We start from the raw sequence: 144,179 nt of genomic DNA on the forward strand, positions 1-144,179 counted from the left end.
GAATAGTTAATCTATCAATAGCATGTTCCGTTTCCTCCCAGCAAGAGATGTGTTCTCACTAGCCTGCAGATAGTACATACTTTTCATGTTTGATGCTTTTGGCTGGATCCAACTGAAGAAAGCAATTAAAACCTGATATGAGATAAATCCTGTATGAAACCTTATTTTTGAGTCATCATATGAGAAACGATTGATGCCAAAACGACTAATGTCCATTTTTTCTCTCAACAATTTGTTTTCTGCTTGAAGTTTCTCATTTTCCTCACTACATCTCTTCAACATGTCCTGTAGTTCACTGACTTTGTCACCCTCAAGTTGTTTTGTGTCTTCTGAAGTTTCAGCACAATCAGCATCAGATTCCACCTCCATTGGATCCTGTATAGCATTGTCTGCTGTCTCTGGTATGTGTGTCTCCAACTGTTGTCTGTTTATAGCAAGTCCTGATCGTCTCTTTACTTCCTTGGACCAATAAAACTTTGATGGAATGACTCCTGACTTCAACATTCGCTTCACAGGTGTCCGTTTTTATCCCACCGGCATGTAATGCGGTGGGATAAAGTCGTCGCCTCGTCCGTAATCATTTTGTTTCCGGAGCATAACTGAAAGACCGTTCGATATTTTTTAACCAAAATTGGTAGATATGTCAAACGTAACCTAAGGTGGTGCCTTTTGCTATTTACAGATTATTGTCATTTTTATTTTTCCCGGTTTCCATGGAAACGATTCGGACTTAGTCCAAAAAGTGCGGGGTGGGCTTCGTTTCCGGAGCATAACTCAAGAACCGTTCAATATTTTTCAACAAAACTTGGTAGATATATCAAACAGATCCTAAAGTGGTGCCTTTTGCTATTTACTGATTTTTAGCATTTTTACTTTTCCCGGTTTCCATGGAAAAGATTCGGACTTAGTTGCAAAAGTGAGGGGTGAGATTCGTTTCCGGAGCATAACTCAAGAACCGTTCAATATTTTTCAACAAAACTTGGTAGATGTATGAAACAGAACCTTAAGTGGTGCCTTTTGCTATTTGCAGATTTTTCCCGGTTTCCTTGGAAACGATTTGCACTTAGTCTAAAATCAAGCTGGTCTTTAAGTAACTGTCAGATGATTTGTTCTTTGAAAGATGTGGTGGCCGGGGGGATATGTCATCTTCTGATGACTCGTTAGTCTGTTGCTTCAAAATGCTTGCTGCAGACTACTGAGGACTTACTGACCTATATGAAAAAAATAAATGTAGATTAACAATCTGATATGGGAGTTCAAACATCTTTGAACAAACAAAAATGCATAAAAATGCCTGAGACATAATGAGACTTTCCTTTTTTAGATCAACTCATTAACATTGAGCATAATGATTTGAAAAATACTTTATCACGAGAAACTGTCTAATATATTTGCCTACGCCCAATCGTTACGACATCTCTATCGATCTATTTGGTAGTTGAAGTGTACAGGGTAATCAAGGTAATTGTTCTATTTTCGATCACTTTGGTGCATGGAGAATGCAGCAAGATCAGTTACAAATCTTGCAGCCTTGCAGAATTTACCAAAGTGATGGTATAGGTAGAACTTTGGAATTTTGAAAACACTCCAGAACCAGATAGGGGGTGTGGGGACAGAGGTGCGCATCCCCATCCACCCACTCCCGTTTTGTCCTGAAAGAATATTAAATGACCACTGAAACTCTCATGAAAATTATGTGTGCACCCCCATTTCTCAAAAAGCTGTATCCACCCCTGGAAATAGGACGGTGGATACTCGCAGACCCACTACTCTTCAATAGTATTCGTAATAGTTTCTAATATTCTGAGCAAATACAAACGAGTCATGCATCATTCACTAGTATAGATCTATGTTCAGTGATATTGGAATATTACCACAAAAATAAATTGCTAACAGAATATAATTCAGTAAATTCAATTTTCGTTACGCTGAGTGACATACCTTGAAAAAGGGACCCTCGTCCCGACGAATTTTCACAAGCCATGTTTTCCTCAAGTGTTTGTCTTTGGGAAAGTGGTGGAACCATACAGGGGGATCTTAGGATAGCGGCTGTCAGACTGACATTTGTATACGCTGCAGTGTTGGGAATTTTTTCCCCACCTGTGTCCCGAAACAACAAAACGTCATACACGTCTGTCGCCATGTTGACGTGCTTGCTCACTCCGCCTCGTTTTGGATTCATGAGCCAATGACCTGCATAAATTTTGAGGAGAGCCTATAACACGACCCTACACATTCAATGGGTTTTGGCGTACTTTGAGATTTGGGTGTTCCCATACTTATTGTCGGTAGTATAGATTCCTTTAAGCATTTGTTTCATTTTTTAAAATTAGTCAATCGTACAGTTGCATCTGGTGCTTAGCTATGTCAGTATTATGGTAAATAATGTAAAATATAAATGGATTGTTTGATCTGAGCGCATATGTTTGTATCGTAAATTAGTTCAAGTTTGTTGCATTAATGCATTCAGTTTTGTTTTAAAAAGCACTTAATGAATAAATATGACATTAATTTTCTACGTCTACTAGTCAAATGCCGATTCCGTAACACTCTAATCCTGTCGACTGCGAACTCCATTCAACAGCCAAGAACAGACGCAGGTACCTTACAGTGGCATTCCTGGGTCCGGAAAGTCGTGAGTCTATTAACATATTATCAGTGGGAATATTACAAGTTGCAGCTGTCACTTATTTGTCCACGCTTTTTATAGCACCGTTTTCAATGTACGTTTTTGACAATTCATCGTACTTGAGAAGTCTTTTACTGATTCCAAGATGCAATTTCTTCTAGAAGTACATAATCCTGCAGTGACGTTCACGTTACGCATTAGAAGTATGATTGAGCCAACCTTCTTCTCGGGCTTATCGAGAGCTGCTTTCGCTGCAGCAAACGCCCATGTCTAACAAAGACGATATCGTTCATATTGGCCAGTGGCAAGAATATTGTATAGTTCTGAAATATCAAAAATTAGTTGATGTTTCAGGGTGACATTTTTCCGTTTCTGTAGGCTGACTGACTGACTGAGTTTGGTTTTACGCCGCTTTTAGCAATATTCCAGCAACATCACGGCGGGGGACACCAGAAATGGGCTTCACACATTGTGCCCATGTGGGGATTCGAACCCGGGTCTTCGGCGTGACGAGCCAACGCTTTAACCATTAGGCTAACCGACCGCCCCAGTATCTTTAGGGATGAACGGGATTCATCATGAAGTGTTTACATGAATTTGAGTTCTGAATACATTCCAAGGGTTTATGAACTGCTTTGGCCTCAGAAATAAATATACCGCTATTGTCAGGTATTCTGGAAAACATCTATTTTGATCCAGTGATGGAGGCAGACATGGGGTAATTGTAATTTGTAATTGAATGTAATTAATTACAAAAATCTATGTAATTGCATGTAATTTGTAATTGTAATTTGATCAATTAATATCTCAATGTAATTTGAATTTTTCAATTACTTTTTCAATTACATCAAAGTACATCTCACTTTTTTATTTTGGTGGTCATCAGGCAACCCATGCAATTATATTCTGCACAATAAGGAGGACAAAGTAGTGTTTTTCAGTAAGATGCTTGATGTCAGTATAGACTCTAGCAGGTGTTAAGCTTTCAAAGAGATTTGAATGTTTAAGCCTTTGTAACTATCACCATCTGCACATTTGTGAAACAAAGGAAATCAGTAACGCATGCCTGAATGTAGGTTAGTATTTGAGGAAATGAGGGATTAACTGTACTATTAGTCAAGTTCCTTTCAAAATGGCCTCTTTGTTCATTTCTCATGGGATATGATATTCAAAACCTTACTGATCTGCAGTCCTATTTTTTATAATCATGAAATATAATATGGCATAAATCTAAGTTGACAAATCCTTTCGTATGTTAATGTGGATTATGTCGGATAGAGAGACCGGCTGATTTTAAATTGTAATGTAGGCCTGTAATGATGAGTCATGATACAGTATACCTAAGGTAACATTGGTGGACAAAGTGTGTTTTGCAACAAGTGATGATAGAGGTGTGTATTTGATAATAAGCCAAAAGAAATGTGCAAAAGAAAAACCTCATCAAATAGTGTACATTGTAGGTATTATCTAATTTTTCATTTTACTTTTGGATGGCAAAAATGCGAATTGGATTAAAGACCACTGTTTTTTTGTTGCGCTTTAAAAAAAAGTAATTTGTAATGTAATTAATTACATTGGTAACAGAAATGTTGTTAAACAAATCACCTTTCTTTACGGCAAGTACTGGTCACAAGACATCCACCTCTTCCACAACTCCGATTGCCTCTGGTGACAAATGCACATGGTACACGTCATCCCTGCCAGACTTGTCATCTGACGGTCGTTTTGACATTGTGATTCTTGCATGTGCAATACACACAAGGCAACGCACGAGACAGTGGGGCACACCGCGGGGTCCGGTTGTCTCCATACATCCTTAAAGTCATTAATTAATCTTCATTAATTCAAACTGAGACAACAGTGCCAGGAGCTGTGGAATTTCGGTGTTATCAAAAGAGGTTCCCTCTGACCGGTGCACGTCTTGTTTGTTTCCCATGAAATTGAGCAAATATGTACCCATTATTAGATTATTTTTTTTAAAGTGTAATTTACAAAAAAGAAGCGTAATTAAAGCGTAATTTACAAAAGCCAAGCGTAATAGCGTAATTTAGGGTCAAAATTCGTTGTGATTACGCCAAAATCGTAATGGTTGGCATCTCTAGATAATGTATGTTAGCAGCTCCTGTACCTGTATCATGACCCTGTTCAAGAGCAGAATGGTGCTCAGGAATACAACCAATTTCATTGTAATCTTCCCCATTATCTGAATGGAAATTAAGTTTTCTTTCATCGGACCTCAGCTACAGTACCTGACCATAAGTATTCATGATTTTGGATATGACGTTGTTTTTGCTAAAACGAATGCGCCGTTTAGATTCGCACCCCTGATTTTCTGTGCCTGTCACGTGACATGCCTACAAGTTATCGTCTGCTTGTTTACTTCCGTTCTGGCAATCGTCTGCGCCAATGGGTTGTAAATCACATGAATTGACAACTGACACGAAAGAATTGATTTTGAAATTATACAAAGAAGACAAAAAAATTACAGAAATTGCTCAGCTGTTGGATAGATCTTGGTCAACTATAAAAAGGGTGGTAACAAGATATCAAGCGACTTGCTCAGTGGAAAACAAGCAACAAAGCGGACGAAGAAGACTATCATTGATCGTGATCTAACGTCGTTGATCAGGCGTGTCAAAAAGAATCCTCGGACAACATTGAAAATATTACAAACACATTTAACGAAAATAAGACTCGTGAACTGTCAGAAGAAAATAAAATTTCGAAGGATATAAACGACGGATTGCCAAAACATCAGTGTCAATTCGGGAAGTTAACTTGAACAAAAGCAGATAGTTGTGTCGGGAACGCAGGAATTTCACAATTGATAATAACTGGAGTAAATACATTTTTTCTGACGGAAGTCAGGTTGTTATTGGAGGTAACAAGCGTGTGAATGTGAGGAGAAAGGGCGATAAAGTAAACCGGCCGCATTTAGTGTGTCGGCCCTCGCAACGTAAAGTGTCTTTGATGAGGTGGGGGTGGGGTGTCACCTTCAAGGGAATTGGAAGTCTTACCCCAGTAAATGGTTACATCAATGCTGCAAAGTAGATAGACATCCTTGAACACAACCTTTGGCCAGTTATAGCCCGTCATTGTACAAACGAGCCATATGTATTCATGGACGGTAATGCTCCCGTACGTCGGGCCAGAAATGTGTAAAAAATAAAAAGAAGAAAATGGTATTATTAACACAGAATGGCCCCCACAGTCTCCTTATCTCAATATAATTGAAAATATGTGGTTAAAATTTAGAGGCGGTTGCCTGTGTATGAAACTCTGTCACTGGATTATGTTAGAGACTTATATAGGACTTTATTGCATGATATTGCAGTAAGAGCCCACCTTCCTGAGAAGAGGCCTATATTGAAGGAAAAACAGAGGCACAACTGTGGAATTAATGGCCGAGGGTATGGAGGTTCTTGTGGGCTACCCTTATTCCGAAATGGAATGCTAATAATAAGCCTAAAAGATTTTAGCTATGTGGCAACTTGCGTCGCCAAAATAATTGTTACTAGCCAAAGAATGCTGAGGCTCCAATCACGGAAACGTCGCAACCCGACCAAAGCTGGGGATCAAAATTGGGAGCGAACGCCCCCAGGCCCAGCTGTATAATTGCTAATCTATAATTAATGCTAAGGCCCCCAAATCACGGAAACGTCGCAGGTGTGAATGGGAGCGAACGCCGCCAGGCCCCGATTCTTAACTTAACTGAACTAGATTCCCCGAGTGAAAACCCGGGAAAGACTGGGTTCCAACTGGTAAGAAAGTAACCCATGCACGCCACCTAGCACAACAGTGCTACCCCACACCATAAGGCTGAAGATACGCGTACCCGCCATGATTGCCTCATATAAGAAATTCACTTACATCTTTAATATGTACTTACTTGAAAATTTGTACCAAGGCATTGTTTATATCCCTGACGAATTGACGAACCCCTTTAGTACTAAGGTGTGTCCCATCCCACTGGAACCAGGATGGGTCTGCCGCCACTGTATGTGGAGGGGGGATTACCGCAAAGTTCGGAATTTGGGTAAAATGGTTGGCTTACGTGGGTCCCGCGCATTATGCCAATAACGGCGTGGCAAGATGTTTGAGTATAAGATCTTGGCGTTCGGCAGGTGGACCTGTAGCCGCTTTAAGGACGTCTCCATGTCGCACAGCAGCTGGCTCGACTTTGTGGAGCAAAAGGTCGTTAGATGCAAGGTGAATTACTACGGCCTTGGGGGGTCGCTGCATCGCCTGGATTTGGGCATCGATCAGCTAGTCGAGTTCCACCCAACGCAGTCCCCCCCCCCCCCCCCCCTCGCAAGCCATAGGATCGTTCTGTGGCGAGCCAACTCCATCTGATGCAGTGGGAGCTCTCGCCTGGCTCTTGCCACGTAGCTTGATCCTACGATCCATACTGGAAAGAAAACGCAGTAGTAGCATCGGAAGTCATTTACAGGGGTTGGAATCTCCGTGCCCTTTGGATACATATTCAGACAAATTTCGTTTCAATGTATGAAGATTAATAGAGAGTGCTTGATATGATTTGATTACATTTACAAAAGTAACTGATGTGCTAAATTATTTTGTTGGTAGTCGAATATAGGACTGATAGCATTGTGACTTCCACCTGCCGTACTGCTGGATGAGATGTGGGGGTACCCCATTCATGGCTGCTGTAGTTGCAGGTTCAATACGGAATGAATGTGAAGAATAGCTTTCGGTATTTATGGAACTTAGGGCCAAGGCTTTTTTTAGTACGGCTTGGAATCGGTACCTGGTTAGCGGAGTATGGTCAAAATGGATGAACGCTGGATAAGGGCCTAGTGGGCGGACCCGTAAATAGGCCTTAAGGGCTGCTATTGGGCATGTGGATTGACTGGGTGTTGCCTCAATAACTACAGAAACGCCGAACGCTCGTGGGTCACCTTTTAAATGTGGGAGGTGGATAGTAACTGTCTCTGGTTGACACGATATACTTACGTCCTGGATGGTGCTGCCTGGCTGTTATGTCTTGGTTTGAACTAGTTCACTTACCCTGAAGAAACCAAAGAAGGCCACGCAATATACTGCTTTGAAGAGGCATACTTCGTATGACAAGGTACAAACCTGCCTGAGGTTGTTGTTCACTATTATTAAGAGATCCAGCGTAATAGGTTTTCTCTTGTCCTGACGCCCACTGGACCTGTACATACCTGTTATCAGTTTATTACCAGGAAATGACCGGTGCAGTCCCGGAGGCCTCTGAATTTATGGTAGGAAGACACAGCTGCGATATAAGTTTTTACTGTGTTTGGAGAATGATTAGTGACTGACAAATGAGCAATAAAGTTTACAACCTGATCCAGAGGGACTGGCCATGTCTCTGGAAGTCGATGTACTGCTCGAAACTGCTGCAGGGCATCGATGCCTGTCTTGTAGGTCGACCAGTTATTTGTCGATAGGCACCGACATATGAGCATGTCTGCTTCTCGTTGTAGATCTGCCATATGGTGTCTGCCATATTGGCGTTGGTGCAGCTTTCGCTTCTGGTGCGGCTGCCCAAAAGCGGTCGAACTGAAACCTCGAGAATGCATCAGCTATAACATTGGAATTGGTGTCAATGTATTTAGATTTAAACAAGATGTTATGATTAAAGCAAAGAAGAATAAGACGGCGGAGGAGATTCATCACCCTGGGCGCTTTGGATGATTGCTTGTTGATGATTGCCACCACTGCCCGGTTGTCACAGTAGAAAAGGATTTTCTTGTTTGCAAGTCGAGGTCCCCATATTTTGATGGCCAAGACGATGGGAAACAGCTCCAGAAAAGTCATGTCGAGTGTGGTCCCATTTGCTGCAAAACCATTCCCCCCGAAGGTAGGCCCCAAAACCTGTACTGCCTGATGCATCTGTGTAGAGATGGAGGGTGAGAGTTGTCTACCCACAACTGGTCCTGAAAAACTGATACACCATTAAACTTTGTGAGAAATGTTAGCCACATATGCTTGTCCTGTTTTACCCAGTCAGTCATTCGAATATGGTGGAATGGTTGCTTACCTTGACAGAGAAAGTCGATGAACCGTCGACAAAAGGCTCTACCCATTGGAATTGCCCTACAGATAAAATTGAGCTTTCCGATGAGGGACTGTAGCTCCATTCTCGTTACCTTGGAATTGGGTTTGGAGAGGATATGCAGTATCTGGGCTGTGATTTCACGTATCTTACCTTCAGGTATTCTAACCTGCATGGCCAGCGTGTCGATTTCAAGACCCAATAATGTTAATTGAGACGCTGGGCCAACTGTTTTGTCACGAGCAATGGGAATACCTAGATGAGTCAGCATTGCCAGTGAAGTCTGTAAGTTAGTCTGGCACTGGGTTGTGCCCTGTGATCCCCCAGTCAGAAAGTCGGCGAGGTAGTGCATGATTTGTATGCCTGGGAGGCGTTGACTTATGCACCACTGTAGGAGAGAACTGAAAGTCTCAAAGACAGCACAGGATATTGAGCAGCCAAAAGGTAAGCATTTATCAAAGTAGAATTTACCTTCGAACTGTATCCCCATCAGTTCAAAATCAGCTGGGTGTACTGGTACAATTCTGAATGCGGATTGTCTTGCCCCCCCGACCCAAGTGTTGTATCATTCGGATGGCTTCGTCACTCAGACACTGAGCATGCTTGCGGATCTATGTGGTCATTTATTGACCTGCCTTTTGGATTAGACGAAAATCATCAGCCTGTTTTCCCTGCCATAATTGGGAGTCTGACTGTTTCTTCGGGACTATTCCTATGGGGATACTTGCAAATTAGCAAAGGGGGAGTGTTAAACGGCCCAGCCATTCTGTTCAGATCCAGTTCCTTTTTAAGCTTTTGCCGGACAATATGCACCCTATCGCTGTGTGTCTCTGACTTTAAATTTTTCGCGAGACGACTATGGCGCACACCTTGAAACTCGAGCTGGAAACCAAATGTAAAACCTTCAAGTAGATATTGTGCATCTGTTGCATTTGACTGACCATAAAGATGCAACCAGGGAGTTCATTTATCTAGTCTGACGGGTGTAGGAGCCAAAGACCTTACCTCTTTTTCCTGTTTGGCTGCCTTGGGCTGGTGAAGCGTGGCACCCCTGGTCCTCGAAAGCAGCTGGCCGCCCCATGCGAAGTGTCGTTGCACTTACTGCATCTGTGCCATGTGTTTCTAATTACCTCCTATTACGCTACCAATATGCTTGCTGCACACAGACGAGCCATTGCAAGCAACAAAATGCAATGTTTGACAATATTGTCAATTTTGTTCTGTCCATTTACTTACGTAATATAATATTTCAAGGGTGATTAATTATGTGCCATGTCAACATAATTTCACAGAAAAATATGGTCCTATTTACATTTACACTGTATGATATATGCTCATAGTTATTTATGTTTTTTTACTTTCTCTTTGTGCTGTTTAATAAATGCAAAAAAAATCGGTTAAAAATGCATTTGGAAGACAGTGTCCCTTCGTGTGAGACATACTCCATATGATGGGAGCTGACGTTGACGGAACGTAATGATAGTACGTCAATATATCATAACGTTCTTTTGTGGACTGTGTATGTTGTCACAACGTTGTGGACTGACATTATAATACCGCAGAAAACATTCAGCGTGTCTGAAGCGATACATTTTTCAAACTGAATTCACTTTGGGCTTTATCTATAAAATACCTCTGGATAGCTAGATGTTGGCTCAAGAAACATCTAAAATATTTCTGGATACAATTAGTATATACTGTGTGCATATTTCAAAACAATTCCATATTTATCACACATGATTCAAAATGATATTAAAAAGTAATTGAATTTCAAATTTATAACCATTAGCCACCAGGCCCTGCAAAAGCGTCCAACACAATGGTGTGAAACGTTTGAATATTTCATGGCCTTACCCCAGAAAGTTAACATTGGGGGCAAGAGTGAGAGCTACAAAGTAGTATGCATCTGAAGTCCCAAAACCTATTTTCTGGATCAGTTAAGCATTTGATTTTGACAGCAACATAATGAACAGTAGAGAACTCTGGTTAAGGTTAAGTTTATTTATTTCTTGAATAACAAGTTAGAACTTGGGCTCAGTGGCAATTAGTTTCAGTCCTCAAACGAAGACGCGGAAGATTTATTTATAGATCTTCATCTGTAACAAGGTTTGTCCTTGTGCTTTGGCCTCTGAAAAAAAGCAATTACAAGGCCCCTATTTTTAATATATACAAACATTGGTAACAATGAGATGTCTGGTGTCATTGGATCATAGGAGCGAACAAAACCCTACTGATCAGGACCCGGTTAAATCAATGTAATCAATTAAACACTAATCATTGATTAACTTCGTAATGTTTGATTAGTTAATGAAGTGTTTAAATACGGTTGTATAAACCCTTATTTAAACACCCATTAACTAAGTATGCCTCTAATAAAGGTCCCGTCATTAAACTATGATTAACTTAGGGGAATCCCCTAATTATTATCCATGATGCATTGCAGGTAAACACTCATCTATCGTCTGCATGATGGCTGCCGTTAGAAATCGCAGTACAAACTTTGAAAGTTGTGAAAGACATTCAACTTCTAACAGACCTAGATGAAGATCAAATTGTCTAACTCCATTACTAATGACAACAAGCATTGTCATTGCCGCAAATTATCAAATCAAACTTAAAACGTAATGAAAGTTTAAGATGCAGTTAAACAAAAACATGACCAGTGAACCTCTCTTGATATCTTGCTCTTTAGTTTGACCTTGACATGAATGTCATAGTGTATGAAATATGCAAAAGTGGTACTAAGGAAATTGCTTATTGAAAAACATTCAAGGGAAGTCTTGAAAGTCTATGAAGAAAATCCAGTGAATTCAGGTTAACATACTGAAATCTTCAAAGTGTCGCAGTGACCTTGAACATTATGTGATCGTCGTGACTGGGCCCTGCGCCTTCATTAGATGAAGCTTGGTGTCAAATATGAAGAACGTCCAGTCAATGCTTCTTGAGATATCTCATTGACCATCTTAACATGCAGGTTAACATACTGAAATCTTCAAAGTGTCGCTGTGATCTTGAAAATTAAGTGAAGATCACCAAAATCGACTGGGCCCCGCGCCTTCTCTGGATGAAGCTTGGTGTCAAATATGAAGAAAATCCAGGGAATGGTTCTTGAGGTACCTCGCTGACAAGCATAACATGCAGGCTAATATGCTGAAATCTTTAAAGTGTCGCCATGACCTTGAAAATTATGTGAAGGTCGCCAAAATCGACTGGGCCCTGCGCCTTCCCTAGGTCAAGCCTGGAGGTGAATAAGAAGAAAATCTAGAGAACGGTTCTTGAGATATCTTGCTGACAAGAGTAACACGTTAAAGTGACCTTGAAATAAAGGTCAAGGTCACCAAACCTGACTGGAACCTTTCTTATACTGTATTGAACCTAGGTACTGAGAAAAAAAGCTACAACACGGAAGGAAACTGATGTTATGAAATACAAAAAAACAGCGTAATACAGTTAATAATATGAAATGCTATGCTAAAGAACATTTTTATTCAAATCTTGACGAATTTGTATTCGAACTTTATAGTGAAAATAAATCATATTGGAAAATGTTACGCAGTTTGATCAAGACGTCAGGTTCTGCTTCCTTCATTCCCGCTTTGAAAAGAAATGTAGATGAAGGTTGTCCATCAGCTTTTTCAGATTTTGATAAAGCTAATATGTTAAATGAATATTTTGAGTCTATATCTTATTTAAATGGTGCAGATACCACTTGTTTACCACATTTTGACAAGCGTACCGATGCGGTATTGGAAAACATCACAATCGAAGTTAATGAGGTTGCAGATATCATTAAATGTCTACGTCTTAAGAAAGCTGCTGGGCCAGACCTGATTTGTCACCAATTACTCAGAAAAACTGTTAATTCCATCAGTCCAGTCCTGTGCATATTATTTAATATGTCACTACATTTGTGTGTGTTAGCTAGCCAATGGAAGTATGCAAATGTTATGCCTTTATTCAAGAAAGGTGACCATTCGGTTGTATCAAACTATCGCCCAATTTCACTTATAAGTTGCGTTGGGAAGTTGTTTGAAAGAGTTGTGTTTAAGCATGTTTATAATTTCTTTGTGTCAAACGATTTGTTATACAAATATCAGTGTGGCTTCCGGAGGTCATTCTACTGTACTATTGTATGGTCTTTTGCGATGTATCAAAGGCCTTTGATAGAGTTTGGCACAGAGGGTTTATGCTTAAATTAGAGATGTATGGAGTCAGTGGAAAACTCCTTGATTGGTTTAATAGTTATGTAACTGATCGCAATCAATCAGTCTTTGTTAATGGGTCGCTATCCAAGCCTATGGTGTTGAAAGCAGGAGTTCCCCAGGGATCAGTTTTAGGCCCATTTCTTTTTATTGTGTATGTAAATGAGATAGCTGATAAGCTACATTGCATAACTCGGCTTTTCGCTGACGATACTTCACTGGGAACTTTATCAAAGGACAAACAAGTGATGGAAAGAGCCATGAATGAAAATCTAGAAATATTAAACGATTGAGCAAAGGTCTGGTTAATTTCCTACAATCCGGAAAAAAAACTGAAGCTATATTATTTACTTTGAAAGATGGCAAAAAAGACATTAATTTGAAGTTTGATAACTGCAATATAAAAACAGTCGATTTTCATAAACATCTGGGTTTAATCTTCACGTCTAACGGGAGTTGGCATCATCATATTGAAAACATTATCAAAAAGACATCTAAAATGATTGGAGCATTTCGGAAATTAAATAGAACAACACTAGCGAAAATATATACTGTATTCATAAGGCCACACTTTGAGTACGCATGCGAGGTATGGGATGGATGTTTAATTGAACAAGCTAATAGATTAGAAAAACGTCAACTTGAAGCAGCGCGCATAGTTACTGGTCTTCCAAGATATGCATCTTCCAGTTCATTGTATTACGAAACGGGATGGGACTTACTTTCCGAGAGAAGAAGACGCAAATTAACATTATTTTATAAAATTAAAAAATGCCTGACACCAGTTTTTCTTCAAGATTTACTCCCACCTGTAGTTAGCAACCAGACAAGTTATGAGTTAAGAAACTCAAATAACTTTAGTCAACCATATACAAGACTGAGGTACTCAACGTCATCTTTTATTCCATCAACAGTTAAAGTGTGGAATAATATTCCCTTAGCTATTAGAAATTGCGACTCTGTTGCCACGTTTAAATCTTATATCCACGTGAAGGAAAAATGTGCACCTATATATTATTCATATGGAATAAGGAAGTTCAATGTTATGCACACTAGATTAAGATATATGACGAGTACACTTAATTATGATTTATATAGAATAAATGTAAAAAATGACGCATCATGTCAATGTGGCCATAGATGTGAGAATGTTTTTCATTACTTCCTTGAATGTTCTTTGTATACTATTCAAAGACATAAACTGTTAAAATCTTTAGAACATATTGTCAAAAATAGAACACTGATTGATATTAATCTTATCTTACAAGGCAATGCAGGTCTCTCAATCACTGACAACCAGAAAGTTTTCAAATATGTACATATCTATATCTCTCAAACAAAACGCTTTCTCAGTTAATGTTGTACATATCCTAGCCTATGTCTGTCACTTGTGTACTTTGTTGTAAGATGAATTGTGTAATTATCTGGAGAGGGCTTTTCTAAGTTGGATAACTTGTGCCCAATCCTTTTCTTGAATGAATAAAATAGGTTTAAAACAAAAAACCTAGGTACCAAATATGAAAAGAATCTATTCAACGGATCTTAAGACATTCCAATTCGTACGTACGGAAGGACCCTAATACTATATCCCCCGCTTCGCCCTAAAACGAAGCAGATATGGGACAAAATGACGGCCGAGATCAATAGCCTTGGGGTAAGCAATAGAACGTCCAAAGAAATGAAGACAAAATGGAACGGTATATTTCAAAATGCACAAAAAAAGAAAGAGTTTTCAGATAGAGAACTTCAAACGAGAGAAACAGGACGCGGTCCATGTCCCAAGCCTGTTTCCTCTTCTATCGAAAAAACATGGATATTTATTCGGATTCCGCATGTTTCACATTTTAAAGTGAAGGTGTTGTTTTTTGTCTATTCTTTTAAATGCTATCGATTAGTTGTAACTTATAACTGTCATAATCTAGTTATTCTACTGTCCGTCGATGACAGGTTTTTATTCCTTATGTTTTTAAACTTAAGATTAAAATTCTCGTCACGATATGACTGCAATGTTGCCGACATCACGCTTAATTTTAACTCACTCACTTACTCATTATTTTAACTCTTTTCACACAAAGTTTAAGTGAGAAATTGAAAACAAGTGAAAGTACTTCGTCACATGATTTTCAGTCATCCAAGATAGTGTTTTTAACATCACATCTGCAGGGAAATTGTTTGAATTACCTAGATTTCCTTGACAAGAACACCTTTTTCTGCAGTGACATGCACCACAATGCCATAATTCTTCACAGTTTCTCTCACATGTTGCTTTTGTTGCATCACTCTCGCGGTCCCCTATGAAGTTATCCATGACCAATTTTCGATAACAGTTCAAATAAATCCTGACAATCTCAACCATATCAGCATCCGTTCTCCTCAGAGAGAGCCAGGGACAATTTGTTGAAAAGAGAGAGAGCATGTCACCGTCCCTCCCGCATCGGCCAACTTCCTGCCAATAGAACGCTGATTTGGGGCTACAGAGAATCATCAGGTGTGTCTACCTTCTCATTCTCAAAGTACAAGTCAAACTTGATTCCACAAAACCTAGCATTTTTTCAACAACCTCGGAAAACTGATACCGACACCACGTGGTACACTCTCAAACCGTTTGTCCACAACTCTTTCGTCAATGATGAAAACTTTGTCAGTAAATTTGAGTGAGATTTACGCCAATCACTGCGTGCGTGCCACAACGGTAACTCTTTTGTCACATGCTGGTGTAGAATCTCGAGAGAGTTGACAGGACACAAGAACCAGCAAAGTCTAAATTCGTACAACACCGACTCTTCCCCCGATCAAAAACGAAAATATTCCTCAATTCTACAGGGTACTTCGGGTAATTCCACACACTTGGCCCCAACTGTCAGTTCGAATTCGAGGAATCAGGTGTAAAGTTAATGTGCGTCATCCACTTTTCAAATCACTGACTGTGCTGAGACAGTTATCAACAAACATTACGGCGGGATCATCCATTAAAACCTCATTAATATGTTTCACACTGTAATCTTAAACATAGTTAAACGTGTGAATAGGTTTTGAATTATTGAAGCTGTTGTTTGTTTTAATTTACGGGTTTGGTAAAAACAGCTATTTTAATTTCGTTATATACTTTGTTTAAAACCTCACGATACGCGTGCGGTTTTAATCGTATTTATAACTATTATCATTTCGTTATATAGCTCTGATTTTCCAACACAGAATGTTTATATCCTAAATACGTACGTACGCATTTATAAGGAAAAAATATTTATGTTATAAATTTAAATGTAAACAAGAAGACAAAGTCATCAATATCCCCCGCAACGGCAAAATACTCTTTATCAATATGTCTACTGGTTATGATCATGTCAAATGTTTTGGAGTGCATATAGCAAAGAGGAAGGAGAGTATTGAAAGGTTTTTCAGATCTGTTCCAGACAGGAGCACTACCATCACATTCAGTTGAAGCCTGACTTGTTGCCATGGAAACCACAAAAAACAAACTTCGTATCTGTGTCTAACCATCAAATGACACATCTAGGGATCATGTTTGACATGTGTACCAAGTTTGATTAAGCTAGCATTATAGTTTAGGAGATCTGCTCCGGACAAGATGACATCCTCATAGCCACAGCCGAAGTCACGTTTCCATGGAAATCGCAAAAAATAAAATTCATATCTGGGTCTATCCATCAAAAGGCACATCTAGGGATCATGTTTGACATGTGTACCAAGTTTGATTAAGCTAGCATTATAGTTTAGGAGATCTGCTCCGGACAAGATGACATCCTCGTAGCCATTAAGTCACGTTTCCAGGAAACCGCAAAAATAAAATTCATATCTGGGTCTAACCATCAAAAGGCACATCTAGGGATCATGTTTGACATGTGTACCAAGTTTGATTAAGCTAGCATTATAGTTTAGGAGATCTGCTCCGGACAAGATGACATCCTCATAGTCACAGCCTAAGTCATGTTAGTCACAGCCTAGTCATGTTGACATGGAAACAGCAAAAAATAAAATTCATATCTGGGGTTACCCAAAAGGCACATCTAGGGATCATGGTTGACACGTGTACCAAGCTTGGTGCAGCTATCACGAATAGTTTAGGCGATATGCTTCCTTTCGGGATTCGGGGAACGATTGTGTAAGATCGTTATGCGTTTAAAAATAAATTAAAATCATATTCAAATAGTAAGAAGTCCTTTCGTTACGAACGAAAGACTCGGTCATCACTTACATTTCAGGGATCTCATTTCAGAGACGCTGTTTCCACAAGCAGTGATTCAAGCTGAAAGTTTTCTAAATAGGTAGTTGCTGTTTTTGGATACTTCAGAGGTTACAATGTCCAATTCAAAGGACGAGAAATTAGCTTTTCTCGCCCTTCCCTTTGTCTCAAAGTCCTCCATTGTACCACGGGTTGTCGTCTGTTTACACAAAGGGACGCGTACCGTGCCGTGCCATAAGTTAGCGTTCACCAAGGACGTCACACGTTTTGATATTGACGTCGGTTGTCGTTTTGGGAATAACTTACCATCCGCGAAACGTTGTGTCATGATGACGTCATCAAGTATCGCGTGCAGTCTCAGTTGTCGAGTGACAAGAAAATCTCGACAAAGCTGTATGAAAATATGCATGTTTTTTCACATTTCTAATAGTCAATTCCCTTTCATGTCGAGCCATGTTCCAACAGCCCCAGCCTTTGGTACGTATTTACATTTCAACACTTTTGAGGTACAATCGAGCGTGCTCTTTTTATCATAATTTCAAGCAGTTGTTCGATGAAGGTTACAACATTCAAGGCCTCATTAAAGCTTTCACGAAGGTTTATGGTAAGCCTGTGGAGGAAATTTCATGCATCTGTGTCAAAAATTATGTCCGGTGCACTTCCCTATTTTGACTTATACCAAACGTGCCCAAATTATTTCAGGTGAACAAATGACTAGACTTAACATTGGTACCAGCACCTTTTCGCAAACATCTGGTATCATCACTATTTCATAGTGATTCATAAACACGTGCTCTGTCATCGTATCGCATGGCGACAATCACCGGATTGTCTGGTTCAAACTCGGTTTGTTTACAAACAACACCGTACAGCTGTAGTACCCCGTCATACGATTCCGTGGTATTTTTAATGACGTAATTTCTCGCGAGCACTCAGCAAAACGCGCCACCTACCGATTGTTTACATACATCAGTCGATCGTCACGGTTGAGAGTTTCGTCAATTTACGTAAGTACTGTAATCTAATATTAAAAAACTAATGTAACTTTATGTCTAGCACGTAATGCACTTTTTGTGCGATCTTTACAAACATTTTCTATAAACTTCTTCAGCTTCAAAGTTTTCCAAACATCGCTCGTCTGCTAGCTGACGTAATAAATAAAAATGATCACGTGACCTAGTAGCTAGGGGAATCCATGCTCTATTTTATGAAGTATGGAAGCCCGATAGTGTCATCTCTGAAGTCGGGTTTTTTTTCACCATTGTAGGGCATTCAAGCGCGACGAAAACGTCAGTATCGATCTTACAGCCCTACTCAACTTCAAACTGCCTACCTAGAAGTAATTGAAAAGGAGGTTTCTTTGTATAAGGCTGCTAAGATACACTCTGTACCTGAACAAACTCTTATGGACCGGGTGAAAGGCATCACTTCGCCAAAATGCTTGTCTTCAGGTCCAGGACCGCTATTAAGTCAAGAAGAAGAGGCTCGTCTTGTCAGTCATTTGAAACTTGTGGCGTCTGAAGAATATGGCTACACCAGGGCACAAGTTATCTCCCTTGGGACGGAGTATGCTATAACTTTGCTTAAAAGAACCAAGCAAGACAATAATCTGTCTTTGCAGTGGTTTTATAGCTTCATGGGCAGATGGCCATAACTGAAACTGAGACGTCCTCGTTCACTCACACAGCTTCGAGCTACAGCAACATCAGCGGAAAATGTAGAGAAGTATTTCTCGCAGCTGGAAGAAGGCCTTGACAAGTACTAGTTAAAGTCAAGCCCAGAGATATATCTACAACGTTGAGGAGAAGGGGATAAATTTAACACACTCAGCACCCCAAGTTGTTGGATCGTCTACTGAGGTTCCCATCGAGATCTGCCCTGAAAAATTGGCTACTGTAACAGTTCTTGGGTGCGGTAACGCCATCGGCCAGAAGATCCCACCCTTCTTCATTTTTCCTGGGACTCTAAGCGGGATGACTTGCTCGAAGGATCCGGCGTTGGTACATCTGGAACAGTCAGTGGGAGTGGTTGGTCCAATTCTGATATTTTCCAACGTTTGATGGTTGAACACTTCTCAAGATACGCCAATATCGGAAACGTTAAGAAAGTCCTGCTACTCTATGATGGACACCGTTCACATATAACCCCAGCACTCATTGATTTTGCTGTGTCAAAGGGGATTATCTTATTTGTGTTGCCACTGCACACAAGTCATGTACTTCAACCCATGGATGTTGGTTGTTTTGGACCATTTACCCAGATTTTCAGCACAGAATGCAGGAAATATCAACGTTTGAATTTCGTAACCGTCAATAGGTACAGCGTTTGTGGACTTGCATGCAAAGCATATGAACTCTCTCTCTCTTCATTGAACTTGCTGAGCTCATTTCGGAAATGTGGGATATTTCCTTTCAATCCAGCGTGTATTGACAGATCTTTCCTCAAGCCATCGACCTATGCTAAGGAACAAGCGGAAAAAACATCAGAGGAATCACACACAAACCTCGCCGATCCCGATTTCTTTGATGAACATCTTCCCGTAGTCACTCTTTAAGAAGTCTCAGAAACCACGTCGGTCCATACACAAGATCGTCGGCGGTGTTGTGTTCGTTGTTAACTTCAGCCCGAAGAATTGCGTCGTTGTCCACACGTGGAATTCACCAAGTGGGGTCAGTGCACGTTTCGTGACTCTGAGCATTGGATGCATCTTAAGTATTGTTGTACCACCTCATTCCTTCGCCGTCACGAAGAATTTTACTGTCCATGTCATAATGAAAAGTAATCACAGTGTTAATGGTGTCCCCATGCACAGATTTCCACAGGACCCCGCAGTTCGTGCTAAATGGGTTATGTTTGTGAGTGCGAAGCGAGCGTCAATAAAATACTTATTTTACTACCAGTAGAAAGTAGTTTTGATTTTGTAACTCGGTGAAAACAAACCTAAATACCATTTATCCTCAGACTGGCGGATGTTCGCGACAGGGCGCCGCCATTTTTAAAATTAAACAAATCTGTTAGAATTAATGATATTATAGTTTGTTTTCATCAAGTTAGAAAATCAAGACTACTTTCTACTCGTAGTTAAATATGTATTGGAATCATAACCAAACGGATTTTGCATGACACAACTTATAACATAACGATTTCTTCCACGGAAACGAGGTGGGGGTCGAAGTCACAATACCGCATGATAAATTTCTTGCTACATTCCCATGGTTAATGCCCGCATACCAGTATGTAGATACTAGTCAATGTGCGTCTTTATATTTGGTCTTATAATCCTAATTAGTTTATTATCATACTTGTATGCATTTTGAAACTAAATAAAAAGCAGACGATCTGCTGATACTTATATTGAATTTATAACAGAACTGTAATATCGAGACATTTTATAGTTTGCCAATGTGAATCATAATTCGCACACACACCCTAGTGCATGTTGTCTGTCTCATTACACTTCAGGGCGAAAACAATGATTCTGTTGAATGCTACGACAAATGAATAAAAACAAAATGCAAATATTAAAATTAATACAGATTAAAGTTATAGAAACAATATCAGGCCATTGCCTTGTTCGAGAAATGTATCCATCAATATCCACAAAAACAAGTGATCCAAGTGGACTAAACCACCTCAATTTATGTTTCGCTTTCGTTGGAACGGTCACGCTACAGGGAACACTGAATGTCGCGTTCCCAGGACTCTAAATACACAAGAAGAATAAAAAAGAAATGTGAGTCGTCGTCTGATACCGTAGTCATGGTAGAAATTTAATATATAAATAACAATAAATATAACGTAAATTATAGTAACGTAAATTAGTTCTGGCAATGAATGATATGGCAAGATGAATAAATACAGAATGCTTGGTTGGGGCACATGTATAACAACAGACCACTGGACCCCAAATGTACGGTGATGAAGACTTTTACCGGGATGCTAGATATTGAGTTATAACGGTAACGTATGATTACTTGCTTAAAAAATCTCTACTGATGTCGAGCATATTTTTCCATATTGTAACCAAAATCAATGTTAACGAAACTATATGTAAACTCTGTCAAAAAAGAAACGCAACCCCTGTCCTCAGATATGAAAAATTCGTTTGAATGAAGTTATTGCTTCCAAACTAAATTTTATTCGAATGTATTGAAATGATACACGTAATTAATGAAGATTACCATCCAAACAACTGCATTTGTACGCATAAGTGTATTTTATGGCTTATTCCGTCACAACGCATGAAATGACCCTCATGGTGACTTCGCACAAAAAAAACACATGCAAATCATGAAAATGGCAGTTAATGTAGGGGTGTATAAAAGCCCATGTGCTTCCGTATTATATTCATTCATTTGTCGCCGAAAAGCTGTGTTAAAAATGCCACGATTGAGTGCTGCCGACCGAAATATCGCCATTGGTCGTGTTCAAGCCGGAGAAAGTTTTGGAACTGTTGCACGGCACCTAAATGTTCACAAAACAACGATATCCCGACTTTGGAGCCGCTACAACAACTTCAATTTGACCAACGATCGCCCGAGAAGTGGAAGGCCAAGAATCACGACCCCCCTTCAAGATCGGTACATCCGGGTCCATCACCTGCGTAATCGGCATGCCCTACCAACCGTGACTGCCACAAAATACCAGGTTTGAGGAGAGGTCAGCTCAAACGATTAGGAACCGCCTGAAAGAAGCGGGTTTACGTGCCTGTAGACCAGTTGTTGACCTGTACTACGCCCCTACATCGACGCCGACGACTCAGGTGGTGCAACAACGTAAGGATACGGACTTTACAAAACTGGAGGCGAATCTGGTTTTCTGATGAATCACGTTTTCTTTTGCAACGTCACGACGGAAGACAGCGTCTGTATAGGAGACGTCATAAACGTTTTGCGCCCATCTGCGTCCGACAGGTGGACAGATTTGGCGGAGAAAGCGCCATGGTTTGGGGAACCATCTCATACAACCAGAAATCAGACTTGGTGATCGTTCCAGGGAACCTGACAGCCCAACGTTACATCAACCACGTGTTAGAGCTTCACCTTCTCCCGATTATTGACCAACAGACACAGATTTTTCAACGGACAACGCCCGCCCTCATACTGCACGTGCAACAATGAACTTTCTGCAGAATTCCAACGTCAATGTCTCGCCATGACCTCTAAATCACCAGACCTCAACCCTATTGAACACCTGTGGATACTCTGGATCGACGCGTACGTCAACGCCAGTCAGCCGCCACACAGACGCTGCAACAGCTCGCCGTTGCACTGCAGGAGGAGTGGAGAGCCATTCCCCAGGAAAGAATCCGGGCGCCTTATCCGTTCTTGTCCAAGGAGATGCCGTGCAGTGATTGCAGCGCGTGGTGCTCATACGAGATACTGAGAAAGACGCCCCCCTGGTGACAAACTGGTGTCTGTGAGATGACTTTTGAAATGACAATTTTAAACATGCCCATCTGCGTTATTATTCTGCCAAATTTCAGACTTCTGTCTTAAATAATAAAAATGCCGTGTCGTCCTAAAACTTCAGATCAAAATCTCTAAAATACAGGGGTTGCGTTTCTTTTTTGACAGAGTTTATTTAGATATTGAGAATAGATGAACAGGCCAATCAAGAAAAACTATATTGTGGGTCTGTGCGATGATTTACCACAAGAAAAGCTGTAAGCAAACACAACCTAACGTAAATTACTCTGACTCGACCGACATAATCTAACGTGGGTTTTGGTTGGTGAACCACCGACATGCTAACATGGGCGAATTAACCCATATGTATGTTGGTTCTTTCATGACACTAAATATAACAAAACTTCCGTTGGATAAAATTTTGAAGCAAACTTAAATGCAAAGAATACGCCCTACCGATATAGCAAAAATGCCGCCATAGAACCATATGTTTGCTTCTGACGCTGCAATATAACTTACTGCAGTCTTATTGAAGGTTGATACTTATTGTAAATTTAGTGTTATTTAGAATACCTGCACAGAAACACCTAATATCAAATTAGAAAGCATCGACAGCCAAAATGTCAGGGACAGCAATTGTCCCAGTTAACTGAGAATTTATGAGATCTGCTCGAACAACCGTCTTTGTACGGTGGATTAAATAAAATAGTCAAATAAGTCAAACAACTGTAATAGGCGACCTCTAGTAGGCAACCCAGTGACAGGAGTTCAATGTAGAATGTACCTCGGTGTTTCCCTGTTCACAGTTTTATTATAGACTTTGCGTTGTGTACTTTTATTAAATGATGTAAAAGCTTTAAAAACCAGCGGAACAGTGTACAGTCTTCTTCGGTTCAGTGGCAGTTGTCAACTCCTGCAGCAAAATATGACACAAGGCAGAAATGTAGATAATACTCATTTATTCTGTTAAATAAAAATAAGGAAAACAAGCAAAACAAATGATAACAAAAACTGAACAAAATATCTCTCTTTCACTCGCTAAAAGAAACCTATTCCCTACACTAATTCCTCAGCTCTACATGACCTACTTAATTCCCTAACACTAGTTTCTCCCCCAACCCACACTACCTACATGTTAAACCCGAGAAAATAAACTATGTCATAATCTATGTTTTCTTACCTCACCCGACTACAGTATGAAACTACTTCTACAATAACAGTCTTTAAAAAAACACCTAACGAGCCGTAGGGAATATCCCCCGTATAGGCAGTGGACTTACTTGCTCGGAGCAGCGATACGCAAGACAACGATATCGGTCGCATCAGGCTCTTATATACCCCGTGAGCTAACCTCCGAAAGGTCACGACGAAGTGTTATGATTGGCTACGCAACAGTAAACAACTTCACCGCGGCACTGCTCACCTTCCTCTTCCTCTTCCGCTTCCAACATGGCCGACAGCGAAGGGATACGACAGATACCCAGCTACCTTACATGACCGACGAAGGAAATTCCAACGGAATTTTACTGCCAAACGTGAGTTAAAAGTAGAATGAATGACTACAAGATAACGACGTCAATACAGTACTTACAAAATAGGCAGAAACGCCACCCAACTTATTTGTTTACATTAGCAAACCACGTATATAAAAACCACCCAATCTGCCAATAAATAAATATAAACAACTCATAACACTATAACACTATTCTATTCCACCCAACATCCCATTTCTAAAGTATAAATTATCCGAACTCCTACATTCCTCCCCCCTTAGATTAAAATTATTTTCCCAAAATTATTTTATCCCAAGGTTTCTGTACCTAAAAATAAATAAAATAACAACTTTTTCTTCCTGGTACTGCTGTTCATTCCCGTAGTGAAGACATCGCTTCCATCAGTTCTATTTCCTCATCTTGTCGTTCCTCCAGAGACCAGCGGCGTGATGGTAGGGAATGTCTTCATTCCTTCTCCAGTTCCCTGAGGCGGATCCTTCCTGGTGACAGCGGAGCTGGTGGAGGAGTAGAATCACGGTCGAAATGTGTGACCCCTGCAGTTGCGGAAGGACAGCCAGCAGGCGCAGTGGCACGAGGCAGCTACACACGGCCTGGATTTACAAACTGCTCATTCCGGACCTGCACCTCCTCCGGACTCAAATTCTCTTCCCTGATCCATATGCAACTGCAGTGGGCAACCAAAACGACAAAAGACTTCAGAAACCAATTTATCTGCAACAGTTGCTGCTGTATGGTTTGGAATTGCAAACGCCTCCTTCCACTTTGTGAAATAATCCCCAACCACCATGATATACTCATTTCCATGACGACTGATCGGTAGAGGACCGACAATATTGATTGCCAAACATTCCAAAGGTGAGCGCACTTTAAACTGCTTCAGGGATTTTCCTTTTGCAGGACCTGACTTACACCTAGCGCAATATGAACAAGACTTGCACCAACGTTTAATGTCCAAAATGACCTGCTGACTTATTAGTATGTAGCTGTTGAAATATGCTATCACGCACAGTGCAGGAGCAACTAGTTGTAGTCGGGTACCAAAAAAATCACACTCCTTTTTCCTGTACAAGAGCCCGTTTTGAACAATCAAATTATGCCCCTGTCCCCAAAGATTTTTAGCATTAGCTAAATAATCCATTATCTCTCCTCTGGATGGTGAAACAGAGCTGTTTTTCAATAACTTCAAAATAGGTCCTATCCCTAAATCAGCTTCTTGTCCTTCCAAAAGTTCATCCCTAGTCCAGACTGGTAACCAGTTTGGAACGCTACAAAATGTATCAGCATGAGATGGCAGCAGGATAGACCCCTCTGACTCATCTGAAAACGGGTCCCTATCACTAACAGAAAGTGGAGCAACTCTGCTGGAAACAACAACTCTGGAACCGTCAACCTCATGGGGAACCCTGTGTTTCGGCCAATAATCGAACATTCCTGAAACCCACATTTTCAGACTGGTCTACCAGACAATCCATCAGCATTGCCATGCTTAGTGCCCGCACGATATTGGATCCGGAAACTATACGTTTCAATGACGCTTAACCACCTCGCCAAAATTCCCTCTGGATCCTTAAAGTTCTTCAACCAGATAAGTGGAGCATGATCGGTTCGACCAAGAACTGCCTTACCATACAAGTAGTGTCAGAATGTTTTCAGAAACGTAACTACTGCTAACAATTCCTCTTTGTAGTGTAATAATTCCTCTGTGCTGGACCCAGAGTTTTACTGAATATGCCAAGACTTTTTTCTGTCCCGGCCGTGCTTTTTATGCGAGAACAGCTCCCATACCATATGCACTGGCATTTGTATCCAGGATAAATAAGCCTTCTTCCCTTGGAAATGTCAAAACTGGCACATCTATAAGACACTGCTTTAACCAGCTAAATGCTCTATCACACTCCTCTGTCCACAAGAAAGCAACACCTTCCGAAAGTGAGCCGGATTCAAAGAAAAACTTATTTCGAAAAACCTGATATGAAGTGTCTGTAGTACCCTACAAGTCCGAGAAAACTCACGCACTTCAGCACGATTTCCAGGAATTGGCCAAGTTTTAATGGAACTGATTTTATCAGGATTACATCTGATCCCTTCTTCTGACACGATGTGCCCCAGATAAGCTACCTCTGTTTGAAAGAGTGTACACTTTTTAGGTTTCAACTTCAGGTTTGCCTGTCGTAACTGTGTAAAAAACATCCTTAGATTTGCTAAGGCATCATTGAAATCTGACCCAAAGATGATGTCGTCATCGAGGTAACACAGGCATTTCTTCCACCTAAGTTTCCCAAGAACCTTGTCCATGAGCCTTTCAAATGTAGCTGGTGCATTAGTTAAACCAAACGGCATAGCTTGAACTGGTACAACCCTACATGCGTAGCAAATGCAGTTTTGTGTTTATCCCTAGGATCCATCTTTACTTGCCAATATCCACATGCCAAATCCAGAGTACTAAACCACTTGGAACCCCCTAAAGTATCTAGAGTTTCATCAATACGAGGTAAAGGATATGCATCCTTTGTACTGACAGAGTTCAACCTTCTAAAGTCCACACAGAACCTACAACTGCTGTCCTTCTTAGTCACTAAGCAAACTGGAGCCGACCACGGACTATCACTAGGCTCTATGACACCATGTTCCAACATTCTGTCAATTTCATCCTCTATCACCTGTTTCCTACTTAAAGGCACTCTTCTAGCAGAAAGCTTAATGGGAACTGTTCCAGGAGTGTCTATCCTATGAGTTTCCACACTGGTTTGCCCCAACTTCCCGTCCTCACCAACAAAAATATCCTCAAACTCAGAAACTAAATGGGTCAAAGCCTGTCTCTGTTCAACTAAGAGAGTATCTGAACTTTTATCAATCAAGGAATGCAAGTGAGGAGGAAACTCCTGCTTGACTGTTTCAGGTTCTTGATCTTGACACTCAACCACCTGTCTAATAGCAGTGATGTTACCAACTAATGATGAGCTGTTTAATGATACTCCCTTGTTACTGAGGTTTAAAACTGAAACCACAACCTTATCATCCTTAGGTCTGACTAAACTCCTAGCCACAAAAAGACCTCTACTACGCAACTGGTTATTCAGCTCAATCAAACCATGTTCATATGAAAGGGGACCTACCATTTTACATTCAATAAACCTTTCTGCACCTTCAGGAACAACAACTTTGTCCTGCACAAGAATACGAGAACAGCTGTATGTTTTCTGCCTGAAAAGCTTGAGCTTACCCTGTGAAGTACTAAGCACCTTCTTTCTGATCTTGATTTCACAATCATACGTCTCAAAGACATCAAAACCAATGATACTACTCAAATGCCCTAGGTCTACAACCATAAACTCTTGCACAAACTGTGCTCTACCAACAGTAAAATCAAATGTTGCACAACCATACACATTAACAGGAGTACCATTCGCTGTGAAAATGTCTCTATCAACAACACTAAAAATGGAATCATTGGGAACCAACTTCTGGAAATCCTGATATGACAGTACTGAAACAGGAGAACCTGTATCGACAAGTACTGTACATATGCCTGACCCAAGCTCAACGTCCAGAAAAAGACATGATTTATCACTAGTACTAACACGCAATACCACTGGCTCTCGCTTAGTATAATGTCTCCAACATGTGATAACATCTTCCATGCAGAGTACCTTTCAGTCGGCCTAACATTTTGCTTGACATTGGCTGAAATCTCGGCCTCGATCCCAGTCTGACTTAGTTTCCCCCATTTGGTTTTGCTGGATTAGGTCCAGGTAAGTCTAACTTAGCTAGATGTGGACATTTATCTCTCATATGTCCAGGATCCTGACAAACATAACACCTAAGTTTCCTGGGCCTCTGCAATGATTTTGCAAATGCTTCTAAACGCTGATCTATCAACTTGACAACAGTATCCACAGTCAAACCCTCATCCGACACTGGTTCAGAAACCCCGGCAATCCGTTCACACGTTTCAGGTTTCCTGCTTTTATGTCCCTCAACTGCCTCCATGAGCAATAGCTTCCTCTAATGTTTGGGGATGTACAAATGCAATGTGTTTTTTCATACTGAAATTCGAAAACCCCGTCAAAAACTGGTCTATGACATGTGGCTCAAGTGAAACAAAGGTGGCATCTGGATACGCCAAAAGTGCCCATCTCCACAGCTGGTAACCATAATCAGACACCGACTCATCCTTGCCTTGTCTAAGGCTCCTAAACTCAGACCGAAAAGCTACGCCTCTTTCTCTAGGATTGAACCTCTGAGTTAGTACACCTTTAATTGCACTGTAATCACTCAACTGTAATAACGTAAGGCTGCTGAGAAGTTTTTGAGAAGTTCCTCGTAAACACATGGTTAACTGTTGTGCTTTTTCTCCGCTAGACCACCCATTCCATGCAGCAACTTGTTCAAAATAAACAAGAAAATCCGGCCTTTCACAACTTTTACCATCAAAAGTATCTGGAATCACTTCACGACGGGTAGGTTTCGCCACGAATGGTTGCACAAATGAGCTATCACAATCACTATGATAAACCCTATCACCTGTCCAGTTAGAATCTATCAAAGAGGTATTCGGCGTTAGACCAGGAACCAACCCTGCTGCTGAAGGTGCCCTCTGATTGTATCTACAGAATTCATTCTGCCTGTCAAAGTGTCTATCTGTAAATGGAACACCAAAATGTACAGAACGTCTATCCTGTCTATCACTTCTACCATAAGCAGACCCTTGCTGAAAATTCAGCATTGCTTCATTAACAGATGATGAAATACCCATTATCTCACTATTACCGGCTTGTGAACTAACACTTGGGAGTGCATGAGATGAACCAATGTTTTCAACTGAACGACAAACATTAGGTGTAGAGGTTGCAAATCCCACTTGACCTAAATCTGACAAGTCAATAAGAGCATGATCCAGATTATCTGGAGGGGACGCAACCTGATCATGTGCCATGGAATATAAATCACGTGTCTCCTCTGATGCCATTATGTCTGACAAGAGATGCTGCAAAACAAAAACAAAAATTCAATTATACCTTCTAGATATACTCCATAAATATACTCTATACCCACTCAGTTTCAACAGGATGCACCTGTATGATGAAACTAACCTTAATTCACATAGTAAAGCTACAAAATATAATACTGTTTATTTGGGAATTTTTGTTTGTTTTATTGTTGTAGTTGTTTTGATTTTGAGACAAATGAGATTAAATATTCTGCCAAGAATCAATTAGGTTTCACTTAGAAAATGACAAAACAATCCTGGTCACGGCACCAAATCTATAATAGGCGCCCTCTAGTAGGCAACCCAGTGACAGGAGTTCAATGTAGAATGTACCTCGGTGTTTCCCTGTTCATAGTTTTATTATAGACTTTGCGTTGTGTACTTTTATTAAATGATGTAAAGCTTTAAAAACCAGCGGAACAGGTACAGTCTTCTTCGGTTCAGTGGCAGTTGTCAACTCCTGCAGCAAAATATGACACAAGGCAGAAATGTAGATAATACTCATTTATTCTGTTAAATAAAAATAAGGAAAACAAGCAAAACAAATGATAACAAAAACTGAACAAAAAATATCTCTCACTCACTTAAAAGAAACCTATTCCCTACACTAATTCCTAAGCTCTACATGACCTACTTAATTCCTAACACTAGTTTCTCCCCCAACCAACACTACCTACATGTTAAACCCGAGAAAATAAACTATGTCATAATCTATGTTTTCTTACCTCACCTGACTACAGTAAGAAACTACTTCTACAATAACAGTCTTAAAAAAAAAAAACTAAACCAAACCTATCGAGCCGGAGGGAATATCCCCCGTATAGGCAGTGGACTTACTTGCTCGAACAGCGATATATGCAAGACAACGATATCAGTCGATCAGGCTCTTATATACCCTCGTGAGCTAACTCCTCCGAAGGTCACGACGGCCAGTGTTATGATTGGCTACGCAACAATAAACAACTTCACCGCGCAACGCGCACCTTCTGCTTCCGCTCCCAACATGGCCGACAGCGAAGGAATACGACAGATACCCAGCTACCTTGCATGACCGACGAAGGAAATTCCAACGGAATTTTACTGCCAAACGTGAGTAATAAGTAGATTAATGACTACATGATAACGACGTCAATACAGTATTTGCAAAATAGGCAGAAACGTAATTATAAGCCACCCAACCTATTTGTTTACATTAGTAAACCACGTATGTACAAACCACCCAACATCCCATTTCTAAAGTATAAATTATCCGAACTCCTACATAACAATCAAATTTTACTACACAGCTCCAATACTTCTTTTCTTGGAGGGTCTCCCTACACCTATGCTTAAGCTTGTCATAGATGAAGTGCTGAAACTTGAAACAACTTAAAATTCATCTCCGTTAAGAGGCTAACAGATTGAGTATTGGCATCCTGCGCTAATCTGAAGTATGGTAATCTGATGTTTTCATAGCAATTCGCTTTCGCGGCACTTCTAGCACAACTTTGGTTTTCGCTTTACCGGGAATAGGGAATATTGAAATTTCTCTTTCCTGGGCTCCCATTACCCCTACGGCTTATAACAACAAGTTCACGGTCCAATGCACTGCTAATCCCCTTCCTGTTACCTGGACAATGGACTAGCCCAAACACATGAACACAAGATTTAATGTTTTAATTTATTGATTTAATTACACAAATAAATGAATATAATACACAGATATCTTCCTGGTCGTGACATGAATATGAGCAGCAGGTCATGTTAACTTTATAATGTTAATGTTTGTCTTTTAAACGAGTTTCTATCCCAATTTGAGGAGATGGCCCACAGCGTCAAGGAACTGCATTGGTGTTTTCAGCCCAAGATTGAGCTGCTCCTTGAGGCGACACAAACGATGCTCCATCTCTCTGTACTCTCTCTTTCTGCTTCTCTGTGCTGCTCCAAAGTCTATCTGGGAAATTTTCGCTCTCTCAGCGTGTTCAACTTTCCTGATCACCTCCACAAATCAGTAGATGTTCGGGTGTCGATGTGGGAGTGATGGTTCCACAGTGACAGACAGAATCCTGCGTCGTCGTCGACCCAGGTAGTCACCATGTAACGGTTGAAGGTGGACGCTCTTGGTACATCAGGAGCGTCGTCCATGGCGTCAACCCACGTGTCCTGGATACTGTTCTGGGGTAAAAGGGGTAGTCCAGCCGCTCTTCTTACCCATCTGGATATTTCCAGATCCTCTCTGTAAGCAGCAAGTCCCAGATCCTGGACCTTCCTTCAAATGGCCTGACAGTAGTGGAAGAAGCAACCCTCACTTCAGCAGTCGGAAACTCTCTCTCTATAGCATGAATTGCCGCCAGCTCAAAGTCTGTCTGGACACAGGATGGGGCAAGCAGCCGGTTAAGTCTCTGCTGAACTTCATTCTTGATGAGTCTGAAGAGTCTGGAGTAGGTCTCAGTCTGACGGTCGGGGAGTAAGGTGAAGATGAGGGGATAGGTTGTGGTTTCACCTCTTGCATGTAGGATGTACACTTGATTCCACAGACCAGGGCAGGCAGTAAAGGTTCCATCCATATATATGATTTCAGAAGACTGCAAGGCCTGAAGACTATTCATGGTGCCAAATGCAAGGATCTTATCGTCATCACCATCTGAAAACAGGAGGAAGGGTCGACCATCTGATGTCTGCGTCCAGGAATCTTTAAGGTTCACTTCCGAACTCGTCTGCGGCAAAACAGGAATTGTTTTCTGTCGATGGCGGTACATAGCACTGCTCATAGTCGGGAAGGATGGCATCAATGGTATCTTATCATCGTCCAAGTTCGTAATCTCGTTGTTGTAGAGGGTGTGCATCGATGTTGCCTGCTCCCTCGCTCTTTTCCTCAGGTTGCTGACAAGCCGGACCTTCTGGCTATCCTGTATGGCGGATGATTACGCCCGTCGTGATTCCTCAAAAACAATTCTGACTGTTGTGACTGGACACACTTCCAGTGTACACAAGACATTCTTAGTGTGTAGATAACCCTCAAATAGGACTTGGGTGCTACCTCTCCGCGACATAACAAACTCAACATTGCAAAGACCAGCCATGTTGATGTCATGTTAGTTTGTTTCCAACATTTATGTACTATGCTAAGTCATCTCAAATTACTTGTCTCATCTCAGTGTCAATTTCAACATTTACTTCATTTTATCTTAACAAACTTTCTCTAACCAAGAACACCTTAATCCTTTCTAATTTGTATACAAAACACTTTACTATACTAAGTCATCTCAAATTACTTGTCTCATCTCAGTGTCAGATTTCAACATTTACTTCATTTCATCTTAACAAACTTTCTCTAACCAAGAACACCTTAATCCTTTCTAAGTTGTATACAGAACACTTGAATCGCTCCCATGGGTAAGTTCATTATGCCAAACGGTAAATACCGTGTGTTGCTTTAACTAATTGTAGGGGTACTGGCGCGGTGGATGTAGGGGTAATGGGATACAACCGTCCCGAGCTTTAGCATTGATTTCACTCGTACCTCATGGGTTATTTTAGTTAATACCCATTCTGTAATTAAACCGAGATACCAATATTTATCAACTCAAAGCTGCAATCTTCTAATGCAAGTGTTTGCAACTAAATTAGCTGAGCTGTATTAATGCGCAGATGAAACCAAACTGCGCAATCCTAATGAAATCACATACGACCAAGATGTAGTACTGCTGAGAAGGGTAAGAAAAACAGCACAATTCAACAGTTTCCAAATTGGTTTGGTGGCGATTTTATTAACTACTCCCACGAGTACGATCACATATGCAATAGTAAGTCGTTACCACAAATGTGTCGATCAAGCCTACTCATGTCAGAAGGCGGGTGACTGTTGTTGGATACAGAACAACAAAAAACTGTCAATATTTTGTAACGTTAACTTATATGTTTGTTTTTTGTTTTTGTCGTTATATTTTTTTTTTTGGGGGAGTGTTTTGTTGGGGGTTGTTTTTATTGTTGTTTTTTTTTTGGGGGCTTTTAAAATCTCGAATCAGTTCATCAATGAATCCATGAAATATTAAGAATGTAAAGTAGATCCAGCATCCAATGAAAATGTATGAATATACGTGAGTTCAATCAATCAACGTCGAGAATCACTGAACTGCACTCTGTGCAAATATACAAAATATATTGCACAGGGTTTCACTCGTATGGGTAATGGTATAGAATATGACACAAATGATTACACATGACACTATGCATACATCTATATGTTCTATTTAACACTTTGTAAATTAATATCAGATGTAATAACCCCTTTAACGAACATAATGGGAACTTTACTTCATTCAATCCCATTCACAAGAAGTAGAAGGTGCCAGTCTGCTTAGCTCATGTGTGAATATATTTTGTAGGTCAACATCTGTGCATTTGCATACTGAAACAAGCGCCACCTCTGAATCTCTAGCTCAGGAAATACTCTTCCCTTTGAAATCTGAGAATGTCAACATTTTTTAGTGCGGGAGAGGCTTCCAAAAGCTAACAGTCTTAAGTCTCTCAACAATGTATATCTGTGTAATCACTTATCCCTTTTCAATACAAATGCCCAGAGAACACTCATGCTTGTAAAAACGGCTAACGGGAGTTTGTTGACTTGAGTGACATATCGTAACCCAATTGCGTAGATCGACTCTCTTGCTGTTGCTTGGATGTGTTTGGTCCATACTCGATTATTTACAGACCGCCGACATATACCAGAAATAATATAAAACAAACTGCCTGTTCCATATATGCTTTTTCTTTTGGTGCTGTGAGTGATCTCTCTTGATCTGCTGATGCAGTGTGTCTATTTGCCTTTGTACGGCAGGGCTGTAATCTTTTTCCATTACGATTTGAAATAGCGCCGGAAAGAGTCGGGAGTCGCGTGCACTGCAATCTGAGAACAGTCCCTGGCAATAATTATTTCTGATTTTGGTTATTACCTCATAGTTTTTGTGGGCAGGGGTTTAACTAAAACTCGTGTATCTCCATAACTAAAGTAAGTCTTACCTTAATATTTGGTACTTCACGTAGGCAACTTGGAATATTGTCGTTCGACGATTTCATATAGTCCACAGACAAGTTGCTCTAGATAGTACGGATTGCGTCCATGAGCTGATCTGATGTTGGCGGCGACATGCTGCAGTTCTCTGCAACGAAGCCAGGTATTTTCGATCACATTCAAATCAAGAGATTGTGGGGCAAGATGTACCAGTTATGTTGTTTTCCTTCTTGTAGTCCACTACAACATAAACCCGATGGACGGGAGCATTGTCGTCCATGAATATGTAGTCTTCATTTGGATTACGGCGCACGGTAACTCCCCAAAATGGTTCCCTAATATTTCTATGTACTTAGCAGCATTGATAGTGCCTCTACAGGGGTAATAGTGCCAACACCATTATAAGTAATGCATCCCCAGATCATCAAACTGACCTTTCGGTGCAAGGGGCGTCACAAGCATTCGGGCTTGTAAGCTTAAATTCATCGTCCTTTTTCCAGACATACACGCTCATCAGTTCCAACAACCACTTGGCTTTCGTCAGAAATTATGAAGTGTTTCCAGTTTTTTAGCGACAGTCCAAAGTCTCCTTTCTCGACACCACAGATGCCGTTTCTTTAAGTTAATTTCACGAATCCCGACTTAACCTTCAAAAGTTAATGTTCTTCTAATCGTTCGTTTACTGAAATGATAATCTCTATTTTCATTAAATTTGGTTGTAATATCATTGAGGGTGGGACAGCGGTTATTTTTCACACACCTGTTCAATGACGTCTGATCTCGAACTGTAAAAGATTTCTTTCCACATATCCAGTAGCTTCTTATTTCTTGCAAACACACTAGACCATAAAATATCTAATATTTCAGCAATTTTCGAAATCCGTAGGTCTTCATTCAATAATTTTATAATCACATTTTTCTTCTCGGTACTCAACTCGTTTGATTTCCGACCCATTTTGCCGATAGCCAATACACCTGGAAGTAGAGCAGCAGACGACAACATAGACACTTGTCACGTGATGAGCTATTTATAAATTGTAAATGTTTAATGGCTGACGGAAGTGCATTGCGTACAGCGCAGTGATTAAAAAGGAGAAATTACGCGAATGACGCCGCCATAACTAAAATCACGAATACTTATGGCCAGGAATTGTACATAGACAATTCCATATATGATAATTCGAATTCTGCGTTGTTGAAGACTCGTACCCTCCCCTTCGTCTAAGTACGACAGGGAGCGCAAGCGCTCTAGGGTGAGGCAAACCTGTTCACGGTACGATTGTTGCATCACAGGAAACTCGAAGACTACCGAAAGAATGCATTGTGGGATAATCTATACTTACATGGAAATTTACGTAGAAATACATTGTTGTTTATCCATACCAAACCCGAAGACGGAGGAAATGTTTGACCGAGTGGTAATTACTTCCAGTGACAGCAACGCAGCGTAAACATTGTTACATTGACTACCGACAAATTACGTTATTTGTTTCTATGAGGGCCCAGGTTTAAACTTCTTTTGCGCCATCTTGGATTCGTATGCGCCGTAAGGGCCCAGGGTGTTGTATTTAATGCGTCATTATAATGCAATGCATGTATGGTACAAGGGGCACAGTCCAAAATGATCCCTGAATAAATGTTGTTATCGGTATATATACATAGCTCTAGAGAGGACTTGCGCATATAATGGACATGTGTATGCGCATAAAAGCCAGTTATTTACATAATAGGCAGAAACGTAATTATAAGCCGCAACCTACCATTTGTTTGCATTAGTAAACCACGTAATGTACAAAACACGCAACATCCCATTTCTAAAGTATAAATTATCCGAACTCCTACATAACAATCGGGAAATTTTACTACACGGCTCCAATACTTCTTTTCTTGGAGGGTCTCCTACACCTATGCTGCTGCTTCTGTCATAGATGAAGTGCTGAAACTTGGAAACAACTTTAAAATTCATCTCCGTCGAAGAGGGCTAACAGATTAATTATTGGCATCCTGCGCTAAATCTGAGTATGGTAATCTGATGTTTTCATAGCAATTCGCCATAGCGGCACTTCTAGCACAACTTTGGTTTCAACTTCGGGAATAGGAATATTGAAATTTCTCTTTCCTGGGCTCCCATTACCCCTACGGCTTATAACAACAAGTTCACGGTCAATGCACTGCTAATCCCCTTCCTGTTACCTGGACAATGGACTAGCCCAAACACATGAACACAAGATTTAATGTTTTAATTCTATTGATTTAATTACACAAATAAATGAATATAATACACAGATATCTTCCTGGTCGTGACATGAATATGAGCAACAGGTCATGTTAACTTTATAATGTTAATGTTTGTCTTTTAAACGAGTTTCTATCCCAATTTGAGGAGATGGCCCACAGCGTCAAGGAACTGCATTGGTTTTTCAGCCCAAGATTGAGCTGCTCTTGAGGCTTAATACAACGATGCCCATCTCTCTGTACTCTCTTTTCTGCTTCTCTGTGCTGCTCAAAGTCTATCTGGGGAAATTTCGCTCTCTCAGCGTGTTCAACTTTTCCTGATCACCTCCACAACTCAGTAGATGTTCGGGTGTCGATGTGGGAGTGATGGTTCCACAGTGACAGACAGAATCCTGCGTCGTCGTCGACCCAGGTAGTCACCATGTAACGGTTGAAGGTGGACGCTCTTGGTACATCAGGAGCGTCGTCCATGGCGTCAACCCACGTGTCCTGGATACTGTTCTGGGGTAAAAGGGGTAGTCCAGCCGCTCTTCTTACCCATCTGGATATTTCCAGATCCTCTCTGTAAGCAGCAAGTCCCAGATCCTGGACCTTCCTTCAAATGGCCTGACAGTAGTGGAAGAAGCAACCCTCACTTCAGCAGTCGGAAACTCTCTCTCTATAGCATGAATTGCCGCCAGCTCAAAGTCTGTCTGGACACAGGATGGGGCAAGCAGCCGGTTAAGTCTCTGCTGAACTTCATTCTTGATGAGTCTGAAGAGTCTGGAGTAGGTCTCAGTCTGACGGTCGGGGAGTAAGGTGAAGATGAGGGGATAGGTTGTGGTTTCACCTCTTGCATGTAGGATGTACACTTGATTCCACAGACCAGGGCAGGCAGTAAAGGTTCCATCCATATATATGATTTCAGAAGACTGCAAGGCCTGAAGACTATTCATGGTGCCAAATGCAAGGATCTTATCGTCATCACCATCTGAAAACAGGAGGAAGGGTCGACCATCTGATGTCTGCGTCCAGGAATCTTTAAGGTTCACTTCCGAACTCGTCTGCGGCAAAACAGGAATTGTTTTCTGTCGATGGCGGTACATAGCACTGCTCATAGTCGGGAAGGATGGCATCAATGGTATCTTATCATCGTCCAAGTTCGTAATCTCGTTGTTGTAGAGGGTGTGCATCGATGTTGCCTGCTCCCTCGCTCTTTTCCTCAGGTTGCTGACAAGCCGGACCTTCTGGCTATCCTATGGCGGATGATTACGCTCCGTCGCATTCCTCAAAACAATTCTGACTGTTGTGACTGGACACACTTCCAGTGTACACAAGACATTCTTAGTGTGTAGATAACCCTCAAATAGGACTTGGGTGCTACCTCTCCGCGACATAACAAACTCAACATTGCAAAGACCAGCCATGTTGATGTCATGTTAGTTTGTTTCCAACATTTATGTACTATGCTAAGTCATCTCAAATTACTTGTCTCATCTCAGTGTCAATTTCAACATTTACTTCATTTTATCTTAAACAAACTTTCTAACCAAGAACACCTTAATCCTTTCTAATTTGTATACAAAACACTTTACTATACTAAGTCATCTCAAATTACATTTGTCTCATCTCAGTGTCAGATTTCAACATTTACTTCATTTCATCTTAACAAACTTTCTCTAACCAAGAACACCTTAATCCTTTCTAAGTTGTATACAGAACACTTGAATCGCTCCCATGGGTAAGTTCATTATGCCAAACGGTAAATACCGTGTGTTGCTTTAACTAATTGTAGGGGTACTGGCGCGGTGGATGTAGGGGTAATGGGATACAACCGTCCCGAGCTTTAGCATTGATTTCACTCGTACCTCATGGGTTATTTTAGTTAATACCCATTCTGTAATTAAACCGAGATACCAATATTTATCAACTCAAAGCTGCAATCTTCTAATGCAAGTGTTTGCAACTAAATTAGCTGAGCTGTATTAATGCGCAGATGAAACCAAACTGCGCAATCCTAATGAAATCACATACGACCAAGATGTAGTACTGCTGAGAAGGGTAAGAAAAACAGCACAATTCAACAGTTTCCAAATTGGTTTGGTGGCGATTTTATTAACTACTCCCACGAGTACGATCACATATGCAATAGTAAGTCGTTACCACAAATGTGTCGATCAAGCCTACTCATGTCAGAAGGCGGGTGACTGTTGTTGGATACAGAACAACAAAAAACTGTCAATATTTTGTAACGTTAACTTATATGTTTGTTTTGTTTTTTGTCGTTATTGTATTTTTTTTGGGGAGTGTTTTTGTTGGGGGTTGTTTATTATTGTTGTTTTTTTTTGGGGGCTTTTAAAATCTCGAATCCAGTTCATCAATGAATCCATGAAATATTAAGAATGTAAAGTAGATCCATCCAATGAAAATGTATGAATATACGTGAGTTCAATCAATCAACGTCGAGAATCACTGAATTGCACTCTGTGCAAATATACAAAATATATTGCAACAGGGTTTCACCTGTATGGGTAATGGTATAGAATATGACACAAATGATTACACATGACACTATGCATACATCTATATGTTCTATTTAACACTTTGTAAATTAATATCAGATGTAATAACCCTTTAACGAACATAAGCAATGGGAACTTTACTCATTAAGGTGCCTTTGTACGGCAGGGCTGTAATCTTTTTGCATTACGATTTCAAATAGTGCCGGAAAGAGTCGGCGAGTCGCGTGCAGTGCAATCGGAGAACAGTCCCTGGCCATAAGTAGTTCTGATTTTTGGTTATGACGTCATAGTTACTGTGGGCAGGGTTTAACTAAAACTCGTGTATCTCCGTAACTAAAGTAAGTCTTACCTTAACATTTGGTACTTCACGTAGGCAACTTCCTGGAATAGTGTCGTTCAACGATTTCATATAGTCCCATAACACAAGTTGCTCCAGATAGTACGGATTGCGTCCATGAGCTGATCTTTGTTGTTATGTTGGCGGCGACATGCCGCAGTTCTCTTTTAAGACGAAGCCAGATATTTTCGATCACATTCAAATCAAGAGATTGTGGGGCATGATGTACCAGTTATGTTGTTTTCCTTCTTGTAGTCCACTACAACATAAACCCGATGGACGGGAGCATTGTCGTCCATGAATATGTAGTCTTCATTTGGATTACGGCGCACAGTAACTGGACAAAATGGTTCTCTAATATTTCTATGTACTTAACAGCATTGATAGTGCCTCTACAGGGGTAATAGTGCCAACACCATTATAAGTAATGCATCCCCAGATCATCAAACTGACCTTTCGGTGCGAGGGGCGTCACAAGCATTCGGGCTTGTAAGCTTAAATTCATCGTCCTTTCTCCAGACATACACGCTCATCAGTTCCAACAACCACTTGGCAGTTTCGTCAGAAACTATGAAGTTTTTCCAGTTTTTTAGCGACAGTCCAAAGTCTCCTTTCTCGACACCACAGGTGCCGTTTCTTTAAGTTGATTTCACGACTTCGCGCAAAAGTTAATGTTCTTCAAATCGTTCGTTTACTGAAATGATTATCTCTATTTTCATTAAATTTGGTTGTAATATCATTGAGGGTGGGAGAGCGGTTATTTTTCACACACCTGTTCAAAGACGTCTGATCTCGAACTGTAAAAGATTTCTTTCCACATATCCAGTAGCTTCATATTTCTTGCAAACACACTAGACCATAAAATATCTAATATTTCAGCACTTTTCGAAATCCGTAGGTCTTCATTCAATAATTTTATAATCACATTTTTCTTCTCGGTACTCAACTCGTTTGATTTCCGACCCATTTTGCCGACAGCCAATACACCTGGAAGTAGAGTAGCAGACGACAACATAAACACTTGTCACGTGATGAGCTATTTATAAATTGTGAATGTTTAATGGCTGACGGAAGTGCATTGCGTACAGCGCAGTGATTAAAAAGGAGAAATTACGCGAATGACGCCGCCATAACTAAAATCACGAATACTTATGGCCAGGAATTGTACATAGACAATTCCATATATGATAATTCGAATTCTGCGTTGTTGAAGACTCGTACCCTCCCCTTCGTCTAAGTGCGACAGGGAGCGCAAGCGCTCTAGGTGAGGCAAACCTGTCTACGGTACGATTGTTGCATCACAGGAACTCGAAGACTACCGAAGAATGCATTGTGGGATAATCTATACTTACATGGAAATTTTACGTAGAAATACATTGTTGTTTATCCATACCAAACCCGAAGACGAAGGAAATGTTTGACCGAGTGGTGATTACTTCCCGTGTCAGCAACGCAGTGTAAACATTGTTACACTGACTACCGACAAATTACGTTATTTGTTTCTATGAGGGCCCAGGTTTAAACTTCTTTTGCGCCATCTTGGATTCATATGCGCCGTAAGGGCCCAGGGTGTTGTATTTAATGCGTCATTATAATTCAATGCATGTATGGCACAAGGGCGCAGTCCAAAATGATCCCTGAGTAAATGTTGTTATCGGTATATATACATAGCTCTAGAGAGTGACTTGCGTTTATAATGGACATGTGTATGCGCATAAAAGCTAGTTATTTACATAATGTGAATGAAATATCAAATAGACGAGTCATTTCTAAGTTATACGTGCATCTGGTGCCAATGTTATGTTAATTGAATGAAAATAAATGTGCAACGATACTTGCTGTATTTCTTGAATTAACGTCCGCGAGCATGTTTCAAACCAGTAGCCAGAAACAAAATGCGGACATTCGTGAGTACAAAAGATATTTTCATCAGGGATATGGAGATCCGGGTCAGAATTGGTCTTTAGCAACCAGTTTGGTCCAGTTTGTTATGATTAAGGCTCCGGGTTATTTATCAATAAGCAGTAGTTCAGTTCAAGACTGTGAATGGTGTCTGGGAAAGTAGAACGATGCTCATGATGTTGACCACTGGATTGTCTGGTACAGACTCGATTATTTATAGACAGCTGCCATACAGCTGGAATATTACTGAGTGCGGCGTTAAATAACAAACCAACCAACCAACTGGGAAAGTATTTCTTCAAAATGTGTTATGTCATTGTTACAGGTTCCCCAATGTTCACAAACCAGACAAACAGTACTGATCCGGCAAACGCTGTGGGTGAGATGGATGTGGAAATACTCAGTGAGGCATCTGATAGACCTAAATGGAATTCCCGGCTTGAATACATATTATCCTTACTTGGGTATTGTGTTGGATTAGGGAACTTGTGGAGATTCCCCTACATTTGTAATAGAAATGGAGGAGGTAAAATATTCATGTCTTCTGTAAGAATTCTTTGTCGCTGAAAACTTTGGATACCAATACTCTTTTGTATATAAGAATTCGTTGTCGCTGAAATCTTTGGATACCAATGTCTCTTTTGTACATAAGAATTATTTATATCGCTGAAAAAAGTGGATACCAATATGTCTCTATTGTTTTTAAGAATTCTTTGTTGCTGAAGACTTTGGATACCAATATGCCTCTATTGTATCTTTAGATACCGACTCTAGATACCAATATGCCTCTATTGTATGTAAGAATTCTTTGTCACTGAAACCTTTGGATACCAATATGCCTCTATTGTATGTAAGAATTCTTTATCAATCAATCTTTATTTGAGTACTGAGGAGGCCACAGGCCTAGAAGGTTAATAGTCTCACGACGTATTTCACCGGTTACCCATTTTCTGCTGGGTGAGAGAGGCAATTTTGAACAAAATCACTTGCCCAAGGTGAGACATGTATCACATGTGCTTCGATGTGGGGCAGGACTGAAGTCCAAAACTCGCAGGAGTCAAGCTGCAAAACACGGTCACTCATCCAAGTACTCTCCGCGACCAACGTTGCTTAACGTTGATTTGTGACCTGAGCTTTCCATGTGTCTACAGGTGCCTTCCTCCTGCCCTACGCACTTTGTGTCATGATCATTGGGTTTCCTCTCTTCTTTCTGGAGGTTTCCCTTTCACAGTTTTCCGGAAGAGGAAATCCCCGTGTGTGGAGTTACTGCCCCATGTTCAAAGGTGTGTGCATATTAGCGTATATATAATACACATAACATCGTTTGTATGTTTCATATAGGACAAAGCCCATTCCCCACTCACATAAAGTCTCTGCCAAAACCAGAGTGTACGATCTCGACGATAACATGTGTTTATCGCTATTAAATAGTGATGATACCAGGTGTTAGCACAACGATGAGCGTATCCCCACTAACACATCGTATTTTTTTTAGGTTGGTGGGGTAGCCTAATGGTTAAAGCGTTGGCTCAAATCACGCCGAATAACGGGTTCGAATCCCAACATGGGTACAATGTGTGAAGCCCATTTCTGGTGTCCCCCGCCGTGATGTTGCTGGAATATTGCTAAAAGCGGCGTAAAACCAAACTCACTCAGTCAGTTAGTCAGTCGTATTTATGCAATGAAGTCAAAGGCTTTAAAAAAGAAAAAAAATCAAAAGTAATAAAGTCACGTTTCTGAAATGTAATAACTCCTGCAGTAAGTGTCCTCTATCAGGCAACCCGTGAAGTCCGGGCTAAAATTGGTCATCAGATACTGAATGGAGTGGACGTTAATATCTGCACGGTAACTCCTTGAAAAGTCTCAAACGTATTGGTCAGGGAACGGTCATTCAGTGTGTTCCGGGCTAGGCAGTCGACGACGGTCACGCAGACCAGCCAGCAAAGATGTAACAGTTCAGAAAGAACCATGCCCGTGAAGATCCGGGTTCGAATTGGTCTTCAGCAACCTATGCCAGTCGTGAGAGGCGGCTAACAGGATCGGGTGTTCAGGCTCGTTGACTTGGTTGACACATGTCATCGTATCCCAATTCCATAGATTGATGGTTATGATGCTGATCACTGAGTTGTCTGGTCCAGACTCGATTACTTACAGACCGCCGTCATATACAATGTAGATGGGTTATTGCTGAATGCGGTGTTAAACAACAAACCAAAGCCCTTAAGGCATTTAGAGATTTGTAATATGTAACTCACTGCATGAACGGTTCCTCACATATTCAGTTTAATGCAAAACCATCATGTTTCAAGTGGAGAATCATGCATTCACTCAGTAATGATTGTGAACATGTTTGCTTAAAGCTCTGTTGTTGCCATTCAGGCATCGGAGTCGGATCCATTCTGCTGTATCCAGTCTTCGTGCCCTATTACAGCATTCTTCTGGCCTTGTCCTTCTACTACATGGTGCAGTCCTGCTCCAGCGTCCTGCCATGGACGACTTGCAGCAACAGTTGGAACAGCGGAATGTGTATTGAAGATGTCACAGACATCGCTTCCAGTAACCTGACACTTGCAGTTGATGTAACTAACACAAGCTCCGTAGCGGAAACGTGGCAAAACGTGACACTCTCACACTCAGCTGCTGAGGAGTTCTTGCAGTAAGATTTGTTTGTTGTTTAACCCCGAATTCATCAATATTCCATCTTTATGACTGACAAAACCTGGACTAGACAATCCAATGATCAAAAGCATGCGCATCGATCTACGCATTTGGCATCCGATGACATGTGTCAACCATTTCAGGCACGCTGACCACCTGTTCCCTCTTATGACAAGCATGGGTTGCTGAAGACCCGTTCTAACGCGGATCTTCACGGGTTGTGTTTTAAAAGTACATGCTATAAAAGTCTTCCTTTTGACAAAACGTTATTCGTTGATTGTACTAAGGGTAATGTTTAATCTGGGATTTGGTTATACATTTTCCCAGCCACATATTCTTTAACAAACAAACCAACCAAACAACCAGCCATTATCATCCTCATCATCCTCAGTCTAGCATAGCATCAGGAAATATCTTCTCCTATGAAAGACATCACAAGGGATATCTTTTTCAAATCTCGAACTATGAAGGATCTTTTTAGTAATATAAGTTCTCATTTAATTATTGCATTTTTAAAAGAATTAGATTTGTAAACTGATTTGTAAATAGATAAATATTTTATGATTTGAAGTTTAAATTAATAACTTAGATTGTTAGTGGCTGTATCCTCAAGGGTGGTTGAAGTACTGTAAAATGAGTATGTTTTGTGTATATTGTATTTGTCTACGTTGCTATTTATATATAGTTCCAATATTTTAGATTGAATTGCTAGTTTTAAATGGATATCTGTGATACACTAGTAGTTTTACTGTTCTTCGTCAACAGGTTTTTTAATTTCTAACTTTATTGATCTTTACTATCATTATAAAATGTTCTCGTCACGATATGGCTGAAATATTGTCCGATGTGACGATAAATCTTAACTCACTCACTCACTCCTATGAAAGATACGATCGTTGATTATAATATGTCGGTTGCAGGTACAACGTGTTGAATATTTCCAGTGGTTTGGAGGAGGTGGGTTCCGTCCAGTGGCATTTAGTTGGTTGTCTTTTTGCCTCCTATGCCATGATGTTCCTGTGTATGATAGGTGGAATCAAGTCTGTGGGTAAGGTAACTATCAATCATGGTACATGCATTTGTCTATTGTAGGATTTAGGACGATCTTGTGGCTGGGGTGCTTACTCACCTCAGACAGTCTTCAGAAACGACTTACATCATACACACAACTCTTGCTCAGAATTCTAATTTGATCAAGGACATAACGTTCAAAGCCTCAGTAAAGCTTTCAAAAGGTTTTATGGTAGACTTTCGGAGAACATTTTCAAATTTTGCATATCAGTATGATGTCTGCTGAAACAATTTATTTGGACTTACAACATTCCGGTACTTAGTCAAGTAAACAATTAACTAGCTTTTCATATTGTCATGACGGATGCCACCAACTAGACACGATACAGCGCCTTGTAGTGCATGCAACGCGATAATCCAATCTCATCCTTACAGCTATAACATGAATGGTTAATCTTTGCCCCAAAGGCTGTATATGTGACAGCTCTGCTGCCTTACATCCTTCTGGCAACCATCTTCATAAGGATGTTGATGCTTCCCGGCGCTGGAGCTGGTTTAATGCATATCGTCACTCCCGACTTCAGTGAACTTCTACATGCACAGGTATTTTCGATGTATACTACTTAAATTTACATAACAATAGACCAATATTGTTTTCTAACTCAAAGCATGATCATGACAAATATTCTTTTTTTTCATAATGTTATGTGATTGAATTAAATGTTAAAACGTCTTTTCTACAAGGGATGATGTGATTAAATGCAATGTAAGTAAAGCGTTATTTTTTTTTCACAAATGGTTATGTGATTTAATTTAATGCAAATCAGTTTTCAACAAATGATTACGTGGTTAAATTAAATGTAAAGATTTTTCCACAAACAGTTATGTGATTAAATGAAATGCATGTGTTTATTCCACAAAGATCCATGTCATTAAGTAAATGTAAATACCTTACATTCTTTATCATGGTATTGGGTTCTCAATACGATTTCAATTATCAGTTATACTAAATAACAAATCCCATTGTATATACAGTTCTATACCAACAGGTGTGGATTGAAGCATTGCTCCAGGTGATGTACGAACTGGCGCTAGGTTGGGGGTCTATTGGTGCTGCTTCAAGCTACAACAGGTTTCACGAGCCATGCTTAGCGTAAGTCTTATTTTCGTAAACCATTTGTTTTCGTTGGTTCACCATTAGGTGCTGTACAAAAACAGGAACTTGATTTTTTATTTTTATTGGGCGTGCTGAAGTCATCACTGTATTCTGAAGTGTATGTGAAGTCTTTGAGCGTCATTTCGAAGACATCTTGCTGCTACATATCTATTGCAATTTAAGAGTGAATGAGTGAGTGAGTTTAGTTTTACGCCGCACTCAGCAATATTCCAGCTATATGGCGGCGTTCTGTAAACAATCGAGGCTGGACCAGACAATCCAGGGATCAACAGCATTAGCATCGAACTGTGTCAACCAAGTCAGCGTGCCTGACCACCTGATCCCGTTTGTCGCCTCTTACGACAATCATGGGTTACTGAAGATCAATATTCTGACCCGGACCCTCACGGGTTTGCAATTTAAGATGGCACCATGACCATGTTGATTTGATGGTACCAGTTATCTCTCTGAATAGTATGTCTCTATGATCAGGGGGCGGTGGGGTAGCCTAATGGTTAAAGCGTCCGCTCGACATGCTGAAGACCCGGGTTCGAGTCCCCACATGAGTGCAATGTGTGAAGCCCATTTCTGGTGTCCCCCGCCGTGATATTGCTGGAATATTGCTAAAAGCGGCGTAAAACCATACTCACTCAATCACTCTATGATCAGTGAAATGGATTGTGATGGCCTTTGTATCATTCCCTCACAAAAGTTAATGGTAGTGTGACAAATGACCATAACATCAAACCCTAGTGATTTGAATTGTGAGGTATTTTGGATGTTTACATATCCGTTTGACATGTTGCTACAGATGCTGCTGTGAAGCTAATAATACATGTTTACTAAATAAACATGCATGTATATTATGGGTTCTGATGAGATGCATTTGAATGTCGCCTTCAAAATAAGAAATATTGACGTATAACAACGTGCATTTACGTTGGCAGGGCTGCATTCAGCAATATTCCAGGTATATAGCAGCTGTCTGTAAATAATCGAGTCTGGACCAGACAATCCAGCATGAGCATGCATCTACGCCATTGGAATACGATGACATGGACTGCAAAAGACAAATTCTAATCCAGATCTCCAAGTGTAACTTTCACATGTATATTTCACAGAGACGCCATTATAGTATGTGCGATATCAGAAGGAACAAGCATCTTTGCTGGATTTGTGACTTTTGCCACCCTTGGCGTCATGTCAGAGAAAACAGGAGTTCCTATCTCAAGAGTAGTTTCCAGTGGTAAGTAAGTTTACATTATGTAAATCTGTATCCTGGTCGATGTTCGACAAAATATGTCTGCTGTTGGTGAGTGACTTCGGCTGCACTGATTTTTCATAAGACATTGGATAATAGAAAAAGGAAATAAGATAACAAAATATTTCTTCGGCTGGTAAGTGAGTTGATTTCCGATGCACTGACATTTAATATGAGACATTGGTTATAGAAAATATAAGTAAGATGATTTTCTACGCTTCATCTGGAGGAAACTCGAGTCTTGAAGCATCTGTAGGTTGAGCCATCCTGACACACATGAAACTGCTTCTTAGGATATATATGTCCACAAATAATGACTCGTTGATCTTTTGATAGTTTCAAACATATAGAAAGTCAACAGCAGAGAACTATCTGTATGTTATATACCACAGAAGATTCTATTGGTAACTGATGCAAAAGGTAACTAAAATCATGCACTTGTAAGAATGTAAAACACCATCAACCAGGAGAAATATAACGTTGCTGTGTACATGTATGTGTATCCCGCTCATAATTGCATCAATGCTAACCAAAAATACAAAAATAGTTGTATAAACGTTTATTTGGTATTAATGAATGACACCCAGTCTAAAATATATTGTGCAGATTTTCTCAAAGCATTACATATATCTGAGGAAAATGCGGCATGCATTCAGCGCTATAGATACACACATACAGATTCACTGTGAAAACGTGAAAGCACAAAAGATGTGCTTGTGTAAATTCAGATACAACAGGTAATATTATACTCTTGTGATTCATTGTTGTCTAATGTCAGCCATAATGTAATTTATGTTTTGTTGCCATTTTTCCAATCACCTTAGAATTAAAACCAATTGTCGGTGTTTCTGCATTATTCTTTTTGTTTTGCTACAGGAACAGGATTAGGCTTTGTGTTGTATCCAGAATCTCTTGTGCACCTTCCGTTTCCCCAAGTGTGGTCATTTATATTCTTCTTGATGCTGCTTACAATTGGCCTTGATTCTCAGGTGAGATGTATCTATTTGTGGACCCGCACTCTGTATCATCTATTAACAACTTGTTTGCCTTCACCTGATTGTATACAGACAACCGTGATATCTCTGGGATATTTCTTACTCAAACACAGAAAAGAATTGTAAATTAAATCAGAGATGAATGCGTGCCAATAGCAAACCTAAAATATTACTCTTAAAGGAGAATACGTACGAAAACAAAACTTTTGATATATTGTAAAGGATATTCTAAAAGTCACATTCCGTGATTAAAATTAAACAAAAAGTTTGAAAAATAGCAATAAAAAACACAAAAACGTAGTCGTATTTCTGCCTAATACGGAAACACCCGACAGTTAATGAGCAGAGGGGGGGTATCACGTGACATGACGTCATAAGTGCCTGTTACTGATGGCTTCCCCTTTGATTTTACCTCACAACTTGACAGTGTCCGTGGATTCTGAAGCAGTAAAAGATGTTCCTGATGTCATTTCTGAATGGACGTTAGACCGTATCAATACGATCCGATTTTACATCTTGCAAGACAATCTTCCAGTGAAGATGAAGAAGAAGAATCAAGCGAAACGGAGGCACCGCTTCAGGTCAAAATAAATTTTAAAATAGACCATATCATTTAACAAGATTACTATTTGTCAGCAAAATGTCATACAGTTCCAGCCAGCAAACTCACCCCTATAAATATATGACCAGTCACTAAGAATTATTTAACAAGAAATGTGATTACAGTTCATTTTGTGTCAGATGGGTGACTGTAGGGTGTCTGGGATTTAAAAACAAAATAATTATGCTTCAGACGAGGGAAAAACAAATTATCTGCTTCAAAAATTACACTGGAATTATTTTGTTGAAAAAAATTAGGATCCTTGTTCTTATTAATAACGTATCAAGTCTCGATAAAAGATCCCAGCCTGGTCGAGCAGAGATAATATTCGCGACGCAGATAAGTTATTTTCCGAAAACTGGTCAATTATAAAATACTAGTCAGGACAACGTATGTTTCCCCATTGTTTGGTTATGGAAAAAGTTATGGTACACGGTCATAGCCTTAGAATGGCATCCTGTCAGCCAATGAGAATACAGAAGTCAGCCAATGAGAATACAGAACAACTTTCACGGCACACACTACTGACAAATAGCGAGTCTGATGCCGACGTGCGTAATTGGACAAAATGGAAAACAATGAAAGCAACTAGTACTTCATGATTTGCCGTTGTATTCGGCAATGTTTCGAGATGATTGCATCATTTAGGGTTCCAAATCGAAAAGAACGTTATAGCGAAACATTTTCAAGCTCATGTGAAATCTCTTACTGATTTTGATAATATATATCTCATGGGTACCAGTCGAACTGCCCCAGCTACAAAATGCCCTAGCAAATTTGGTCATTCATTCTAATTTGTTCAAATTTATTTATAATGATTGAATATATGCCGTAAATGCATAGTTTTTGTCGACTTATTATGATGTTATGTTCTTCATATAAAGGTTATTAGGAAGTAATATTTCTGATAAATGTTTCATCAGTAAACTCATAACTATGTATATACTTATATATAAAGAACATAATATCAAAGTTGACAAAACTATGCATTTATGGCCTATATTTATTCATTTTAAATAAATTGGGGCATTTTGACTACCCAACTGGGGCAATTTGACCAAATTTGCTGGGTCTTTTTGCAGCGGGGGCAATGCGACTGGCAATCGGACTTGATTTAATTTATGTTAAAAATACCACTGACAGTAAGTTCACAGGGTCTTGTAACGCTAAAAACTGCCATCAAGGCATATACACTGTCACTGACGGGGTCTATGGTACTAAGACCCCGTCAGTGACATTATATGCCTTGATGGCAGTTTTTAGCGTTACAAGCCCCTGTGGAATGATCGGCGCATTTCTCCTGCTGAAATCTGTCATTTCACTTGGAAAACGGAAGGAATGGTGGTTCTTTCCCATGTTCGATGATGCCGTGCATCAATACACCATCGTACCATTTAAAAAAACGACAGAAACAACACGATTTGTACTACTGTAGCGCTTGGTCTTTGGCAATATGGCAGACTCCAGGCACATTTGACGTCACGAGCGGAAAGGTCACGTGGGTTCCAACGAAATATTCACCATGGCCGAAGCTGAGATTTACAGAAACTGTTTTCGCGATTAAAACTTAATTATACATAAGTTTTAATTGAAAATTTGGGAATATGTTTCTGATGACTTTATCTTTCACCCAGCAAACTATTCCAATTCACTCGTATTCTCCTTTAAAGAAACAGGTGTTATTTATTGAAGATGGTATAGAGAATGATTTCACGACCATATCCATATTGTGTACGTAGATGTTGCATGGGTTTTGAAGAGGTCGTTACAAAGCAACTCCTTTCTGTTTTCAGTTTTTGAATGTGGAGGCTATTGTAACCGCTCTAGTTGATCGGTTTCCTGGCACTTTGTCCAGGAGGCGACGGATTGTTACAGCTGCTGTGTGTGTCGTATCCTTTCTGATTGGAATCGTATATTGCACACAGGTATGATTTAAATATGCTAAGAAGATTTAAGTTATATGATAATCATAATGCCGATGAAATAACATGCACAATATTTATCCTGGAAGGTTGAGATTTGCCTTGTTCGTATTTATGTATTATTACTGTGTCTATTTCACAAAGCATTTTTATACAAAGTAACCTCTCTTGCTGTACAGTAAGTAAGTGATTTCGATAATCTGCATAATAAAAACATTTTCAGAAATAGATTCAGCCATTTTTTAACCGTGATGTACAAATTGAGCTTTAATGTTTGTCTGAAACAGAAAGAAATGTAAACGAGTACGGTAATCTGTAAATGTTGCTATGTATCAGTTTTCCGTTCATAATTCGGAATATGCCATGTTAGACGTGTCGTCACAAAATGTGATATTTTCATAAAAACCGAGGTCGGATGATAAGTCGTAATTGTTCACATGGAAACATAAGATAATGAAATTTCAAAATAGCAAAAGGAGCCAGTTGAAATGATGAACAACACATATTCCAAGTTTTAATGGAATGCGTTCACGAGTTTTCAAGTTAGGCTCAGAGACGAACCCTACCTTCATTTGAGACTAAATTGAAATTGCTTCCATGGAAACATAAAACAATAAGCAAATAAGACATGTTATGTGGCAAAGGGCAGATGAGCAAGCATATACTGAGTGACGTTTTACAAACTATGTTCAAGGTATGGCTCGACAAATGGATTAGAACGTTATCGCTGTGGCTACCTTCCCTTTTTGTGGGGAGACATAGTTAATTAATACGAATAAACCAATGTACGTCCATTCCAGGGTGGACAATACATACTGCAGCTGGTGGACTGGTACATAGGCGCGTTCTATTTCTATGTGTTCTGTACCGTGGAGTGTGTGTCCATTGTGTGGGTCTACGGTGAGGTCACTTGTTAGTTCTAACAACATTGGACGCCTCCGTGGTGTAGTGGTTAGAGCGTCCGCCCGGAGAGCGGAAGGTCACGGGTTCGATCCCCGACCGCGTCATACCAAAAGACGTTAAAATATGGTACTTGTTGGTTCCTGCCTGGCGCTCGGCATTAATGGGTACATCAAGAACTGGTCGTCTCGGAGTCAGTATAATGTGTCTGAGTGGGGTATTCATGCTTCACTGCGGCATGGTATCTCAGTGGGCTAGCACTATACAACCATCTGAAGGTCTGGGCTAGTACAAGCAGCCGCACGTACACATACACGTCATATGAGCGAAATATTCTCAAGCACGACGTTAAACACAATTTCACCTCACCTCATCTAACAATATTGGGTACTAAACAATAAACATCGTTAAATTAATCATAACTTCTCTTAGTAACAATGCTGATGATGACGATACTCTTCTTCACATTAAAAACAAGAAGATATTGTCGATGTAGGAAACTCTTTCAAACTTTCATAATCAGTAATGCCAGACTAAGACATTATTGATGAAGCATTATTATAGGGTTTGAGTTTAGTAATGCGATGATGGTTGCAGTGAATACTCTCTGTAACAGTAGGTCACAGGAACTCGTTATTGATCAGTAAATGAAACTATGTACCACCTATATGTATCTTTAGAAACAAGTGTTTCATGCTGTTTGTTCCGCTCGCCTATGGTGATATTTTATTAGATCGTATATGCATTAGTGAGTGATAGAGTTTAAGTTTCCGTCGCTTTTAGCAATATTCCTTCAATATTACGACGGCGGACAACAGACATGGGCTTAAAACATTGTACCCATTGAACACGGGTCTCCGGCAACACTTTAACCAATACCTAATCGCCAAATTCAACTATCAATGCACAGTACTATCAGGGGGCCAGATAAGATGCGTATCTGCGTAGATTACGCATGGATAATTCAGATATACGCATAAAAAGTCAAATCATAACTTTCTCAGAATACGAATCAGATTTTGTTTACATGCGTGAACCAAACCTGTCAAAGTACTGTTTCAGTCCTACTCAGCCGATCTTAAGATCTCGAATAGTGTTGGTTGTCTGTATTGAAGCGAAGATTTCGAGTTATTGCGAATGATCTCCCTTAATATTTCTAATCCACGTTCGGGGCACGATTTGTTGAAAAGCTAGCCCTTAAACAACGTTACATCGTTTCGGTCCATATCAGTAATAATACAGCTTTAGAACTACTGTATATTACGTGATAGCCAGAAACCAGTGTAGGAAAACATTTAATGCGCAATAGCTCAACGCGCACTGTCATATATCTCCTGTCGTCTGCAGTAAGAGAAAGACAAACCAAAAGAAACTCGTCGAGTTTGTTTGAAAGGAAAACTGTTTCAATCAGCAACCATGCAACCTGTGAAATACTCCTCCTTTTTTACATTTGGTATTTTAATCCTCAAGTTTTAATTTTGTCAAAATAATGATCTGGAGCCCTGACTGTATTTCCATGAGTAAGATGTGTAAAATCTGTCAATGCAAAACCCTTCATGTGTAGAAATGTGTTATCCATCTTCTTCATCAAGGGACCCTATCGCAAAGCGTTCGTAGCATTACGTCATTCGTAAGCCAATGATGAGTTACAATAGGTCTCAACCTTACGACCGCTTTGTGGATCGGGACCCTGAACTGTGTTTGACAATACATATATAGTTTTACAATATCGATCTGTATGTCAATATAAACGAAACCGTCAACATTAGGACTGATGTTACTTTTGTCTTCTTAGTTACGTGGCTACAGATACATATGTTTAATAACTGACCAGTAACGAGATCCAGAGCAATAAGGATAGTGGTGCTAACCGTTATCAGTAATATCTAAGATACTTCACTGTACAGAACGACTCATTATACAGTATCCGTAATTGCTTGAAAAATGCACATCATTTTTGTCAATCATTTTATGGGCATTTGAACCATTTTCACATGTTGATTCTAAACATTTCGTAATGGCCAGACTATACATTCTCTTGTCTTCCAGGAGTGAATCAAATCAGCAAAGATGTTGAGATGATGATTGGGAGACATCTACCTGTTTATATAAAGATCATGTGGGCTATTGTCATCCCAGTGCTACTTTCAGTAAGTGTTGTTATTCGAACTTGTATTCATTTTGACAATGTGTGAGCAATAAACGTAGTCTAGCACTTATCATATTTCTTTCAATTAAAAACTTATTTTTCCACAATGTTTGAAGATCATGGTTAGACCCGAGCTCGTCGTAAGAGGCAACTATCGGGATCGGGTGGTCAGGCTCGCTGACTTGGTTGACACATGTCATCGTATCCCAATTGTGTAGATCCATGTTCATGATGTTGATCACAGTATTGTCTGGTCCAGACCCGATCAAACAAACAGAACATACTTAAGATACTGTTACATACAGTAGAGCACATATACCCAACTCGCTCGTTCAATATAGCCTATTATTCAGTATAATGATATTTAGCTCACATTAGTGTTTTTTGTTGTCATGTAAATTTCTAAAAAACACATCCACACGGATTTCACACAGTGCTGGCACTTCCAATAAGCATGTACCATTACATTGTGCAGCGAGAATAACATACGTGATTTCTTCAGATTGTTTTCATACTGACCCTGCTATGGTACCAGCCCCCGACCTATGGCAAGTACTCTTTCCCAGGCTATGCTGGCACAATTGGATGGTTCATCGCGGCAGTTGCACTTATTCCAGTACCGTTCTACATGATAACAGCAGTGAGGAAGCACCTGTCTGCTCACACACTCACAGAGGTACTCATATAAATGTACATTGGTCTTCTGCATCTTGCAGATAGTTCGATTGCAAGTTTCCCAATAATAGCTTTGGGCGATACATTCCGATTTGTCCGTAAATCTGTCGCGTCGTTTGTGTTTGCCTGAAGACTAGTCTGTTAGGCAACTTCAAAACCATGTTACTGACGTCGTCACCACGATTATTGAAGGCAAGTATTGGAAAGGTTCTTGACGGGCATACTGGAAGGCTCTTTAGGCAGATAACCCTGAAAACTGATCCGAAAGTCAATTGTGAAATTCAGGAACATCAACGACAATGTGCATTTTGTGCCACTCTATCATAGGCTATGTTGGCATAGCTTCCTTGTGACGATTAAGGGGTGGTGGTATACTAATGCTTAGAAGGCTGTTTCTAGTCTTCATTTACGAGATTTTGCTTATCCAAAAATTCCTGCATGATGATGAGTGAGTGATTAGCTTATTGTGTTGGAAGTTTTAGTTTGTACAACACAGTTTAAAAACGATTATTGCTGATCCTTGAACTAAAGACTAAAATCCGGACATCATCTCCTATTAAGGATGTCTGATCATGTCTCTTATATTTGCTGACCGCTTCCGTGGTGTAGTGGTTTGAGCGTCCGCCCGGAGAGCGGAAGGTCGCGGGTTCGATCCCCGACCGCGTCATACCAAAAGACGTTAAAATATGGTACTTGTTGGTCCCTGCCTGGCGCTCGGCATTAATGGGTACAACAAGGACTGGTCGGCTCGGAGTCAGTATAATGTGTCTGAGTGGGGTATTCATGCTTCACTGTGGTATGGTATCTCAGTGGGCTAGCCCTATAAAACCAGCTGAAGTCTGGGCTAGTACAAGCAGCCGCACATACACATACACACGCATGCACGTCGTCATATCAGCGAAATATTCTCAAGCACGACGTTAAACCCAATTCCACCACCACCTCGTATATTCGCTCCTTGTGTCATAACATGGGTAAGAGTCTATGGTGCTCTCTCTTTCAAAGTTTCTAATATTGATTCTAAACATATCAGTGCCACTCCATGCTGAACAAACACATTGGTTTAATCCATCAATAAATGTGCATATCAGCTAACTTTCAGTCATATTGTAACTCTGTTTCCAACTAGTCTTTAGGTTGGCATTTAGTATACTAATGTGTCAAGGAAACTGTCATTTCTACGACATGCGATGTATTAATGATATCTTTGCGATGCATATTAAATATGATGCTTATTAATTTTACACTGATTTGTCAATGGGGTGGAATACGGATGGTCTGAAGTATCAGTAATAGGGCTGGGACGGGTCCACATTTCCTACCTGGGTACCCGTTATAACACTAATTGCGAGTTATTTCCCTTCAATAAAATCAGTTATGGCCGAGATTAAGAGTGGTGTCTGGAAATATTTTGAAAACTCGCATGAGGCACAAAGACCGAATGCACTTTCAGCACAGTGCAACTAAGTCAGAAAGGAGGGAGTACGTAATCGATGTGAACATCTGAACAACAAAGATCCCTCCGTAACAAACCAGGAGCTACAAACAAATGCCATTCCAATCTACAGGCAAAATATAATTGAAGGTATAAATAAAAAGTGTACACCTTTAAACTAACAAGTAAACAATGTAATGTAAACATAAAGTTTTCAAAGTAAATACCTCTCTCCCTCTCCCGTGGACATAGTCAGACAGACAGACAGATTGCTTATTTACGTCTCACCGTATGTACATGGTACATCTTCTATCTGTAAGTTCGATTCCTTCATAACGACCGGTTTCTATACGCGGAGGCGCTACACCCGTCCTGAACTAAGCGAGGGCACGTCTGTGAGACTTTGAGGTGTTAAAACATAGGCATCTGTTATATCGAATATTGATTTATGGATTCTGTAGCACAGACCCTCGTGTCTATGCGAGGATTAAAGATTTTTTTATAAACATCATGTAGTGTACTGTGAAGCATTTCGAGTCGGGGGTCATCTGAAAAACAATAATTTTAAAATCTTTAATCCTTGCAAAAACACACGAGTTTGTTCTTCCTCGATCCCCGTTTCGCGATCTCCAAGTGTGATGAATTTTCCCTTATTTTTATAAAAGCTTGTAACGATACTTTTCACAGTCTCTAACAGTGATGATGTTTTTTAAAAGAGCTTCTTGGTGATTCCCAATGTGTTCATTCGCCGGCAGAAAGCTAAGTGCCAAGGCTTGTGTCTGTTCCGTGCTTGATTATTTTCCAAATTAATAACATAGTGCTCTATACGTTCTTGGTCCATATTCACCATTCTCCTCCAGTAACGAATCAAGCATATATCTTGTCGTACACTTAGTTGCAGGGTTCCATCCCATGTCACCAATAACTTCTTCATAAGCCTCGACTTCAATAGCCTAGACCTAGGTAAAATATCATAGCACGGTTTTGCATTGCGTTGATAGATGAATAGTCCTCTGTTCTATAGATTAAAATGCCTTAAGTTATAACTGGCCAAAGTAGTGCTTTGTACAGTTTGGTAAATGTTTTGAAACCGAGTTTCGGTAACAATAGGTCTACCTTCGCGGTTTGTTCAGACTCTATTTGAGGCGAACGTCTGCGTTCTTGAGTCTTTCACATGTAAACAATTAACTACTTGAAGTACTTGCAACCTATGTTACACGTGACATGATAGTTGTCGACAGTTGATACCTTGTGCTAGTTTAGTCCGCAATTTCAAACATAAGACAACAATCTCGTTGTAGATATATGTAATAATTATAAACACATTCAATTAAGTCTTTATTTTGTTAGTCACGTGATCAAGGCGGATCCGGGCAACGTGACGGGTACCGGGTCCAACTCATTACCCACCCTACCCGGGTTACCCGTCCCAGCCCTAATCAGTAATAACATGTTTATTTTAGTCCTGTGTACTTTCAGAGTGTTAAACTGGCTCTGAGACCTGAAGATGCGTGGTGTCCATCCGATCCACTCTACAAGGAGGGTTACAGACGAAACTTGAAGGAACCAACGTGTTCACTAAGGGATAACATAAACTTTATATTTCGGAAATGAAGTTTAGGGAATCATATGAGATAAAACTGAGCTTCAGATAAATTATCTATATATGAACTTTCACGCTTAAAACATTACCACATGTGGAAATCGTACATTGTACCTTCAACAGACTTTAGTGAGCACATAGACTGATGTACAAAAGAAAGTATACACCTGATGCCTTGGGATTAACAAAACTCATAAATATAGGTGTGTTATTTCTTACCTGTGCTGCGTGATGTCCATCTTTTGAGAGCATAAGGAATAATAAACGAGATGTGGGGGTGTTTTTAGTTGTGAGAAGGGGATGTGCAGGAAGGACGGTGGTGATGAGATGTCTATATACAAGAGCTTGTTAACATAAATTAAGCTATTTATTTAACTAATCCCGGCCTTTGTTTCATAAATCAATTGGGATCATTTGCATTCGACATAAAACTATATATTTTGTTTGATTTTTGTTTTCATTAGGGTGTGTTCACACTCGGTAAAGTATAAGACCAAACCGGAAGTTGGCCAGTGGACATTTTTACATGCTCTGCGCATGCGCACAGCGAGTAGAAAAATTAATGTGAAACAAACAATTATCGTAGAATTCTACCATATCACATTTGCATATTTTGACAATGTATTGTGTCAGAACTATACTAGCAACATAAAGAAACTGTGCATTGTCAAAAATATTATCCCAGTTGATAAATACGATAACAATGTCAAAGGTACATATAAACTTTAATGGAGGGATCATGAGACCATAACAAGTCGAGAGAATTTCAATTGAAAAGTCAATCACAATGACGTCACGAGTCCACGGGGACAGGGTCAAACGACCATGTCACAAGCTCAATAACGGGTATGTCCACCATCGGCATTGAGAACAGCAGTGCATCGACGACGCATAGAGTCTATCAAATGTGCAAGGAAGGCTTGTGGGATGTCACGCCAGATTCTCTCAAGTTCTGTTGCAAGGTCAAGGACGTGATCTGGCGGATGAGGAAGACGGCGTAGACGTCGATCCATCTCGTCCCAAACATGCTCTATCGAGAAGAGATCCGGTGAATTTGCAGGCCAAGGCAGTAAGTCATTGTTGTGGCGTTGCAAGAAATCTATAGCAACCCTTGCCGTATGAGGGCGGGCATTGTCCTGTTGGAATGTTAACACAGGGCCATGACGTTGCAGAAAAAGGAAATGCAACGGGTCGAAGAATCTGATCCCTGCAGCCCACACCAGTTAAGTTGCCCTGAACAATCACCAAAGGAGTTCTTTGGCGTGTTGTTATTCCACCCCAAATCATCACGGAACCACCACCAAAGCGATTCCTCTCCAAGACACAGGCCTGTGCATAACGTTCTCCCTCGCGTCTATAGGCACGTTGACATCCATCACTATGGGAAATGTTAAACCTGGACTCATCTGTAAAACAACATTTCTCCACCAAAACAAGGGTCTGTGGACATGATTTCGGCACCACATTCGGCGAGCTTGTCGATGAGGTTGTGTCAGGATAGGCCGCATGGCGGGACGTCGTGGTCTGATCCCGTGATGACGTAAACGTTGTCGAACTGTGTTGGGGTGGATACGGCGAAGTCCTGGATGGTTCGGGCAGTCATCACTGCAGTCTCAAACCTGTGGCGAAGATGGGTCACCCTTATCCATCTGTCCTGTCTTGGCGTTGTTACACGTGGACCTCCAGAACGTGGCCGATCGATGACGTCATTTCTGTTCTTGTAGCGTCTCACCAGTGCAGAAATGGTGTTCCGGTGGCAGTGAAAATGTGCAGCCACTTTGTCGTTGAGACATTCCCCACGGACCATCCCTTGTGTCTACACAGGTTTGATAAAGTTAGATTTTAAATTTTTGTGTGCACAGTTTCTTTATGTGCCTAGTATAGGTTCAGAAGTTTTAAATGCCATTTGAGAGGATATATGTGGTTTGCAAAATGTCTAGCGATATCGTAGACAACTCGTGTGAATGTACCAACAATGCTGTCGAAATAACTTCCACAGATGCCATTAAACCAAATGTATTGGAACCACGTGGAGAGCCTGTGAGGTTAACCACGACTATATTAACGACACCGTCATAAGTAGTTTCTGGGCTTTATTGGAATGTGATGTAATGTTTGATTTTTTCTATTTGTCACAGCAATATGTATTTTAACTACTGAACTCTATTAAACTACTGACTTTGATCTCTTTCGCAAACGTTTGTGTTATCATTATGAGTGAGTGAATTTAGTTTTACGCCGCACTGGGCAATATTCCAGCTATATGGCAGTGGTCTGTAAATAATCGAGTCTGGACCAGACAATCCTTTGATCAACAGCATGAGCATCGATCTACGCAGTTGGGAACCGATGACATGTGTCAACCAAGTCAGCGAGCCTGACCACCCGATCCTGATTTGAATATAGTAACATGTTTTTAATTGACCTACAGAGCAGTGCTGAAACCTTTTAGGTTAAAGGATAAAGCCGTTTGTGCTATTTGCAATGTATGTATCTTGTATTTGCTTTAATAACATGGGGCGGTGGGGTAGCCTACTGGTTAAAGCGTTCGCTCGTCACGCCGAAGGCCGGGTTCGATTCCCCACATGGGTACAATGTGTTAAGCCCATTTCTGGTGTCCCCGCCGTGATATTGCTGGAATATTGCTAAAGCGGCGTAAAACCATACTCACTCACTTTAATAACATATCTGCAAAGGTTAACATCCGCGCTTTGGCTTTTCGTTAATATACAGTATATTGTACTACACGATTTAGTATTAATTTCCCCAAAATGTCTCACAATTATTTCGAATTTCTTGAGCTACCAGCAGTTTCATTTTAAAGCACGAACATAATGATTTATCGCATCCAACTTGTTCACGAAAGTGTTGCAGAAAGTGAACATGCCAGCTCATTTGGTATTGTCTACTGCTGGTGACTGCGAAGACTCACTCTGCTACGAACGTGGCTTTCCTATTATGGGTTGATCAGTCATGCTGTCATTCAAAACCACACTATCGAAACTACCCATTGGGATGACAATTTTAATATGTGCAGAAATATTGGTTCCCTTGCTAAATATCCGTGCAAAGAGATGCATTCCTGGGTCCAGTAAGCGTGCCGTCCAACCCCTGGCATTACCCTGGCATTAGTGATCAAGATACGATGAAACTGACGATAGAGACTTCACACATTGTACCCATGTGGGGATTCGAACCCGGGTTTTCGGCGTGACGAGCCAACGCTTTAACCACTAGGCTACCCCACCGCCCCAGACGAGAGAGAGACCGAGAGAGGGAGAGAGAGAGATGTACGGAACACATAAACACAGCAGATGCATGTACATATGTCAACCAGCTGCAGCATATATTAGCACTATGTAATACTATTTATTCAGATTGCATAATTTCAGTTGACGACAGACAATATTCAAACAATGTACAATGGACTCTGTATAATCCGACACTCACTGGGACCGGGGAAAAATGTCGGATTATACAGAGTGTAGGATAATTCAATGTCTCCTTGCTTCAATACTCTTTAAACAGTACCATACATTGTAACTGGATTATATCATGAAATTAATGCTTAATGGCTATTTTCTTGGCAAATAAAGGGGGGGGGGGGGATGTTACACCTAGCCATTTTGAACCAGTCGTGAAGACTTTTGTTTAATTTCTCAAATTTATGTCCTAGATGAGAACGTTTCTTATCACTGCCAATGTTGACTCGTACAACTTGACATATTCATCTTGTCTCTTGATGATATCACATACAGTTGTTCGGCTAAAGTCATATATCTCGGCAAGCTGCTTCTGGGGCGGTCGAGGACGGGCTTTAGAATCTTCAATGAGTAATGGTAATTGATCTCAGCAAATTAATTGATCCCTTTTCTCTGCCCATTCATCCAATGCTTGACAAACATACCAAGGTCCTCCCATTGGCCACTCAGCTTGTAAAAACCAAGGTACAGGCGTTCCCACACTCTCAATTAGCAATTAGTAAGTGCCTGGACCAAAGAGATTACCAGTAACAGGATGTTAGTTGTCATCTGGCCATTGACAGGTTGATTGGCTATTTTAATCCAGTATTTGGAGAGGATGTCGGATTGTACAGATTAATAGTGTCATTGGGACCAGAAAATGGTGTCTGAATTCGGAATGTACAGATGTCGGATAATTCAATGTTTAAATGATGATAATATAGAAGAACCCTGCCGGGACCCAAAAAATATGTCTGAATTCACAGATTGTCGGATAATTCAGATGTCGGATTATACAGAGTCCACTGTATTGATAATTTGCATATTCCACATTATGAATGAATAACATCTGTTAAGCTAATACATAATATATAACTTACTTCATACGTAACATATTGGAAACAATGAAGTAAAACTGCATACGACACATATAATCTGACGACAAATCCGTTGGACAAAACGCAAAGAAGCCGATCAACCTTCCAAGTTACAATGTCCTTCACATTAAAAATCTCAAACAGACAAACTTCCGTTGTAAATTACATGTGAGATGTAAAGAATACGGATATGTGTTTCATGAAATCAGAGTCTGCTTCAAATAAAGTTGCTTTTCTATGCAAGTAAATGATCCTTTTCAATTGGTATATTAAATTGGCAACAGCTTGAGTTTAGTTTTACGCCGCTTTTAGCAATATTCCAGCAATATCACGGCGGGGGACACCAGAAATGGGCTTAACACATTGTGCCCATGTGGGGAATCGAACCCGGTTTTTCGGCGTGACGAGCCAACGCTTTAACCACTAGACTACCCCACCGCCCCTAAATTGGCAACAGAGTGTTAGTGACTGTATCCTCAAAGGTTGTTAAAGTAATGTAAACTTATTGGCCTCGTGAGAGGACAAGACCCAACACATTAAAAGTAAGTCTACCACGTTTAAAATCGTAGTATATTAGTTATTTTAAGTGAAATCTTAAGTACAATCGACAACAGCTGAGGGGTTAATTTGTCATTCAGGTACTGTATGTCCCTGGTATGGAGATCTACCAGACAGTGTTTAAATTAGTTATACTGACTGACTGAGTTTGGTTTTACGCCGCTTTTAGCAATATTCCAGCAATATCACGGCGGGGGACACCAGAAATGGGCTTCACTCATTGTACCCATGTGGGGATTCGAACCCGGGTTTTCGGCGTGACGAGCCAACGATTTAACCACTAGACTACCCCACCGCCCTTAAATTAGTTATAAACCAATCATGTCTGGAACATACTCCCAGGATTTGAGTGAGTTTAGTTTTACGCCGCTCTTACCCACATTTCAGCAATATCACGGCGGGGGACACCAGAAATGGGCTTCACACATTGTGACCATGTGGGGAATCGAACCTGGATCTTCAGCGTGACGAGCGAACGCTTTAACCACTAGGCTACCATACCGCCCTCCCAATTTTGAAAACTGTTGATGGCGCAAAGATAAAACACATGAACCTGAACTATATTCTTTCAAATGTGACTGAGACCCGTAAAGATCCGGGATAGAATGGGTCTTCAGCAACCCATGCTTGCCACAAAAGGCGACTATGCTTGTCGTAAGAGGCGACTAACGGGATCGGGTGGTCAGGCTCGCTGACTTGGTTGACACATGTCATCGGTTCCCAGTTGTGCAGATCGATGTTCATGCTGTTGATCACTGGATTGTTTGGTCCAGACTCGATTATTTACAGACCGCCGCCATAGCTGGACTATTGCTGAGTGCGGCGTAAAAACTAAACTCACTCACTCACTCACTCACTCACTCAAATGTGACTGAAGAATATATCGTAAACACAATAAACCTCAACATTACAAAACTGGGAACAATTACACCTGGTAATTTTTAAATTGAGTCTCATGAAAGATAGAACAAAATATATACTGAGAGAAAAAAATAAAGGAACACAGGAAAATTCAAGCGTTCCTTTAGTATTTTCCAGTTTTCATCACCAGCTTTGAATAGCGCTGTGGGAGGAAATCTGAAAATAAATAAAGGAACACTGCCATGAAGTGGTGTTCCCCTTATTTGTTTCCCTCAGTATATGTTAGTATGTTGTTTGAAGGAGCTGTGAGCCGCGACAATTACGAAAATGTACCAGATATATGTATCGCATCATGTATGTTATAATCGCTAGAGGGCGGTGGGGTAGCCTAATGGTTAAAGCCTTGGCTCGTCACGCCGCAGACCCGGGTTCGAATCCCCACATGGGTACAATGTGTGAAGCCCATTTCTGGTGTCCCCCCGCCGTGATGTTGCTGGAACATTGCTAAAAGCGGCGTAAAACCAAACACAGTCAGTCAGTATAATCGCTAGAATACCCATTATTTTATTTTGACGATGCTCCTATAGATTGTTAACCTAACACTTTATCCTAACAATAACACGGTGGCCTAACCACATTCATTCGTTTCAGACTATAATCATGCAAATGCGATCCATAATAAACCTATACATATAGAGAGCTTCATTTGTTCAGCCCACATGATAAATTCAAATACATACAAATGTAGGAAGGACAAAACATTTCCATATTCATAAGAAATATCTGCCAAGACCAGAGTTGACAGTAGGATTGCGACTATGTCACAATCAGTTGGAGACGATACCAGATTTTCGAGAAAATAGGAGAGTATGTGGAGCCAAAGGTAACACTGGTCACAAACACATGCAAAATCAAGTCTATTGTTCAGTCAGCAGTGTCTGCCATTGAAAGGTATAGATGTCATTTTACGCTTTAAGCGTCATGCAACTGATTGGCTTTGATAATTTTTATCATTATCTTTATTCTTAATTATAATTGGCGGCTGATACAGGAAGGGGCAGGATATTCTCATCTCATCATCCAGTCGTCGTATTATATATTTTCAACCGTTTTGCCATTGCCCAATGGAATATGTTTCGGTTGATAATGGAAACCTGTTATTGTCTGGCGTTGACGATTATACTTCACGCCCATGTGCTAATAACAAATATACTAACCAGGTTATTTTTACAGATTCAACCATGTCTATAAACCAGACGGACAGAAGCAGTCATGGCCCAGGGACATGTGGGGATGAGATGACTTTGGAAATGCTTCCAGACTCAACTAATTATAACAGACCCAAATGGTCTTCACGTTTGGAATACATTTTATCCTTGCTTGGATTCTGTGTTGGATTGGGGAACCTGTGGCGGTTTCCCTACATTTGCAGTAGGAATGGTGGAGGTAAGGTGTATGTCTTAACCTTATTCCTGCTTTGTGTAAGACTATTTTCCTTCAAAAAGCATATCCAGAAATTTGTCTATCCGTACAACGTGTTCGTATATGCGAGATTCCACTGTACAGGGTTGACGACAACATACATGTATTTGGTACCGTTATTGTCAACTTTGATCAATGTTATATTTGGGCTAATAATAATAATAATGTAAACTTCTGTAGCGCTAAATCCAACCACTAAGTGGGTGCTCAAAGCCCTACAAAATAATAATAATGTTTGAATAGAGCTAATAGTGCAATGAAAAGAGATGCCTTTTAAGATGTGATTTGACCGCAGCAAAAGATGGGGACAGTTTTAAGGCGAGGGGCAGTTCATTCCACATTGATGGAGCAGAAACACTGAGAGAACGCTTTCCATAAGAGGCCAGTCTATAAGAAGGAATTTTCAAAATGAATCTGCTTTCAGATCGCACTTGTCTGGATGGTTTGTAGGGGGTTAGCAGTTCACTTGACATGCCTTTCTGGTGACATGCCTTTCAGACTCTTGAATGTGATACAGAGTACTTTAAACACTACCCTCGCCTCAACCGGAAGGCAGTGTAATGACTTTAGTATCGGCGTAATGGGAGAGTACTTGGGGGCACGTGTAACGATTCTTGCCGCTACATTTTGGACTTTTTGAAGTCTCCTCAGAGATTCTTTACTAATGCCTAAAAACAAACTGTTCGCATCGTCCAACCTCGAGAGTACCAAACACTGTACTTATGTCTTGGCTGCATCAAGTGATATCAGATGACGAATTTGACTGATACATCTGACATGATAAAAACAGGTATTGCACAAATTGTCAACTTGATAATCCATGGACAACTCGGAGTTAAAATAGACACCAAAGTTTTTTACCCGGGATGAGAAGTCTACAACAGAGTTGCCAATCAAGAGTTTTAAGTTCTTGTCAGTTGACATCTGAAGCTGTTGCTTAGAGCCTACCAACAAAGCCTCAGTTTTTCCATCATTATTAAAAAAATAGATTACACTTTCCCAGGAAAGTACAAATTCTAGTACTTTCGTTGGGTTGAGTCCCATCCGGTATTCGAACCCACACCCTCAGAGTGGAAGCCGCGGTTGTTGAATTGGCTATGCGGTTGACTTTGTGTGCTGACGATTAGGTGCCTGACTTTCTAAGTGTATTCATATTCTCTGATCAAATAATAATAAATCGGTCGAGGGTTTTCAGAGGAGCCTGGTGCAGAATAACTTTTTCTATATTTCCAGGTGCCTTTCTCGTGCCTTATGTCCTCTGCGTCATGATGATTGGATTTCCAGTGTTCTTCCTGGAGGTATTCCTTGGCCAATTCTCAGGAAGAGGAAATCCCCGTGTTTGGAGTTTCTGTCCGGTGCTTAGAGGTGTGTAAAGGTATATGTCTCAACAATATGTATGTCTTATGCAAGACTCGTTTCCTTCTAACCATTCCTACTACAAAGCTATGACAGGATAACGTCACGGTTGTGATAATATATTTGTTGCAATAAAGTCTGAACACATTAAGAGTAAATTTAGGCTTGCCACGTTTTTAATCGTAGAATATGTGTGCTTTTAATTTATGCTAGATTTCTCTTCTGTTGCCAATGGCTGAGGGGATTGTGTAAATCCAACTAGGGTCCATGCAGGTAGCAAAAGTAATGTAAGTCCCATGGTCCCTGGAATGGTGATCTACCTTCAGTTATTGGCGATGTATAGCCCATTTTTATACTGTATTGTTTTTCCCCTATAGTTATAACGTTTTAGATTTAATTACTAGTTTTACATACATATCTGTGATATTCTAGTTGTTTTACTGTCCTTCGTCGGCAGGTTTTTTTATGATATACCTATATTTCATTTCAATATCAAATGTTCTCGTCACGATATATTGCCGGTGTGACGTTAAATATTAACTCACTCACTTACTATTTGTTGCAATACATTGCTACTTATGTCTTCAAATGACCGTTACTATCTTATAGTCCATCCGCAAATTTTTGTCAAGTTTGCACGTATCAGACTAATAAGTTGATGAAATGTTAAATCTATAAATCAAACGCAGAAATCGAGTCGCAGGTATATGCTGTAGTGTTTACCATACATTCAAGACTTGGTAACTTTATCTTTGGTGTTATGAAATAAGATTTCATTTACTCATATGTAAGAGCCAGTATGGTTATCTCTGACAGGTAGTATATTTTGATGGATTTGTTTGCCTTAACACTCAGGAATTGGCGTTGGGTGCTTATTGATGTATGCTATATACGTACCCTATGCCACCGTTCTGCTTGCCTATCCCATCTACTACATGGTGAAATCCTTTCCAAAGTTCTACCGTGGACTACTTGTGGCAACAGCTGGAACACCGTCCTCTGCGTTGAAGATGTGACAAATGTCACCTACAGTAACGTGACGTCGCTGGCAGTTGATAACGCTACAACAGTTACAGTCGCTGAGACATGGCGAAACGTTACACTCGCTCACACTGCTGCTGAGGAGTTCTGGCAGTAAGAGATTCATATGTCTGTAATGATATAACCCGTGGAGATCCAGGTTAGAATTGGTCTTCAGCCCCCCATGTTTGTCGTAAGAGGTGACTAACGGGATCGGTGGTCAGGCTCGCTGACTTGGTTGACACATGTCATCGTATCCCAAATGCGTATATCGATGTTGATCACTGGATTGTCTGGTTTATTTACAGACCGCCGCGATATAGCTTAGATATTGCTGGGTGTCTCGTTATGCAACAACCAAACCAAACCAAACCAGTAAAAATATCTGCTGATAACGTCATACGATTCTTGCTTTTTATGGCAATAAAAGAGACACACCCCTTTCATATTCAAAGATAGCTTTGCTATAAGCAGAACGATTTCGATTGAAACTTTCATAGCTGTTCCAAAGGGACATTCGTCACCAGTTGTGAGACAATCATTAAATAGGGCCCGTAAGTAGATCACGGCATTTCGCAAGACTTTAGTTCTTCCGGCGACAAACAACGTTTCATACCTTTTCGAATGGTCTCATGGTTGTCAGTTGACAGTAAGGAACCAATAATCCTTGCAGGAATAACAAATTTCCGATCTAACCATCCCCAAATTAGCCACCTATTACGACTTGCAACAGCTGTGACAGCAAGCTTGGTTGAACACTTGGTCCAGTCTAATAAAGTCATATTTGGCGGTTGCGCAATTTGGAATCAGAACTGGTTCTTGAATATACGCTTGTCACCGGAAATCAGGTACCGAATGTAAGCTGAGCCCCGTCTCGCATATTAAAATTTGGCTCGCTCAAAGGGTGCCGGGAACCAGTTTAGTACCGGAAGTAGCGCCCGAGACCATCAGGCCCCGTTGACGCATGTAATATCATAGGTTACCTGATTAAGTCAAAACATTGATTACATAACGGTCTCTTTTCCTGCTGACTGGGTTCCGTTCTATTGCGCAACTTAGTACAATAACCAGTCCAGAATTTTGCGACCAACTCATTCAACTGGATATTTAAATACTAATCAGCAGTATTTGATACATCTAATCACTTGTATATTGCAACACTACGCTCCTTCAAATCCTTGCAAACACGTCGTGACGTGCTCTGTCGTACAGCGTGCTCTGATACACAGATATCTGGAAATCATGGAAATCTCAAAATGACGATCGGACTCTAGAAACGTTTGGCGATCTTGTACGGCCATGATATAATATAAATCACATTGTACGTTACAGAAATGCTCTTGATAAGCGCAGAAAACACATAACGTGTGTAACCAGTGAGCCAGATGAATTGTGAATCATTGTACGACCTCAGGGGCAGTCTGTGACGTCTTTGTTAAGGGCATGCTGCCTAAACCTCGCCATAAAATATAAAAATACGATGTTATTAAAGTTTAAAATTAAAATACATTTGTTAATACCATTTTCCTATGTAACAAGGAGTCTGGATTTTGTGTAACCATAGTTGTTTGTAGTGTGTGTTTTTACTTTCAAACAAGAAAATTCGGATCAGCTGAAAAGTAGGTCATTGTCTGAATTGGTTAATGAGTCTCATGTTTCGGTTTGCACATAATGAACATTAAAAAAAACATAAAAGATGGATAAATACTTTCTTTGTTTCTAACAGGATATAGACGAGCACCAGCACCAGTACGGTTAATAAAATGCCTTCTTTGTTAAGGTACAGCGTGCTGAATATCTCCAATGGTTTGGATGAGGTGGGTTCTGTCCAGTGGCACATAGCGGGCTGCTACTTTGCTGCATTTGGCCTTGTGTACCTGTGTTTGATTCGGGGCATCAAGTCAATAGGAAAGGTACATATGTCAACCCGTGAAGATCCGGGTCAGAATAAGTCTTCAGCGACCAATGGAGGTCCAATGCTGACAAAAGCAAGTGAAGAAATTTATTGTGAACTGTGAAAAGAATATTGTAACTGTCCTCACAGGCGTTTAAGGGATTTATTTTAATTGATGGGTCAGTTTCGAAATAATAATGTTAAAATCGGAAAGACCACAATAGCCATATGATGTTTGTTTAAATTACCCTGTTGTGTTCCACAGGCTGTGTATGTGACCGCTCTACTGCCCTACCTTATACTGGTAGCCATCTTCATAAGTACAGTGATGCTACCAGGAGCCGGAGCTGGTCTGCTGTATTACATCACGCCAGACTTCACTAGACTCCTAGATGTCCAGGTACTATTTTGTCAGCCTGCATGTATACTTCATGGTGTCCAAGGTACTAGTTTACGTGTTATCAGGTTGCATGTGTACATGGCCATATATTATAAGTGAACAGCAACATGGGGACACGGCTGGCCCTTTCCTTTAAGGCATTACAATTTGCTGCGAAGAGTTGCCTGCCTTGGACACACCAGAAACCTATGATCCAATGTTTTCCCAGCAGAGATCTCAGCGGTTTGACCCGAGGGGGGAACATCTAGAAATTGCATCATGTCCCGCTTTCCTTTCACTTAAGCTGCACACACGCACGCACACACACACACACTTTCTCAAGAGTGTGCATCCGCCCCTTTCTCGATAAGCTGTATCCGCATGAGTATTTGGCTGACACATGTCATCGTATCCCAGTTGCATAGATGGATGGTCATGCTGATGGTCACTGGATTGGACTTGATTATTTACACACCGTCGCCATATATTAGCTGCAATATTGCTGAGTGCGGCGTTAATAGACATTCAAATAAAGAAACAAAACTAAAAAATGACAACCCATCACTCTGTGTACACTCTTGATTATTCGAAACTTAAGAAGTATTTTTTTCTCTCTAAAAACCAAAAATTGCGAATGAAACAATTGTACAATTTCAGGTGTGGATTGAGGCGTGCCTGCAGGTGGCATACTCACTGGGCTTAGGCTGGGGGTCACTTTTTACAGCTTCGAGCTACAACAACTTTCATGAGCCGTGTCTTACGTAAGTTATCTATACATAGACCGTTTACAATAGATTCTGTTAAAAACATAATTATAGTTTTGTTAAACCACAATGGGAACAAGAAGACAAAGTCATCAATATCCCCCGCAACGGCAAAATATTCTGTATGAATATGTCTACTAGTTAGGATTATGTCAAATGTTTTGGAGTGTATACAGCAAAGTGGAAGGAGAGTATTGAAAGGTTTTCAAGATCTGCTTCAGAAATGAGCACAACCACCAAATTCAGTTGAAGCCTAACCTGTTGCCATGGAAATGCAACGAGATGACATCCTCGTAGTCACAGCCTAAGTCATGTTTCCATGGAAACCACAAAAAATATAATTCACATCTGGGTCTAAACTACAGTTATAGTGAGTGAGTGAGTTCAGTTTTACACCACTTTTAGCAATATTCCAGCAATATCACGGCGGGGGACGCCAGAAATTGGCTAAACACATTTTACCCATGTGGGGAATCGAACCCGGGTCTTCGGCGTGACGAGCGAACGCTTTATAACACTAGGCTACCCCACCGCCAAACTACGGTTATGACGAACTCAAAGGGACCACTGAGTTCGCTGAGTTCAGTTCGTTATAACCATAGTTAGTTATAAGCCACTTGAATGGAAGGCGTTTTGTCGCTCTAATTGACTGACTAATTGTTACTTTCAGCGATGCCATGATAGTCGCTGGGCTGTCAGAAGGCACAAGCATTTTGTCTGGATTTGTCACATTTGCAATCCTTGGAGTTATGGCCGAGAAATACGACGTCCCTATTTCGGAAGTGGTTTCGAGTGGCAAGTAGCTTTATATTTACATGAAACCGCTCAGTTAGTAGTATATATAATGATAGTCCGAGATCAAGTCCAACAAAAGCCTCTGCAAAGCCTTATTTCACAAATAAAGCTTTTGTCAGGCCCTTAGCTCTTGCCACCATTGTATCTACTACTTTTGAGCCCCCCGTTAATTTCCCACCCACACGTGGCACTACTGTGCCGCACGTGGCACTATTGTGCCACTATGACTGCGAACTTGCACGTGCCGCTATGTCACATTGGCCTCAATGAAACAGTTTAATGTGAATCGCCTATGATCTCTTTGGTGTTCGTAATAAAGGCTTGCTGGGCTTTTCGTACTCCCTGTTCTATGTACTTTTTTTTTCATCCTCGCTGATTGCAGACTTACGAGACTTGGATCGAATCTCTTGTTTCATTTTGTTATATTTTGTGAGTTCAGAGAGGATTGAAAGAAACTCCTCCTTTGAGATCTTACTGTCAGTGAGTGCCGTGGAAATACACTCATTTACCGTGTTCAGCTTTGCTTCGGCCAGAACCCTGATCTCGTCGTGTTTCAACGCCTTACGATGCAGTCTGCGTGATGCAAAGTTAAGAACCAACCCTAACACCCCTACCACCCCATCTGTTATTTCGATACCTAGCACTACGGGTGTAGCCATGATGGTAGTTAACAACCCAATACCTGCCACCCCTAGCCCCATGCTGGTTGTCATAAGGGCAGTATCAGCCCCATCCATGATATTGAAAGCTCTATGGTACTTCTTACATAGTGCTTTCCGCGTGTAACGGTCTTGTTCTAGTTGGCGTTTTACATCACATAACTGTCTCAAGCGGAACCCGTCTACGGTTTCCAGTGTCTTTGCTCCTTCCTCTACGACTGGGTACAGACCCATACTGGGCATATAATATATTCTAAAAAATATCTTTAAAATGTGCGTTATTAACTTTTTGCTCAGTGTATTTGAAGCTTACAAGTCTTAGACCCTTGTACAGGGAAATAGGGGAGAGGTAAATAGGTAACTGTGCGTCCACATGAACCCTATCGAGTGAGCCTTCTAAGGAGTGTATTGAGGGGACTATAGAACCAGTTGAGGGGTCCGGTTGTATGACGATACGGCAATGTTTGCCCACACTTAGGAGGTCATAGTGTATTGTCACCCCGGGTAAAAGTTGCTGTTCTACAGGATCACCCCCCATAAAGAAGACTTCTTTGGCGAGTGTGAACCCTTGTTTCACCTTCATAAGGTCCAATTGGGAATTGGGGACGTCAAACTTTAACTCATCCTCCAAGCCTGAAGTAACTAACACGTTCCCCGTGTGATCCCCCATTAGTTGAGCCCTTATAGCATACTTCGGAACGAAAACCCCAAACAAGAGGCCGTTGTTCCTAATTTCGGAGACCTCCCTATCTTTGTTTAACGAGATATAAGGTGCGGTGAGGGTCATGTTGATCAACCATTTGGGCTCTATAAAGTCGTCTGGCAGGCACTTCCGCACGTACACACCTTTTCTTAAGGACAGGACGTACGAGGTGCCGTCCTCACCAGGTTGCTCGAACCACCTTGTGTCTCCTAGGTCCCTGAGTGTGATTTTGGGTAGATGATCGGCCATTGCCGCCCGCCTATACACGTTGTCTTTCAAGTGTAGGACGTATGAGCCACCTTCCTCACCAGGCTGAATGAATCCCTCAGTGTCCCCTAGGTCGTTAAGCGTAGCGTTGGGACGATGACTGGTCATTGCTATAATACTATTACGACTGGGTATAGCCCCATCCTATAATATATATTACAAAAGATATTTTAATTGGGTTTCATTTAACCTTCGATTAATGTACTTAAAGCTGGTAATACTTAGATTAACTTGTGTGTAAAAAAGCGGGGTCTTAGCTCTACGTCCATTAAGGAGACGAACTCCATCAAGGCTTGCTAAAGGTCTGTTTCCCGATACCTTAATAATACGACAACGTTGGTTATTACACCTGTCTTCCCAACCTATCATCATATCGTCTATAATGCGAATATAATTACTAGTCAAACTTATATCCCCGAGACAGACGTCTATGATGAATGTGAAGTTTTCCGCGACATCTCTAAAAACCTCTTGGTAATCGAGTAATTTTATCTCTGTCTTTACCCTCCCATTGGAAGCTAGCATGTTGCCCGAGTGGTCCGGTATTGGTATGACTTGTACACTAGATTCCGGAACGAACGATCCTAGAATGATGCCGTTGTTCCTAATCTCGGAGATAGTATTATTCTGTTTCAAGGAGATATAAGGTGAGGTGAGGGTTAAGTTGACTAACCATTCAGGCTCTTTAAAATCTGATAACGACACCCGCCTATACACGTTGTCTTTGAAGTGCAGGACGTATAAGGTGTCTTCCTCACCAGGCTGATCGAATCCCTCCGTGTCCCCTAGGTCGTTAAGCATAGCGTTGGGGTGATGACTGGTCATTGCTATAATACTATTACGATATAGTTTCCAACTGGTTTTCTGATAATAGTTCAGGGGTACACTTCACCCCCATGAAGTGTATGTTGTCGGGTAGGAAGATCTTGGTTAGTGATATCGTGTCTTCCACGATCACGGTGACTCCCTGCAGACTGGTTTTGGAGTCGACACCCACCCACACGTAAACAGTGCAAACGTGATACTGGTGTCGTTTCCCCAACCGGTGTTTGACCCCCTTCACGATTTCCACTTCATCCCGCGATGGTTCCCCTAGGTAGACTTGGATGACCAGCGTTGAGTTCGCTGGTAGACTCTCCAGGATGTTGACCACGCCTTCGAATTCAGCCACCAACTGCAATGTCACGTTTTGCACCCCGGGCTTGCTTGATAGCATGTGGGCTGCCATACTGGCGACTGGGCTGATGACTACGCTACGTTTATGAGCCGGGACGTAAGCCACGAGCAGGGTTCCGTTGTTCACGACTTTGTTTAGGTAGTTGTCTTTGTTCTCCGTGAACACGTAGGGGGAGCCTAGCCTAATATTGAGAAACCAGTCGCCTTTATCGGGTAACAACACCCACTTGTCACCTTCGGTGAAGACGAGCGTATACGGCTTGTTTTGGGTGACGGTAGTGCTCTCAACATCTTCTAAGTCGAACAGTTTGCCTCCGAACGATGGGTATATTATCCATTTATCATCACCGGTGTCGACTAGGGTGTACCGAGTGTTGACGACCGCTCTTGAGGTATCTACTATATCACTTAGGTTGCTAGTACCACCGATGGAGGGGACTTCAACGCGTTTGTAATTGTTGTTTTTCAGTTGCAAGGCGTACAATTTACCATCTGTTCCAGGGGCGTCGAATCCACGTATGTCCCCGAGGTCGGATATCCCCGTATTGGCGCATTTTTCACCTTCATTCCGTGGCCTTGTGCGCTGGTCATTTTATGTGCAGCGTTATACTGAGGTATCCTATATTCATCGGATTATGATTTATATCTAACACCGATATTATCAGCTCAGGTATGTTGCCCTGGGTTAACCTCTTATACTGCCGCGGTGAAAACGACTCGGTTCTACCGTCGTTGTATTTCTCCGTGTTCACCGGTACGGCTCTCAGTATCGTTGAAGGGTGACTCCCTTGAATGTTGTCCGTTGTGCTCACCTGGCCCAGATGAATGCACAGCTCTCGGTACGGTACTAGGTTGGGTAACTTCGTGCCTGTGACGGTAGTTGTTGGTTTTATCTCATCAGGCGGTATCCCGAGTGTCCTCGCCAATGGTCGCCCGAGCCTCAAGCGGTTTGTTCCGTTGTTGGTTAACACCACTGTGCCGTTTGAGTCGTTCATCTTGAGTTCGGCTCCCAAGGGTTTGAAGACCTCGTCGCCTAGTGAGCACACGCTGTAGTAGCTGGCAATTATCTTGCGCCACTGACGAACAGCTTATTGTTGCTGGCATTGATGTTAGTCCATCGCGGTAGGTAGCTGATATCGGACAGTGCGACTTTGAGTTCACCCGACGTATTATCGATCGCGTGCGTCAGCTGAACGGCCTCGCCGCTCGTTATTCCTGGAAGTGTTATGTACATGTTAGAGTATATATGCTCATTATATAATAGTTTTAAAATGTACTCCCCTGGAGTGGTGTACTCCCCTGGAGTGTTTTACCCTAAACTGGACATAGATTTCTCACCCATGAAGATCGCGGTCGCTGATGGGATGTATTTCAACGCCCAGTTCATAGATGTGTTCGGCCTGTATAGGTTTTCGGTGACTAACGCTAAGGTTGTTCATGCTTGGTTCAACAATCCGTTGCAGTTCTGGCAGAATCAACTCAACTTCGCCGCGTGGTGCGCTACAACGGGGTGTGGTGTGACATTAACTGACACTCGGCGTGGACCGCTGAGTCAGTGTGTGTTCACGTTCCACGTGTACTACCAGGTCAGAGGTATACTCAATGAGATCAGCGCCCTGCTCCCAAAGGACAAAGCATGGAACGCAGTAAACAACCAGTACGATAGACGGGCCTACGAACGTATTTGCAACGAATTCGAACTAAACCCGAAGACAGATTGGCGTTTGCCGGGGCTGAACCACGGGTTGGGTATCCCCATCGTTCACAACATGCCCCTCGTGGATGCCAGCGAGAAGATGAAAGAATGGGGTTACAAGTCATATCATCACTCACAACGAACGAGTGGGATGACCGTTACATGGTTTTCGACAACAGCAAGGATTACCGAGTCTGGAGGTTCGAGCAGGGGGCAGTGGATGACTGGAAAAAGTTCATGTTGGACACGCCGTCGAGAGGGTTTACTCTGGCGGTGTAATCAGGTTGAATCGACTTCGATTCGAACGTCGCGTGGGCGCTGTTGGGTGCACAGACGCGAAACGCGTTCAACATCCTTGGTAAGGGGACTTGCTACGGCGCTCAGAAACAGTTCGTTAATAGCGTTGAGGATGCTATCAATTCTCCAGTTGATCTCCCGAGTGCCATCAAACGCTACCAAGACGTGTTGGAATATGCCAGGTCGAAAGTCGACATCACGGTTCGGCGTGGGGCTGTACATGGCTCGGCGATATATACAACTGGGAGTAAAAGTGGTGGGCTACAACAATGAAATAGTTATAGCCACGGCAGACCAAAAGTTAAAGCGTCAACCCTATGTTAACACCCCCACGCCCACCACCTACATTTGACCGTTGAAACGGGTATAGTGGCGCCACCCCCGGAGCCTAGGGTTCAACCCACACCCCCTGTGGCATCACCCCCACAATCCAATCAGCAGCACATCGATCGTAAAACAGCCCTGGTGGTTGGCGGGGTAGCGGTCGGTTTAGGGCTTATTTGGTTAAAAATTCCTTAGCCGCTATGTACACCAAACCCGCCACAGCAACAATGGCTGCCCACAGGTTTTGACTAAGCCAAGTGGCAGTTTTAGCCAGAGCGCTCAGCAACCACGAGACGATGCTACCCAGGATGCCGGGCAGGGCTTCGGCGGCCTTACCAGCCAGTTTAGCCAGGGCCTCCCCCAGGGATTTCAGGTGTTTTTTTATCCAGTCTTTGACGCCACCTGTGGGTGTTGGTGTGCCACTGCCGCCAGCAGGCGTGGGGCTACCCCCTGTCAATGACACCACCAGGGTTATATGATGAAGCCCAATGCAGTCAGAATGCTGGCGATGGTTATGCCTTGCTCTCGGTAGAGGATTCGGATCCTGTCAGCTAGCGTGGTGTCCTGGTAGAGGACTCGATCAATGGTTTCCCGCACACGGCTGATCTGGGATCTGAAAGGAGGATCTCGAAAGGAGGATGCCGTTTCCAGGCGGGTCTTCCTTTCCTCTTCCAAATTACGTATTCGTTCCTCGATGGTGGCTTTCAGAGATTCGTCCTCCGTTTCACCGAGTTTGGCCTTTTCATGGGCGATGTGGTCGTCTATCGCGTCCAGTTTGGCCGTGTTCTTCATGAGATGTCCGCGAATGGTTTGCATGGCCTTGTCCAGCCCCCGTAGTTCCCGAACGGTAAATTCGAACCCGGGTAAGTGTTTGTTATGGTAGGTGGCCAACAGCTTTTCAATGTTATCAGTCATGTCTTGATCCGATGTGGTGCCCCTGACGTCTTGCAGATCTTGAATGGCCCCCGGGGGAAGGGCTTTAGGCTGGGGGCCCCCGTAATCTATATAAGCCTAGTTCATCGCGGATAAAGTCACCCCCATGGCGACTGCCGAGTGTTGATAAGGCAAGCGGTTCTCTCGTGCGCTTATTCATGAGATCGATCTCCGGGTGAGCCATCAATCGCAGCGTACCCTTGTTATCGACAAAAAACTTGGAATAGTCTCGTCCCAACGGCTCAACGTAATTTTTATCTCCTTTTAAGCCATCGTAAAACCCGTTGACGGCCTGCTTCTCGAGTTCGTTGCCTTGCGTGAATAAGGTTTCATCCTCCCCGAATGCCTGGGCACTATCATCCCACATATCATCCAGAGGGATGTCCTCATGACCACCTTCAGCCATTATTTAGTATTAAAACTTATATATTTCATTTATATAACAATGTATGGTAGAAAACTAGATCCTTTTCGAAGATCAAGAGAGAGCCTCGGCGTCAGAGCGTCGCGTGTCGGTGACCATCACCAACAATCAGCAAGATAGACCAGAATCAAACGCTGCTGGTTAGATTCTGAAACCTTGGTGAGAATGACCTTATCGTTACCAGACTTACCCAGTTCGACTGGCGTTCAACCTCACGTTGACCTTCCGACATAGCGACAAGCGGGGATCGTCGTCTTGGAGCGTCGGTCAGAACCATCATCAGAAAACCACTATCAAGATCAGCGGTAGCGAGGTGCTGAGCATAGACGACAACGATGTGTTTTATGCTATGGGGACCTCTCTGGAAAGCGAGGAGAACTGGCGGCAATGACGTGTACCAAGGTATCAACAAATCGACCGGTTTGCTGCGTATAGGGTATGGCTTCCACGCCAAGACCAGCTAGACAGAATATCGGACGGTGAAAGGCCATGTCGGCTCAAAGCATACAGAAGGGAACAGGTTCTGCGTGCCGCTCGACTTCGAGTTGCCCACGGGACACGCGCCGTTTTACCAGGCCGCGCTGGGTGATAGGCTTGAATACGAGCTAACATTTAACGACTACAGCAAAGTCGTGCGGCGATGAGGCCAGTTACACCATAGACAACATCTCTCTGGAGTTCGACATGGGCACTAGCCCGGAGCTGGCCAGGCAGGTTCGAAGCCAGTACTCGGGAAGGTGGCCCATCATGCGATCGCGATACTGCGGTAGATCAGTCGTCGTGGCGATACAAGAGGCGACACTGTGTGGAATATCGCCTGAACATGCCGGCCGGCGATCGATGAAGGCATCCTGAGCGGTAGATCTCCGTGGAGGGATTACGAGCCGTTCGGAGGACAGCGAGAGTTTTTTACCAACCCGAGATTGAAAAGGTGGAAGTGACCATCGAGGGGCATGCCCAACCAACTGTTCAGTGCTGGTATGCAATACGTTCCTTTAAACAGGAAGACGAGATGCCTTATAAAAGCACAATACGTTCCTTTAAACAGGAAGACGAGATCTGCCTTTATAAAGCACTATACGTTCCTTTAAACAGGGAAGACGAGACGCCTGATAAAGCACAATACGTTCCTTTACACAGGGAAGACAAGATGCCTTATAAAGCACAATACGTTCCCTTACACAGGAAAGACGAGGCCTGAAGACAAGACGTTCCTTATGAAGCACAGACCAGACGCCTTATAAAAGCACTCGTTCCCTTACACAGGAAAGACGAAGACGCCTTATAAAGCACAATACGTTCCCTTACAGGGGAAGACGAGATGCCTTATAAAAGCACAATACGTTCCCTTACACAGGAAGACGAGATGCCTTATGAAGCACAATACGTTCCCTTACACAGGAAGACGAGATTACGCCTTATGAAGCACAATACGTTCCTTTACAACAGGAAGACACGAGATGCCTTATAAAGCACAATACGTTCCTTTAAACAGGGAAGACGAGACGCCTTATGAAGCACAATATACGTTCCCTTATTAGGGAAGACGAGATGCCTTATAAAGCACAATACGTTCCCTTTACACAGGAAGACGAGACGCCTTATAAAGCACAACACGTTCCTCTTAAACAGGGAAGACGAGATGCCTTATAAAGCACAACACGTTCCTTTAAACAGGTAAGACAAGACGCCTTATAAAGCACAATACGTTCCTTTACACAGGAAAGACGAGATGCCTTATAAAGCACAATACGTTCCATTAAACAGGGAAGACGAGATGCCTTATAAAAGCACAATACGTTCCCTTACACAGGGAAGACGACGCCTTATAAAGCATAATACGTTCCCTTAAACAGGGCCTTGTAAGACGAGATGCCTTATAAAGCACAATACGTTCCCTTTAAACAGGGAAGACGAGACGCCTTATAAAGCACAATACGTTCCCTTACATAGGAAGAAGACAGCCTCAGACGTTCCCTTAAAGCACAGGGAAGACGAGAGCCTTATAAACACAATACGTTCCTTTACACAGGGAAGACGAGATGCCTTATAAAGCACAATACGTTCCCACACAGGAAGACGAAATGCCTTATGAAGCACAATACGTTCCCTTAAACAGGAAGACGAGACGCCTTATAAAGCACAATACGTTCCCTTACACAGGGAAGACGAGATGCCTTGCTATAAAGCACAATACGTTCCCTCTTCAAACAGGGAAGACCAGACGCCTTATAAAGCACAATACGTTCCCTTACACAGGAAAGACGAGATGCCTTATAAAGCACAATACGTTCCCTTACACAGACGAAGAAGACGAGATGCCTTATAAAAGCACAATACGTTCCCTCATTAGGAAGACGAGACGCCTTATAAAGCACATACGTTCCCTTACACGTTTCTTTAATACATAGGTAAGACAAGACGCCTTATAAAGCACAATACGTTCCCTTACACAGGGAAGACGAGACGCCTTATATAAAGCACAATACGTTCCCTTTACACAGAATGAGACGAGATGCCTTATAAGCACAATACGTTCCATTAAACAGGGAAGACGAGATGCCTTATGAAGCACAATACGTTCCCTTTAAACAGGAAAGACGAGACGCCTTATAAAGCACAATACGTTCCTGTAAACAGGGAAGACGAGATGCCTTTATAAAGCCTTTAAACAGGGACGACGAATGCCTTATAAAGCAACAATACGTTCCAATAAACAGGGAAGACGAGATATCTTATGAAGCACAATACGTTCCCTTACACAGGAAAGACGAGATGCCTTATAAAGCATAATACGTTCCCTTATACAGGGAAGACGAGATGCCTTATAAAACACAATACGTTCCTTTAAACAGGCAAGACCAGACGCCTTATAAAGCACAATATGTTCCCTTACAGTGGGAAGACCAGACGCCTTATAAAGCACAATACGTTCCCTTACACAGGAAAGACGAGACGCCTTGTAAAGCACAACACGTTCCCTTACACAGGGAAGACGAGATGCCTTATAAAGCACAATACGTTCCCTTAAACAGGGAAGACGAGATGCCTTATAAAGCACTATACGTTCCCTTACACAGGGAAGACGAAATGCCTTATGAAGCACAATACGTTCCTTTAAACAGGGAAGACGAGATGCCTGATAAAGCACAATACGTTCCCTTACACAGGGAAGACGAGACGCCTGATAAAGCACAATACGTTCCCTTACACAGGGAAGACGAGACGCCTTATAAAGCACAATACGTTCCCTTACACAGGAAGACGAGATGCCTTATAAAGCACAATACGTTCCCTTACATAGGAAGACGAGATGCCTTATAAAGCACAATACGTTCCTTTACACAGGAAGACGAGATGCCTTATAAAACGCACAACACGTTCCCTTTAAACAGGGAAGACCAGACGCCTTATAAAGCACAATACGTTCCCTTACACAGGGAAGACGAGATGCCTTATAAAGCACAATACGTTCCCTTACACAGGGAAGACGAAATGCCTTATGAAGCACAATGCGTTCCTTTAAACAGGGAAGACGAGATGCCTTATAAAGCACAATACGTTCCCTTACACAGGGAAGACGAGACGCCTTATAAAGCACAATACGTTCCCTTACATAGGGAAGACGAGATGCCTGATAAAGCACAATACGTTCCCTTACACAGAAGAAGACGAGATGCCTTATAAAGCACAATACGTTCCTTACACAGGAAGACGAGATGCCTTATGAAGCACAATACGTTCCTTTAAACAGGGAAGACGAGATGCCTTATGAAGCACAATACGTTCCCTTACACAGGAAAGACGAGACGCCTTATAAAGCACAATACGTTCCTGTAAACAGGGAAGACGAGATGCCTTATAAAGCAACAAAACGTTCCTTTAAACAGGGAAGACGAGACGCCTTATAAAGCACAATACGTTCCCTTACACAGGAAGACGAGAGACGCCTTATAAAGCACAATACGTTCCCTTTAAATAGGAAGACGAGACGCCTTATAAAGCACAATACGTTCCTTTAAACAGGGAAGACGAGATGCCTTATAAAGCACAACACGTTCCTTTAAACAGGGAAGACGAGATGCCTTATAAAGCACAATACGTTCCTTTACACAGGGAAGACAAGATGCCTTATAAAGCACAAAACGTTCCTTTAAACAGGGAAGACGAGATGCCTTATAAAGCACAATACGTTCCTTTAAACAGGGAAGACGAGATGCCTTATAAAGCACAATACGTTCCATTAAACAGGGAAGACGAGATGCCTTATAAAGCACAATACGTTCCTTTAAACAGGGAAGACGAGATGCCTTATAAAGCACAATACGTTCCTTTAAACAGGGAAGACGAGATGCCTTATAAAGCACAATACGTTCCTTTAAACAGGGAAGACGACAGACGCCTTATAAAGCACAATACGTTCCCTTAGACAGGGAAGACGAGATGCCTTATAAAGCACAACACGTTCCATTAAACAGGGAAGACGAGATGCCTTATGAAGCACAATACGTTCCCTTACACAGGGAAGACGAGATGCCTTATAAAGCACAATACGTTCCCTTACACAGGAGAAGACGAGATGCCTTATAAAGCACAATACGTTCCCTTACACAGGGAAGACGAGACGCCTTATAAAGCACAATACGTTCCTTTACACAGGGAAGACGAGATGCCTTATAAAGCACAACACGTTCCTGTAAACAGGTAAGACAAGACGCCTTATAAAGCACAATACGTTCCTTTAAACAGGGAAGACGAGATGCCTTATAAAGCACAAAACGTTCCTTTAAACAGGGACGACGAGATGCCTTATAAAGCATAATACGTTCCCTTACACAGGGAAGACGAGATGCCTTATAAAGCACAATACGTTCCTTTAAACAGGGAAGACGAGACGCCTTATAAAGCACAATACGTTCCCTTACACAGGGAAGACCAGACGCCTGATAAAGCACAATACGTTCCCTTAAACAGGGTGCCTTATAAAGCACAACACGTTCCTGAAAACAGGGAAGACAAGACGCCTTATAAAGCACAATACGTTCCCTTTACACAGGGAAGACGAGATGCCTTATAAAGCACAATACGCACAATACGTTCCCTTAAACAGGGAAGACGAGATGCCTTATAAAGCACAATACGTTCCTTTAAACAGGGAAGACGAGACGCCTTATAAAGCACAATACGTTCCTTTAAACAGGAAAGACGAGATGCCTTATAAAGCACAATACGTTCCTTTAAACAGGGAAGACGAGATGCCTTATAAAGCACAATACGTTCCTTTAAACAGGGAAGACGAGACGCCTTATAAAGCATAATACGTTCCCTTACACAGGGAAGACGAGATGCCTTATAAAGCACAATACGTTCCCTTACACAGGGAAGACGAGATGCCTTATAAAGCACAATACGTTCCTTTAAACAGGGAAGACGAGATGCCTTATAAAGCACAATACGTTCCATTAAACAGGGAAGACCAGATGCCTTATAAAGCACAATACGTTCCCTTTACAGGGGAAGACGAGATGCCTTATAAAGCACAATACGTTCCTGTAAACAGGGAAGACAAGACGCCTTATATGAAGCACAATACGTTCCTTTAAACAGGGAAGACGAGATGCCTGATAAAGCACAATACGTTCCCTTACACAGGGAAGACGAGATGCCTTATAAAGCACAATACGTTCCCTTACACAGGGAAGACGAGACGCCTTATAACGCACAATACGTTCCTTTAAACAGGGAAGACGAGATGCCTTATAAAGCACAATACGTTCCCTTAAACAGGTAAGACAAGACGCCTTATAAAGCACAATACGTTCCTTTACACAGGGAAGACGAGATGCCTTATAAAGCACAAAACGTTCCTTTAAACAGGAAGACGAGATGCCTTATAAAGCACAATACGTTCCCTTACACAGGGAAGACGAGATGCCTTATAAAGCACAATACGTTCCCTTACACAGGAAGACGAGACGCCTTATAAAGCACAATACGTTCCCTTAAACAGGGAAGACAAGACGCCTGATAAAGCACAATACGTTCCCTTACACAGGGAAGACGAGATGCCTTATAAAGCACAATACGTTCCTTTACACAGGGAAGACATGAAAGAAATGCCCTTATAGGAAGCACAATACGTTCCTTTAAACAGGAAAGACGAGATGCCTTATGAAGCACAATACGTTCCCTTACACAGGAAGACGAGACGCCTTATAAAGCACAATACGTTCCCTTACACAGGGAAGACGAGATGCCTTATAAAGCACAATACGTTCCCTTAAACAGGGAAGACGAGATGCCTTATAAAGCACAATACGTTCCCTTACACAGGGAAGACCAGACGCCTTATAAAAGCACAATACGTTCCCTTAAACAGGAAGACGAGACGCCTTATAAGCACTATATAAAGCACAATACGTTCCTTTAAACAGGGAAGACGAGATGCCTTATAAAGCACAACACGTTCCTTTAAACAGGTAAGACAAGATGCCTTATAAAGCACAATACGTTCCCTTACACAGGGAAGACAAGATGCCTTATAAAGCACAATACGTTCCTTTAAACAGGGAAGACGAGAAGCCTTATAAAGCACAATACGTTCCTTTAAACAGGGAAGACGAGATGCCTTATAAAGCACAATACGTTCCATTAAACAGGGAAGACGAGATGCCTTATGAAGCACAATACGTTCCTGTAAACAGGGAAGACGAGATGCCTTATAAAGCACAATACGTTCCCTTACACAGGAAGACGAGATGCCTTATAAAGCACAATACGTTCCTTTAAACAGGGAAGACGAGATGCCTTATAAAGCACAATACGTTCCCTTAGACAGGGAAGACGAGATGCCTTATAAAGCACAATACGTTCCATTAAACAGGGAAGACGAGATGCCTTATGAAGCACAATACGTTCCCTTACACAGGGAAGACAAGACGCCTGATAAAGCACAATACGTTCCCTTACACAGGGAAGACGAGATGCCTTATAAAGCACAATACGTTCCCTTACACAGGGAAGACGAGATGCCTTATGAAGCACAATACGTTCCTTTAAACAGGGAAGACGAGATGCCTTATGAAGCACAATACGTTCCCTTACACAGGAAAGACGAGACGCCTTATAAAGCACAATACGTTCCTGTAAACAGGGAAGACGAGATGCCTTATAAAGCACAATACGTTCCTTTAAACAGGGAAGACGAGATGCCTTATAAAGCACAATACGTTCCCTTACACAGGGAAGACGAGATGCCTTATAAAGCACAATACGTTCCTTTACACAGGGAAGACGAGATGCCTTATAAAGCACAATACGTTCCTTTAAACAGGGAAGACGAGATGCCTTATAAAGCACAATACGTTCCCTTACAGGGAAGACGAGACGCAGGAAGACGAAGACGACCTTATAAAGCACAATACGTTCCTTAAACAGGGAAGACGAGATGCCTTATAAAGCACAATACGTTCCTTTAAACAGGGAAGACGAGACGCCTTATAAAGCACAATACGTTCCCTTACACAGGGAAGACCAGACGCCTTATAAAGCACAATACGTTCCCTTAAATAGGGAAGACGAGACGCCTGATAACGCACAACACGTTCCTTTAAACAGGGAAGTCGAGATGCCTTATAAAGCACAACACGTTCCTTTAAACAGGTAAGACAAGATGCCTTATAAAGCACAATACGTTCCTTTACACAGGGAAGACAAGATGCCTTATAAAGCACAAAACGTTCGTTTAAACAGGGACGACGAGAAGCCTTATAAAACGCAATACGTTCCTTTAAACAGGGACGACGAGATGCCTTATAAGCACAATACGTTCCATTAAACAGGAAGACGAGATGCCTTATAAAGCACAATACGTTCCTTTAAACAGGGAAGACGAGATGCCTTATAAAGCACAATACGTTCCCTTAAACAGGGAAGACGAGATGCCTTATAAAGCACAATACGTTCCTTTAAACAGGGAAGACGAGATGCCTTATAAAGCATAATACGTTCCCTTAGACAGGGAAGACGAGATGCCTTATAAAGCACAATACGTTCCTTTAAACAGGGAAGACGAGATGCCTTATAAAGCACAATACGTTCCCTTACACAGGGAAGACAAGACGCCTTATAAAGCACAATACGTTCCCTTACACAGGGAAGACGAGATGCCTTATAAAGCACAATACGTTCCCTTACACAGGGAAGACGAGATGCCTTATAAAGCACAATACGTTCCTTTAAACAGGGAAGACGAGATGCCTTATAAAGCACAATACGTTCCCTTACACAGGAAAGACGAGACGCCTTATAAAGCACAATACGTTCCTGTAAACAGGGAAGACGAGATGCCTTATAAAGCACAATACGTTCCTTTAAACAGGGAAGACGAGATGCCTTATAAAGCACAATACGTTCCCTTAAACAGGGAAGACGAGATGCCTTATAAAGCACAATACGTTCCATTACACAGGGAAGACCAGACGCCTTATAAAGCACAATACGTTCCCTACAATAGGAAGACGAGACGCCTTATAACGCACAATACGTTCCTTTAAACAGGGAAGTCGAGATGCCTTATAAAGCACAACACGTTCCTGTAAACAGGTAAGACAAGACGCCTTATAAAGCACAATACGTTCCTTTACACAGGGAAGACAAGATGCCTTATAAAGCACAAAACCTTCGTTAAAACAGGGACGACGAGAAGCCTTATAAAACGCAATACGTTCCTTTAAACAGGGACGACGAGATGCCTTATAAGCACAATACGTTCCATTAAACAGGGAAGTCGAGATGCCTTATGAAGCACAATACGTTCCTGTAAACAGGGAAGACGAGATGCCTTATAAAGCACAAAACGTTCCTTTAAACAGGGAAGACGAGATGCCTTATAAAGCATAATACGTTCCCTTAGACAGGGAAGACGAGATGCCTTATAAGCACAATACGTTCCATTAAACAGGAAAGACGAGATGCCTTATGAAGCACAATACGTTCCCTTACACAGGAAAGACGAGACGCCTTATAAAGCACAATACGTTCCCTTAAACAGGGAAGACGAGATGCCTTATGAAGCACAATACGTTCCCTTAAACAGGGAAGACGAGATGCCTGATAAAGCACAATACGTTCCCTTACAAAAGGAAGACGAGACGCCTGATAAAGCACAATACGTTCCCTTACATAGGGAAGACGAGACGTCTGATAACGCACAACACGTTCCTTTAAACAGGGAAGTCGAGATGCCTTATAAAGCACAAGACGTTCCTGTAAACAGGTAAGACAAGACGCCTAATAAAGCACAATACGTTCCTTTACACAGGGAAGACAAGATGCCTTATAAAGCACAAAACGTTCCTTTAAACAGGGACGACGAGAAGCTTTATAAAGCACAATACGTTCCCTTATACAGGGAAGACGAGATGCCTTATGAAGCACAATACGTTCCCTTACACAGGAAGACGAGACGCCTTATAAAGCACTATACGTTCCCTTACATAGGGAAGACAAGACGCCTGATAAAGCACAATACGTTCCCTTAAACAGGGAAGACGACATGCCTTATAAAGCACAATACGTTCCCTTACACAGGGAAGACGAAATGCCTTATAAAGCACAATACGTTCCATTAAACAGGGAAGACGAGATGCCTTATGAAGCACAATACGTTCCCTTACACAGGAAAGACGAGACGCCTTATAAAGCACAACACGTTCCTGTAAACAGGGAAGACGAGATGCCTTATAAAGAACAAAACGTTCCTTTAAACAGGGACGACGAGATGCCTTATAAAGCATAATACGTTCCCTTAGACAGGGAAGACCAGACGCCTTATAAAGCACTATACGTTCCCTAAAATAGGGAAGACGAGACGCCTGATAACGCACAACACGTTCCTTTAAACAGGGAAGTCGAGATGCCTTATAAAGCACAATACGTTCCTTTACACAGGGAAGACAAGATGCCTTATAAAGCACAATACGTTCCCTTAAAACAGGGAAGACGAGATGCCTTATAAAACACAATACGTTCCTTTAAACAGGGAAGACGAGATGCCTTATAAAGCACAATACGTTCCATTAAACAGGAAGACGAGATGCCTTATAAAGCACAATACGTTCCTGTAAACAGGGAAGACGAGATGCCTTATAAAGCACAATACGTTCCCTTAAACAGGGAAGACGAGATGCCTTATAAAGCACAATACGTTCCTTTAAACAGGGAAGACGAGACGCCTTATAAAGCACAATACGTTCCCTTAGACAGGGAAGACGAGATGCCTTATAAGCACAATACGTTCCCTTACACAGGAAAGACGAGATGCCTTATAAAGCACAATACGTTCCTGTAAACAGGGAAGACGAGATGCCTTATGAAGCACAATACGTTCCCTTACACAGGAAAGACGAGACGCCTTATAAAGCACAACACGTTCCTGTAAACAAGGAAGACGAGATGCCTTATGAAGCACAATATGTTCCCTTACACAGGGAAGACGAAATGCCTGATGAAGCACAATACGTTCCCTTAAACAGGGAAGACGAGATGCTTGATAAAGCACAATACGTTCCCTTACACACGGAAGACGAGACGCCTGATAAAGCACAATACGTTCCCTTACATAGGGAAGAGGAGACGCCTGATAACGCACAACACGTTCCTTTAAACAGGGAAGTCGAGATGCCTTATAAAGCACAACACGTTCCTGTAAACAGGTAAGACAAGACGCCTTATGAAGCACAATACGTTCCTTTATACAGGGAAGACGAGCTGCCTTATAAGCACAATACGTTCTTTTACACAGGGAAGACAAGATGTCATATAAAGCATAAAACGTTCGTTTAAACAGAGACGACGAGAAGCCATATAAAACGCAATACGCTCCTTTAAACAGGGACGACGAGATGCCTTATAAAGCATAATACGTTCCCTTACACAGGAAAGACGAGATGCCTTATACAGCACAATACGTTCCTTTACACAGGGAAGACAAGATGCCTTATAAAGCACAAAACGTTCCTTTAAACAGGGACGACGAGAAGCCTTATCAAACGCAATACGTTCCTTTAAACAGGGACGACGAGATGCCTTATAAGCACAATACGTTCCATTAAACAGGGAAGACGAGATGCCTTATGAAGCACAATACGTTCCCTTACACAGGAAAGACGAGACGCCTTATAAAGCACAATACGTTCCTGTAAACAGGGAAGACGAGATGCCTTATAAAACACAATACGTTCCCTTATACAGGGAAGACGAGATGCCTTATAAAGCACAATACGTTCCATTAAACAGGGAAGACGAGATACCTTATGAAGCACAATACGTTCCCTTACACAGGAAAGACGAGATGCCTTATAAAGCATAATACGTTCCCTTACACAGGGAAGACGATATGCCTTATAAAACACAATACGTTCCATTCAACAGGGAAGACCAGACGCCTTATAAAGCACTATACGTTCCCTTACATAGGGAAGACGAGACGCCTGATAAAGCACAACACGTTCCTGTAAACAGGGAAGACGAGATGCCTTATAAAGCACAATATGTTCCCTTACACAGGGAAGATGAAATGCCTTATGAAGCACAATACGTTCCTTTAAACAGGGAAGACGAGATGCCTGATAAAGCACAATACGTTCCCTTACAAAGGGAAGACCAGACGCCTTATAAACACTATACGTTCCCTTACATAGTGAAGCCGAGACGCCTGATAAAGCACTATACGTTCCCTTACACAGGGAAGACGAAATGCCTTATGAACCACAATACGTTCCTGTAAACAGGGAAGACGAGATGCCTTATGAAGCACAATACGTTCCCTTACACAGGAAAGACGAGACGCCTTATAAAAGGCAATACGTTCCTTTAAACAGAGACGACGAGATGCCTTATAAGCACAATTGGTTCCATTAAACAAGGAAGACGAGATGCCTTATGAAGCACAATACGTTCCCTTACACAGGAAAGACGAGATGCCTTATAAAGCACAATACGTTCCATTACACAGGGAAGACAAGATGCCCTATATAGCACAAAACGTTCGTTAAAACAGGGACGACGAGAAGCCTTATAAAAGGCAATACGTTCCCTTAAACAGGGACGACGAGATGCCTTATAAGCACAATACGTTCCATTAAACAAGGAAGACGAGATGCCTTATGAAGCACAATACGTTCCCTTACACAGGAAAGACGAGACGCCTTATAAAGCACAATACGTTCCTGTAAACAGGGAAGACGAGATGCCTTATAAAGCACAAAACGTTCCTTTAAACATGGACGACGGGATACCTTATAAAGCATAATACGTTCCCTTACACAGGGAAGACGAGATGCCTTATTAGCACAATACGTAACCATTAAACAGGGAAGACGAGATGCCTTATGAAGCACAATACGTTCCCTTACACAGGAAAGACGAGACGCCTTATGAAGCACAACACGTTTCTGTAAACAGGGAAGACGAGATGCCTTATGAAGCACAATACGTTCCCTTACACAGGAAAGACGAGACGCCTTATAAAGCACAACACGTTCCTGTAAACAGGGAAGACGAGATGCCTTATAAAGCACAATATGTTCCCTTACACAGGGAAGATGAAATGCCTTATGAAGCACAATACGTTCCTTTAAACAGGGAAGACGAGATGCCTGATCAAGCACAATACGTTCCCTTACACAGGGAAGACGAGACGCCTGATAAAGCACAATACGTTCACTTACACAGGGAAGACCTGACGTCTTATGAAGCACTATACGTTCCTTTACACAGGGAAGTCGAGAGGCCTTATAAAGCACAACACGTTCCTGTAAACAGGTAAGACAAGACGCCTTATAAAGCACAATACGTTCCTTTACACAGGGAAGAGAAGATGCCTTATAAGCACAAAACGTTCGTTTAAACAGGGACGGCGAGAAGCCTTATAAAACGCAATACGTTCCTTTAAACAGGGACGACGAGATGCCATATAAAGCATAATCATTAACTTACACAGGAAAGACGAGATGCCTTATAAAGCACAATACGTTCCCTTATACAGGGAAGACGAGATGCCTTATAAGCACAATACGTTCTTTTACACAGGGAAGACAAGATGTCTTATAAAGCATAAAACGTTCGTTTAAACAGGTACGACGAGAAGCCATATAAAACGCAATACGCTCCTTTAAACAGGGACGACGAGATGCCTTATAAAGCATAATACGTTCCCTTACACACTAAAGACGAGATGCCTTATACAGCACAATACGTTCCTTTACACAGGGAAGACAAGATGCCTTATGAAGCACAATACGTTCCCTTACACAGGAAAGACGAGATGCCTTATAAAGCACAATACGTTCCCTTATACAGGGAAGACGAGATGCCTTATAAGCACAATACGTTCTTTTACACAGGGAAGACAAGATGTCTTATAAAGCATAAAACGTTCGTTTAAACAGGAACGACGAGAAGCCTTATAAAACGCAATACGTTCCTTTAAACAGGGACGACGAGATGCCTTATAAAGCATAATACGTTCCCTTATACAGGGAAGTCGAGATGCCTTATAAGCACAATACGTTCCATTAAACAAGGAAGACGAGATGCCTTATGAAGCACAATACCTTCCCTTACACAGGAAAGACCAGACGCCTTATAAAGCACAATACGTTCCTGTAAACAGGGAAGACGAGATGCCTTATAAAGCACAATACGTTCCCTTATACAGGGAAGACGAGATGCCTTATAAAGCACAATACGTTCCATTAAACAGGGAAGACGAGATACCTTATGAAGCACAATACGTTCCCTTACACAGGAAAGACGAGATGCCTTATCAAGCATAATACGTTCCCTTATACAGGGAAGACGAGATGCCTTATAAAGCACAATACGTTCCCTTACACAGGGAAGACGAGACGCCTTATAACGCACAACACGTTCCCTTACACAGGGAAGTCGAGATGCCTTATAAAGCTCAACACGTTCCTGTAAACAGGTAAGACAAGACGCCTTATAAAGCACAATACGTTCCATTCAACAGGGAAGTACAGACGCCTTATACAGCACTATACGTTCCCTTACATAGGGAAGACGAGACGCCTTATAAAGCACAACACGTTCCCTTACACAGGGAAGACGAGATGCCTTATAAAGCACAATTTCTTCCCTTACACATGGAAGACGAGATGCCTTATAAAGCACAATACGTTCCTTTAAACAGGGCAGATGAGACGCCTGAAAAAGCACCACACGTTCCATTAAACAGGGAAGACGAGATGCCTTATAAAGCACAATACGTTCCCTTACACAGGGAAGACGAGATGCCTTATAATGCACAATAGGTTCCCTTACACAGGGAAGATGAAATGCCTTATGAAGCACAATACGTTCCTTTAAACAGGGAAGACGAGATGCCTGATAAAGCACAACACGTTCCCTTACACAGGGAAGACCAGACGCCTTATAAAGATCTATACGTTCCCTTACATAGGGAAGACGAGACGCCTGATAAAGCACAATACGTTCCCTTACACAGGGAAGACGAGATGCCTTATAAAGCACAATACGTTCCCTTACACAGGGAACACGAGATGCCTTATGAAGCACAATACGTTCCTTTAAACAGGGAAGACGAGACGCCTGATAAAGCACAATACGTTCCCTTACACAGGGAAGACGAGACGCCTTATGAAGCACTATACGTTCCCTTACATAGGGAAGACGAGACGCCTGATAACGCACAACACGTTCCTTTAAACAGGGAAGTCGAGATACCTTATAAAGCACAACACGTTCCTGTAAACAGGTAAGACAAGACGCCTTATAAAGCACAATACGTTCCCTTTACACAGGGAAGACAAGATGCCTTATAAAGCACAAAACGTTCGTTTAAACAGGGACGACGACATGCCTTATAAAAGGCAATACGTTCCTTTAAACAGAGACGACGAGATGCCTTATAAGCACAATTGGTTCCATTAAACAAGGAAGACGAGATGCCTTATGAAGCACAATACGTTCCCTTACACAGGAAAGATGAGACGCCTTATAAAGCACAATACGTTCCTGTAAACAGGGAAGACGAGATGCCTTATAAAGCACAAAACGTTCCTTTAAAAAGGGAAGACGAGATGCCTTATAAAGCATAATACGTTCCCTTAGACAGGGAAGACGAGATGCCTTATAAGCACAATACGTTCCATTAAACAGGGAAGACGAGATGCCTTATGAAGCACAATACGTTCCCTTACACAGGAAAGACGAGACGCCTTATAAAGCACAACACGTTCCTGTAAACAGGGAAGACGAGATGCCTTATGAAGGACAATACGTTCCCTTACACAGGAAAGACGAGACGCCTTATAAAGCACAACACGTTCCTGTAAACAGGGAAGACGAGATGCCTGATAAAGCACAATATGTTCCCTTACACAGGGAAGATGAAATGCCTTAAGAAGCACAATACGTTCCTTTAAACAGGGAAGACTAGATGCCTGATAAAGCACAATACGTTCCCTTACACAGGGAAGACGAGACGCCTGATAAAGCACAATACGTTCCCTTACACAGGGAAGACCTGACGTCTTATGAAGCACTATACGTTCCTTTAAACAGGGAAGTCGAGATGCCTTATAAAGCACACCACGTTCCTGTAAACAGGTAAGACAAGACGCCTTATAGAGCACAATACGTTCCTTTACACAGGGAAGACAAGATGCCTTATAAAGCACAAAACGTTCGTTTAAACAGGGACGACGAGAAGCCTTATAAAACGCAATACGTTCCTTTAAACAGGGACGACGAGATGCCTTATAAAGCATAATCATTCCATTACACAGGAAAGACGAGATGCCTTATACAGCACAATACGTTCCTTTAAACAGGGAAGACAAGATGCCTTATAAAGCACAAAACGTTCCTTTAAACAGGGACGACGAGAAGACTTATAAAGCACAATACGTTCCCTTATACAGGGAAGACGAGATGCCTTTTAAGCAAAAAACGTTCTTTTACAGAGGGAAGACAAGATGTCTTATAAAGCATAAAACGTTCGTTTAAACAGGGACGACGAGAAGCCATATAAAACGCAATACGCTCCTTTAAACAGGTACGACGAGATGACTTATAAAGCATAATACGTTCCCTTACACACTAAAGACGAGATGCCTTATACAGCACAATACGTTCCTTTACACAGGGAAGACAAGATGCCTTATAAAGCACAAAACGTTCCTTTAAACAGGGACGACGAGAAGCCTTATAAAACGCAATACGTTCCTTTAAACAGGGACGACGAGATGCCTTATAAAGCATAATACGTTCCCTTATACAGGGAAGACGAGATGCCTTATAAGCACAATACGTTCCATTAAACAAGGAAGACGAGATGCCTTATGAAGTAAAATACGTTCCCTTACACAGGAAAGACGAGACGCCTTATAAAGCACAATACGTTCCCTTACATAGGGAAGACGAGACGCCTGATAAAGCACAATACGTTCCCTTACACAGGGAAGACGAGATGCCTTATAAAGCACTATACGTTCCCTTACACAGGGAACACGAAATGCCTTATGAAGCACAATACGTTCCTTTAAACAGGGAAGACGAGACGCCTTATAAAGCACAATACGTTCCCTTACACAGGGAAGACCAGACGCCTTATGAAGCACTATACGTTCCCTTACATAGGGAAGACGAGACGCCTGATAACGCACAACACGTTCCTGTAAACAGGTAACACAAGACGCCTTATAAAGCACAATACATTCCTTTACACAGGGAAGACGAGATGCCTTATGAAGCACAATACGTTCCCTTACACAGGAAAGACGAGACGCCTTATAAAGCACAACACGTTCCTGTAAACAGGGAAGACGAGATACCTTATGAAGCACAATATGTTCCCTTACACAGGGAAGACGAAATGCCTTATGAAGCACAATACGTTCCTTTAAACAGGGAAGACGAGATGCCTTATAAAGGACAATACGTTCCTTTAAACAGGGAAGACCAGACGCCTTATAAAGCACAATACGTTCCTGTAAACAGGGAAGACGAGATGCCTTGTAAAGCACAATACGTTCCCTTATACAGGGAAGACGAGATGCCTTATAAATCACAATACGTTCCATTAGACAGGGAAGACGAGATACCTTATGAAGCACAATATGTTCCCTTACACAGGGAAGACGAGATGCCTTATAAAGGACAATACGTTCCTTGAAACAGGGAAGACCAGACGCCTTATAAAGCACAATATGTTCCCTTACACTGGGAAGTCCAGACGCCTTATAAAGCACTATATGTTCCCTTACATAGGGAAGACGAGACGCCTGATAAAGCACAATACGTTCCCTTACATAGGGAAGACGAGACGCCTTATAAAGCACAATACGTTCCTTTAAACAGGGACGACGAGACGCCTTATAAAGCACAACACGTTCCTTTACACAGGGAAGACAAGATGCCTTATAAAGCACAACACGTTCCTTTAAACAGGGAAGACGACATGCCTTATAAAACACAATACGTTCCTTTACACAGGGAAGACAAGATGCCTTATAAAGCACAAAACATTCCTTTAAACAGGGAAGACGAGATACCTTATAAATCACAATACGTTCCTTTAAACAGGGAAGACAAGATGCCTTATAAAGCACAATACGTTCCTTTAAACAGGGAAGACGAGGGGCCTTATAAGGCACAATATGTTCCTTTACAGAGGGAAGACAAGATGCCTTATAAAGCACAACACGTTCCTTTAAACAGGGACGACGAGAAGCCTTATAAAACGACATACGTTCCTTTAAACAGGAAAGACGAGATGCCTTATGAAGCACAATACGTTCCCTTAGACAGGAAAGAGGAGACGCCTTATAAAGCACAACACGTTCCTGTAAACAGGGAAGACGAGATGCCTTATAAAGCACAATATGTTCCCTTACACAGGGAAGATGAAATGCCTTATAAAGCACAATACGTTCCTTTAAACAGGGAAGACGAGATGCATGATAAAGCACAATACGTTCCCTTACACAGGGAAGACCAGACGCCTTATAAAGCACTATACGTTCCCTTACATAGGGAAGACGAGACGCCTGATAAAGCACAATACGTTCCCTTACACAGGGAAGACGAGATGCCTTATAAAGCACAATACGTTCCTTTGAACAGGGATGACGAGACGCCTGATAAAGCACAATACGTTCCCTTACACAGGGAAGACCAGACGCCTTATGAAGCACAAAACGTTCCTTTAAACAGGGACGACGAGATGCCTTATAAAGCACAACACGTTCCTGTAAACAGGTAAGACAAGATGCCTTATAAAGCACAATACGTTCCTTTACACAGGGAAGACAAGATGCCTTATAAAGCACAAAACGTTCGTTAAAACAGGGACGACGAGAAGCCTTATAAAACGCAATACGTGCCTTTAAACAGGGACGACGAGATGCCTTATAAGCACAATACGTTCCATTAAACAAGGAAGACGGGATGCCTTATGAAGCACAATACGTTCCCTTACACAGGAAAGACGAGACGCCTTATAAAGCACAATACGTTCCTGTAAACAGGGAAGACGAGATGCCTTTTAAAGCACAATACGTTCCCTTATACAGGGAAGACGAGATGCCTTATAAAGCACAATACGTTCCATTAGACAGGGAAGACGAGATACCTTATGAAGCACAATATGTTCCCTTACACAGGGAAGACGAAATGCCTTATGAAGCACAATACGTTCCTTTAAACAGGGAAGACGAGATGCCTTATAAAGGACAATACGTTCCCTTAAACAGGGAAGACCAGACGCCTTATAAAGCACAATACGTTCCTGTAAACAGGGAAGACGAGATGCCTTGTAAAGCACAATACGTTCCCTTATACAGGGAAGACGAGATGCCTTATAAATCACAATACGTTCCATTAGACAGGGAAGACGAGATACCTTATGAAGCACAATATGTTCCCTTACACAGGGAAGACGAGATGCCTTATAAAGCACAATACGTTCCTTTAAACAGGGAAGACCAGACGCCTTATAAAGCACAATATGTTCCCTTACACTGGGAAGTCCAGACGCCTTATAAAGCACTATATGTTCCCTTACATAGGGAAGACGAGACGCCTGATAAAGCACAATACGTTCCCTTACATAGGGAAGACGAGACGCCTTATAAAGCACAATACGTTCCTTTAAACAGGGACGACGAGACGCCTTATAAAGCACAACACGTTCCTTTACACAGGGAAGACAAGATGCCTTATAAAGCACAACACGTTCCTTTAAACAGGGAAGACGACATGCCTTATAAAACACAATACGTTCCTTTACACAGGGAAGACAAGATGCCTTATAAAGCACAAAACATTCCTTTAAACAGGGAAGACGAGATGCCTTATAAATCACAATACGTTCCTTTAAACAGGGAAGACAAGATGCCTTATAAAGCACAATACGTTCCTTTAAACAGGGAAGACGAGGGGCCTTATAAGGCACAATACGTTCCTTTACAGAGGGAAGACAAGATGCCTTATAAAGCACAACACGTTCCTTTAAACAGGGACGACGAGAAGCCTTATAAAACGACATACGTTCCTTTAAACAGGGATGACGAGATGCCTTATAAAGCATAATACGTTCCCTTACACAGGGAAGACGAGATGCCTTATAAAGCACAATACGTTCCTTTAAACAGGGAAGACGAAATGCCTTATAAAGCGGCAACATTCCATTACACAGAGGAAGATGAGATGTTTATAAAGCACCGAACGTTCAATGATGGGCATTATGAGTGAGTGCGTGCGTGAATCAACGCAAAGTTATTCCACCTTGCTTGGGATCACGGACATTCTTAATTCAGCGTCGCAATCTGAGAATTTAGGTTTATTTGAAGTTTAATTAGTTTCCAAAATATGAATGTTCAGTGATTTCACTCACCTAGAGGGTCAGTATGACTGCCCTTGCCGTTACTCTGGATATCTGATTCCTCTTCAGGAGAGTTGTCTGAAGGACGCTGCTGAGCGGGATGGTGGATTGACATGCCTAATTGTCCTGATAGTTCTGATACGGAAGAAGCTGCTTGCAGAACAGACTTCAGCATAAACACCAACAGGATAAGATGATGACAACTCGAATCTGGGAATAGAGGAAGTATTCATCCTGTGATTAAACGTACATGTATGTGTATTCAGTGTTTACTTTCTACTGCTATCGGAATTAATAAATGTGTAAATCTGCAATTTGAAAATTACAGATTAAGGATAGTTTCTGCAAAACGCAACCACAATAACTCTTGGTAAGTTTTGAATTCAAGAAACCGTTTTCCATCTTCAAAACCTATACCCCGTAAACGCCAGCACATAAATCAGAGACCTAACAACAACAACACACACACCCACATATGTGTGGGATATTTCTGATTAATTCTTTGAATTATCATTCCCAAAGCCAGCCTGTGCTTCATGTATCACATCATAAGTTTCTATCCAGTTGCTTATCCTCGGTTCTGAAACTGAACTTTAGCCAATAATATTTAAGAGGGAATTTTCTCTATAGTTGTCAATACTTGTATACGTAGGATATCTATTTCTGCACTTTTTCCTATTTCAAGCTATTTAATCATTCATCGTGCAAAACCCAAACAGTAGACTAATGCTTAGTCTCTGAATATATATATGTTTGATAGTAACAAACAAGCCCATTTAAATTGAAAAGGAGCCCCAGGGAAACCAGATACCCTGAGGAAATCTAGACTTGCTTTATTCTGGGCTTTAGCACTGCAGAGAGGGCTAGGCAGTAGGGAAAATAATGTTGTACAGGGACTGTGAGACAGACTACCCAAACAGATGTATAGATATTCTTTCATGAAACTTTGAACGGACAAAACCCAGGTTGTCAACCGCTGATTTTGCTGTTGGGGATTTTTTAAGCTGTGTGGGATATTCATGTTGCATTGTTCTGGAAACCCTCTAAATCAAAAACAGAATTATAAAGTGTATTTAGATAAAAAACAATGTTAATGGCACTTTCATAAAACTCAGAAGAGGGGACTCCGTCTGTACCGGACTATATAGAGCGTTTGGTAGTTGCCATGATCTGTAATGCCTTCAGATGGCAATATTTGCAACATATCAAGCATATTTTGTTATTCTGTAACTTTGACATTAAACTCATTGTGAAAGTACGTACAAAAAAATACATGTATATCAACACACTGATGTTGGCACTGCCAGAACGCGGTAACGATTTTAGCTTGCTCCAGAATATTTTACAGTCGCTTCATCGTGCGCCAATTATAGCCTCCTGATCTATGTGTATTCTAAAAGATTTAAACATGGGTATCTTTCTCTCTCTCTCTCACAGCTTCTGAAAATGAAGAAAATCTTACGGCTCCTTTTCATTATGTTTTATTGCTTTTACTATGAGCTTTTTTTCAGTAAACTATGTTCATTTCAGAGACTAGTTGTTAGTCTACCTGGAAATGTAAACTGCATTCTAAAACGTCTTACTGCATTCTAAAACGTCTTACGGCATTCCGAAGGCATTCCTACCATTCGTCTCAATTCTTGTGACAAGCCCGAATGTTTTGAAAATGTTAAAAACTTTCGAGGCACCTTCCTAGTGGAAAAATCGAAAGGCATTGGGAGTGCATACTAACTGCATTCTAAGTATTCTTATTGCGTTCTAAGCATTCTGAACGTGTTCGAAGGAGAATAGAAAAGGCAAGCCAAATCAAATTCTGTTAAAATGTCCCGAATGTGCCTCGAATGAGGTGGAATGTACCTCGATTGCTGCTCAGGTAGAATTCAGGTGGAATATTCTTCGAATGTATCGGAATATTTCGATTGCAGATGGAATACACCTCGAACTTCTGCCTTCTGGACGCCGTTTCAAAATCATGTATTACAAAACTAATAGAACAACAAAATCATTTGTCCCATACAGCATAAAACTTCTAAATCTTCCTCCAAAATTGTATTAGTAAAATCTATGATGAGGCACGAGTGATTATTATCATGAGCTTTGATTATGTTATAATTCAACATTATATTCTGATTCGCTTGGCATTGTGAATATAGACTTTAAATTATTTGCTGTTATATACTTGTATTGGCTCTTTGAATGTAAGACAAATTTCCCTAGCGGGACATTAAAATTTATCTTATCTTATCTTATCTTATGCTCTTCAAATAAGCACTGACGTCATCAGAACACCGCCGAATCGCATACAAACGTGTCCACCTGTCACTGAAACGTCAGATAGCATTTGGGAGTCGCCATTAAAAAAAAAAAGTGCAATGGCATCATGCCGCCAAAAAAGAAAGGAAATCAGCCACTAACCGTTGTACACTTGCACCTTCCCAGTCTACAGATTCGTAAGTCATACCATTTAGTTTTTTCTGACACATCAAAGTATATATTGATTGATTATCGCTTATTGCAGCGGAAATCCATACTCATCGGCTATAAATACATCTACACATACTGGCATAGATTGAAAACATTTACACTTTAGACAAACGGCACTGTGCTGAGTCACCTTGTATTCCCCCGGCATGTTATGCGGGGGGAGGGGGTTGGGTGCCTTTTGCTACTTGCGGATTTTTGCCATTTTTGTTTTTCTTAATTTCCGTAGAAACACTTTGGACCTAGTTTTTATAAGGAGGGATCACAACCTCAAAACTATGAAAGATGTTTCCCCTAAATGTGATGCATGTATTAACCAATGGATGAAGTGGTGCCTTTTGCTATTAAGGAATTTTTCAACACTTGATTTTCCCTGTTTCCATGGAAACAAGTTTGACTTAGCTGAACTGGAGGTAGGTGTCGTTTCCGTATCACAACTCGAAAACTGTATATATATGAAACAGATCCCAAAACGGTGCCTTCGCTATTTGAGGATTTATGGCATGTTTATTTTTCTCGATTGGCAAAGAAAAGATTTGACTAAAAAAAATGAGATACTTTACTTCCAAACCGTTTAGATATATGAACCAAGGGCTTAAGTGTTACCTTTTGCTATTTAGGAATTCCAAGAAAATGAATGTCTTTCTTCTCGCTATGGATGGTTTTCCTCTCTCTGCTTCAAGTTTAGAATATGTATACACCTTCAGAATCAACTGTTTAACATCGGCTGAGTATAGCATTATGGCAGTCAAATCTGACTGTGCTGAGTTGCACATGAGGTGCGTGCCGGTGTAAGATTGAAAACATACCCGCGTTGAAAAGGTACCTGGCGGGTACTTTTTCAACATTGAATTATTACCCGGACTCACTTTTCAACGCCCGGGGGTCTTTTTTCAACATTGAATTATCACCCGGCTGCCACTGAAAAATAACCCGGGTCACGTATTGAAAAGATACCCTCGTTGAATAATGACCCTAGCTGTTTCTAACGCTGTAAACGTACGTAGCCAATTGAAACACCGTTGATTAGCTTTTTACCCATGTACTTATTTATGTATATTTCTAGCAATATAACTTAATTATAGATTCGTGGTTGTGTTTTAATATGGTCTCTCGCAATTCCGTTCGGAATGGCTTGTGTACACATATTTATGGTTTTATCAAAATGTTTTGTTCAAAATGCTGTACATACGGTGAGACCGAAATAAATCATTTGTTGGACGACTGTGCCTGTGCCACTGATAAAGTCATTGCATTTCAACACTTTTAATCAACGTGGAAGAACAAGAAGTCAAGGATATCTAAGATTTCAAAAGCAGTAGGAACTACCCAAAGTGGGCGTCTAAAAATCAAACTTTCAAACTTTCGGCGAAAATGTGAAAACTTCAGTCTGGATAACGACAACCTGTTTTTCAAATCCAAATCCGGACCGCTAAGAGTCCCTCACAAGGCAGATGTGCCAGTGTCCCGATTTCTCGAAACAAACTTAAGTTTTAACTCAAATTTCAAACTGAGTTTGACAATTTGAAACAGCTGAATTTATAACTCAACTGCATTTTTTAAATGAAAAACCTCAAACAACTTAAGTAATCTATCCACCATACTCAAATTCTCTACTATGTTTGAGTTTTATATCGATTTCAGTTCATTTTGGGAAATACATTTTCTCAAATTTGAGTAAAAACTCTAACTTAAGTCAAAACTCAGACTTAAGTTTGTTTCGAGAAATCGGGCCTGCAGAGCGTCCATCAGGAAATGGGGGCACACCTTGGTGTAAATAAAACGTAAGTATACACGCTTTTTTAAATGCAAAATCTACTGATATTCTAATGTAGCTGCGGTTTTATTTTATTTGACCTTTTCACGCGTTGAAGTATATATATGAATCCGCTATTACCTGTCCACTAAGGCGTATATAGAACATCAAACTTGATAGCAACGTTAGTTTTCGTACAATATAAATTTCCTTTGAATTATACCGAGAACAAAAACTTAAACGACAGGTGTCCATGTACCTGCTAATCTGTCTGATGTTTCTTAGGTGGAAATTTGCAGATTTGCAGATGTTACTAACGTGATGTTCCGTGCTTAATGTTGAGTCAAAGATGACACCTAGATTTCGAGCATGGCTTTCTGGTTGAAGAAACGTGTCTCCAATTTGAACTCCAAGGACCTTGAACTTTTATTTTATCTGTTTGGAGCTGATGATGAGGATCTCCGTTTTGTCATCGTTCAGTTTCAGAAAATTACCCTTCATCCAACATTTAATCTCAGCTATGTAATGTGTTATTGTCTGCAGGGTATTCTGTACAGAAGATGCAGTTTGTGGCTTGAATCCGAGATATAGCTTAGTGTCATCAGCATAGAGATGATAACTGAGATTGTGGGCTCGGACTATATCACCAACGGGTATGGTATATACAGTGAACAGGATTGGGCCCAGGACTGAGCCTTGTGGCGCTTCATACCTTAATTCTCTGCTCTCAGACCTTACCCCATCGATGATAACTGATTGCTTGCGTCCTGTGAGAACACCCATCCCCACACCCACAGCAATACATCCCACCGCACATTCCCACTCCCGCAACCATACCCCGGCCCAAACAACCATACAAACTCCACCCTCTATTATCACAATATCCCCACCCCAGCAACCCTACATCCCAATACCCACAAGAAAACATCCCACCTTCTCACATTGCCATCCCAACAACAAAATATCACCACCCCCAAAACAACAAATCCACACACCCATATATCCCACTGCTGCACATTCCCATCCCCACAACCAAAGATCTCCACTCTAAGGACCACAAATCCCAAATCCCCCAACCACGTGTGGCTGAGAGATGCACGGTTGTGGGGGTAGGGATCAAGATTTGTGGGGGTGGGAATGTATGGTTGAGGTTTTGGGGATGTATTGTGTTGTGGGGATGGACATGCACAGTAGTAGGATGTCTGGTTGTTGGCTGGGGATATATGTTTGTGGAGAGGTGGGGATGTATGTTGTTGTTGTTGTTGGGGTGTAGTTATCCGAATGTCGTCACATTAAGTGTCTGAATCGGTTTGCAAAACAACATGACAAAGGTATACCAATATTATTCAGAAATGTTTATGACTGCAGTAAACATGGAGAATAAAACTCTCTGTACACAAAAATACACACAGATATACTGCTCGATACAATGAATTTTACTAAACTGAATATATAAAAATACACAGGATGATCAGTATGTTAATAGATTACCCTAAAAATGCTTACCTTGAGTAGATGAACTTTTTAGACAGATACATTCCACTATTTGTGATTTTTACTTCTGACACCTGTCCTGAGCACTGCAGTTTTTATGGCTTGAAGCCAGTATGAGAGTATACATTTGCTATATATTAATCATTTTGAGCATGATAACCCTGGTGATATTAGAATGGATCTGATACATGTCAATAATCACATAATTTGATATCAACAATTATTCAGCCAGATAGCAGGTAACACGTTTGATTAAATGCAGCAATGGACTCATTTTGCTTTCCTTTTTTATATTTTACAGCAGTGCATACATACCTATATTTCAACACACAATCAGTGATTTTGCTTTGAATTTTGGAGAAAGTTCTCTGAAATTGTTAACCAGTTCACTATTGTGATTTGTTTTAAAAATATAAATTGTATGGTGTGTCTCGAAATTGTGTCTTGTTATGATATTTGGATATTGTGTTACCACCTAAACTTATTTGGACTAAAGCACAAACTACTCATGGTACACAGAGTAAAGAGGCAAATATGACATTGTACAGGTATTAAAAGAAAGTTGGAAATACACAATGCCAAGTTATATTGATAGTTGATGCTATGATTGTCTCAATAGTGTGTTATGGTGCAGAAGTGTAGGGCACCCCATATTGTAAAATTATTGAAAATGTACAGCATAAAATGTGTAAAACAACAAACAATGCTATAGTTTGGGGAGACTGTGTCAGACCCTCTCAGACTTGAGTACACCAAGGGTAAAATATTAAGTATTGGTGCAGGCTACTGTATTTGGATGAACACTGACTGCCTCGCCAATGCTATCTAATGGACGACACTGGCTGTACCATACGGGCTACTCATATAAAACATATTCTGTTTAGACTTGGATTTGAATATGTCTGGTTAAAACAAGATGTGAGAAATGTGAAGATATTTTTTCACCTTTTCAAACCATGACTATTTCACAACCTACTGCAATCATGGTGTAGTTCTGTGAACAGTTTATCGGATTCATTCTATTAATATTTCATAATGTGTCCGTTTTCCGATGACATAAAGGGGGGTATATTTATATAATCATAGTGATGTGATTTTCCATATCCAGTAGATAACACGCCAGTGGTCCGATGTGTATAACGTAATCAACTTCTCGGTAGCATCACGCAGATGTTGCCATACCATGACTATTGTTATACTTTAAGATCAATGCCTATATTGTGTCACCATGATCAACCCCATGCAAAATGGAAGAAAAGATATGGATATTATATTGAAATGATGTATGAAAAATAATGAATATATTCTTCTTTATTTTTATTTTTTTCACACTTACACTTTTGCATAAATAAATTTTCGAATTAATCAGTTATGTGTTCCAAATGTGTTAGATCTATTTATCATTAATTATATAATGTGGTAACAACCATTTTCTAGTTACTAATACTAGGCGTTCAGTTTATTTCCAGCATACAACAGGGGGAAATGGGACCAAATCATCGAATTATACCTATTCAAACTACATTAATACTAACATACATAATACTAATATATTCAATCAATTTGGTCGTTAAGATCCATGTTTTGAATGTACTATTTCGAGACAACAGTGACGGTTGTTAATGGGTAATATAACTCTCTTCACGTGATAGATGTTGAACTAACAAGAAAAGTATAGATTAAATAGAAATAGAAATACACATAGTCGAGAGAATTATCCATTAACATTTTGACAGTTGCTAGATGGACAGTTTCCTCATATTAAGTTTAAACTTCATGATTTATTAGTTTATTTCACATTTCTCATTGCGTTAAAAGGGGATTTCACGTTTAGTTGATTATAAGGGGATTTCACGTTTAGTTGATTATAAGGGGATTTCACATTTAGTTGATTGAAAGGTAAGTCAAAATTTATGTAGTTTTAGTTTAATTTTCCACTGCGTAACAGTGTCCAAACAGTGATTTGAATCCATGTGATACAACATATGAATGGTACATCTCCAGGTATTGATAACGTCCTTATAGAAATGATTAAAACAAGTGAATCTAAAATAAGGCCCTTTTGAGTAGCAATGTTCAATAAAATATGTTAAATGGTTGTTTCCCACAAATGTAGAGTAGAGCAATTATAGTTCCTTTACTCAGCTCACACGGGAAAATATATACTTGTGTTTTAAATGAAAGACTGACAAAATGGGCAAATGTTATGGATAAAGCTTCTGAAACTCAAACTGGTTTTCGGAAGGGCTATTCAGTTGTTTACCATATCTTCACATTGTATGCTATCATCGAGAAAAATCTGTGTAGAAGGTTTTATAAAAGCTTTGGTTTTGTAAATACAGATAAACTCGTAAACCAAAGTTGCAAGCTCTTATGAGTATATATAAAACAGTGAAATCGTGTGTCAGAGTTCAATCCGAGTTAACGGTACATTTGGTTTACGGCAGGGTTGTATGTTGATTCCAATGTTATCCTCATTGTTTATAAATGAACTTCCTGTAGAAATCACAAATTATGGTAAACATGGAGACAGATTGTTTCCAGATGTACTTGAAATTCTTATGTTGTTATTTGCGGATGATGTAATTCTTGTGTCAGATACTATTGGTGGTCTTCAGTGCCAGTTAGACACTTTAAAATCGTATGCAGATAACTTGTGATTAACTGTACATTTAGATATAACTAAAAATCTTGTTTTTAGGAGAGGTGGGGAATTAGCGGTATTTTTAACAGTATTTTTAGCGGTACGTCTTTTTTATAGCGCTTCAAATTTGACTCCCTTGGCTGGTTGTTTATCGTGTTGACTTGGTCATGTCGTGGAGTTTTCCACATGTTTTCAATAAAGTTCTGAGAGAAAAATGATACAACCTAAGTTTGCCAGAATGCTCGAGAACTGTGTAAGAGCTATATAAAGCCTGGTGTTGCATTTTGGCTCGCATCTCGCATCATATATGTTCAATGGCAATAGTATTTGTAGCGTCACGCCTTTTTGATAGCGCTTCAGAGTTGCCTCCCAAGTCTGGCTTTATTTTGTTTTGACTTCCGGGACTTATCACATCACTAGAGCTATTCACATCTGTCTGCCATCGTCTAGCTTGCTCAACATCGTCAAGACTGACCGTGCTTGCCTATTCGTCTACTCTTATTGTAAACATCCTTCATTCAATATATCTGCTCTCACAGTAAATGTCAAGACTCTGGTGAGTTAATATTATATATTTGTGACCAAATATTTTAGATTTGTGACTGAATAGTACGGACTAGAAGTCTGTATTATCATGCATTGTAGTTTGCACATTGTTGATTCAATATATTATATAATATTTTAGACTTGTCTGTGTTTTATTTTGCTGGTTCAAAGGGGACTCTTAAACCTTTTGTCACGGCAAATTATTAACAGTAACAAAATCAAGCACCATAAGATGCATAATCTCACAATCGGGGCACTTATACTGTTGAATAATGAAACAGACATTTATCCGTTTTGTAAACATTGGAACCGAATAGATGAAAAAAAGAAATTAAACAAAATCTTCTGAACCTTATACAAGTTCATATATTTTTACCATGTTAGTGATAAATGCTCCTTGGGAAACGAAATGAAGTTTTCCCTATAGGCTGCTTGTGTATAATGGTGTACAAAGTTGAAAAACCTTTGATTTTGACAAAATGGGACTTTTTGACGGCATGAAAAGACCTGTCGTTGAAAGACAGTGCAAAAACTACATGATCACAGATTATACATAAACCTGCTTGAAAAAAAATTAAAAGAATAAATTTTGTTCAAACAACCCAAAATACAAACGGCCATTAGAATGGCAGCTACCTTACTTCAGCAACCATTGCAGTTTTAGGATTTACATCATCCCATCAGATGAAGACAGAAGTACACAATGTAGCCGACAATTAACAACGACGAATAAACTAAGAATATAATTATGGTACTACTAGAAATATGCATATTGATTACAATTTATAATGTTATATGACAGTGTTATTTATTGCGTACCCATGCATAAGATCATGGCAAACTCGTATTAGTCCAGGAGGAGAATCTCAAAAGGGGCCTAGAAATAGGATTTCATAGCCTCCCCAGTACTGATTTTGTTTGACAATATTTTCAGTTAGAAAAGGCCTGTAATACTCTCAGATTGTGGTATCAGGGTATTTTAAAGGCCATTATATGTGATGGGGGTCTACGAGCATTTTCGTCACATTTGGTTTGCTGCCCGACAACACCTCCAAGTTAAATCGTTGATAGTTTTACTGCTATCAAGCTGATCACTTTCATTTTCACTTCTATGTACTGCCAAAGGATGTAGAAATTATTTGACATAATTTTGTTTTGAAAATGAAATCAAAATGGCCGCCAATCTGAGAGTATTACAGGCCTTTTCATGAGCCCAAGACATCATACTAACTTAATATAGTGTCAAACAAAATCAGTACTGGGGAGGCTACGATTTGAAATTTTTCAGCTGCCTCCTCCTGGACTATATTATCTGCTAAGAGATGTCGCTGTGAAGGAGATGGTATGACGCCGACGTATTAGTGGTAACTGATGGGAAACGAACTTGGGTAATCCAGTTCATGACGAGCAAGGTCTGCCAAATGGGATGTGCTGTACCAATGCATAAGGCCATGGCAAAGGACGTCTGTCTCTATTTCAATGATGACACGCATCTGTCTGATGCCTTCAGGAGGTGTTGCAATAGCCAACTTTGAAACAATTCGGTGGACGTGGTCCCATAAGGGGTCAGTAGGCGGATCCTGGGGAAATATTGTTTGAAAAATGACTGATTAGTTACCCTCACAATCATTTGCTATGTGTTCATGGCTATGGGACTGGGTTCTTCCAGCAGCGGCTTGACGATTTTTTTTGCTGGAGTTGGCGCGACGGCTAGGTGAGTGGTTGTCTTCGTCAACAATTGCAGGTTTGAGAGTTGCTGATCAATGTTTCCCCTCGTGTGTTGTCTCCCCTGGGCTGCTGAGGAGTTTCATACCATTTGGCTGTTATATACAAAGCGTCATTAATAAAGGGTTAAATGATATACAGCACATGCTTAATTGGGTTGAGGTCTGGGAGCATGCTGATCTCTCCATCCGCCCTACACCCTGCTGCCTAAGGGATTTCGTGACAATACTGGCCCTATGAGGCCTAGCGTTGTCTTCATGCAGTAAAGAGGGTCGACCATAAGAGTCCAGCATTGCTTGCATCGATGGCACTGCTATAGGGGGCCATACCCGTGAAGGTCCGGATTAGAATATTGATCTTCAGTAACCCATGCTTGTCGTAAGAGGCGACTAACGGGATCAGAGGCGACTAACGGGATCGGGTGGTCAGGCTCGCTGACTTGGTTGACACCTGTCATCGGTTCCCAATTATGCAGATCGATGTTCATGCTGTTGATCACTGGCTTGTCTGGTCGAGACTCGATTATTTACTAAAACTAAACTCACTCACTCACTCGCAATAGGAACCAGAACCCCGTCCCGATAACGCTGTCCGGTAAGATTACCGTCGACCACTTGCCGACCGTGACCGACCTCCTCGCCAAATCGGTTATGCGTGGCCACATTTGCATCTGTGATTCGCTCTCCATTGCGACGATATATCCTCTGACGACCATCATGGAAGGACAAACTGAATCTGCTTTCATCAATGAAGGGCACACGAGACCACTGACCTTGATTCCGGCAGCCATAATGTCTACTCCATCTCAAATGCGCCTGCCTGTTACGTGGTGTTAGTGATGGACGAACTGCAGGTCGCCCACAGCGGAATCCGGCTGCCCTTAAACGTCGATGAACGGTGCTCTTGGATATCCTTATATTGTTAACATTGAAGTGTTCTGTCTGAAGATCTGCTGCGTTAGGGAATCTGTTACGTAACGCAGTGTTAATCATGTGCCTGTCATCTAGGACTGTTGTGACTCCTTGGAGACCTGGTCCACGTGCATATTCCACGGACCCATCGGCTTGAAATCTCTGCCTCAGTTTACCAATTGCACTCTGACTCACATTAAAACGGACAGCAATCAGGTCGCTGAGGTTGACCAGATTACAAAAGGCCTATAGAATGGCCCCTTCCAGCAAGTGTCAAACAACGTCTCATTTTAAGCGATTTCAAACAGGTACCTGAGCAGTGAACGACAGTGAAAAAGCATCAATGCGTGTGTATTGTCCTCCACTTTCCATGGATAGGGCGACTTGCCCGTGCAACTCATTGACATTAAGTGGCAGGTGGATTTCCATAATGACAATTTGAATAAAAATGTAACAGAATGTATCGGACGTTAAAGAACATAATAATGACATTTCAACGACCTGATGTGTTTTTCATACTGTTAAGAAAGTTTGTAAACCATTCAGTTGTATACATTTTAAGAAAAACGAAGATTTTACAACTTTTAAGAAGTAGTGTTACCAATAGCTTGACCCTTCATTAATGACGCCGATTTATATTTGTCTATGTAGCTTCTCCCAGGCTTCCGGTACCTATACTGAAAAGTCCACGCCCATATTTTCCCTCGAACAAGCGATTTGTTTTCATGTTATAAGTATTTGCTTCATGCAATGGATATTGCTCTAGGACAAGTGATAATTTGATAATATCCGACTTTTGTAAGAATAACTTTCACGGTTACCCAAACTGATATGATGGAAAACATCCATTTCAGTTCATCGCTTGGAACTATATGCTAAACATATTACCCTCGTGTTAAAACAAAACCATCTAAACCATATTACTTACTTTTCATCTTTCAGGCCGTGTCAAACGTCTGGCCATGGAGTGTTCAGTAAAGTCCGGCTCTCACGATCGACTAAGTGGATCTGTAGTCCTCAATTATAGGCATGTTGAATATTAACGTTGATGTCCTCATCAGTAGATTTAGCACTGATCCATTCAAACGATTCATCATTATGCTGAACAATTATTTAATTGTCCGCAAAGTAGATGCCATCAGAAGGATTTGTGACCACAATGAAACAATACTAGCGTAGGCTTGAACACATCTATCGTCATCAGATGTTTATTTAATAACAGTTTTAGGCCTTGGCTTGCGTAGGCGATAGTATTTGCTGATAGGTGTATTGATTTCTCATTGGTGTAGTATTAACACATATTCACCAGCTAACGTAGCTTTATCCAGGGAGTTGATTCAGGTACAGATTGGGTGTTACTGGTACCGAATGACAATTATTTTTTAACGAGTTTATATGTATAAGCCGAGTCAGTCAAATGAAGAGAAACACGTACGATGAATAATGCTTACATGAAATCCAATGGATTGTTTAAAAGGATTGTGATAGAGGCTTTCTAATCTGTCCAGCTACTTTGCTGGTTCAAAACAGCAGTTTGGAAGCCGATAGCATGTATTTGTGTCACGAACAATATTGTGTCTAAATGTGTCGCTGGAAAGCCTCTATCACGATCATTTTAGAAACAATACTTTGGAGCTGATGTGTGCAGTATTCATTGAAGAGCTTCTCCTCTTTTGATTGAAAAGGACTTATGTACTCATTATCATTTAGACACAATAGGTCTAGTTTTCTAAAATTATAACCATTTTGAGTGACTTGTTTTCGACAAAGTACTGTTGAAAGCTATACCTGTCTGTGGATTGTGTCAGAGATAATTTGAAAGAATAAACATACCACACTCTTAAGCATCCCCAAGGCGATACACACAACGAGCACGATGACATAACTCAGTAACCCTAACTTGTAAAACCAGACATGTGTTAGTCCGAACACTCTGAAACCGTGAAGGTCCGCTTTAGAATTGGTCTTCAGCAACCCATGCTTGTCGTAAGAGGCGACAAACGGGATCGGGTGGTCAGGCTCGCTGACTTGGTCGACACATGTCATTGTATCCGAATTGCATGGATCGATGTTCATGTTGTTGATCACTGGAATGTCTGGTCCGGACTTGATTATTGCTGAGTATGGCGTTAAACAGCAACCAAACCAAACCAAACCAACCTAAGTAGTGAATCCGGGCATGCGTTCGTCCGAACAATCTGAATGGAACAGTACCTCCCAGTTTAGGGTGTTAAGAAAAGAACATAAAGAAATATGTTAATAAACTTATGCGTGTTTCCAGATCCGGCCCCATTACTGTTGTTATGCTACTGATGGATGTTCACTTTTACGGCAGAGGCTGGGGCTGTCCTATCTGCTTTGCAAATTAAACACGGTCTGTTGAGAGCAGATCTATCATATATTCAGATTGTTTTCCGCTTACGGACAATCAACAAAAATAAAACTGCCAAGGTGTAAATATTCGATTCTGAACCAGACAGGCCACTGATCAACTACATGAGTGAGTGAGTTGGTGAGTGAGTGTAGTTTTACGCCGCACTAGCAATATTCCAGCTTTGTGGCAACGGTCTGTTAATAAACGAATCTTGACCAGACAATCCAGGGATCACCAGCATGAACATCGATCTACTTGAGATACGATGACATATGTCAACCCACACAGCGAGCCTGACCATCCGATCCCGTTAGACCTACGACAAGCATGGGTTACTGAAGATCAATTCTAACCCGGACCTTCACGTGTCCAACAACATGAGCATCGATCTACGCAATTGGGATATGAGCACAGGTGTACACCAAGTCAGCGAGCCTGACCACCCGATCCCGTTAATAGCCCCTTACGACAGGCATGGGTTGCTGAAGACCATTTCTAACCCGGATCTTCACACGTGGAACTTTGTCTGTAAGAACGTTGAAGAAGTGGTGCAGGAGTCAGACGCTCACCATTTAGATGAAACCCTCGAAAACTCGGCAATGGTGCTGACGACCGAAAAAACGTAATCGGGTCGAAACGGTATTTCAGCTCACAATCGCAAGTTCCTGTCTTGCTCAAGTGTGTACTGTTAACTCCGCTAAAGTTTTGTAATTTTAGTCATTTTTGTCATCTCTTGCATTCTTTTTTTTCCCCTGAACACATTACTTGCTAGATTTTTTTCTGATGCTGATTAAAGTAACATTTACTCAGTCTCTGAACGGCTAATTGTAGCACCAGAGGCGACTTGGCCAGCAGAACGTACATCAATACAGCCAACATAATTATGATAGTTATTGATTTCACAGCTTTGTCGACAAACATCGTTATATGTTTCAGCTCAATAGATTCAACAATTTACCGTTAAACCGATCTCGTGTACAACTGATATTTACTTTAGCTCGTCCTGAACTATCAACTCGTGCATACCATGCAATAATGTCAGTTTTTTTCAATCTAATGTACCCCCGAGGCATATTGTATGTCGCGCACGCTGGTATCACGTGTGACACACCATTCTGTCAGTGTTGACAGGGGCGGTGGGGGTAGCCTAGTGGTTAAAGCATTGGCTCCTCAAGCCGAAGACCCGGGTTCGAATCCCCACATGGGTACAATGTGTGAAGCCCATTTCTGGTGTCCTCCGCCGTGATGTTGCTGGAATATTGCTAAAAGCGGCGTAAAACAAAACTCAGTCAGTCAGTTAGTGTTGACAGACATTCAGTCATTATCTGTCACCCCGAGAACGCGATTCCTGTCAGAAAATTACATGATAACAATGAAAGAAACATCTTCAATTTGGTATGGCGTTATAAAACTGATTTCTACAAATACCATTCAGAGGCGAATCAAATCCCTGCAAACTGGGCGCCAAAAGAATGGTTGAAGGACTATAGATATTGTATCCGATATTTACAAGTGAACGGCAAAAAGCACAAGGTGTCTCTCCTTATCGATCATTCTTTATATCCACCTCAAAAGCGATAGTGGTGTGGGGCGGTGGGGTAGCCTTGTGGTCACAGCGTTCGTTCGTCACGCCGATGACCCGGATTTGATTCCAACTTAGGGTACAATATATGAAGCCCATTTATGGTGTCCCCTGCCGTGATATTGCTGGAATTGCTAAAAGCGGCGTAAAACTAAACTCACTCACTCACTCACTAGTGATGGTGTGGCTGTATATATCGTGACACTACCTGCATGCTAGACCGCCCTTGACGGCATATATCGGTAAGGCATTGACAATAACATTATACTCTTCAAAAGGAGTAGGGGAACTTCATTTATATTTTACGATTGAAATATTGGGATATATATCGATAGTCAATCAATAGTGATACGATGCACTTCCTTGTGACCATAGTTGTTTGTACAGTAATTGCTCTTGAAAGATGATTGGTGTATGACGGGAAATTTGCATGTGTACGATTTTCATTTTCAAACATAAAAGACGGCTAGAAACAAACACTAACAAATGTGTGATGCAACATGATTGTCAAAATTAATGGTCTACAGTGATTTATAGATTTTCTTGATAACCGTCAAAACCAAGAATGACACCTCAGGCACGTGTATGGGGTTACTGCGTTGTGTACGTGCATCCCATGCTTTGTGTTTAGGGTTGGCGATAAAGAGAAATGGTGGTGCGTTCATAAGATGTCTGTCTTTGAAAGGCTTGTTAACGCTTATATATACAGTACAACCAGAAATTATTGAGAATTTATAGATTGGAATGTTTTCTACTTTTTTCAGTCATTACTCACGAATTAATGTAAATATAAGCAGAACATAACTCCTGATTCAAAGACAGGTGAACAGTTATTATTTTGTCAAGACACCATGGGCAGCAATGCAGGCTTCAATGCGGCGGGGCATACTACTGATCAAAGAAGTTAGAAAGTCGTGGTCCATGCTGTCCCAATATCGGACCACCTCTTCTTTCATTTCAGCAATATGTGTCAGATGTTTTTAATTGACACTTTCCTTCATAAGTCCCCAAACATTTTCTATTGGATTTAGGCCAGGGCTATAGCTTGGCCAATCTAATAATGTCATATTTTGGGTCCCAAACCAGGCCTGTGAATGCTTTGAACGATGTTTTGGGTCGTTGTCCTGCTGGAAAATCCAAACATTTCCATAGAACACGTGAGCAGATGGAAGTAAATGTCCCTCGAGAATATCTGTGTACAGCTCACTGTTCATATTCCCTTCAAATACACAGAGGGGCGTTGCCCCTAACACAGATATGCCACCCAACACGTTAAATTTCAGACTGTACTTTGGGCTCTGATACAAAGGTTTTTCAGTTTGTTTGGTCCAGAATTTCAGTGTATTAGGAAACAGCCACACAGAACTTTCATCTGAGAAAATCACATTGTCCCAGTTAAAATTTCTATGCTGTAAGCACCAGTTCAACCTTCGCTCCTTTTGTTCAGGTTTCATGATCGGTCATGGAATTCCTCGACTTTTCTGCCAACCCATTGCATGCAGCTCAGTTCTAATTGTCTCCTTACAGACAGCCACAGTTCCTCTATCAATCATATCCAGCCTTAAGTTGTGTAAACCCCTTCGTTTGTTTTTTAGAAACAACAATACCAAGCCGCCTCCTGTCATCGACAGTCAATTTTCTGGGCCTACCTGCGCCTCCCTGGTGCTCAATGTCATATCCATTTTCAATATTTTCAAAACACGATAAAACAGTGGACAAAGGAATTCCTGTTCTACTTGAAATCACTTGAGCTGATCTGATGTCCTTGTTATAATACTCTAAAATCAACTTCTTCTTCTCTAAATCATCCATACTGAGGATCACTGAAAATGTTGTCTGCTAGCAAGTAAACAAAGGGGGATAACTCTTCACAAACAAATGAAAAAGGATTAATGGAGTTGTCTCTCTTGAATGAAACCAAGCACTGGATAGCTGGTCAAGGTTGTTTATACTAGAAATCCAATCAATCATATTCCTAAAATTCTCAATAATTTCTGGTCATACTATACTTCCTATCTAAATTGAAATTTCAGGTTCCCCTACTTTATTGAAAGAGTATATAGAGCTACTTTACTTAGAAACCTGATTGGCACATTACTGCTCCCGTTCTTTATGCAGACATGATGCTACCTATACCTTAATACCCATGAAGATCCGGGATAGAATTCAGTACCCCATGCTTGTCGCAGTAGGGGAAACGGGTGCTCAGGCTTGCTGACTTGGTTTACAAATGTCATCGTATCTTAGTTGCGTGGATCGATGCTCATGATGTTGATTACTGGATTGTCTGGTCCAGACTCGATTATTTTCAGACCGCCGCCATACAGCTGGAATATTGCTGTGTGCGGCGTAAAACTCACTCACTCAGTTACAAACTACTAAAACGCCAATCAAACAGATCAGTGAACTCGGTGATAACTTTCTTTTTCTAGTAGTGTATACATGTATTCAAAGTAGGTCATGGCAAACAGAAGATTCACCGTAACAACAACAGATAATTGATAAAAAGCGCTTTAATTATGTTCCAATATTGACTCCCCGACTTCTAGAATACCGATGAAACAATCTATACAGGGCTGATCAGAATGGATGGAACATAACTTTCCTTTGTTCCATCAACAAACAAACCCTGTGATATCAATTTTCGGAAGGTACTGACAGCAGCAGATGTACTAATTGATACTGATTATACACAAAACAATACTCCCGTCACGGCCGATGTAATCATATATCAATATACCGTTAACCGTAAAAAGCTTTTTATTGATTACTGATCATGAAATGAATGAAGTTAAATAATAAGAGCCTACATTGCTCTATTTACTTTGTTCGTACATGTGAACACTTTACAAGCAACAAGCAGGACTAAGTAGTTGTGGGGTTTCAGAACTTACGGAATGGAAAACATGATCTCGCAGAACTTTGTCATTAACGTGTTAAATACTCTCTGTTGTATATTATTGAGCGATTCGGCTTTAATATGTTAATATCCTCTGGTTCATCACTTGAATGTACTCGATTGTTTACAAGTCATATGGCTTTACTGACGAATAGCTTATCTTATCATACAAACTGTGTTAGTGCTGGTTGCTACCATTCGGACAGGTCATGTTTATCATCCTGAGTTGCCTTTGAGTGATCCATGGTTGTTTCCGTTGTTCCAGAGGACAGTTGAGACGATAATTCTTGGAAGTCAGAAGGTATACAAATCTGTATTGTATACATTTCTTTTACTTATTCAACCAAAATAAAATGAATAACAGACAGATCATGCTCTGACATGTTTGAAATAGACCCTTACCCTCCGTTACCTTGTTATCAGCTTAATGCATATTGTAGGTACAGTATGTTTGTTTGTATGTATATCATCACCGACAAGAATTAATTGATTGTCTGGCCATATTTTCCCGACATGTTTTATGTAACAATAAAGACTGACTGACTGAGTTTGGTTTTACGCCGCATTTAGCAATATTCCACCACATCACGGCGGGGGGACACCAGAAATGGGCTTCACACATTGTACCCATGTGGGGATTCGAACCCGGGTCTTCGGCGTGACGAGCCAACGCTTTAACCATTAGGCTACCCCACCGACCCTACCAATAAAGAGACAAAAGACTCAACTCTAATCGATTTCGTTGGTTTCTTGTTCCATCAACAAACTGCCAGTTATAGGTTCCGGGCTAATATTTGCGGATGAGACTGATAAACCAGTGGTGGAGATTATGAGCAACAGTCGTACAAATCACCAAACCGAACACCGGATCCGTTTAGTGGTCGCGTTAGAGAAACAAGGGTTATTCAGACCACCTACAAACACGGAACCATCACTGGTGTGGAATGAATTATGTGATATGTATCTGCCGATACCAACAAATGACGACATTTAATTTAAACAATATTATATTTCCATAAATCTTCACATTTTACATGTTACATGACATAACAAAATGGTTATAGAATAAGCAAACAGGCCATAAGGCCTATTTCAGTGCTTCTCCGGATAAAGTACATTATAATCAGTTCTATGAAGTTGACATTAATAAATGACTCAAAACCAAATTAAAATTTAAATAAAAATCAAGATTGGATATTCTTAAGTTGTTGCTTAAATTCCGTAAAGGGGATTGTTTCAATTATGTAAGTTTGAACTGATTTTATAATGTTTTCATTGTGTGATGGAGATGAATCTTCATTGGTGTGGAACATAGTATTCTAAATCACTTCAACCTAGCCTAATGTTAGAGAGAATCACTTGGCATTGGCAAGTAACTGTGGTCATAACTAGCAATGAATGTCAAATTTGAAGAAAGCTTAATATATCTCAATTTCCAATGCCAAAGTAAAAATGTATAATACTTTATATAACAGACACATGCAGGCAATTTCGATCTTTGAAGTGGGACACCCAAGTAGGTGTCAATACATTACGTGACATTAGAAATTTCGCTTACACCTACTTCGGTTGTCAGTCCACATTTCAAGAGGACATTATGCAACGATGTCGTGTTAGCCATACGCGATATACTCGCGAATGCATAATTGATTAAAAGTTGATCATCTTCCATTCTGAACAAATAGCAATACCGATGTGATCATGCCCAAACATTTACTCTTTATACTAACTCCACCCAGTGAGTGCAGGAATACATGGCTTTGAAAAGTTCATGAACCAGCAGTAAAATCTTTATATTGTTATACCTTGTACTGAAAAAATATGCTGTGAGTAACAATGAGTTATGAACCCTGAAACCGTCTTGTTGGTTTTTGAGCTCAGTCTGCCGTTGGTTAGGAAGGGGTACCCGGAAGGTCATGAATACAGAAAATGGTCCATTGAAGTGACGCTGGCGGTTTGCCCTGATGGTGTATTTCAGCTTGCAGTGTCATTCGAGGGAGTGAGTGAGTTTGGTTTTACACCGCTTTTAGCAATATTCCAGCAACATCACGGCGGGGGACACCAGAATTAGGCTTCACACATTGTACCCATGTGGGGAATCGAACCCGGGTCTTCGGCGTGACGAGCCAACGCTTTACCCACTAGGCTACCCCACAACCCCCATTGTCATTCGAAGCTCACAGCTGTGATGTGATTGGAATAATATTAACAGAAGGGGCAGTGGGGTCGCCAAGTGCTCAAAGAGTTTGCTTGCCACTCCAAAAAGCCGGGATCGATTCCCGACATAGGTACAGAGGTACATGGCTATGTATATACTTTATGCAAATTGTTTTAGAATGACTCATGTTGATTAATTATGTGTAATAAAATTATGCATCGCCTTGTACATTACGTGCTGACTGGCCGTCTGTATACAGGGTAAATATATAACACTGGGGCGAAGGCCTACACTGTCCTTCAATAAAGATATGTCCTCTACACAAGCATGACACTACTCGGTCACCCTAAGACAAAATGACACTCCAGTTTTAACTGCTGAATCGGATGTTTTTTCAGTTGTGCACTATTTTGTTGATTTGTTATCAAATGTGACGGAAGAGTTTGCGAAGTTTCAGGAGTTGACTTGTTAGTTTGTAATGATTAAGCAGGGTCCAAAATTTCGGCTGATCCATGTTACCCCGATGTCCTCATCGATTTTCAATGACCCGTTTTATATGTTTCATTCTATTGTGTCCATAACGCTCTACTGTTTCGGAACATAATCAAGATATGCTTTGATACTGACGTTTGCTGTTACAAATTGGCATCGTGTTAAGCGCTTCAGAGACCAAGGAATCAGCTGAAGAAGTAGCTGGAGGTATATCCTTATGTGTGTTTGTGTTTATATCAAATACGATCACTTATGATCTAGTTCATACTTTCGTAAATCATTCCCAACAGTACATAAACCCTTTCAATATGGGTATTATCTTTGAGTATTAAACACAACGTTGCTGTTGCAGTCGTTTTGTATGTTCTATACTTCAATAATGATGCAACGGAACCCTTTCTATATCACTAACAAATCTTTACCCGAAATATACGATTGCAAGATTACCGTATAAAACACAAATGACGCACATTGTTAAAAGACCAAATGTCCTTCTGTCAGATAAAATCATAAGACTCTGATTAGCACCAGTGTTGGATTAGAACCGGTCTCATACGTAGTGTTCTTTGATCAACGGCGCGGCTCAGTAACCTGCATACCCGTGAAGAACCTGAATTTGGTCTCCATCAACCTATGCTTGTCGTAAGAGGCGACTAACGGGATTGGGTTGTCAGGCTCGCTGACTAGGTTGAAACATGTCATCGCACCCCAGTCACGTAGAACGATGCTCATAGTTTTGCTGTTCACTGGATTGTCTGGTCCAGACTCATTATTTACAGGCGGCTGTAACGTAGTTGGAATATTGCTGAGTGCGGCGTTAAACTACAGACAAACAAATCAGGGAGAGGGACAATTGCTACCCAGGGCAATTGCCACCTAGGACAACTGCTACCCAGGGCAATTGTCACCTAGTTATGTTAACTATGATAGTGAGGACAATTGCCACCAATAATTTTTATGTAATTTGTTTTTAGAAAATGAGTACAGGTGGTCAGTAAACACAGCTTTAGATGATCAAAGTTAATGTTTCTTGGTATGATCATACTCTGATTTCCATCAACTTTTAACGTTGAAGTAATTTTTACTTTGATGAAATCTTGACTTTGGTGAAATTTTGACTTTGGTGAAAACTTGTTAACTCAAGACCTAGTTACTAAACCAATTAAGACATTGAAAGAAATATGCATTGATTAGATAATAAAAAAGTTGTTAACGTAAGACATATTTACTAACATAATATAGAGAATGTATTGAAAGCACAGAGAAACGTTAGATTAAAACAGTATATATTACCCGTGCATGACTACTGCGGTCATATCGGGGACAACTGCAATAAAGAAAAATATGATTTTCTTGAAAAATTAAACCAAGATGCTATACGAACAATATGTGGAGCGGTATAAGAACTAGCCACAACAAATTATTTCACGAAACAATTATCCATCCCTTAAGTATAAGAAATAATCATTAATTAATTTTGTTCCACAAAATGGTTAATAACTTAACGCACGACTATCTAACAGACTCGTCCCTCCTTGTGTAGCAGATTCAAACCAATACAACCTAAGAAATCGTAATAACAATCAAATAGAGATCTCGTTTTTACCCAATAATATTAAAATATGGAACAATTTACCTGAAAATTAAATTCATTTAGAGTCCTTGTTGAGTTTAAAAAACTGTTGAGGACTGAAAATGCACCTCGTATATGTTTTTAAACTCAACTATAGAAGTCGTTTTGCTCAGTTGTTCATTCCCGCCTGCGACTCGGCTGCAGTGACCTCAATGCTCACAAATACCAAAGATACATTTCAGAGGGTCTGATATGTTCACGTGGACTAGCAAAAGAAACTAGTAGCAGTGTTCCGATTAATTGAAATAATCGAAAATTGGTCGCAGTGATCGATCACATTTTCTCATAATCGAACATAAACTTCTGGTTTAGTCTTTGAAATACTTGACAATGGAACATATCGTAGAAATTGTCGTAGAAAACGTGTTTAATTCTTAGAAAATTCACTTCACTAACTGAAAAGCCATGACTGAATATATTTTTGAAGACTATGGGAAGTTTATTAGCCCAGCGGATAAGTGATCAAATTGTGCACTTTGTGTTACAAGCATGAAACTTGGCATGATTGTAGCTTATACCATTCTAACTGAATAAAGATCGAGAGGCCTCGCAGATTTTTTATATTTTCCATAATTTTTGGGGGAAAAGTGAAAAAATAGAACAGTTTATACTATTTTCGTCATACCCTTTTACAAAATTCTCCAATTCTCATAAGTCATATATCAAATTGTAGGAAATCCATAGCTGGTCATTTTCAATCTATACATGTCTTTTTATCTATAACGGTTAGGTCTACGGAAGTCAATTTATATCATGACTACCCGAAAATGCGAAAAGTGGCGGCCATTTTTCAAATTGGCCGCCAATTTTCGCACACCATTTTGCAAATGGCCGCCATATAGAGTACATCAGTAAAATAAGTATGAGATCATCCCATGATCTAAAATATTTTATCATTTCTTTGCAAATTCAATACGAGAAGCCTCACAGATTGTTGTAATTTTTTTATATTTGGGGGAGGAAGTGGGGAAAAAATTGAATTTTCAAAAATGTTCCTTTAAGTCAATTTTAAATCCTCATAAATTATGTATCTAGAATATTGTGAGAACAGACGAAAGTTTATTTTAAGGAATATATCATTAGATTTACTTACATGTATAATGTATGAGCTTGGTTGGCTATAGATCACCTATAAAAACATATCAAAATCAACACAACATCAATGTCAAAGTAGCTATCTCATCACTCTATGGAATGTTACTCAATCATGTGTAATTGTATCTAGCTTGACTGAATAAGAAAAGTGCATAGCACTTGAGAGATGCTTTAACGCACTTGGACTGGTTTGAACATTTTATACACATGCATTTCAGCAATTCCCGGCTGCTCTTTCATGCCTTCGTGAGAGTTGTCCATAGTTACTAGTATGTTGGATCAAAGTTGATTCTGTTGGGGGAATGATTCTGTTGGGGGAATATTGTCCAGTGTTCTCCCCTTTGTGGCAAACAAATGTTTTCTTGCTCATTCACTTTCATGAGGTTGCTTGCACTGTCATACAGCAGTACAACAACTCTCTCATGCTGATTAATTTTGTGCATTAGGATTTCAAGTGGTGGACAAGCGAGGGAAATAAAGGTGCCTGTAAGTTCAGGAAAAGTATTCCATGTATTCCGCGAGGCCTTCTTTTCAATTCCACCAAAGGATGACATACTGTCATGGCCTGTGAAGCTGTGAAACACTGAGAACGCTTGATGCAGCAATGGCCAACACAACCACATCTGTGTCAACAATACGGATGTAGAACTTCTTCCATGAAGACAAGATATACACAGACGAGTCAAGGGATGGAAACCTGGATGAGTTTGTCAGACATGAAAATCAGTCTTGCTATCCAACTATATCTCATCAAGGTTCTCTACGTCCATGCGCAAAATCAGTTCTTCTCAATTGCTTTGAAGAAAATTTCACCACCAACTGACTCAACACCAAATGTTGACGTATCAATCCTTGATGGATCTGCAGTAATAAACATGCTAAAACCAGCAGCTCAATAGCATTTGATGAATATGCTGATAATGTGTTCTTGAAGTACTTGCAGTCTCTTCTGGACACTAATCAGAGAGTGGATATTGTCTGGGACGAATACAAAACGGACAGCGTAAAAATCCAGTGTAAGAACAAAAAGAGGAAGTGGAAAAAGACGACGAGTGGAAGCCAGTTCTGAGGCACTGGCAAGAATTCCTGAGGTGTGATACCAGCAAGAAATATCTTTTGCTTTCCTTGTACAGAAAATAGCCTTGATAGAATCAAACAAGTCATCAGCCCTATTGGCGAATATGTGGTGTCCAATCAACCAAAAGACCTTTTGGAATTGGCACCCTGTAACTATTAAGAGATAAAAAGATAAAAGAAAGTTGCTTCACTGATGCTTCACATAAAGGATGGAAGAAGTTTTACAGCCGTACTGTTGACACTGATGTGGTTGTGTTGGCCATAGCTGCAACAGGCATTCTCGATCTTGAAGAAGTATGGGTGGGGTTTGGTACCGGAAAACTCTTCCTCTATATTGTAATTCATGAACTTGCATCAGGTCTGGGTCCTGAGAAAAGTAGATCCCTTCCAATGTTTCACAGCTTCACATTCTGTGACATTGTGTCATCCTTTGATATGAAAAAGACCTCGTGGAATGCATGGATTGCTTTTCCTGAACTTACAGGCACCTCTATTTCCCTCACCTGTCCACCACTTGAAATCACTAATCACTAATGCTGATTCATCATTGCTGTATGACAGAGCAAGCAACCTCATGAAAGTGAATGAAGCAAGAAAGCATTTGTTCACCACGATGGGGAGAACTTTGGACAATATTCCCCCAACAGAATAAGCTTTGATCCAACATATAAAGAGAGCTGTAAATCAGGGGAGTTATGTTTCAGAGCAATCCCTGATGAAATCACAGGAGTTACCAAGCCCTCTGTATAGGGTTGGCAATAACTCTAGGGGAGAGCTTGGACCTGTATGGACAACTCTTCTGTTGGCATGAAAGGGCTGCCAGGAATTGCTGAAATGCATGTGTATAAAATGTTCAAACTGGTCCAAGTGTTTAAAAGCAGCTCTTAAGTGCACTGCACTTTTCTGATCCAGTCAAGCTAGATACAATTACACATGATTGAGTAACCGTCCATAGATTAATGAGATAGCTACTTTGACATTGATGTTGAAATGAAATATATTTGCGTTGATTTTGATAAGTTTTTCATAGGTGATCTATAGCCAATCAAGCTCATACATTATAAATGTAAGTAAATCTAATGATATATTCCTTAAAATAAACTTTCGTCTGTTCTCACAATATTCTAGTTAGATAATTTATGAGGATTTGAAATTGAGTTAAAGGAACATTTTTTGGAAAATTCAATTTTCCCCCACTTTTTCCCCCCAAATATAAAAAATTACAACAATCTGCGAGGCTTCTGGTATTGAATTTGCAAAGAAATGATAAAAATATTTTAGATCATGGGATGATCTCATACTTATTTTACTGATGTACTCTATATGGCGGCCATTTTGCAAAATGGTGTGCGAAAATTGGCGGCCATTTTTCAAAATGGCCGCCACTTTTCGCATTTTCGGGTAGTCATGATATAAATTGACTTCCGTAGACCTAACCGTTAAAGATAAAAAGACATGTATAGATGGAAAATGACCAGCTATGGATTTCCTACAATTTGATATATGACTTATGAGAATTGGAGAATTTTGTAAAAGGTTATGACGAAAATAGTATATAAAATTATATTTTTTTTCACTTTTTCCCCAAAATTATGGAAAATATAAAAATCTGCGAGGCCTCTCGATCTTTATTCAGTTAGAATGGTATAAGCTACAATCATGCCAAGTTTCATGCTTGTAACACAAAGTGCACAATTCAGTGAAAAATGTTAGTGCACTTATCCCTGGACTCCGAGTCACTTTCTCAGTTTGATACTTAAAAGCAATGTCATTATTTAGCGTTGACAGAATTTCTAACTGTGATATAGATATGTCGTTGTCACAGACAAAACTCAATGTCTTGTTTTATTGACACCTATGTGTCTGCCTGCCTGTCTGCTAATGACAATATTCAATACACAACTGCGATCACTGACCACATGCAATTTGAACTGAACACCTATCAGGCTATACACAATAAACGAAACGCATTGATTTATGGCCCGAGTTCGGTCTCTGTCACATTATGTAATTACACAGACAGGCAGGTGTGATACTTGTTCACATGACATGTTATGATGTCTGTTGATTGCAAAATGTTATACACAAAATATGAGCATGTATTTACAAAACCCAACATCTCTATATATACACACACAATGAGCCGTGAGGGCATCTGCAAATGAACCAGCAGTTACACTTGAGTGGGCACCCACCCGCTCTGACTGGGTTCGGTATCCCGGCTGCTTCGTTTCTTGGGAAGTAAACCCAAGTACACAATATTGCACTTTTGATTTGCGATTGTACGCTTATAATTTTGTTTATATGTTTTTTCATAACCAGCAATGTATATCATATGTCATGAATAAGTGATATTTGTGTTTTTTAATTATGTTTGATTTTTTGGTTGCATGACCTCTAACTTACATGCTAGTTTTAATTCTTTCACGGTGATATTCCGGTTGTTTTACTGTCCTTTATTGGCAGATTTTAAAATTGAGTGAGTGAATGAGTTTAGTTTTGGGCCGGTTTTAGCAACATTACAGCAATAGCATTGCGGAGGACACCAGAAATGGGCTTAACACATTGTACCCGGGTTGTATTGCATTCAACCCGGGTCTTCGGCGTGAACGGACACTTTAACCACTGGGCTTCCCCATCGCCCCTTTTGAAAATCGAACTTTAGTTATTATTAATATACATCGTTTTAATCAGGATGTGACTGAAACGTTGCCGATGTGACTAAAACTCGTAACTCACTCACTCACGAATACCCTGTTTTGACTGTAACACATGCCTGACAAATGGCTCCGCCAGACCATGTCCCTCTTTCCAAAAGGCTAGCAGTGCACGAACTACCGCTTGGCACTATGTTCGCTAGAAACCATTACACATGCGGCGCGAGTTCATGTTTAAATGTAAGCTCTGGTATAATTTTACCCATTTCATTAATCAATAAGACGCTTTTACTGTTGAGATGTAGAACAATATCATGTTGATGTCTGATTGCATTGGCCGTGGCGGAATAATGTTTTTTGTAGAATCGGATCCAATGCACCCATTAGTGCAACTGCTTGGGTCAACATGTTCCGACAATGGAAATACTGACAACACATACAGGAATGGGAGTTGCAGTCCGTTTGAGACAAAATGATACCGATGAATTGCAATCTAACACAAGAACAAATAGACATAAAAGAATCAAACCAACGCGGGTTGCAATAAAAACAACAGACACAAATTTAAAAAGTGTTTCAGAAACCGCGTTGGTTTGATTCTTTTAAGTCTGTTTGTTTTTTATGTTAGATTGCAATTCATCAGTATCATTTTGTCTCAAACGGACTGTAATACCCGACCAGTTCCGTCCAACGCCATACTGGTAATTATATCACAGAAAGCAAACTTGTTCAACATCTTCATAACCATTAATATTTACAATACGTGATGGTATTACATCGCGTGCCTGCAGAGGTTTCAGACCCTCAGCATCACCATCACATTGCTTAATCGGTATTCTAGAAGCTGGTGAGTCAATAAAAATCATATGACTTTATACATAACAACTTCCTGTCTTGTGTAGGTTTTTCAGCGTGATAACTCTGTACGAACATATACCGAAACGTCTCCCCTATGCAATAAACAAAACATATTATACAAAAAATCGTATGCTTCACCATTACCATCACAGTGGGTTACTTGTGGTTAAACTGGTAAACTTGGTATTTACAATAGTTTGAGTCTCATCCCGGTATACAACCCACACACGCCAGGCACCTACTCGTCAGCAGTCGAACCCCCTCAGCCAGCGCAGTTTCAACCTAAATGGAAATCTGGCGACTGGTAGTGTAGACCACGCAAGCCTTCTTCAGTCGAAAGTTATGAAACCACAAAACACTCTTTCTAAACGGCATATTTAACCTTGATACACCGTTCGAGTCAGATCGTCCTTACTAATAACTCATGGCTAATAATAATAATAACAACATATTTGTACCGCGCATATATCCATGCCTAAGCATTTTCTAAGTGCACAGTCACAATCTGATCATTATAACCTCGGATAACCCAAGCTGCCTGTGAAACGCTAGAAGGTTAAGGATATAATCAATATCGGGATTACCTCGGTTCTAGATTAGGGGTGTCTGTGTATTTATTCTATCAAATTATCTCTGACACATAAAGTGACATTAAAGCAGGCAGAGGTTCGGTTGTTTACAGAAGTCTGTTCAAAACGAATCATTCAGAAGAAAATAAAAAATAACAAAAGTTGTTTCGGAATATGCCCCGGAGAAGTGCCATGTCCAGGATAGGTACAAACATCTTCCACCAAGATTTTGTTTTGCTGCTGTGAAATCAGTACATTAATGAAATAACTAAAAGCCTCAGTCGTGACAATCAGTACAAGGTACACATTGAACCATAATGGAAATGTGTTAATTTGTGCAGTATTCACAGTATGCGTTGCTCTTCACTCGTCTGAATAGACTTGACAGATAAATGCACATTAAAAGCTTATGGGCATTTGTTTTCAATACCGGTAACACCCGATCGCCTGTTAACAGTACCCGTAAAGCTAAAAACTCGGGAATTGGTGTTTACACTTAATCAACTGAAAATCTATTCAGTCCCATCAGCAAATCTAATCGCATACAGGAGCAAAGCTGTAATACAGATGCTTGAAAAACATTTTACTGTAGGTGTATTGACTGTTTAAGTCAGCATCACTTCATTACAGGCCCTGATGGAACCTAGTTTGCTGACAACTATATAACTGTTCAGCGTAATGAATCGTCAATACACTTTCTCGCTTAATCTGGACATGAAGACCTTGGTCGTTTACATTTTTTGCGGCTGCAATTGAAGACATATCCATTCAGTTGGTCGTGAGAGCCGGACGCAGGGCTGCCATACTCAACAATCCACCACCAGAGGCGTTTAACGCAATCTGGACGATGATGAGTAAGTGATTTTTGTTTCGATCATTTTTTTACACTTGAGTTATATATTTTTGAAAAAGGTTTTAGCGGTGTACCTTATATTCTGCTAAAATCCGGATGTCATCATATTATGAAAATGTTTAGTTACCAGAACGGCGTCATGAGCATGGTCCTCGACTACAGATTGTAGAACATGTCTATATATATTGTTATATGTATTTGTATAGCGCCAATATCCAGCTCAGCTGCTCAAACGCGCTTTGATTATCCCTCTTTGGATGTCAAACTCAACCGGCACAACGTATCATCAATCGCAACTCCCTGGGGATCATGCAATCGATGCTCGTGCTGTTAATCACTGGTTTGTCTGGAACAGACTCGATTATTTACACATATTTTGGCGTGCATGCCTGACCTGCTGTTTGATTTCATGTAGTTGAAAGTATATGTAAATACTGTAGTCATAACGCTGCTGAAGATGTTCAATCGGTATGTGCTTTTCCTCAGCGTTGAGACGTTCAACCCAAATTTACTGATTGTCCATCCAAGCAAACTTTTCTTATTCTTATGTCAAAGCCAGTCAGGAAGATATTATGTAACATTTGCCTTTTTCGTTCACATTGCCTTGTTACAAAAACCACTCACCCACTGTACCCCTTGAAAGTACTGTACAATGGGCCTTTGGCCTGCAGTAATAAGACATTTCCATTTGAATTCAGCTTGTTGTATGGCATTGTCATTTATTGCTAAACAATGTTTCTTTGTCTCAAAATTCAGTTGGCATTCATAACCTTCTCCTTCATAGGTGATCGCTTGAAAAAAAAATACAGTCGTAATACCGTCTAAATGCTACCATCTAAAGTAAGCAGCATTATGGCGGCTGCTATAGTTTGATGCAATTAGAGACATGTACATGTGGTCGAGAATATTTTAGAACAGCTATAGCCTTTGTATGAGGGAGACCCGTGAAGATCCGGCTTAGAATTGATCTTCAGTAACCGAATGAGGCGACTAACGGGATCGGGTGGTAAGACTCGCTGACTTGGTTGACACATGTCATCGAATCCGAATTGCGTAGATCGGTGCTCTTGCTGTTGATCACTGGATTGTCTGGTTCAGACTCGATATTTTACAAACCACCGCCCTATAGCTGGAATATTGCTGAGTGCAGCGTAAACTAAACTCACTCACTCACTCACTCTGGAATCCCAGCCTATGCCATTTTTGGGGCAGATTAAACATTGTTGCAGTTAGTTGGATATCTTTATCATTAACGTCATGGCGTTCACTACTACACTTTTTATTGCCTCTGTAATTTTACGAATATTGGATAATATATTGCCGCTTTTATGTGTAATATCCTTGTAATCACTTTGCAGTAATCGTTGCTGATTTATTTACGTAGGAATTTAATGAAAACTGCTGTATACCAAATTCTTTGTTGTTGGCTGGTTTCACACTAAATTCATTTCGGCACTGAGTACAGTGGTGATCAGCGCCATTAAACTGGGTGACGCAAACAGCCGAGTGAATCTCTGTTTTCTGTGATTGTCTACAATTTGAAATATAAATGTAAGACTATTTTGGCGCAGACTGTTTGAGTTCGCCAGAGCTGCATGGAATTCTATAGCCGTGCACAATATTTAAAATTCGGACCAAACCTCGCAAAATCGATCAAAAGCTGTTATGATGATTTTATTCTTTGTGTTCTCGTATATATTGGGTGGTCAGACACACTGACTTGGTTGACGCGTGTCATCATATCTCAATTGCCTTCGATGCTCATGATGCTGATCTCTGGATTGTCTGATCCAGACAGTTATTTTTAGCCTAGCTTGGGCAATACGTAAAGCAATTTTAGGAAACAAACTAGCTCTTCAATTAATCAGGGATGCTTTACAACAGTGATAGGTCACTCGCTTGCTTTCTTTACCGTTTGTACTAATTAGCGTGTGCCTCGTCATGCTCCAACGCACACAGTGACGTGGTACCTTCCCAGCGCAACTTCGGCTGCGTTTAACAGTACTTCAGCCAGTGTATTGTATCAGTCGGAATTTTACAATGAATGAATGAATTAATTAATTAAGAGCAAGAATTATATGTGAATGAATGAAAGAAATAAAGAAAAAGAACGAAATACATATGTGAATGAATGAAAGAATAAATGATACACAAGGGCCATCCCTCCCCAAACATTTTAAAGAACGCAAAACTATCGGTAGAACACATGTGTTAACATCAGCTGTCCTTTTCTTAAAAAATCTACTTTGAGACATTTTTTTACATTAGGTGTAACTAATTCAGATATCATATTGCATTTGTGGAATGGCATGGGCATTGACAGAATGTTAACTGACACTGTCACAGACCCCTCAAAAACAGAAAGTTTAGAACTATCACAAAGCGTTGTAAACACCTTTCCAGTTTTGTCAAATGCTAATATCAACAAGAAAGAAAGAAGTTTTAGAACTATAACACTCAAGCATCACAAGCATCAATGGCGTATCAGAACAGATCGGCGATATGTCATATTTTCACACACCTCAAATACACCCTAACAATTTTTTTTAAATTATAAAACTATCACTATTACTTGCAAACACCTTTCACCTGATGGTATATTCCCCTCATAAAAATTAAAGGTGTATGTGAAAGATGTCTTAGAACAATAACTAGAAACACTCAAACAACGCCCTGTAGTATTTCAATGGCAGATCGGCGATATGTCATATTTTTCACACACCTAAAAAATATACAACAAAATTTTAGTTATAAAACTATCACTATTACTTGCAAACAACTTTCAACTAAAGGTATATTTCCCTTCTAAAAAGTAAACGAATATTTGAAAGAAGTTTTTAGCGATATAATTTAGTCTTTCGTCGCTGCGTACTGAGAATTGAAGCCAGTGAGCTACAACATGCCGACTTGAAACTTTACTACAAATCTACTGTACTAATATTGACACTAATAGCAATTATTTGACTTAAAATGAAGTGACAGAATAGGAAAGTTATCTTCTACATGTAGGTTTTCAGTTGTCACAACACTCAGCGTATGTAATCAGCTGTTGAAAATAAACCGGGCTCAATCTTAAAAACTACGCTTCCGCCAAATTGGCTACACAGGTGACGTGACGAGCCGAGGCTTACGCTAAGGGGCTTACCGAGGAGTGACCATCCCCCTTATATAGTCTCCCTGAATTAATATACGAAATATATGTATATGCTTTTAATGATAGTATCAAAATCGTTCGGTCTTCTCTTTATGACAAAGATTCGTATGGATCAAAAATATCATTTATATCTGATCTTGTGTGTGAGAGGAAATGTTTTTCAGTACACTTTTGCTCGTTCTAATTGCCACTGTCCTTAATGCAATTCTTTGTAGGTAACAAACTGTCTTCGAATGCGAGACCTGGGTTAACTTTTACTCCAAACTAAATGAAAAAAAAAGTTTATTTAGGTTCTTGCACTTGCTCAGAAATTAATGTATCAAGATTACAACACTAAGCAGCTTCTAACAATTTTTGGGAAGCTATTTCAATATTTGCAGTGTCATTGACAATTATAAGATACTATGCAATTCTCTGTTTTAACTTGTACCATACGTTACTGTGATTTTCAGGTGTAAATTTCCAGTAATGTATTTGTTACCAGTCGGGCAGGACACGGTTAACTTTTTTTTTTTACAAATACTGTTACTTTCACGTGTTTTTATATAGTTGCAATCGTACAGTCAGTTATGCTTGTATATACAAGAATACAAAACTAATACTCGCCTCAACTAGATATATTTCAGCAACGTTTGGCATAACAGTTGATAGTACAATGGTTTGTTATGAAGACTTTCTTTAGATTTGACAAGTTGATGAGGTGTTGAGTTGATGAATTTCTTAATACTCAAATAAACAATACCTTTTTATAAAATTCCGAAAATGTCCAACAACTGTTATATACTTGTACATTTGTGGTTGTAAGTTTTGAATTTCCATGTATTCATACATCAATTGGATGAAATAATGAATGTCTCATCGTGTGTGTGTGTATGTGTGTGTGTGTGTCTGTGTGTGAGAGAGAGAGAGAGAGAGAGGTGTATGAGTCTCTTTCAGACTGTTCGGTTTTTTTCGTCGTTTTATATAGAGAAGTCAGAACAATCACTGGATTGTGATAATTGAAAACTAAGATAGAAAACAAAGAAGTACCAAAATAACCTGGAATTTGACTTTGCAGAGATTTGACACATCAAATGTGTTTAAGGCAAAGACAACTTAATGCTGCTACATTATTAGAAAGTGGTTGAGGGTGATCAGTCTTTACTGCAGACCTCGTTTATCATGTGCGATGTTTTTCTTGTCAAGTGCACTAAGAACAGCTTGTACTTTACTTAACGAAGAACATTCTTAATTTCTTCGAAGCCGGGAGGAGATTTTTGTTCCTGGGAGGCAAGACTGGTATATCATTTAGATTATGTATTTGAGGGTAGCTAACCCCTGTCTCCCATCTCAAATTACACATCACGTTACATGAAGAAACAGTTATGATCACTTTTCACCCTGGATACTCAGCCTACGTATATTTTGGAAGCGTGACAAATGTTGTGCAGCGAGGTAAATGTTTTGAACACTGATTATTGCTGCCTTTGAATTTGTAATGCTACTCTATTTCACACCTGCACTGTCGTTCCTTGTAGTAATTTATAATGAGTTTGGATCTCATTTAATTTCACAATATAGTTGTTAATTATCTCACATTTCTGTTTTGTTTTTCGTGTGTTTTTAGGTTGCTGTTTTATTTGTTTGCTCTTTTGTTTGTTTTCTTGGTCAAACAAATAATATTTTACGGAGTATTCTCTAGTTACCTAAAAGTTTCAACTTGTGAATTAACTCATAACATCAAGCACAATTCTTGTCGAAGGGTTATGTTGAGGTTGTGTTTCTTTTATGCTAAATTCAAAAGTAACAAGCAGTTAGTATTCTCCCCTTGAAATGCATTGGGTATATAATTAATCTTTCAGATTGCAACCTTCCCTCATCAGCACAATTTCCTTCATTCTAATACAGGTTCGTAACAAGAAACAATATGTAGCAAGATTGGAAATTATCTTTACTCAGAATCTATTTCCGTTCTTCTCAGATTGGTTTTGCCTTCGTCTTGTCATCTTGATGGTTGCGCTGTCCAATGCACAAGCAACCTCTTCTGCATCAGAGCAACCGGTTGGTAGACCAACAGACAGGACAATCATCCCATCCACTCAGCAGCCTTCTGTAGATTCTTCAGCAGATGAATCAGATATCCAGAATGATGGCAAGAACAGTTACTTTGACCCACTAGGTGAGTGTAATCATGGAAGATCTATCTTAGGAAAACTTATGAAAATTCGAATTAACCTAAATCCTTAGGTTGTGAAATATTAATTAAGCAGGTCGTATTCATGAATAATGTGAGTGACCACTCTGTAAATTTATAAAAATATTTGAACATTTATATTAATGTAATTCTTAAGGTTGTATCCTGGTATGTTAGATATCTGATTATGTTCATGTATTTGTATATGTCATCATGTAATGACCGCCGTTTATGACGGAAGACTTTGGTTTCATGAAAAAAAGAAACAATCTTAAGGTTGCAATACTGAAGTGGCTTTGAGTGATCTTAAGGAAACGTTTAGGTCAGTAGATCATTAGAATCGTGTATTTGGGGCAGCTCTGGATCTTACCTACACTCAGTCAATCACCAGAATAGATATGATATATTTGTAAGAGGCTGTATCAATATCTCTGGAATTAATCAAGTTTAATAGAGGTAGCTCTTCTCCAGTCGCCAGTGTTTTTCACAATAGAGCAAGTGTATATTACACTGTTGTTAAACTGGAGGCAGAGAACGTTCTAATAGAATTAAATGTTCCCATCCCGGACGCTTCTGACTGACTGTATGAAATAAAGAATATTTAGATTACCAGTGACACACCGGCAAATCACAATATCATACATTATAGGAATTGGGCAGGCATTTTCGGCAAAAAGAATTGATGGTGTGTGGGTGTATGTGTGAGAGAGAGTGATGGTGTGTGTGAGTGTGGTGTGTGCGCGCGTGCGTGTGTGTGTGTGGTTGTGTTCCTACTGAGGGTGATGTCATAAACAGAAGAGTTGAAAATGCGTTTCTTATTTAACATCTGTTTTACTGGAAGAACGATTGTCATTTGGTGAATGAGAGCCAGATGTTACAGAGCATCTATTTCATGCAGCTGTTCGAACCTCTTTCATGGTATTTATATTGAAATCTTTCAAAGCCATATGTGTCTCCAGATGTTCACACCAAACTGCTCTGCACGAAAGGGACATGCATAGGCAGGTGTTGGGATCCAGTTTGGCTGAAGAAACCTCATTCAGAGACACCTGAGGGGATACATAATTTCTCGACATCATCCAATAGTATATGGACATGGTCATCTGCAACAGGTAAGCTTGGATATAACGAGAAGGAGGAGTTAGGTAGAGGTTATGTTCAAAAGAACACAGGTATTTTCAGGAACGTGTGAAAAAGTAATTTACTAAGTCACTGAATCTGATTACCTGATTAATCATGGTCATTTTTCAGAAGATGAATCAGACGAGGATGAGAAAAGATAAAAATTATAGTTTAAGAGATTTTTTTTTCTGCCCTTGAGAATCTCCTATATTGAAGCACCGCTTTATTTGATACGTTTGTCTAATATTTGCTTCAATTTAGGTTAAAACTTCTACAGATTTTAAAATATATTAGAGTAAAATTATTGAAATGATTAGTCAATCCTGGTACTTACATCGAAACAATAGGAAGACAAAAAGTTTCATCACGACCTTTTCTTATTGACCTGTGTCCACTTGCACAAAGCGTGAGTTGAGTGCGTTTAGTTTTACGCGACACTTAATAATATTCCAGGTACATGTATATGGCGACGGTCTGTAAATAATCAAGTCTGGACCAGAAAATCCAGTGATCAACAACATGGACATCATTCTATGCAATTGGCATGCGATGGCATTTGTCAACCAAGCCATCGAGCCTTAGCAACTGATCCCGTTAGTCCTATCTTACGACAAGCATGGGTTACTGAAGATCACTTCTAATTTGGATCTTCACGGGCGCTTACACAAAGCGATCGCAGAGCTAAGACCGTTTTAAGCATATGTTAAGAGTATAGGAGTTAAGAGCATGGTATAGCGCTAAGATTGCTTTGTGCAAGTAGCCTCTGTGTTAATCTGCCATACAGGCCCTGAAACAAATATACCCAAATGCAGCACAGATACTGGTAGGAACAATGAAAATCTGACTAATCATGGACATTTTTCAGAAGCGGCAAAAGATGACTCTGACAGTGATGAGAATAAGGATGAAGAAATAAACCACGGTAACAACAGTACAAGTTCAGCGAAGTTTGATGCAGAGTGCCATTGCGATGAAGCATGCATTATTTTTGGAGACTGCTGCTTTGATTTTTTTCTCTTTGCCTGCAGCAAAATCTAACTTCGTTATTGTCTAGTGTTCAGAATACAAGCGGTATAGGTGAATTCATGCAAAACATCACTAAACGCACCATCACCATCGAGGAGAGTGTATTGATGTACTTGTACAAGCGTTGTGAAAAAATACACGATGACGAAGTTACCAAATATTACTGGATGATTTCAAAATGTCCAAAGCTGAACACTGAGGAAAAGTTAGACGATGCAGAGAATGACATTGTATCAAAATGTCACAATATTTCACTTGATCCACTAGGAAGTGTTCCAGCATCCTTGAGACAACAACCTGACATTGTATTTCGTAACATTTTTTGTGCCCAATGCAATGATGTAGACAAAGGCAGTGTTATCATGTGGCCATCTAAAGCCAAGTGCAGTGGTAAGGTTAACACCTGTGGTATCACATATGATAAATTTATGAATACATTTAGGGCTTCATTGTGCCGGGTTGTGAGTAAAGTACCGGCAAATATACAACCACGACCATGTAAACAGGATCATGATACCCACCTTAGTTTGTGTCCAACAGATAGGGATGATGCAGCTTTTCCAAGTCTTGATAGTTTGATGTGCAGAAGTTATGTCTATCCGGTGGTCTCAGATAAAGGCATCAAGGTGAGAAACAGTCATTGTTCAACGTGTTCTCCAAAGACACATTTCGGAACTTCACATGTGACCCATTATCGCACTTTTGGTTTCACAACGTTGAGATGCCATATTGTGAGAAACATTCTTGCAAAGGACAATGCAACTCAGACACCACTGATCAGGATTGTCACTGTGATATTAGATGCTTGACATATGGCGACTGTTGCTATGATTTCATTTCCACATGTCTGGGAAACAATTTCACTATTCTCGACTTTGCTGATAATGATACATTAATCAATACCTTTCTTATAAACAAACAGAAATCTGATGAAACAACGACTCGAAGAAGACCCGATCATAAGGGTTCTGAACACACCACTAACCAAATATCCACGACAGTTATCATGCTTCAGGGATTGTATATCAAATACAGAAGATGTGTTCATGTTCCACAAGGACACTTGATATGGGTCATAGCAAAATGTCCACAGCAAATAGAAGATCCACTGTGTGAGTCAGCGCCGTATTTTACTAATCATTCCATTTTCACTCCAGTTTCATATAGTCATGATAAGGACATTGTTTTTAAGAATATTAATTGTGCACGATGCCATGGTGTTCCAGAAGAGAAATTAATTCAGTGGACTATATTTTTTTCCTGTGAACCGGCATCACATCCCAATAAAAATATAAACGAATTTCTATTGGAATACTGTAAGGTCAGCATAGCAAGAATGGGTGGGCGTTCATGTATGGAGGTGGACATTAACCACCAAACACAAGTACACAACGACTCTGAGACAGTATCATTATGCCGATCATACAGGTATATTGTGTCCTCAAACACAAGTTCAACAAAGTACAGTAACCCACACTGTGCTCGCGTTCATGCCGATGAAGATGTATCTTGTACACAGAGTACTTTCCAAGCTACAACACAAGCACGTAAAAAAGTTCATCTAGTGGTTTCAGCATAATATTTAATTTTAATGATAAGGATGTCGAATTTCAATCAGAAGCCGGAAAGATCATCTCTCCTCCTGTTGAGTGTCAGTCAAATGAGGTGTATGATTATTATGAGAACATTTGTCGACGGATTCGTTGTCAGGAAGGTAAAGAGGCTGTCAATGGCACCTGTGTTGCCAGTGGCTTGGTGTATGCTGACAGGAAGAACCAGCTCTTCCCAAATGGCACATTAAATTACACTGTTACCTTGTATGTTCTCACAGGACTCCCTCTGCAAATCAACAACATAATGGATTTGTTTGAACAGGCACATGTGGTCACGGATAACATTGAAATACTTAATGTTTCGGCATTACCTGGCGATACATCTTTTCCAATGCAACTTGGGTATCCAGTCAAGATTTGAAACAAATTATTAAGTTTCATGTTAAAGATGTTAGATCCCTGGCAGAGGACATACGCCTGTTATCACAACTTCCCCAACCGCTGCTCAATCGAAGGTCGGATCCTGTGATCGTAGATATTATTCTTCAGAATTTTAACTCTGAAAGTGACCTATTATGTTCATACGGAGCACTTATTCATTTGACGAACGTCACCTTAGGAAGCTTAAATGGGACATTCTACGCTGCAGACTTGTATAAATATTACACATTAGAATCTGTTGCCTTTGTACTTGGCTTGAAAAGTGCACCTCCTGATTTACGGGAGATTTTTGTTTGTGGAATTCCTCTAAAGTGTGATCCAGTTGTTTATAATTTAACCGATTTTATAACGGAGGGAGGGAACCTTAGAAACCTGTATTCAGGCGTGATTCTGACAAATACTTCTTTCTTCATAGTCGGAGACGAAGTGCTTTCTTGTCATAACTTTACTCAGTTTGGGCCTCAGAGATACTCACAGATCTTCTTTAAATACGACCACATACAGGGCATTCTGACCTACCTGACGTCAGGTATTTCCATGGTCAGTCTACTGATCACACTGGTGGTGTATGCACTTCTGCCTGAGCTGAGGAATCTACCAGGTCGTCTAACCATGTCTTTGTCTGCCACTCTTCTTGTTGCTCAGACTCTTCTGCTCCTCCTTCATCTGCCCACGGGATTACTGTGTCAGGCACTTGCCATCACTCTGCACTTCTCTTGGCTTTGCTCCTTTATGTGGATGACAGTCTTGTCGATAACACTGGCTCGTACATTCACAAGCAAAGGAATAAACTCCTTGAACCAGAATACGGCAACGACTCATGGCTTCCTCAGCCTCTGTGCCAGTGGAATCCCTTTGATTATTGTCACTACATCGGCTCTTCTGGATTTCTTGGAGATTCCCAATATTTACATTGGATATGGGGCACAAGGCATCTGTTGGATCGCTAATCCTCGAGCATCCCTCCTGGTGTTTGGTGTACCTCTTGCACTGATGCTTCTTGTTAACATTATTGCCTTCATCATGACTCTGTGTAATATAGAGAAGAGTCTGAAATTGTCCGAGAACATCACATCTTCAAAGAAGGACAAAGCCAAGGTATTCATTTATGGCAAGTTATTCGTCATTATGGGTGTGTCCTGGTGTACCAGTTTTGGTGCAGCATTTGCGGACGTCAGTATTCTCTGGTACATGTTCATCATCCTGAACGGTCTTCAGGGTTTCTATATCTTTGTAAGCTTTGTCTGTACAGACAGGGTTAAAGAGATTACTTCGGAGGAAATTCACCGGTTCTAGTGCTGAGATTAGGACGACTTCAGCTGTGACCACTAGTACTGAGATTAAATCACAGAAAAGTTATAAAAACAGTATCTGATTAGATAAGGTCCCAAATATCTGTCTGTGATTACTGACCTGATCTGACCGTGACCTATCACTGGAGACGTGACATCTGACTATCTCTGACTGACCTGATCTGTCACTGTTGGGACCCAAATGACATGGAGCCCATTGAGTTTCATATCTGACTGACCTCATATGCTGGACTGACCTGATCCTGATCTGTGACTTGGAGTCATGGAGCCCCATCTCACTATCTGACTGAGACCTGATCAGTGACTACATGGAGCCCATCTTACTATCTCACTATCTGACAGACCTGATCAGTGACTGGACATGGAGACCCATCTCACTATCTGACCCTGATCCTGACTATCTGACTGACCTGATCAGTGACTACATGGAGACCCATCTTACTATCTGACTGACCTGATCAGTGACTACATGGAGCCCCATCTCACTATCTGACTGACCTGATCAGTGACGATTACATGGAGTCCTGATCTCTTCACTCTCACTCTGACTGACCTGATCAGTGACTTGGACATGGAGACCCCATCTCACTATCTGACTGACCTGATCAGTGACTACATGGAGTCCATCTCACTGTCTGACTGACCTGATCTGTGACTACATGGAGTCCATCTAACTATCTGACTGACCTGATCTGTGACTACATGGAGTCCATCTCACTATCTGACTGACCTGATCAGTGACAACATGGGACCCACCTGACTGACCAGATGATTGACTATATTTGAATTCTTGCGGTTTAAATTTAATCTAGAGTTGTTGGTGAAATTCAGTTTCGGTATATATATGTTATTGACATTGCTACTATGCTGTTAGTTGTTCAGTTTTATTAAACAAAATCCCTACAGTTCATAAACATGTGTTGGAAAACTATTCACATTTATAAAATAGAAACCCAGAATAGTTTGTCGCCTTTTCCACTGTATAAGTGAACTAAATAGGGGGTACGAAAATTTGTTAGAAAATGTGTCACAATAAAGAGAGCGATACTTTGAGGAATGGATCCTTACAGGACATGCAATGACAGATTTACAAGTAAATGTCAACTTATTCATGCATTTCATTCCTAAATCCTCTAGGAGCACAATTATTTCACTTAACTTCCAACATAAACCTGAAAACTAAAAACCACCAAGTATTGCCATCAATTATTGCATTCTTTGTACAGAAATTTATAAAAGACCACACTGAAACAGAACTGTAATGTTCTTCTGTTATTCCTGGAAAGACGTTTTTCAGTGTCAGCTGTTGAAGATGCGTTCATGCTGATCATCAACAGTTTGTGTTGGAGTTCTGCTCACTCGTCTGTTTCTGTGGTTTGTAACAATAACTTTCATTCTTGAATAAGCTCTGTCCTCTTCTGATGTACAGAGGATGGCCGTAGCATCGACAATCAGCACCTTGACTATGCATGGATACATTCCTCCTTATTCCTTATTTCTCCCTTTTGTGTTCCACTTTTGACACAGAGGACAAAAAACGTGCATGGATATATTCTTCCACTTCATTCTAGACGGTTCTGTCATTGTACATTTTAATTACAATTGACAGTGCATGGATACATTCTTCACTATCATTCTAGGACAATGTGTGGGTAACTGAACACTAAGCATATGCTTAAACCATACTTTGTAACTTGGAATATTTGATGTCAATTTGGATTTTCAGTTTGTTCAAACACTTAAAAACGTACCTTCCAAGAAAGTTTACTGCAATCATTAGAGGTGCCTCTTTGCCATTTCGTTGAAAGAATTAACACCGCAACCATCCATCCTGTGGGGCTACGTTCGTTTACCGTGAAGATACTGTGCTTGTCAAATTTAGCATGTAAACTCTGGGATCGCAACAAGGTGTATAAAAATGGTATTGTTCTTATTGCTTTTAAATGTATTTGTAACAATTGTTTATTGTATATTTAATTTGTTTGTCGTATTGCCGATGTGATGCCTCGCATCAAGATTTCCTTGTTGTCTTTAGCAATAATTGTCATCGTTGTCAAGGGAAGTTTATTTGCACTATTAATGTCCTTTACATTCAATGCTTTGTTGAAAGATATAACCATCTATTTAGAGTATTATCATCTATTATTCAGTAATGTGTGGTTATTAAATCAGTATCACATGCGTTACTTGTATTTGGTGTCAATTTCCCTTGAACGGTACATTACGAAACTGTCCAGTAGTTCTGGGAAATCGCAGAGAAATGGGAAAGGGCTACACAAATGTTTCTGTAGCATATCCACGGATTGAAGGGTGAATAATTACTGTACTTCACGACACATCACGATAAGTCATATGACCTAGATGTCTAGGTTAACGTTTACCAAGTTGCGCAGCATTTATGAAAGAAGCTACTCTAAGGTCACAATAGTGGAAATATTACCAAGGGAAGTCAATCCCGATTACTTTATCAACATATAAACAATGCAAAAGACTCAAAGTATTTTAAACACTGGATTCAAATCATCCACTTCCACATTGTTGTTAATTCTTGAGCTGGATAATCGAGATTATAAGTAATAAGTAGATCAAGATAGCTCTCCTCGAGTGGATCTTGACCAAACAAAATTGTGTTATACATGTGATGAAATTATTTGTTTGGTATTTTTTCTGTTTAAAATGTTTTGTCCTATCGACTCTGTTTTATAGATATAGGGTATTTATTCACGCATTTATTTTCAGTTGTACCTACTGGTGATGGCGATGTGCGCGTAGCTGCATGTTACAATCGCTGAGGAAAAACGAATCGCCTCATCATCATGTAGAAACTATTTATTTCAATCAACATGAGTGGGACACAAAGTGCAAGACAAAACTGGATGATTTTTTTCAAGTTATTTCTTGCCTGATTTGGTGGTGAATAATTATTTTACCTAAATGGGGAATATTTGAACCAATTTTCAATACTGTGTCACTATACCAGAACATTGATGTATTACAGCTAACAATTAACCTAAATAAATAACAAACACCTGGAGTGCAGTTAATAAAGATTTATTCTGAAATGGTGTCTTAAAAGTCTTATAACAATAGACACATTCACAATAGCTTCAAACCGTAACACTGATGAATAACAATAAATTTTTCAGAGGATGCAAATTGAAAATATATTGGGTGCAATATTTTTGTTGATGGAAATATCTTTTTAGATTAGTCTGACATGAATGGCAACAATTACAGCTGGATCAATTCATAATTTATCATAGTTTTCTCCCCTTACACATTATCATAATCTTTTACCTGGTCTTTCTGGTTCCCAACTAACTCTTTTCAAACAGGATGAAATACATTCTTTTTCATTAATTCAACAGCAGCAAATGAGTTACATCTACAACTATGCCATTATGAAATACCTTTCTATTATTCAGTTAAGTCCATGAATGTGTATGTATTACAGTTGTCTCTTTTTTCATCCATCATTTACACAACACAAAAGCATGAAACAATTTCATTTACATTCATGTCTGTCAATTACTGTCAACTTCACAAACCTAGGAAGATATTCAACAAATGAAAAAGTTCCAGCTAGTCAGTGCCAATGTTTGAAATGATCGAATACTGTAAAATGTTCAATCAATTTTTGTCATCATACATGAATTTACAAACTCCAAACTTTTCAAGTTCAAGTTTTCTGTTCAATGTTTCTATTTTGTCAACTTTTTCCTTGAGTTGCCTCTCCTGTTCATGTAATTTCTGATGGAGGTGGTCCATGTAGGACTGGGGGTCAGTGGCTGCTATGTCACTCCCTGCTTCACTGTAATATAAGCATTGTAAAGCATCACTAGTATCTCTTCGACCACACAAACAATAAATATATCTCTGGAATTACAAATATACATCAAGGTATAGAGGCTAACATCATTTCATATTTTAGACAGTATGGGCAATCAAATATTTTTATATGTAAAAATATAGCATATAGGTCAAAGTTTTGTTGTATTAAATTCTTTAAAACCATGTCAGTTGGCAAAATTAACTTAATACGATCTAACATTCTTACTATATCTGAGATGGTGACTGTGGTAGCTTCCTTATGGGAGGTTCCTGAGCTGGTGACATGCTCTCTGACTCTTAATTAGCAGCACCTGAAATGGATATTTACACACTAAATATATTTCAGTTGTTGAAATTCGATTGTCCAGTAATATGTCCTGTATCCCTGAAGTACTGGACAGTATGCAGTAATTTTGAAAGTACATATTTAAGATTTTTTAACAGCATGTGTGTGTCCTGCATATACATGTACTTGAAATGTTACTTTGATTTGCAGCCATTCTAATTTCACTGATACAGGATATTTGCAAATAAAATTCCCTTGCCATCATGACAAGTGTCTCCATATGTCCATATGCTTAAAAACAATTAATATAATGGACCGTTCATAATTTATGACTAGGGGGATGATGATGATTTTTGTGCGGTGTTTGTGGGGGTTGGGCTGTCTCCCAGTTTGTTTTGGGAGGCAGGGGGAGGGGCCAATTGCCAATTGTGTACATATGAACTAGGGGGTGATCACTGATTTTGAACATGACAATGTGTGTGTGGGGGGATGGGGGTGGGGTGGGGGTTTGAATGTGTCTCTATGTGTGTGACATGTGCCCCTAATATTAACACCTTGCATAGTGAACAGTTTGTACATTACACGGCAGATCTAGACTATGCCATGTTCCGTAATTATGTTGTACTTACTATGAATCATTTTCCAGCATCTCTCCGTATTTCGTCACCCACTGCCTTCTTCTGATCGAATTCTTGGGAATATGGTGAAAAGATACGGTAAAATCCTTACGGCCATCACTCCAACGCAAAGGCACACAGCAGTAATCTTTCCTTTTCGAGGTCGCCATTTTGAAGGTTGGGTCAACCTATTTAAGCCTCGCTTTCGATTTGACCTCTAGGTCATGCATATTGGCTAAGAATGGTCTATAGTGAACACTTCCAATGTATATCAGCCACAGTAATTGCCTGTGTGCTTTTAACGCTATATCTCAACAGAGTTGCGCTCCTTGATCTTGCAACTATCGAAAACGTGCATTAAAATCTTAGTTTTCAATTAGCCCTAAATTCGAATTGTCCAAGTAGCCTGAACTATTTGCCCCATATGTGGATAGGTAAAGTCAATGTTCCTGAAAGTATTTTTAATCTTTCCTGTGTCTTAATCAAAAACGTTCCTTAAATTTGTATTGTCAGCTAAACTTGCTAACAATGGTCAGCGTCCAGATAACCGTAACTATGATGAACATACAGACTTTTCTGGGTTTTATCTTCTTTTTATTGTTTGGTACAACGTTTCATGGCTTGTTCTGGCCCCATCATCAGGTAGAACTAAAGAACAGTCCGGAGATAATCCTATTGTGTTTACATTTTGGAAGTGATTATAGTTGGTTGAACACTGCTAAATGAATGAAACATTTAGCAGTGTTCAACCAACTATAATCACTTCCAAAATGAAAACACAATAGGATTATCTCCATTCCATCCTGACATATGCACCATGAATAAAACGCGTTTTAAAAATGCACTCATTACCCTTGCGTAGTGTTTTGACACTACTGCAGTTAAAGCCTTCTAAATGGTTTCGCCCATACTCTGGGTGAAACAGGGGAAAGAAACAATTTGCATAGTGTCAAATGTTTTAATTATGTCCACAAGGAAGTTTTCTTCAAATACTTTGCATGTTGCAACATCTGTACTGGCATTCTACTTCTTATGTTATGGACAACTTTAATGGAATGAGTTATGTAAAAAGGAACACCCCTCTAACTTAAAAAATAGATTCGTCTGGTTTGGCCTTCGTACTGACGTCATTGGCGCGTGCCATTTTCGAAACGTGGCTGTCCTGCATGCGTGTAAAGTAGTTATTTATGACAACTTGACTGTTGTCAATTTTGATAAGACCAGACATCAAAGACGAAGAAGCAGTGATTGTGTGATTCGACTTACATACCAGGCTTGGCCAATATTTTCTTCCATATCCGATCCAAACACATCAAAGAAATCGCCGAGGTCAAACGTAACAGTTTCACACGACATGTTTGTTTACCTCTGTAAGAGTAATGAGTGCAAAATATTGCTACGCGCAGTGAACCGGCTCTCAAAAGTGGTTATTGAAAATTTTTCACTTCTAATTTTTGGGAAACAGCCAATCAAAAACGAACATACTTAAATGTCATGGTAAAATAACTGTTAACGCTGTCCGTGACGTCACGAAGCTTATGACGTCACAATGCTATGACTACGCAATACATGTAGAGGTCATGATGGATAGAGCTAACAGGGCTAATATAAATACAGGTTATCATGTATATAAAAAAATATTGTTTACTGCAAAATTATTGGATTAACTTAGAAGTGT

General features: G+C 40.5%; 2 protein-coding genes across 2 annotated transcripts; both read left to right on the top strand.

Moving 5' to 3' along the window:
* The first annotated feature begins 2,568 nt into the window (after positions 1-2,568).
* On the top strand, positions 2,569-57,586 carry LOC124290892 (sodium- and chloride-dependent glycine transporter 2-like). Its single transcript, XM_046727735.1, has 13 exons — positions 2,569-2,635; positions 41,284-41,484; positions 42,110-42,241; positions 43,338-43,614; positions 44,537-45,230; positions 45,677-45,780; positions 46,905-47,029; positions 47,921-48,033; positions 50,434-50,565; positions 51,363-51,462; positions 53,512-53,612; positions 54,114-54,287; positions 57,201-57,586. Exons 5-13 carry the CDS (start codon positions 45,153-45,155, stop codon positions 57,333-57,335), a joined length of 1,062 nt encoding a protein of 353 aa, XP_046583691.1. The 5' UTR covers positions 2,569-2,635; positions 41,284-41,484; positions 42,110-42,241; positions 43,338-43,614; positions 44,537-45,152; the 3' UTR covers positions 57,336-57,586.
* On the top strand, positions 40,924-43,618 carry LOC124290882 (sodium- and chloride-dependent creatine transporter 1-like). Its single transcript, XM_046727727.1, has 4 exons — positions 40,924-40,963; positions 41,284-41,337; positions 42,110-42,241; positions 43,338-43,618. The coding sequence occupies exons 1-4, from the start codon at positions 40,924-40,926 to the stop codon at positions 43,616-43,618; spliced, it is 507 nt and encodes a 168-aa protein (XP_046583683.1).
* Positions 57,587-144,179: the final 86,593 nt, after the last annotated feature.

This window comes from Haliotis rubra, unplaced genomic scaffold, assembly GCF_003918875.1.
Source record: "Haliotis rubra isolate DU_JTF1 unplaced genomic scaffold, ASM391887v1 Scf477, whole genome shotgun sequence".
In the NCBI taxonomy this organism is placed as follows: domain Eukaryota; kingdom Metazoa; phylum Mollusca; class Gastropoda; order Lepetellida; family Haliotidae; genus Haliotis; species Haliotis rubra.

Coding starts and splice junctions, on each gene's coding strand:
- LOC124290882 (XM_046727727.1), top strand. CDS start 40,924: ATGTTTCAAACCAGTAGCCAGAAACAAAATGCGGACATTC. Junction 41,338..42,109: donor TGATCCGGCAAACGCTGTGG/GTGAGATGGATG, acceptor ATGTGTCTACAG/GTGCCTTCCTCCTGCCCTAC. Junction 42,242..43,337: donor TTACTGCCCCATGTTCAAAG/GTGTGTGCATAT, acceptor GTTGCCATTCAG/GCATCGGAGTCGGATCCATT.
- LOC124290892 (XM_046727735.1), top strand. CDS start 45,153: ATGTTGATGCTTCCCGGCGCTGGAGCTGGTTTAATGCATATCGTCACT. Junction 51,463..53,511: donor GTCCATTGTGTGGGTCTACG/GTGAGGTCACTT, acceptor CTTGTCTTCCAG/GAGTGAATCAAATCAGCAAA. Junction 53,613..54,113: donor TCATCCCAGTGCTACTTTCA/GTAAGTGTTGTT, acceptor TGATTTCTTCAG/ATTGTTTTCATACTGACCCT.